Raw genomic sequence first — 112971 nt, 5'->3', positions numbered from 1 at the left:
CTGCAACATGACCTATTTTAAAGTTTCACCATATCAGTAGCAAAGGTGCGGACAAGATTTCTTACCTGTCAACTGGTGTTCAGAGCTGTGCACTCTTATACACTGATGGCTTGATAAACACATAACTGAAAAATAACTATTGGCACACTGAAGATTGTGTTTGGAAAAGTAAAAAATCATTTTTTAGAGGTATGGCCTTATCATTTTTGGGATAGCATTAGACAAAAACTCAACCATGACCCGTAAAACCCCCCTCCCCCCCATACACACACTCTCCAAACTGCATCAAATAGTGGGAGTGGTAAACTTCCCCTAACAGTAGGAGGGTCCTAATGGGGCATTAAATACCAGGAGTGCATTATGTACTGAGTGCAGAGTTCAGGGTGTGCAATGTGCAGAGTTCGGGGGTGCGTTGCATACGGAGTGCATAGGTCAGGGATGCGCTGCATACAGACCTTTGCATCCCCCATCTACAGTCAGGTCCATAAATATTGGGACATCGACACAATTCTGACATTTTTGGCTCTATACACCACCACAATGGATTTGAAATGAAACGAACAAGATGTGCTTTAACTACAGACTGTCAGCTTTAATTTGAGGGTATCTACATCCAAATCAGGTGAACGGTGTAGGAATTACAACAGTTTGCATATGTGCCTCCCACTTGTTAAGGGACCAAAAGTAATGGGACAATTGGCTTCTCAGCTGTTCCATGGCCAGGTGTGTGTTATTCCCTCATTATCCCAATTACAATGAGCAGATAAAAGGTCCAGAATTCATTTCAAGTGTGCTATTTGCATTTGGAATCTGTTGCTGTCAACTCTCAAGATGAGATCCAAAGAGCTGTCACTATCAGTGAAGCAAGCCATCATTAGGCTGAAAAAACAAAACAAAAACATTAGGCATGGCCAAAACAACTGTTTGGAACATTCTTAAAAAGAAGGAACGCACCGGTGAGCTCAGCAACACCAAAAGACCCGGAAGACCACGGAAAACAACTGTGGTGGATGACCGAAGAATTCTTTCCCTGGTGAAGAAAACACCCTTCACAACAGTTGGCCAGATCAAGAACACTCTCCAGGAGGTAGGTGTATGTGTGTCAAAGTCAACAATCAAGAGAAGACTTCACCAGAGTGAATACAGAGGGTTCACCACAAGATGTAAACCATTGGTGAGCCTCAAAAACAGGAAGGCCAGATTAGAGTTTGCCAAACGACATCTAAAAAAGCCTTCACAGTTCTGGAACAACATCCTATGGACAGATGAGACCAAGATCAACTTGTACCAGAGTGATGGGAAGAGAAGAGTATGGAGAAGGAAAGGAACTGCTCATGATCCTAAGCATACCACCTCATCAGTGAAGCATGGTGGTGGTAGTGTCATGGCATGGGCATGTATGGCTGCCAATGGAACTGGTTCTCTTGTATTTATTGATGATGTGACTGCTGACAAAAGCAGCAAGATGAATTCTGAAGTGTTTCGGGCAATATTATCTGCTCATATTCAGCCAAATGCTTCAGAACTCATTGGATACCGCTTCACAGTGCAGATGGACAATGACCCAAAGCATACTGCAAAAGCAACCAAAGAGTTTTTTAAGGGAAAGAAGTGGAATGTTATGCAATGGCCAAGTCAATCACCTGACCTGAATCCGATTGAGCATGCATTTCACTTGCTGAAGACAAAACTGAAGGAAAAATGCCCCAAGAACAAACAGGAACTGAAGACAGTTGCAGTAGAGGCCTGGCAGAGCATCACCAGGGATGAAACCCAGCATCTGGTGATGTCTATGCGTTCCAGACTTCAGGCTGTAATTGACTGCAAAGGATTTGCAACCAAGTATTAAAAAGTGAAAGTTTGATTTATGATTATTATTATTCTGTCCCATTACTTTTGGTCCCTTAACAAGTGGGAGGCACATATGCAAACTGTTGTAATTCCTACACCGTTCACCTGATTTGGATGTAAATACCCTCAAATTAAAGCTGACAGTCTGCAGTTAAAGCACATCTTGTTCGTTTTCTTTCAAATCCATTGTGGTGGTGTATAGAGCCAAAAATGTCAGAATTGTGTCGATGTCCCAATATTTATGGACCTGACTGTACATCTCACTTTCGCCCTTCTTCAGCTCTGACCTCTTTGTGCAATCCCCCCTCTACTGCTCCCATCTCCTCCCCTTCCTCCTTAAAAGCTCATCCCATCCATCCTGCACGGATCCAGCCATCCCTGCTCACACCTTCTGCCTCTTCACATCAGTATATACCTCTGGCGGATCCCTCTACCACGAGCAGGTGTACTCAGGGGCCACGACCTGGTTCCTGTCTGCTCCAAGTCCATCCCCACCATCAGGGGCCCTGGTGAATAAGCAGACTGGGACTTAGACTCCACGCCCTGGGGAATCCTGTCCTGAGGACTGCTAGAGGTACCACCAGACGGTCGTTAACAGAACCATATGGCCGGCCTGACCATTCCACCTCTCCAGCCCTGACTACGCCTGTGTTCCTGCACATACTAAGATTAGTGGAAGGTTGGTTTGTTTACTGTGCGTTGTATATTTGGGTGGCTAATAATAAATTGTATTGTTATTATATCATTCCTGAAGCCTGTTACTTCCCTGTGTCAGTCCACACATTTCTGGTCATACCCGGATCCCTGACAGTCTGCAGTTAAAGCACATCTTGTTTGTTTTCTTTCAAATCCATTGTGGTGGTGTATAGAGCCAAAAATGTCAGAATTGTGTCGATGTCCCAATATTTATGGACCTGACTGTACATCTCACTTTCGCCCTTCTTCAGCTCTGACCTCTTTGTGCAATCCCCCCTCTACTGCTCCCATCTCCTCCCCTTCCTCCTTAAAAGCTCCACCGTCTTACACACGTCTTAGTTATGTTGGTGTATTAAGCTAAAGCACCCAGCCAGCTCTAGTACCTCCCACACACTATAGGTGTCTCCGTCTTTCTCAATCTTGCAGGGAGATCATCCAGTGGGGGTGTCGGCATCCATACTGCACCCTGGGCTTAAGCATTTCCCTTGTTCCCATCTTGAACTCAGTGGCAGCTGCTCAGGAGATCAGATCTGTGGGAGCCATTGCAGACAAGCTGTCACTTGTAAATACAAAAGCCAGAAGTCTGTGTTTACAAGTGATGGTGGTGAGCAGAGAACAGAGGGCCTGAGCCAGAGGTGGTGGAACTGAGTTCCACCAAGTTCCAGCTGAAAATAAGCCCTGGATATTGATTTTTCCAGCTATTGTATCAATGTTCTAGGTGTCTTCTGAATAGCTGCATCATTCATGAGTACAGCTAATGAATTTTATACTCAAGTCTAATCAAGTCATTTAAACAAATATAGAAATATTGCAATACAAGGTAAATAGGCAGATTTTGAAGGTGACTGGAGACCTGCTGTATCAATTTATTCCTAAAGTGACCCTGTCACTATGAAGTCAAAAGTAAACTAAAGCCATCCCGTAAAAGGAAATGTTGTATACTTACTCTTCTAGTGGCCCGTGCCTTTAAACTGCTCCATATAGTAGATCCTCAGCCACTGCAGTTATCTTCTAAGGGTGGCAAGCCCTTGCTTCTTCCACCATGCTCTCTGGTTACTCCTGCCATCTCCTACGTCACATATAGGAACCAGAGGAACCACATTATGTGGTGGGTAGCAGATATTTGCCACACCCTGAAGTGTCAGATACCAGCAGTGGCCTGAGACCTACAACCTAGTAGCATTTTAACATACGGGGCACTGGAAAGGTATGTATGCAGCTCATGTTTTACAGGCTGACTTCACTTTGGACTTTTAGTTTGGACCCCATAGTGACAGGGTCATGTTAAAGAGAGCGTATGGAGTTATTGTATATATATTTTTATTTATTATATTTAGGACCATAACATGAATGTTAAAACATATTTTCAACATTTTTGTTGCCATGTGATTGCCATATTTACATTTCCATCCAGTATATAAAGATTTAGGATACCTTTCATAAGTTTACTAGGCTAACCTTAACTGTTATGCTGAAAAAAAGCATATTGTTTACAGAGCTTAACCACTTGCCGTCCGCCTACTGTTTTTAAACGGCAGGGTTTTTAAACGGCAGGACGGTGGCACTCCAGGGGCGGGTTGCCGTTCATAAACGGCACCTGCTATTTCTAGTTGTGCGCGCTCCCTGGGAACGCGCAGCAACGCAATCCGGTGCCCGCTGTGTCCTCCGGACACAGTGAAACACCAATCTTCGGACGGGACCTCTGTACGAGGTCCTGATCATGTGATCACTGATTGGCCAATCAGTGATCACATGCAAAGTAGTAAGCAAGATGTCACTTGTGACATCATTGCTTACTACATGTGAAATCTATGAATGATCACAGAGGTCACATGGTACAAGGCTATTCACAACAGCCTTGTACCATGTGACAAGCTCTGCCCAATCACAGTTCACACAGTATTTCTCAATGGCCACCAGAATGTAGACAGAGAGAAAGAGAAATGATTGCTTTTACATCCTATATGGGTGTAAAAGCAATTACTGTAAAAAAAAAAAAAAAAATTCTTCATCACCCCCCACAAGTAGTACAGTGTCACCATGGTGACACTGTACTGCTAGGGTGACAGTATGTAAAAAAAACTAAAACATAAATAATATTATAAAAAAATAAAATAAAAATGTAAAAAAAATGTTTAAAAATTATAATTTTTGGTTATAAACTAATTTGGCGTACTTTTTTTTTTTTACTTAAAAGATAGCGGAATAAATGTTGGCCAAGATTTATGATGAAATATTATTTATTTGCAAAATTTTATTAAAAAAAACACTTCATTCAAAATTTTTGGACTTTTTCATTTACATAGCAAAAAAAATAAAAATCCCAGCGGTGAATAAATACCACCAAAATAAAGCTTTATCTGTCTCAAAAAAATGGTAAAAAATTAATATGGGTACAGTGTTGCATGACCGCGCAATTGTCATTCAAAGTGTGATAGCGCTGAAAGCTGAAAATTGCCCTGAACAGGAAGGGGGTAAAAGTGTCCGGACAGGAAGTGGTTAATAAATCAAGCTCAGACCTGCAGATACAACAGAATGAGTCAGGGGAGTAACTCATTCTCCTAACCCAACTTCCTATATGCTGTGTGTAGTTTCAAGTAAAGTGAGGCAAGTTGAAAGCAAACAGCATCTATCTTTTTAGAAAACTACAGTGATCTGTGCCAGTAGTGCCATGAGTGCACTCGTGTTATAAATGCCTATTTGTAAAACAAATATTTTATATAAATAGTTGTTGTAGGCACCCAATATTTGGCTATTGACTAGAATATAGAGATATGGGTAAATGCTTGATGTTGCTGTGGGATATGTGAGTAGGATTTATTTTATTTATTTACCTAATAAATACTGATTTACACTATGGAGGATCTTTATCTGTTTCCATCATGATCCTGTGTGGGTGAACCATTGATACAAGTACCAGGGGAGTGAAGTACTCAGGAGGATAAAGGCCTGTGGATATCCAGGAGGGTCCATTTGGAGGTGACGAGATTGTTCCTGGGAAAGAGTTATTTTCCCTAAAGCAAGCTGGCCTTTGTGGTCACTATTGGGAGGTGAGGGGCCACCTTGGAAGTTTTTGGATTCACGAGTTGTGGGCACTGGATTCACAATATTTACACGCAAGTTATTGCTGTGGAGCACGGATTTACTTATATTTATATCATTGGGACATTGTGTGGATATATGTGTATGTGTATATATATATATATACATAGATTGAATTGTTTCACTGAGTGTTTAATACACATGCATGAATTATGTTATTCACTTAATATGATCCTAGTGTTGGGGTTAATATATTTTTTGATTATATGTGTGAGCACTAATTATTGATACACTTTTTTTCACCAACTATGTATATTTATGAATTAGTTTGATTTAGTATTTATTTAGCACTGCACCATTATTTATTGTTTAATATAGAGATAATGGTTATAAAATCCATAGTGGCTCCCCAATTAAAAGAAAAGTATGGTTAAAGCTTTTTTGGCCATACATCTCTTCTTGGTTAGAGGAATGCCCTTATTTTTGTTCTCCTATAATCCAGACTCAGCTAATAGCCGGTTATTGCCTGCTGTCAGCTGACATCAAAGAGGCAATCCAGGATCTGGAAGGATCCTGGCCATATTGCGGCTGAGAGCCAAATCCATCTGCACCCACTACCTCACCAGCCTGACACACCAATGAGCACTGAGAGAGCACGGGGAGTGGTGACTGCTAGTTGCCGCTCTTGACTCCAATGTGAGAACTGAGCAATCAACGCTCATGTGATTGATCAATTCTCAGGCATAAAGCCCACAGCAGACAACTGCAGCACCGGATCAATGCTGCAGCACGGAGGTGAGTATGTTTGTTTTTTTTAGATACCTATACTTCTCCAAGCTAAAGGCACTTTTAAAGGATAGTCATTGGTCATGAAATAAATGTCATACAACTTTTTTATCAAGTGTCAAGAACCTAATTATCAAGGGGTGATTGGTTAAGGATGCATAGTACATGTTACCTGTTAGGTATAGAAGGATTACGGTAGGGCATAGTAAGGTCAACAATGTCCTGCTCGGTGTGGGAGGCAAGGCTCCTCAGTTGCAAGAAGAGTCAATCACAGTCAAATGTTTTATTTTCATATGTAACACATTTAATAAATGTATGCTATTCTCCTTCTTTGTGTCTGAGCCTATTCCTCTTTTCAAAACAGGAAATACTATTTATTCCACGATGCCAGAAAACCTATTCAACCAATCCCAAGCTCACAATCTGTGCAATGCATATTACAATTGGTTGGATTGCTCCAGAATATCATATAATGTATGCGACTGCTTGAGGCAAAACAAAGGCTTGAAATGATAACAAGTAAAATAGTTCACTGCTCTGTAACTACAAATCCAAAAGCTGTCCAGTCCACTCTCATTTGGCTGCCAGGGAAACACTGGGATAGAAATGAAAACAAATATGTAATACATTATTTTACATTATTTATTAAAGTCTACAAATTATTTGAATGTTTGTTAAACTCTGTTGTACGGAAACAAAACACTCTAAATGCCTCCTACCCGTTCTACACTACAGTAATTGGCACCTACAGTCACTGTTCCATCAACTGCCCTGATTGTCCTTCATTCCCTGCTGAACCTTCTTGTACTGCCTGCTATGGGACACTCGTGCATCTTTTCTGTCCTTGAACAATGCATCACTCAGTGTCTGAGTAGCCAAACTCCAGACCTGCATGCAGGTAAATGGAGGTGCTCACATAGTAGACAGCAAGAATCAACTTTCAAAGAGGGTCCAAACTGCACAGATATTTTTGGTGGCACCAGCAACAATTGGAGTAGTGGACAAAAAAGGGGACAGGAAGCATACCCTAAGCAGTACTTCTGTGCTATGGCAGGATCACTGCAGGAGATGGTGGTATCACTTGCTTTGTAACAAGTGGAAGGCTAAAATGATTTTGGAAACAAAATATATTTTTTGACTTAAACAGTGGATGAATCACTTGTTATGTAAGAGAAGATTGGCTTCAATTTAAGGCTACGTTCACATCTATGCAAGTTGTGATTGATGCATTTTCAGGTGCGTTTTGCAGTGCATTTTGCTTTTTTGAACACTTGCTCCTTGTTCTTGATGCATTTTAGACTCGTTTTGTGGGGGGCTTTTGCTAATAGGAAAGTATGACAGTTTTGTTAATGTAGTGCGACTTTGATGTAACTCTCTGGCACTCGAGTATCATCAAAGTCACATTAAAGTACTGTAGGAACCTTTATGTGTCCAAAGCCACATGTTATGGTTGGAGTTAAGGGCTAGGGTTAAGGACTAGGGTTAGGGGCTACCCTTAACCCTAACACAAGTGTTGCATTTTTTTATGCTTTTTGCATTTTTTTTTTTTTGCTAACAGGAAAGTATTAATGTTTTGTTAATGTAGCGTGACTTTGATGTAACTTTATACTCTCTGGCACTCAAGTAGCATCAAACTTGCATCAAAGTATTGTAGGAGCCTTTACGTGTCCAAAGCCGCATGTTAGGGTTGGAGTTAAGGACTAGGGATAGGGGCTACCCTTAACTCTAACCCTATCATTTAACCCTAACCTAGACCTTAACCCCAACGCGACTTTGGACACATAAAAAGTTCCTGCACTACTTTGATGTGACTTTGATGCTACTTGAGTGCCAGAGAGTGTAAAGTCGCATCAAAGTCACACTACATTAACCATTTCACACCTAAAAGTAAAACAAATCTTAAAGCCTAAGTAAAATTTTACAACTTTGACATGTGTTAGTAAAACCATACATATCATCACAACTACTTTGTACATCCAGGTGAATTATACCTTGTTTTTTTTCAGGAAAAATTGAGCTTTCATTTGGTGGTAAATGGTAATGGATATCTCCTGATTTTTTATTATCAAAGGAAAACAGGGCCAAAATAGTAAAAAAAAACCTTTTTTTTAAATTTAGGTGTGTGTTTCTTGTTACTACCATAACCTACCACCAAAGAACAACCCAAAATACATTTTCCAGCACTTGACGATCACAGCAAAGCCATATATGTGTATGTTATGACACTAACTGATACCAAGTAAAAAAAAAAATCATGACGTTTGACCTTGATCCAAACACTAACCCTGGCACTGAACTACATCAAACCTTGATCTAGGTATTTTTTCTTTATTTTTAATTTTTTTTATATATATATATTTATTTATTTATTTTACAAACAGTTTTTTTCTCTCTTCTCCATTCAGAGAGAAATAAAACCAAGGGGGGGGCGGGCTTCACAGTGACTGATCACTGTGATAGCCAATCAGAGGCTATCACAGCGATCATGTGAGCCGAAATTGGGGGTCCTGATCATTAGAACTGAACTCGGGGCTCTTAGTGACACCCCGGTCTTTGTGCTGGGAGCGCACTGTGCGGCACACTCCCAGCACAAAGACAGGTACGCAAATATGCGGCCCCATGGAAAAGAGCCCAGTTCTGAGAGGCCGCATATTTGTGTGACGTCGGTGGGAAGGGGTTAACAAAACTGTCATACTTTCCTATTAGCAAACAAAAAAAACCGCAAAAAAACACACAACACTTTTTTGGTGTGTATTCATTGAAGTCTATTACACGCAAAACGCAATCTCCTGTGGAACAAAAGTCCCTGGCCCTTTCCAAAAAAACATACCAGCTCAAAACGCACAGATGTGAACTAGATCCATAGGAAACCATGTTAAATGGAATGTAGTGTGTCTCTGCAAACTGAAAAACGCACTGAAATCCGCATACTATTATTATTATTATTATTATTATTACAATACAAGATTTCTATAGTGCCATATAGTGCTAACAGATTTCTATATCACCAACAGTTTGCTCAGCGCTTTATTATTTATTATTATTATTATTATACAGCACTTATATAGCGCCGATAGTTTGCTCAGCGCTAATACAAGAGGGATTAGAGGGCACTGCTCCTTGGAGCTTACAATCTAGGAGGGAGGGGATAGTGGTACAAGAAGTAATTAGCTGTGGGGGATGGAGTGATTGGGGGAGTAGGGGATTCCAGTAGTTAGCCAGGGTCGGGGTAGGCTTCCCTGAAGAGATGAGTTTGCATAGTGCGCCTAAAAGTGAGCAGGGTAGGCGATAGCCTGATAGCTTGGGGTAGGGAATTCCAGAGGATGGGTGAAGCTCGTGAGAAATCCTAGTGATGAGCATGGGAGGAGGAGACAAGGGAGCTAGAGAGTAGGAGGTCTTGCGAGGAGCGGAGAGTGCAGTTTGGGTGGTATTTAGAGACAAGGTCGGTGATGTAGTTAGGGGCAGTGTTATGAACGGCTTTGTACGTTCGTGTTATTGTTTTGAATTTTATCCGCTGGGCAATTGGAAGCCAGTGGAGGGATTGGCAGAGAGGGGTGGCAGATACGGAATGGTTAGTAAGGTGAATGAGTCTAGCAGCAGCATTCATGATGGACTGGAGTGGGGATAGCCTGCGATGAGATAGGCCAGTGGGGAGGGAGTTACAGTAGTCAAGGCGTGATATAATAAGGAAGTGGATGAGTTGCTTAGTGGGTTCCGAAGGTTAGGAACAGTCGTATCTTAGAGATGTTGTGGAGGTGAAGTCTACATGAGTTTGTCAGTGATTGGACCTGGGGCTGAAAGGACAGATTGGAGTCTAGGATTACACCTAGTACCCTGGCGTGAGGGGTGGTACTGATGGTTGTGTTGTTGATCTTGATGGATAAGTCATGGGGAGGAGGGCTGGGGGGAATACTAAAAGCTCAGTTTTGGAAAGGTTGAGTTTGAGGAAGTGGAGTGACATCTAGTCCGATATGTCATCAATTGGCCAAGGGAGGAGGTGTAGATGGAGAAGAGGAGGGGCCCGAGGACAGAGCCTTGAGGGACCCCGACAGAGAGAGGGAGTGAGAGGGAGGTGGCAGCATTATAGGTAACACTGAAGGAGTGCTGTGATAGATAGGAGGAGAACCAGGAGAGAGCGGAGTCTCTAAGGCCAAGAGAATGCAGTTTTTTGAGGAGGAGGGGGTGGTCAACCGTGTCAAAAGCCGCAGAGAGGTCAAGTAGTAGGAGTATAGTATAGTGGCCATTGGTTTTGGCGGTTAGTAGGTCATTGGTGACAGTAGGGCAGTTTCGGTGAAGTGTAGGGGGTGGAAGCCGGACTGTAAAGGGTCGAGAAGGTTGTTGTCGGTGAGATGGGAGCTCAGGCGATTGTAGACTAAGCATTCTAGGAGTTTAGAGGTAAATGGCAGTAGGGAGATGGGTCTTAGGTTGTTCAGGTCGGAGGAGCTTTACAATATAAAGGGAGACAATACAGCAACGATACAGTTCAATACAAGAGGGATAGGAGGGCCCTGCTCCTTGGAGCTTACAATCTAAGAATATGTGTGAACCTAGGGTAAATTAGTTAAATGCTTATTATATTTCTATCTGTAATATTTTAGCTGCATTACTTATGTTAATAATAATAATGTCATTTTGGATGTTAAAATCCAGTGTCTTGGGGCTAAGGTGTCGTAAGTAAATATCACAAATCCGCCATCAAGAACCTGCATACTCCAAAATGTTTAAGCGGGTAGTCATAGTAAGCCAACAACAATACCTGTTTTACCTTTCAGAATAAAGTAAGCCTTTACAGGTGTCCTCCAGAAATGTTTGGTGAACAGGAAGTTTCCATAAAATACAGCTATGCAGAACAATGACAGTGTTAGCTGTTGTTCAAATGCCTCAGTGCATTATAATTATATGAAAGAAAACTCTAGGCTACCTATTCACAGGCAACAAGTATTTATGGGTGACCTAGTCAGTAAATCTAGAACCATATTATATTATGTCTGCCGGCACCTCCCCTCCTCGTGCACGGCCATCTTTGAATGTCTCATGCACACAGAGATGTGTCGAAGACCTGTGTCATGTCTTTGGGACCTTGCAGAGACCTGCAGCAAATCACCTTGATACCTGCACCAGCATATATGTGCATGCGTATGCAGCTCCCACACACATGCTGAGATGTGCCACAGGTCTCTGCAGGGTCATGAAGCTCTGTGATAAATCTGCAAACATACACAGCATACAATCGGCCATCAGTAAATCTGTCTCCTGGGATGTGTGATGTGGACATCAAATCGAGCAACGGGGGAGGGGGGGGGGGGGGAATGGAGGTGATTGCTATGTCGTTCTAACCTGGCTGAGAAAGTAGGACATACAGTGCCTTGAAAAAGTATACATGCCTCTTGAAATTTTCCACATTTTGTCATGTTACAACCAAAAACATACAGGTGGACTCTATTTATTAATTAGGTGACTTCTGAAGGCAATTGGTTCCACTATATTTTAGTTAGGGGTATTGGAGTAAAGGGAGCTGAATACAAATGCACAGCACACTTTTAAGATATTTATTTGTAAAAAAAATTTAAAACCATTTATCATTTTCCTTCCACTTCACAATTATGTGCCACTTTGTGTTGGTCTATCACATAAAATCCCAATAAAATATATTTACGTTTTTGGTTGTAACATGACAAAATGTGGAAAATTTCAAGGGGTATGAATACTTTTTCAAGGCACTGTAAAGGTCAGAGACCCTTAAATTGATTCTTAACACCAAGTGTTAGTAAACCCAGGACCCTGGATTAACTATACCTGGTCTAGGACACAGAACATGGAAGTGCAATTATTTTAACAAATATAAACTGCTAAATACCTTTTCTCATCAGCAGTTTATAGCAGTCTTGTGACTTCTATCAGTGTTCATCTGAGCACTGGTTAAAGCTTGTAGGAGGACTTTTCATTCTGCTCTACTCCTATGAGGCTGACCCTCTGTTTGAACAGTGCTGATTGGCCCTGTGCTGATCACATGCACCCTTCCCAAATAAGAAAAACTCTCTAGCAATACACACTAAACTGAGCATGTGCAGAGTGACTCCTACTCTGTACTACGAGCATCTGTACTGGGGACAGTAGAAGAAGAGGAAGATCAGAGAAGACAGGATCAAACAGCCTTATTACACAATGTAGAGGATTAACCCCTTAGGTTGCACAGTGAGTATAACAAGCATGCTTCACTGCATATACAGACTGATTTTACTGTTGTGGGTTTGGTAATACTTTAATGCATCAACTGCAATAAAGTAAAAAATACAAAACACTGTCTGCCACCCATCACTTACCTGACTCCTGTATTGATATCCAGCACTGTGCCAGACTGCAGGTCTTCTTTCCTTCTCTTCCTGGTCTTACAGGCTTTGCTGATAGCAGTAGGAGCCATTGGCAAAATAAATGTTGGCCTAATTTATGGCCTAAATTTATGGCAAAATTTTAGTTTATAGGATACTTTTATAACAGAAATTTTTGGACTTTTTTTGTTCACAGCGCAAAAAAATGAAAAACTCAGAGGTGATCAAATACCACCAAAAGAAAGCTCTATTTGTGTAAAAAATAGGATAAATTTTGTTTGAGTACTGCATTGCATGACTGGCTGAAATAGCGCAGCGCCGTAATGAAAAAAAATGGCCTGGTCAGGAAGGGGGGTAAATCCTCTGGAGGGCAAGTGGTTAATCTAGTGGTTATACTGCATTATACATTCTATGTGGAGGTATTTGAAAAGTGGCAACAAGTGTACCTACTGTAGCTCTGGCTGCCCTAGACACCCCTGAATTATGACAGCCCTTTGTAGAAGCTCTGTCCCTTATATTATGTGAATATTGTAGTAAAAACTAATGCTAGACTGTGTTATTAGAGGAGGCATGCTTTATATTCATTTGTATGGTAAATTCTACAGACCATCAAAGGAGAAAACGAGAGACAGCTTCAGATTTCTTGAACTATAGGGAGTCTTCTGACTCCTTTCAGTATGCCTTTCGCACACTTCCTCCTATTCATCTGCTAAATTTAGTTAGATATGTGCACAAAAAGGAAACAACATCAGAAAGAAATGATCAGTGCTCAATAGTTTATAAGAGTAATGTTATCTTTTAAAAACCTATAGTGATGCCGTCACACTGCGTCATGATGAAACCCTCTTGGGGTTGACTTACTAAAGGCAAACAGACTATTCACTTTGCAAGAGATTTTCCCTTAGTTTAGTGAATGAGGTGAAGCTATGCTGGCTGCCATCATCCAATCATGTTCAAACAAAATTTAGTTTTTTTTCTTTGCAAGTAAGTGAGTATTTGTCAAACACCGCCTGGCGGTACCTCAAGCGATCCACAGGACAGGACTCCCCAGGGCGCAGGGTCTAAGTCCCAGTCTGCTTGTTCACCAGGGCCCCTGATGGTGGGGATGGACTTGGAGCAGACAGTGACCAGGTCGCGGCCCCTGAGTACACCCACCTGTGGTAGAGGGATCCACCAGAGGTATATACTGGTAGAGAGCCTGACATGAAGAGGCAGATAGGTCTGAGCATCAGTGACCGGATCCATACAGGATGGATGTATGGATGGCAGGGTAGTGTAGCGTAGTCAGACAGGCCGGGTCGGTAACAGTGGGGACAGCACAGTACAAAGCGCAGACAACGAGTAGTCAGGTCACACGCCGGGTTCAGTAACAGGAGATCAGATAAATAAGGATATCCAGGAGAGTAGTCAAACGAGCCAGGGGTCAGAGCAGGAGATAGTCAGCAAAAGTCAGGATCAAGCAGGGTCGGCAACAAATCAATCAGCAGGAACACACAAGCAGGAACAGGGTAATAAGACCATATGGCAACTAGTGTCTGTGCAGGGCTGGTTTAAATAGTGCGCCCTGCACTGTCATTGGTGCCAGGCCAGGCACGTCCGCGATCGCGAGTGCGCATGCACAGCCGCCGCAGCTGCCTAAGTCCTAGCGCCTGCCGATTAGAGCGCATTGTCGTTCTGCGCATGCACAGACCCGTGCACCGCTGCGACTGCTGACAGTATTCTTTGCACAGTGAACTTTCACCACAATCACTAAGCTCTGTGGAAAATTCCCTTGCAAAGGATTTTGGGGAGAGACCAAGGGAGCCCCCCTTCTATAGCCAGAGGTCACTGAAGCATCCCCGGAGACAGGTGAGAGGGTTATTCTGCCATTGCTGAAACAGCTAGCATAGACTGAGCCACTGAGAGCATGACACAAATTGTACCCAATTCATAAAACACCCATACTGCACTCTATACCTAACTCATGCCAAACCTAGACTACTTCTATGCCATCCCTATACTGCATTATACTGAACCTTTACAGCATCTGAACCATATCTAAGTTGCAGCTGTGCTGAGACAATACCATACCTATACTGTACCTATACTGCATGTAGTTTAATTGAGTCTATCATTAAGTGCACCCATGCTCTTAAAGGGTCCCAACAGTAGCCAACAGAAGAAGATCTGAAAAGACTGCCCCTCCCTTAATATTTATTCTGCAAGCCCCCTTTGTTCCTTGCCCCCTGTGCTACCATTCACCTTTTCCTTTGGACAGCACATACCCAGTCAGTTTAGGACTTGCATTGCAGCCATAAATGCGGTCTGGCAGTATAGTTCCAGCACTTCCAGTAGATTCAACTTTACTACTGCTCACTGCTGCACTTGAGGTCGCCTTGCTATTGTTTATGCTCATCTGGAAACCATGTGTCATCTTATGCCTAGTCCCTACTGTTAACCAGTTGCCTCCCGGCCTATAGCCAGATGGCGGCCGGGCGAACAGTTCGTCCCTCTGGGTGGACACCATATGGCGTCCTTTCAGGTATGCGTAGTGTGCCTACCCGCAGGGCCGCTCTGCGGTGCGATCTGTCACCGACCGCATACCTTGGACACGGCCAATGACAGATCTGTGTATTGGCCCCGTTGCCAGTACCATGTGACCTGCTGTGACCAATCACAGCAGGTCACATGACAGTTGTATACAATGGATGGCTTCCTTTCATGCCATCCATTGTATACAAGTCTGCTAGCTGTGAATGGTCACAGCGATCACATGCACAAGCTGGGCCAATCACAGCCCATCTGTGTCATGTGATTAGCCATGGCCAAATCACAGCTAAGCACAAAAAGAAGCCCTGAATGAATCAATGTCATTCAGGTAAATGCTTGCTTATTGCAAAGTAATTCTTTGTGTAAAAAAAAAAAAATTCTGATCACTTACCCAAAGTAGTACAATGTTACTATGGTAACATTATACTACTTTAGTCATAGTGAAATATGACAAAAAATCTTAAAAAAAGAGAAAAAAGTAATACAAGATTAAAGCTAATAAAAAATTTAAAAAAAATTATCAATTTTTTTTTCGCACTGTCACCAGTCAGTGTCCCTGATCACGGCCATGCCAGTTATATGATGATGCTGTACTGCACTGGTGACAGTATGTAAAAAAAAAATTGTGAAAATAATTTTTTTAATTTTTTAATTTTCCAAAAAAATTACAACTTCAAAAAACTCACCGTGCCTCTAATGAAATACGTCGGACTGTCTACTTTGCAAAAAGTGGTCATTTGGGGGATATCTGTACTGTTCTGACATTCTTGGACCTCAAGAAATTAGATTGGCCGTTAGTACTTCAGGATTGATCAATTTTCAGATACAGTGGGGCAAAAAAGTATTTAGTCAGCCACCAATTGTGCAAGTTCTTACTTTTAAAAAGATGAGAGAAGCCTGTAATTGACACCATAGGCAGACCTCAACTATGAGAGACAAAATGAGAAAAAAAATCCAGACAATCACATTGGCTGATTTGGAAAGAATTTATTTGCAAATTATGGTGGAAAATAAGTATTTGGCCAATATCAAAAGTTCATCTCAATACTTTGTTATATATCCTTTGTTGGCAATGACAGAGGTCAAACGTTTCCTGTAAGTCTTCACAAGGTTGGCACACACTGTTGCTGGTATGTTGGCCCATTCCTCCATGCAGATCTCCTCTAGAGCAGTGATGTTTTGGGGCTGTCGCTGGGCAATACAGACTTTCGACTCCCTCCAAAGGTTTTCTATGGGGTTGAGATCTGGAGACTGGCTAGGCCACTCCAGTACCTTGAAATGCTTCTTACGAAGCCACTCCTTTGTTGCCCGGGCAGTATGTTTGGGATCATTGTCATGTTGGAAGACCCAGCCACATTTCATCTTCAATGCCCTTGCTGATGGAAGGAGGTTTGCACTCAAAATCTCACGATACATGGCCCCATTCATTCTGTCCTGTACATGGATCAGTCATCCTGGTCCCTTTGCGGAGAAACAGCCCCAAAGCATGATGTTGCCACCCCCATGCTTCACAGTAGGTATGGTGTTTATTTGGATGCAACTCAGCATTCTCTCTCCTCCAAACACGACGAGTTGTGTTTCTACCAAACAGTTCTATTTTGGTTTCATCTGAAAATATGACATTCTCCCAGTCCTCTTCTGGATCATCCAAATGCTCTCTAGCAAACTTCAGACAGGCCCGGACATGTAGTGGCTTAAGCAGGGGGAAACGTCTGGCACTGCAGGATCTGAGTCCCTGGCGGCGTAGTGTGTTACTGATGGTAGCCTTTGTTACGTTGGTCCCAGCTCTCTGCAGGTCATTCACTAGGTCCCCCCGTGTGGTCCTGGGATTTTTTCTCACCGTTCTTGTGATCATTTTGACCCCACGGGATGAGATCTTGCTTGGAGCCCCAAACCGAGAGAGATTATCAGTGGTCTTGTATGTCTTCCATTTTCTAATTATTGCTCCCAAAGTTGATTTTTTCACACCAAGCTGCTTGCCTATTGCAGATTCAGTCTTCCCAGCCTGGTGCAGGTCTACAATTTGGTTTCTGGTGTCCTTCGACAGCTCTTTGGTCTTCACCATAGTGGAGTTTGGAGTGTGACTGTTTGAGGTTGTGGACAGGTGTCTTTTATACTGATAACAAGTTCAAACAGGTGCCATTTATACAGGTAATGAGTGCAGGACAGAGGAGCCTCTTAAAGAAGAAGGTCTAGGTCTGTGAGAGCCAGAAATCTTGCTTGTTTGTAGGTGACCAAATACTTATTTTCCACCATAATTTGCAAATAAATTCTTTCCAAATCAGCCAATGTGATTGTCTGGATTTTTTTTCTCATTTTGTCTCTCATAGTTGAGGTCTACCTATGATACCAATTACAGGCCTCTTTCATCTTTTTAAGTGGGAGAACTTGCCCAATTGGTGGCTGACTAAATACTTTTTTGCCCCACTGTATATCCCAGAGTTTGTGAACTCTATAACCTACAAACTAAGTAATACATCCTAATTTGGCTTATTTTTCACCAAAGACATGTAGCAGAATACATCTTGGCCTAAATGTATGAAGAACAATTATTTATTTGCAAACTTTTATAACAGAAACAAAGAAAAACGTGTTTTTTTCAACATTTTCAGTCTTTTTTTATTAATTTAGCAAAAAATTAAAACCCCAGTGTTGATTAAATACCACCAAAAGAAAGCTCTAGTTGTGTGAAGAAAATGATAACATTTTAATTTGGGTACAATGTTGTACGACCGCGCAATTGTCATTCAAAGTGTGAGAGCGCTGAGACCTGAAAAATGGCCTGGGCCTGGGGAAAAGTGCCCTGTATGGGAGTGGTAAATCATTTATATGCTAAATTGTGTTCTTACCATTGTTAATCCATTTTAAGCTTGCCTAGTTACCAACCATATTGGGTGACAATATATATTTGCCTTTACTACCTGGTTTGGTGCCTGTTTGCTTTGATCTAGCATTACTATTGGGGACTAACTATTACTTTCAGTGAATTCCTGTAATATTGTATGTTTGTACAGTCAACATGGTGTGTCAGATTATTCAAAATGATTGAGGCAAAGAACAGGGGACCCATCCCATCCAGCAAGTCCTATAGGGGTAGTGCTACACAGGTAAACTACAACTTATTACATTTTTGTTCTCAGGGTAACATATTCTTCAACACCGCAAGTATAGTGGGTGGTGTTTTTGTTTGTTGATCAACCATAACAGGTGCAGTAGAATAATAGAGCAGCTGCATGATTGTGCCATGATCAATGCCTTTTATCCTTTAAAAGGATAGACAGAAATCCTGACGGCAAACTACTGCAGTAGGCCCCAAAGGATGGAGAGCACTCTCCTTCCATAACTATACAAGATGGCAAACCTGATGCACCTAATTCATTTCTTCCTGAGAACCTTCCATGCATCAGATGTAATGGCAAAAAGCTTGTTGAAGTGGTTATAATACAAGCAGTGGCAGTATCAAGTGGGGTGGTATAGGGCCTAGTGTGCTGCTGTGGCAAAGAATTGTTTCTTGTTTTTGCAAGTGATGTCCTGCTTCTTTGACTTTTTTCTTTTTTAAAGATGAATTTTTATTTTGAATATTTTATTATGCAGCTGAATGATAGTAAGCAATAATATACAATAATGATATGGGTAGATAAACACAGCAATAGTGGTCCCACTTGCTTTCTATCCAAGAAAAAAAATGTGTATATTATGTTAAATTGCTTCATTGCAAATAAATAAACAACTTTTATCTCCTACATCTGTTTAATTGTTTATATGCTTGTTTGCTTTATCAAACTATATGTGGAACATCAGTCTACAGAGATAGTAAATGTCTAGTCAGGGATGACCAAATCTTATCAAACTTGCTTGAACAGTCTCTTGCCTCATAAGTTAAAGCAGAACTACAGTGCAGAACTACACTGCATCTGAGCACCACAAATCAGAAAATTCTATTGAATTAATTTTTAATGTTCAAAGCAAACGCACCCATCCGTCTATTTCTCCATGCTTTATTTTACTGAGAAATCACTTTGAAAAACTTGGAAACACACAAACCTTCTGTGTTCACCAGTGACAGTGGTGGGCGGGAGTGGAAGGCGAGAGCCTGGTTTTGGTTGAAAAAAAGCCTTTGGTGTGAGGGCCACATGAAATGGCCTGATGAGCGAGATGCAGCCTGTGGGCTTTGTGTGTTGACACATGGGGGTTTATTTACTAAATCTGGAGAGTCCAAAATCAGACTCCCTTCTGCATAGAAACCAATCAGCTTCCATGTTTCATTGCCAAAGCTTCATTGAACAAGCTGAGGTTAGAAGCTGATTGGTTTCTATGCATAAGGGAGTCTGATTTTGGACTTTATTTACTAAAGCTGGAGAGTCCAAAATCAGACTCCCTTCTGCATAGAAACCAATCAGCTTGTAACCTCAGCTTGTTCAATGAAGCTTTGGCAATGAAACCTGGAAGCTGATTGGTTTCTATGCAGAAGGGAGTCTGATTTTGGACTCTCCAGCTTTAGTAAATAAACCCCATGTGGTCTAACAGATTTGAGAGGAGTTTGAAGGTTTAATGTGGAAGAGCAGGGGCAATAATGTGAGTGTTCAGTATACTCTACTAACCTTGCTCTTCCACTTATCCATTTGAGCTTTCTCTGATTCTGTTCCATTCAATCATTCATTTATTTCAGTCATTCATTATTATATCTGCCCAAACAAAGTGGAATCCCAAAAACATGAGCTGTTGGAGGGTATCCAGTCAATGAATATGGGAAACACTGGACATTTCACACAAACTTTAGCTGAGACAAATGCATACTGTAGGTTGCCATTGCTGATCTCCTACTAAATTGTTAGTTGCCCACCAGTCATGCTGAGTCCTTGTGGTTGATTTAATAGAAATAGAAAACAAGAAAGTTGCACTTTGGAAGGATTTTGCCACAGAGCTTAGTGAAGGAGGTGAAGCGATGTTGAATTACATCATCCAACTATGCGCAAGCAAAATACTGTTCATTTAATTAACTTGCACGTCATTGGGGATGTTTTGCAAAGTGAAGCTTCACCACAATTACCAAATTCCCTTGCAATGAGAATAGCCTATTTGCCTTTAGTATGTTGTAAATTAACCCCATTGATTTAAAACAAGTATCAGGAATTCTCTTCTGAGGATTGGCTGGATATGTTGTCCAACATGCATATATGTACAAAGTCTATGGCGATTAAGGAGGCTGTGGTTAAAATCCATACCAAATGGCACGCCTGCCAATCTTCCCAAATTCTACCCTTATTGCCGGAGGTCTGTTTTACAGGTTGCCAGGACAGGGGTACACACCTCCACATTTGTTGGAGCTGCAAAGCTAATAAATCATTATGGCAAAGAGCATCCACTAAAGCGACTCAAATTGTTGGAGTACAGCTGACCTTGACGCTTCCTATGTGTCTATTTTTTTGCAGACCTACCAAAGGTGACCCCTCCCTGCCAAAAGTTGGTACACACTTTGTTTAGTGTCATTCACTTGGCTATTGCATAGCATTGGCTCTCTCCCACTGTCCCTTGGTCCCAGGTACTAAAATGAATGGAGGCGATTAGACTTATGGAACATATCCACCACACTATCATGGTTACCATGCAGGTATTCAATAGAAAATGGGATTCCTAGTCCTCGAACTAATGTGTATTTTACTGAATTGGATTACTGCTGCCTACCCATTGTGCTATTGTACTATATAGTCTATTTTTCCTATACCGTTGATACATATACTGACCAATTTGTATTATTCAGATGGGCCCAACACTTGGGCCTCTTTTCCTCTAGCTATAGATGATTGATATTTAAGGAGTTGTGGCTTATATGTAAAAATGTATCCCATGATTTTATGTTTCTTTTTTCTCTTATTTCTCCTTGATTGCTATTATTCTTTTTTTTATGTGGAATATGACAAATGTGTACTTCAACTATACGGATTTAATATTTGTACTAAGAAATGTATTACTTATGTACAATCTGTGAATATTGTACTTCTACTTTTTTCTACCACAATAAAAATGCATAATTAAAAAAAAAACAAGCATATGGTAAGTGAAATAAGAACTGGAACAAGAAATGGAAGAATATCACAGCAACATACAATAACTAGTATTTTCTGAACACGAGGAGAGTAACAGCAGCTTGAGAAGTTCATTCAGTGCAGTTTTCTTAAAAAAAATGGAGCTTACAAAAAAAAGGACAGAAAATATTAAGCCAACATATAAGCTGGTTTTCTGAAAGACCAATACAATTATAACTATCCAGTACTTACAAAACGCCTTCATTTCACGTAGGATTGTACAAATTCAAGAAGTTTACCAAATGAAAACAGAAAACAGACACTAGAACAAAACACTAAACTGGACTTGTGATCAAAATAAATATAAATAGTCGCTGCATATATTCCAACCCCCCAGTGGCTTTAATTAATCAGGTGATTTATAAAATATGCAGCTTATAAGGCCGAGGCATGCTATATGACGATGATGAAAATTCCACCTTTTGTTTAATGTTTATGAGGACAATACATATCTTTAATATGAATTTCATAAATGTTAAGTATTGCAGATGGGTAGAAGATTGTCCGAAATGTCATAATATAAAATGTTCCGGACAAATACAGCCAAACATTTTATTTTTAAAGGGTTTTTCCTGTTTAACTTTATTCAGGAAGATGTATTTGTGTAAGAACTAAAGAAACTCTGTGTGAAATTATTTTGCCAGGTAACTGAACAGCTGGAACCTATTGTTACTGCTTGCGTCCTCACTGTGAGAAACCTTCAACGCAGACAAGATGTCTACAAGATGGTGGCAAAGACCTTACATCAAAGCTGAGCTTGGTCTTGAAAGGAGAGAGAGTTCCTGGACACAGTACATGACAGCCACAGACCTTTCACTAGGACACAATGATTTATTATTAGGAAAACACATGGGTGAACACTGAAAGTCAAAGCATCTTTTCCTTCCAACTAAGATAACATGTTTTTGCATCATAGGAGGTGAAAAGGAGGCAATTCCCAATATTAAACACCTCTTTCTGAGTTTTCCAGTATGTTGAAGGATCCATGTGACCCACACTGCTGACGTCAATTTCCAAATTCTTTGTTACTGCCATGCAACGTCAAGACTCAGATGTGTCACATCACTGGCAAATGTTAGGAATTGTACCACAGAGTAGCCAGGGGCAAGAGAAGCAGCAACAACTTGGGGCCCACACATTAATTCCAAAAAGCTTTTATCTTCTATATTTCACCAGTGCTGTATAATTTGGGCTACAGGAGTCTTTTGAACTCTTATATTTATTATAATATGTACATAATTTGTGGGCGTTATAATTATTACTGCCAAGGACATGTACAGGGATCCTAATTAGCATTTTGAAACAGGTCCACAGCTACTGTATGTTGGTACGAAGGTAGGATTTGACTTCTTAGAAATTTTAATTATTTCACAAAGTTGGTGTCCTAGAAATCTGTCTTGTGCTTGACTATATCATGATTTTTTTAACATAAACAAGGATAATTTGAGAATCAGTTATATTAATCTTTACATTTATGGAATGTTAGAGATACTCTCTTATCATTGCCACAGACATTTGTCAAAGTGTGATGTCTTTGAAGAAAATCAAGGTATTAGAGGCCCACAGGTATTAAAGACTCAAATTTTGGTCCAACTCCTGCCAAATTGGAAAAAATTCAAGCCATTGGAGGCACCATCCAGCTTTACAAAGGTTGATTAAAAAGATGACAAGATGGAAATGTGTCAGCTGAACAGCAACTGCATTGTATAAGTTGCAACCACTGTCAGAAAAAGCCCTACATTTATATTACTTATTGCAGCAGCTGCCATGAGCACTTACCTTGTCTGATGCTTCATCTTCTTTAACATTTAGCAAATTTTCTTAATTGAACTTCATTGGTTTCCTGTTTTAGAATTGCTCCATTGCCATTGCAGGGTCCTATGGAGCCACCCTTGCATGCATGCTCCTGGCTATCTGCCCCTACGCTGTGTGCATCAACACAAACATACAGACCTGAAGCCTAGGACAAGTCACTCCCCTTCTCCCCACTCCTGCCTTCAAGCTAGTATGATTGACAGCAGTTTGGGATTTCATTGTCCTTTGTGACAGGCCCCATGTGAGCGTTTATGTTCCCCAATAGGAAGTTCAAGGAAGTTTTGCTGGTAGAGAGCGGAACTCAGCGGTTTTGTAACATATAAACTTTGAGTGCTTTGGCCATATACTCATATAAATACATAATTTATTGGGGAATGTTGATTGGGTCTATAAGAATGTATTACTGTAAAAATCTGTGATAGTTCAATACTTATCACACTGCTCCATTGTAAAAACGAGGTAAAACGCAAATGCATTTTACTGCATTTTACTGTATTTCTGGTCCGTTTTGCACCGTCGAAAAAAGGACAAACCAAAATGCAACCGGGGGTACATTTAATGCCTTTTTGTTGCAATTTTGTATGTGTTTTCCAATCATTTCAATGGGGAGGTGTATTTTTTTACAGCACCAAACATGCACCAATGACCAGTGTGAAGCGTTCCATAGGATTTAATGGTCATGAGTTGAAACTGTACATATAGAAAGAATAATAAGAAATGCTTTAAGGTTTTTTGTATTCGATGTCTCTGCTTTACAGTAATGCTAAATATAAAGATAATTTAATCTCCTTGGGTACCTTAAACTGAGCCTTTAAATAAAATGTGTATTTCCAATTACTAAGTGAGCAACATGTCAACATTTCCAAGTCACATAATTATTTTGAGTTAAAAATTACCCTGCCATAGAAAAATCACCATTGTATATCTCACACCGTAGAGTTCAGATCTTTTTTTACCTGCTTCAGGGGTCCATTCACAGTAGCCAAGCAGTAATGAATATTACTTATGATGGTTGTGCTATGAGGTGCCCTTCAATCTGAATGGCGCCGTAACGCGCGTGCCAATAGACTTGTATTGCGGAGCAGCGCTACATGTGGCAACACACTAATGTGTATTTTGGTGCCCTTCCAAATATGGGAAATACCCCTTTTTAAGAGCATTCTGGTACAGTAGGCAGCCCATTCAAACTAATGAGCTACCTTAATGCAATACATGTTGATGCTCAACATATTCCACATTAATGCACCACAAAGGTGTGAAAGAGCCCTTCATAAATTATATAAATGATGAACTTCTTTTACCTTTTTTACAAAGGCAATGTTTACCAAACCTCCCTGATTATGTGGATTAACTTATAAATGTTATCATACCAAGCCTATGTGCTCTACAGCTAAATTACTTGCTTATACCTGATTTATAAAGCATTTACCATTTCTTAAAAGCAAGTATTATGACTTTTCTTCAATGGGCAAAGTACCTTCATACACATCAACTTCTGTTGTCTGTGACTGACTATCGATCATTAGAGAAGTTGGAGTCTATTGTTTTCAATCAAACAGCCCCTGGTTTTATACTTTTTGCCATAGGTGATTATGACATCTCACACATACACAGATCATTATAAATTAAACACAGAATAAAAGTTTTTTTGTTTTTTATTTTTACACACACTGTTATCAGTATTTATATTCAAAGATAACTATACAATTAAAATATCAAACTGCCCTTGTTGCTCTTCTTAATCAACACTGTGGAGTATTTGTCTGCTAAAAACATGCGTTATGCAGGCCATAGACAGGTCGTTTATCAGCCTAATTTTTGTCCGCATGAAAAATTGGCCGATATTCACGCCGTTAGTGGGGCCAGCCCGTTGGCCGTTTTTCGTAGATCTCCTCATTTATTTTATCGGTCATGCTGGAAAATCCACGAAAAACAGCCGTTTTTTGTGGACATTGGTGGCAGCATCGGCAACAGGGCCGACCAATTTTTCGTTTATCGGCCGACAATTCGGCCGATAAACGGCCCGTCTGTGGCCTGCCTTATTCTGGAGCACTGTAAGAGAAATAACTTTAATGAGATTTCTGAGCTTCTTCCATTCATCTTTCTCTATATGATGAAAGATATCATTATTTAACCACCTCAGTGCAGCTGTATGTAAATATACGGCCTCGTATTAAGGTGGTTATACCAGGATCATGGTTAGAGCTACTGCTCCCCTCTACTATGTGTACCTTCCCTGGACTTCTCTGTCAAGATTGATGGCACAACTATCAACCCGTCCCCGCATGGCAGGGTGCTATGCGTAACCCTGGACTCCCTGAACTCTCCTTTAAGTCCCATATCCAATCACTTTCCGAAGCTTGCAGCCTCAAACTCCACAATATCTCCAGAAAATACCCCTTTCTAACCAATGACACCACAAAGCTCCTAATTTACTCCCTGGTTATCTCTTGCCTCTTCTACTGCAACCCCCTCCTCATTGGTTTGCCTTTAGAAAGGCTATCCCTCCATCAGTCCATCATGAGTGCTGCTGCCAGACTTATCCATCTTACCAACCATTCAGTGTCTGCTACCCCTCTCTGCCAATCCCTCTATTGGCTGCAACTCACCCAATTAATTAAATTCAAAATACTAACAATAACTTAAAAAGCCATCCACAACTCTGCCCCCAACTGCATCACTAACAAAGATACCAACCAAATCATTCTCTTCATTCCTCCCAAGACCTCCTACTCTCTAAGTTCCTTGTCACCTCCTCCTATGCTTGCCTCCAGGACTTCTCCCCAGCATCTCCCATCCTATGGAACTCCCTACCGCAATCTGTCCAACTATCTCCTATGTCCACTTTTAGCTGATCTCTGAAAACCCTTCTTTTCCTATCCCACCTCCACCTAACAACTGTATTTCCACAATTATTACCTTTTGTATCACTTGACCCTCCCTTTTAAATTGTAAGCTGTAATGAGCAGGGCCCTATGATTCCTCCTGTATTGAATTGTATTATAACTGTACTGTCTGCATTCCTGTTGTAAAGTGTTGTGCAGACTGTTGGCACTATACTGTATAAACCCTGTATAATAATAATAATAATAACCATGATCCTGGTATAGTTTTTCCCGGGAGGCAATTATCTTTAAGGTAAAAGTGATCCAAACAGCTTGATCAATTTTATAGGCAGAGTAAAAGGTCTCCCCCTCTCTCTTTGCCCCCTTTCCCAAGCTGTCTCATCCCACCAGACCAATGAAACCAGTCCGACTGCATACACTGTGAAGAGTGGAAGCTTCTTCCCCATCTGTGATATCAGAAACCAGAAGCAACAAGGTTTTGAAGTGGTTAATTAAGGTCAACAAATTGTACCCAGTTATCATATCCTTGTGGGCAATCACATTATTCTCTTACAGTTTTCGTGAACTACATAATAGCTTCAAAGTATGTATACAGTACATACTAGAGATTCTTTGGAAATAGTCCTGTTAGCAAAACAGGTAATATAATTAAAATCCCAATCAAAAAACATTACTGGAAGGTTGATAGACTTCCTTATTATGTGACCCTACTGTATGGCAGTCCTTGATTGGCCTCATGTCTAGTACATCACTTGCATCAGGATGTTTATGAAAATATCCCAGACATAATAAAGAACACTTCCAAAGTCAAAAGCAATCATTTTTACTGACAGATATGGGCCCTCCAGCTGATGAAGAGGGAAGGAAGTAGTTTGCTGTAAGTACACTGCTTCAGTTAGTCAGGTGTTTTATTCAAGTACAGGGATGGGTGCAATTAAGGACAGGCAAATGTCCTCCGCCCAACAAAAAGGAATTTACCTAAAATATCAGCACTGCATATTTACACCTGTTGTGGATTGATCTGGATTGTTTGCCTGAGCGGTATACCTCTGTTCTTTGGATAATGGTGAACAGGACAAATAGAGAGGGTGAATACCCTTGACGGGGACACAGACAGCAGTTAAAACGTACAGATGTTGTAATCCCTCTACACTCTATCCAAAACTAAAAAAAAAGTTTTAACTTTAGTTATACTTTAAATTATTAGGGCAATGGCTGCATCTGAATGTACAGTATGTGCTCATTGCATGCATTGCTCTGGTAGTGCCCTGTTCTTGGTCTGTTCACTAACGCACAGAATTAGGAAATAGATTCAGATTCAGCCACACACCAAGTATTCGTATATAAATAATTTAAACCAGTACTGAGAGAAACACATAAATTGCCTTTTCTGATACATATTAATCTACACCTTTGATACTTTCCAAATCACTAACCCAGAATAAAGCCTGTAATAGATGGATCGAATCTCAGCTGAATCAGTAGGGATTGGCTGAGACTTGATCCAACTATGAACAGGCTAATTGCACCTAAGTCGATCCATTGATCGACTTGAGTACAATCAGTGTGTCAGATTTTTAGCATGCAATTACTGCTTGCGGTTATAACCACTAGCAGTACTCATTGTTTTCTTCCAGCTGGGAAGGCTCCCTATACCCCCCACCAGGCAGAACACAATAGCACTGCGGGAGGCATCCCCCAGTAGCACTAACTGGGGTAGATTTACTAAAACTGGTACACTCAGAATCTGGTGTAGCTGTACATGGTAGCCAATCAGTTTCTAGCCTCAGCTTGTTCAATTAAGCTTTGGCAATGAAACCTGGAAGCTGATTGGTTTCTAAGTGAGCCTGATTTTGCACTCTCCAGCTTTAGTAAACAAACCCCACTGTGTTGATGATGGAATTGAGAATTTTCTTTCCTTCCACCCATGGTTAAAGGAAATTTAATTGATCTATGGAATCTATGGCTTGCCTAAGTTTATGGGCTCCTCTTATATAAACGGTCTATATCCAACAGTGCCTCATCACAATAACTTATTCTTTATTAGATTTCTCAGTCCATGGTTACAGTCAGACATAGGGAGCCTTAAAGAAGGCAGGATTGAATATATTGTCTCTTTAGCTATTTAGCTAACCTGTGGCACTCTGGGAATCCTTTGTCATTTATTTTTTTTTTTTTTTTATTACAAATACTGTACATATATTTATATAGATATACACATGCCAGTTTAAAAATCACCCCAAATCATAGTAGTTCTTTGTCAATGTGGCTCCTGAATGGAACACCTGCAAACTGCCTTATCTTTTTGCAGTTCTCCATACGAAACAAGTACACACAAATCCATTAGGATAGAAGAATAATGTTTACAAAAGTGTTTTTAACCTCTAACATAAAAAGCTCACTGTCTTTTGTCACACAAAAAAAACTTTTTTTGTGACATACAGTATGTTGTTGTTTTGTTCCCCTCTGAATGGTCACTATACATTCTTTTACCTAAGAACTGGTTCAACAACTTCCTGGAGAGGTATAGGAAAATACATAATGACTGAGAAAAACAATGTCATGGCACTTTAACTTTATATCTGCACCTCTGTACTGTGAAATTTAATCTGGATCATTTTAGACAGATATTTCAGTGTGTCAGGACAATCGATATATAACGTAAAAATGTAAAAAAAAACTAACCTTTTTTGCTACTGATAGGATGGTGCATATGTATTGTAAATTAAGAAAAGTGATACAGTGGGTTTGAATTACAAAAACTGAAGAGTGCAAAATTTGGTGCAGCTCTGCATAGAAACCAATCAGTTTCCAGGTTTTATTACAAAAAGCTTAATTGAACAAGCTGAAGTTAGAAGATGATTGGCTACCATACACAGCTGCACCAGAATTTGCACTCTCCAGTTTTAGTATAGCAACCCCAATGTGTTAACCGCTTCTGTGCCACCCTATAGCAGAAATACTGCAACAGGGCAGCACGGGTGTGCAAAATCACGTATATAATATAGAAATCACCCCATACGTGGCCTTGGCTGTCAATCACCGGGTCCCAGCCAGTGATTCGCCGCTGGCACCCGGCGATCTCTGAGGATTTCTCCGGGGGAAAGAGCTGTTTGTAAACAATACAGATCTCTCCCCTGTCAGCTCCTGCACACTGCTTTGCATGGCTCTGCATAGCAGAGCCATACAAAGCAGTGTGCTTACAGTGAAACAGATACACAGTAAAATAGCACACAGTTAACCCTTTGATCGCCCAAGATGTTAACCCCTTCCTGCCCAGTGCCATTAGTATAGTGTCAGTGCTTTTTATTAGCACTGATCACTGTATTGGACAGTTCTACCCAGTGTCAGAATGCCCACCGCAGTCCCGCTATAAGTCGCTGATCACCACCATTACTAGTAAAAAAAAATTTTTAATTCTAGTATATATACCGCCATTTGTAAATGCTATACATTCAAGTAAACCAATTAATTTACATGTACTGGGATTTTTTTTTTTAGCAAAATCATATAGCAGAATACATTTTGGCATAAATTTATGACAAAATTAGATTTTTAAAATTTTTTTACTGGACATGTTTAACAGCAAAAAGTAAAAAATATTGTTTTTTTTCTCTCAGAATTGTCAATCTTTTTTTTTTTATAGCGCAAACAATTAAAAACACACAGGCGATCAAATACTACCGAAAGAAAGCTCTATTTGTGGGAAAAAAGTACATAAATTTCATTTGGGTGCAGCATTGCACGACTGTGCAATTGTCAGTTAAAGTAATGGAGTGCTGTATCGCAAAAAATGGTCTGGTCAGGAAGGGGGGTAAATCCTCTGGATGGCAAGTGGTTAAATTATATGTAAACACAGTTACACAACTTTTTCAATGTTAATATCAATTAATTAAGTAGCATTATAAGTGTTTATACCAAAAGTAGAGTGTTTTTATATTAAATATGTGAAGTTTTTTTCAGTGGTGTACTTATATTTATAAATTGTATTTGTAAAATCATGTATTCGACAACCCGAGTGGATTTTAATCATGACCTGCAGTATATGTCAAAATTATTTTCAGTAATAACCATAAAGTTAAAAGGATATTATTAAGAACCAGAAGAGACACAGGAAGACAGGAATATTCTCCCCATGAGCAAAATATTGGGTGGTTTTGCGGGAAATTAGCATAGCAGTAGTGTGTGTGGTGAACAACACAGACCTAAGATACCTTCTTCATGCTCTTGGAGCACCCTTCAGTTGACTATACCTAGGCAGAGGGCAGTAAGCCACTGGTTGTAATAGGCAACATTTATCTAGTGTTTTGTTTTGCTCTTTGCTGATTAATGTATTATGCACTACACAAAAATGGAATTATTTTTTTATTCTTTTTTCAGCGTTATTAAATGTTGAATGGTCCCCCAATATTTCAGTGGCATTCTATATTTAACCACTTGCCTACTGAGCCCCCTACCCCCTTCCTGACCAGGCCAATTTTCAGCTTTCAGCGCTGTTGAACTTTGAATGACAGTTGCGCGGTCAAGCAACACTGTACCCATATGAACTTTTTATCATATTTTTCACATAGAGCTTTCTTTTGGTGATATTTAATCACCACTGGGGGTTTTATTTTTTGCACTATGAATGAAAATAGAGCAAAACATTTGAAAAAAAAAAAGGTTCTTTGTTTCTATTATAAAATTTTTAAGTATTTTTTTTCCTCCACTGATGTGCATTGATAAGGCTGCACTGATAGGCACTGATGAGGCAGTGCTGATGAGGTGGCACTGGTTGGCATTGATGAGGAGGCACTGATGATGCACTGATATGCAGCAATAATGGACACTGATAGGCAGAACTGATGGGCACTGATATGCAGCAATGATGGTCACTGATAGGCAGCAATGATGGGCGGCACTGACTGGCAGCACTGACTGATAGCACCGACTGAAGGCACTGACAGAAGGCAATGTCCAGAGACACTGCTGGGCCACAGATGGGCGGCACTGCTGGGCAGCACTGATGGGCGACTCTGCTGGGCAGCACTGATGGACAACACTGCTGGATACTGATGGGCAGCACTGCTGGGCGACCTTGCTGGGCACTGATGGGCGACACTGCTGGGCACTGATGGGCGGCATTGATATCAGGGCACTGATTTTCTGTGCACATCTCCCCTGTCACAGTTGCCGATTATCGGCAGTACTTTCTTCACCCTGTGACAGCATGAAGAAAGTGCAGCCAATAACCGGCATTGTATATACATTGTGATCTGCTGTGTCATTGGACACAGCTGATCACATGGTAAAAGACGCTGTGATTGGCCTGTTACCTAATCACCGATGGCACTGGGGGCCACACAGGGAGCGGGTTCTGGGAGGATGTCCATGGATGCCCTCCCAGAACTAGACAACCATGCTGTAGCCATCTTTCGGCTATAGCGTGGATGGGAATCGATTAAAGGAGAAGGATGACCAAAGCACTTACAGCCTTATTTCTCCTATTGATCACAGGAGTGCAGTTTGTTCTGACAGTCACTGGCTCTCTGCTCAATAAAGACTGAGAACTGAGCAATCAGTGGTCTTGTGGCATGAGTTCATCAACAGTATTTAACCACTCCTAATTAAATTTACACCCATATTCATGGCTCTACAGCATGAGTAACAAGATTAGTTGACCTCGTTCAGAATGAAAGAAGGGGCCTAGGTCTTTTAGGACCATAACCATGTATCTTTGGTTATTTTTACTGTAGATCTCCATGTGCCTTTCAACTGAGTGTTATGATAGCCAAACATGATAATTCTATTGGTCAGTTACAAATGAGTTTGATTTCAGGCTCTGCCAGGTAGGCTGCACACAGCAGTTCACCTAATTCTTGTCTAAACACTGGTTTCAATTATATTCATCCTTCTTTGGTCCCAGCTAAGAATCTGATTTTACAATATGGAGGATAGAACAGGAGCTAATGTCAGACTGATCAAACACCAGTTTATGAAGTGAAAAAGTATACCTAGGGTGCCGCTCCAAGCTATGGATGGAAGGAAAAGGGTCACCCCACCAGCAAGTGAGAAGAGGGGAGCATGAATCCAAGCAATTCCAGTGTCAGCCAATACAAGTGAAGGGATGGACACTGCTCAACCAGCCCCAGGAGTCCAATGTTGAGGAATGGCCTCAGCCTACATTCTGGCCACGTTCTGATGTATTTTGCCCAACCCAACAAGGCTTAATCACAGAGGTCTCTGTGACCAAGCCCCAGTGGGTGAAGCAAAACACATCAAAGGGCATGGCCAGAATGGTGGCTGAGGCCATTCCTTAAATATTAGACTGGGGTCAGTTGAGCAGCATCCATCGCTTCACCAGTTTATTAAGGAATTAGGATAGCGAAAGTCCCAACAAGGATGGCTGGTCTCAGCCCAAAGATGTATCTGGCAGTATAAAAAGGTTCATACAAAGGTCTCAATCCAGAAAAAAATTAATATTGTTAACCTGATATACACACAGCATTGATAAAGAACAGCGTTCACAGTGAAAATTACAACGGACGTTGAACAAACTCACAGAAACTTTCTGCAATAGCTGATCAAGAAGAGTGTCCCAGAGTCTGTATACAGTGGGGATCGAAAGTGTGGGCACCCCAGCTAAAAATTTGTATTAATGTGCATAATGAAGCCAAGGAAAGATGGAAAAATCTCCAAAAGGCATCAAATTACAGATTAGACATTCTTATAATATGTCAACAAAAGTTAGATTTTATTTCCATCATTTACACTTTCAAAATAACAGAAAACAAAAAAATGGCGTCTGCAAAAGTTTGGGCACCCTGCAGAGTTAATATCTTGTACTACCCCTTTGGCAAGTATCACAGTGTAACGGGGTTAGCTCGGCAGCGGGTGTGTGTGACCCCCTGGATGGGTGCACAACACAAAAAGACAGGCACAGCACAACAACAGTGGAGGTGAAAACAAACAGGTGCAATTTATTTACAATATTTACAGAAAAATGGTAAACCAAAAAGAAACATCAAAATAAATCCTGGCCAACTTGGCTACTTACTGCAACAACAGCTTTCCCTAGCTACCCACTAGGTACAGCCTGCTGCTATACCTAGTTGCTAGTACTTGGAGGCTAGCCACACAGGCTTTGGTCTCTCTGCACACAGATAAGAGGTCCGCTCCCCAGCCAGTTCAGGCACAGATCTGGTTCCAGGTTGGAGCAACTCCCTAAGCACTTTGGGAAGCTTTATACAGGTCTTAATGAGCCCACTATCTTCAGCTGGGCTCATTACCTCAGTGCTGAAGGACTCAGCACTTCCCTCTAGTGGAACAAATCCCCATAAAGCCTGAACCTCGGACAAATGTATCGTCCATCCAGGACGCAACCAGGTGATTTCACCTGCCTACTGTCACACACAGCTTGTAAAAGCTTTTTGTAGCCAGCCAAGAGTCTTTCAATTCTTGTTTGAGGTATCTTTGCCCATTCTTCCTTACAAAAGTCTTCCAGTTTTTTGAGATTTCTGGGCTGTCTGTCACGCATTGCTCTTTTAAGGTCTATCCATAGATTTTCAATTATGTTGAGGTCAGGAGATTGTGAAGGCCATGGCAAAACCTTCAGTTTACGCCTCTTGATGTAATCCCCCGTGGATTTCGAGGTGTGTTTAGGATCATTATCCATTTGTAGAAGCCATCCTCTGTTTAACTTCAGCTTTTTCACAGATGGCACCAAGTTACCATCCAAAATTTGCTGAAATTTTATTGAATCCATTTTTCCTTCTACTCGTGAGATGTTCCCTGTGCCACTGGCTGCAACACAACCCCAAAGCATGATTGATCCAACCCCATGCTTAACAGTTGGACAGAGGTTCTTTTCATTAAATTCTGTGCCCCTTCTTCTCCAAATGTACCTTTGCTCATTCCGGCCAAAAAGTTCCATTTTAACCTCATCGGTCCACAGAACTTGTTTCCAAAATGCATCAGGCTTGTCTATATGTTCATTTGCAAAGTTCAAACGATGATTTTTGTGGTGAGGACGTAGAAGAGGTTTTCTTCTGATGACTCTTCCATGAAGACCATATTTGTACAAGTATCTCTTTATAGTGGAATAGTGTACCACAACTCCAGTGTCTGCCAGATCTTTCTGGAGGGATCGTGCAGTCAAACGTGGGTTTTGAATTGTTTTTCTCACAATCCTGCGAGCTGTTCTGTCTGATATTTTTCTTGGTCTTCTAGATCTTGCTTTAACTTCCACTGTTCCTGATGACTGCCATTTCTTAATTACATTCCGAACAGAGGATATTGACATCTGAAAACGCTTTGCTATCTTCTTATAGCCTTCTCCAGCTTTGTGAGTGTCAACTATTTTCAGTTTCAGTTTTCTAGACAACTGCTTAGAAGAACCCATGGTGCTGATTGTTGGGGCAAGGTCAGATGAGTCTGGGCATTTAAAACCTTTGAGATTGACATCACCTGGTCTTCCCAGACGATGATTGAGAACAATCCATGACACTGGCAGGTCTCAGCTTGGCAAAGGGGGCAGTGCATGCTATAAATTCTGCAAGGTGCCCAAACTTTTGCAGACGCCATTTTTTTGTTTTCTGTTATTTTGAAAGTGTAAATGATGGAAATAAAATCTAACTTTTGTTGACATATTATAAGAATGTCTTATCTGTAATTTGATGCCTTTTGGAGATTTTTCCATCTTTCCTTGGCTTCTTTATGCACAGTAATACAAATTTTTAGCTGGGGTGCCCAAATTTTCGATCCCCACTGTATATACTCCTGGATACAGGTGTATGTAGGCTTTCCTGAGTGGAGTACCACTGATTGTTTATATAGTACTTGTCACCTAATCTGCAAACTTAAGACAGCTAATGATGGGGCCCATCTGTACGGTGGTGCACTTATTACTGTCTCTTTAAGACTACATGTAATGATTTGTATTTTAGGTTGTTAGGTGAATAGGCATTCTTCTGGTGTACCTAACTTGCTTAACAATGGTGAAAGAAGCACAAATGCATCCTGTCACTAGTCCTCGGGCATAGTGAACCTTGTCCTGGACACTTGTCAGGCTACAGTCATCAGGGTCCTGATCCTTGGCAACTTGTTGTAGTGTGGGGTTTTATAGTTATTGATTTACAAGAAACTTAGTTCTAGTTTTATTTTATCAATTATGTTAGTGTATAAGTAATCACTTCTATTTATATACAACATGTCTAATAAAAGAAAACACAAAAGGGCACACTCTCCTCATGCATTACCATGGTAACAGATAAATTTATTAAAAAAGTAACAAGTGGATATTCACAAAAAGATAATGAAAACAGACATAGAGCCAAATGTTTCAATCTCACACAACGGGGTTCCAGTGGTACAACTGCCCGGTTGGAATTACTGATGCGTTTCGGGAGTCGAACTCCCGTCCTCACAGCTAAGGCAACCAGACCTGCCAATGCCCCATATATATGGGGAAAAACCATGTTGAGATCATCACCACACCCTCTCCATGTGAAAATAGACTAGGTCGGAGCTAACCAGGGACCGCCCAACTGCTAGGTTCTACAGCTGAAAGCTGTGTCTGTCACTCCATAAACAATGAGAAGTGTGAAATATAATATATACTGCCTTGTACATCAATACAAACAAGCTGTATAACAAAAAAATATATGTGTGTATAATTATGGAGGACTTACTGTGTTGCTAAAGACCCCCACCAGGTGAAAGTACAGGAGACACAAAAAGACAGCCTCATGGCACCTTACATGTATCATGGATGCATGGAGCGCAAGCTATGTATCCACTGGCCATCGCTCCAGAAAACCAGAAGTGTGGCTATGTATACTGCGCATGCGTGCCTCTCTGTATAATTAGAAGAGCATGCGCCAAGTTCCTCGCATCCAGAGGGGAGCACACAGGAAATGCATCATGTAGAGGGCAGAAGAGAGCCATTAGAAGGGGCGGAAGTGGCACTATATACAACTCTCAAAAGGGGATGGCTGGATGATAAAAGGGCCAGAAACAGAGATATGGTGTAACCAGAAAAAATTAACGTATTGTGTGTTGGTGATGATGGAGGGGTGAAGAGGGGTTGCCCAAACAAGTACGGCATGGGCTAACCCAATAACAGCGGGCACCGGATCGCTGTGCTGTACACTCCCAGGGAGCGCGCACAGGCTGAAAATACGAGCGCCGTTTATGAACGGCAACCCGCTCCTGCACTGCTCCCGTCCGGCCATTTATGTACAGTGGTTAATAATGTAACACCCTCTTAATTTAGCTAGAGGGAGCTAGAGTCTTGATTGTCATTCAGGAAGGCTGAGTAGCAGCCTGGGTGTAATAGCCAGAAGGTCAGACTGCAGTCAGGAGCTGAGAGGCTCTGCAGGCCATCCCCTCTGGAATTTCCCCCTGCTCTATGGTTTGGAAGGAAGGCTCTAGAGGCTGTGGGTGGATCTAAAGGGAGTAGCTGGCTTACACTCTTGAGGGGTCCTAGCCAATCCCCAACAGAAGGCTTGGCAAGGGGCTTTGCACCCTTAAAAGTGTTGGAGCCTGCTCAGCTGGGGAGAGTTCGGGTGGAAGATAGTGACGAAGATGTGAGACTGGAAGCAGGAGGCTGTGAGGAGGCCCAATGGGATGGGGTCTACCCGCAGGCCTGGAGCTGGAAAGAGAGAACCTCAGAGACTCATTGGCCCCCAGAGTGAGGACCACCTGTATGTCAGGGAAGGAGTGGCCTGCTAAAAGGCCTGGAAGCAGTCAACAACCAACCAGCATTACAGGAGAGGATCCTGGGCAGAGAGGGGAAGGAGGTGTGGGGGGAAACCAGATTTGCCACCTATTAGTGACTGTTCCTCTCTTAGAGTGACAGGCAGTGAGCCTAGCTAGCTCTCCATCAGAGACTGTGCTGCAGAGAAGGCTTGTACATAGTTCTAGGAAGTTGTCCTCAGTTTATCGGTTTCCTTGGGCATCCTGTACATCCCTAACCCTATCCCAGTTCACATGCCCTAAATAAAACAACAAAACCAAAGCTCAAGGACTGATTTCTGACTCTGGATACAAGCCTGTGTGAAGATGCATGTTGCCTGGTTTAACAAAAGACTATGCCTCAAATGTTCCTGCTGTAATCAGTAGAGTACCTGTCATTGCTGTAATTTTGTTTGCCATTGTTCGGAGCAACCGGATTGGCTCATCAGTGCTCCCAGGTCCCTTTGCTGCTCAACAGGTGGCTCCAATAAGAGACTGTGTTCACTGTGTGATTGCAGATGCCAGTGAACTGTTTATCATTTCCCTGCATGCTGTAGTCTGGAGCAACTGGAACGGCCTACCAGTGTTCTCAAGTCTTTTTGCTGCTGCAAAGGCAGCTACCACAAAAGACTAGGCTCTGTCAAATTCAGTATTGTCTGCTACAGTCAGTAAATGCCACATGTTCATGTTGGTCATTTCCAAGAGCAATCGGGATGGCCTGCAATTCAATGGATTGCAAATGCCCAGCTGCGTTACATTACTTGGGCCCAGAAGCTTTATTCATGTAAACATGTCCAGCAGGGTGTTGTACTTTGTGCCTCGCTGCTGCCTGAGGCAGCTGCTATGGATCATCATTGCTACAGTTTCTGCAAGTTCAGTCAGTTTGCTCCTGTTTGGAACACAAGGGGTTACTGCCAATGCAGGAAAATTCCTTCCCGGCAGACTGGTTGGCACCAAAGAGTCATGAGAAGGGCCACGCCCATCAGCATGCCCAAGTTCACCCCATACACTAGCCCTATAAACCGCCCTCTACACCTACCACATGGAGAGAGAGCATGATAGAAACAAGATGGAGGGTGTATTACCAGTGTACCAGAATGTCTTCATGCCAGAAATCACCCCGGTGGACATGGGCATCTGCCAGGGATAACGTGGATGCTTTGACTTAGGGCTGGTCGGAGAGCAAGAGAGACTTTGCCTAATCTGCCCTGAATGCAGGAGACCAAGTGATCTGGTGCCCCGCACATACAATGTGGACCTGTGGGCTGTGTACAGAGAGGTCAGAGGGCTGAATTTGGAAAGCCAGAGGAAGTTTGATGGCTGAACTGTAGAGCAGGTGCGAGTCCTGGGTCTGGGATTCCCTTGCTCCAACAGCAGACTCTTGCGGCAGAGAAGGGTTTCCAGCCACCATCCACCATATGCCCACAGATGTCACTGGAGCTTTGGTGTCCACAAGTACTGCCCTGTTGGAACCAGCAGATGCTCTGGAACAGCCGGCCTCACCTACCAGTTGTGACTATTCTGCTTGGAAGGAACCTAGCTGTGAGGATGCACAATCCTTGGGTGAGCCAGTGGAGAGAGTCAGTGGTGGGGGAATAAATTGGGAGTCACCCAGGATGTTGGCTGAATTCAGGCCTTTAGATATAGAGCAAGAGGGATGGTCTTCAGAGGAAACATTGGAAGAACTGGGACGGGGAGGTGGGGCAACACAGAGAAGATGGACTAGCTGATGGGACCATCAGAAATCCCTTACACTCCAGACTCTTCTGGACATTCCTGCAGGTCAGAGCCTGTCAGGATTCCTACCCGAGCCCCACCACCAAAATTCTCCTCAGCATGACCTAGGACCAAGGCCAAGCACACTGATCTGCAGGAGTAGGTCATCCATTTTCCCTTAGTCCTGTGTGCAGCCAAGATTATGGAACAAAAAGTGCCTTCCCTGCTTCTCCCGTCTGCAGAGGGAGATACAGAGGGTGGCCCTAGAGTGGGGACTGGATTACCCATACGTCCCTCAGGAAGTCATTGACACAGTTGAGGAGTCCAGGGCTCAATGGGAGGAGGATCTGATCTGGCATCACATGCATGTCCCCAGACATTTGAGAGGGCAACATCTGGAGAATGCCTGGGCTAGCTTTCAAGATATCAAGCAAGAGTTGTGCACAGGCAGGGCTATATACAGGGACTAAGTGGTAGCCTTTAAGGCTGGCCAGCCTAACAGAAGTTATTCTGTGGCCGCCCGGAAACCTGATGGCACCATGGTGAGACTGCTAAGCCCTTGGAAGTACTACTAACACTGATGCAGGATCCCAGTCTTGTAGGCCTTTGTATCCTTTATATTATGGACTTTGCTGGACTCTATGCTAACACCCAGATGTGCTGGCCTGGGATTATTTACAAGAGACTGCTCAGTCCCACTACTTTCTTAGGAGGGGCTCCTCTTTAAATCAATTAAGGACTCAAAAGAACAAATACTCAAAACACAATGTTGAAGTGCCTTATTATTTAGCTAGCCAGCGTTTAAGCTATGTTTTGCTGTTGTCTTCTCTCCTTACTTTTTGCAGGTTAACCAAGACTGCTGGGAGCACAGAGGACCTCTATCACGTCTCTGGAGGGTTTCCCTTGAGGGGAGGCACTCCATGGTTTGCTAAAATTGTGTATATGTCATCGTATATATGTTTCAAATGTTTGTTCTTTTCCCCCCAGCCAATGAGGACATGGCTGTTGTTCAGTGGGGGGTGAATGTAGCAGCCTCCAAGTTTAGCTAGGGGGAGCTAGAGTCTTGATTGTCAGTAAGGAAGGCCGAATAGCAGCCTGGGTGTAATATCCAGAAGGTCAGGAGCTGAGAGGCTCTTCAGGCCGGCCCTTCTGGAATTTCCCCCTGCTCTAGAGGTTTGGAGGAAGGCTCTAGAAGCTGTGGGTGGATCTGAGGAGTGGTTGGCGTGCACTCTTGAGATGTCCTAACCAATCCCCAACAGAAGGCTTGGCAAGGGGCGGGACACCCTTAAAAAGTTTGGAGCCTGCTCAGCTGGGGAGAGTTGGGGTGGAAGATAGTGAGGAAGATGTGAGGCTGGAGGCAGGAGGTTGTGAGGAGGAGCAGGCCTGGAGCTAGAAAGGGAGAAGCTCAGGGACTCACTGGCCCCCATAACGAGGACCACCTGTGTGGCATGGAAGGAGCAGCCCAGATAAAAGGCCTGGAAGCAGGCCTTGGGCATCCTTTACACCTCTAACCCTATCCCAGTTCAAATCCCCTAAATAAAACAACAAAAACAAATCTCAAGGACTGATTTCTGACTCTGAATGCAAGCCTGTGTGAAAGTGTGTGTTGTCTGGCTGTGCAGGACTATAGGGGGACCCAAATCGTCTAGCATCTCCTAAGGGGGTAGTGCTACAATGAAAAAAAGTCTTGATGAACAAAATATAGTAGGTTTGATATGTTTAGAAAGCTGAAGGGACACCAATTGACTGCTAAACAAAGTTAGATAAAGCTGATAAGAATTCAAATCCAACCCAACTGAAATTATTTTTTTATGGTCTTTAAAGTTAATTTGCTCCACAATGCTTGCAGCTATAGATGTTAGTGACGCTTTAAACAGGTTCACTTTAAGGACCATGAGCCTGATGACTGGTGTTATGTCTTTTACTCCCTATATAAACTAAATGTGAAAACATTGTTACGTAATAATGGAGGGAATAATCATTTCCAACATGCCCTATAAATATTTCACAAAACTGTCATCCCCAGCCATAGTCTGTTCTTAGTGAACCCCACTGGCATAGCGTCAGCCTCCCTGTGATATTCATTTTACACTTGGATAGGAGGGGCGGTGGAGGGAGGCATATACAGAACCTGATCTACTCCATTTTCCTCCTGGAAATGCTGAATGCCTGCTTCTCCTACTCTCCCTCCTGCTGACATACAGCAACTGCAGAATGAAAATGAAGTGGATCAGGTTTTGTATATGCCTCCCCACTTCCCCTCTGGTCCAGGTTACTCTTAATTATACTGCCAAAACCACCCTTCCTCCCATGTGCTCCCCAGTCCCCCTGCAGGACTGCCGGCTTCCCCCCTCTCTTGCTGTGGGGAATGTTTCAGGATGAAGAGTAGGGAAGGGGCTGGTAAATATGTAATTTACTGGTTTCTTTCTTTTCTGAATGAACACAGGGTGTGATCGGTACCAAATGTTCCTGTGTCCATTCATAACTGAAGCATAGTAAACTACGTATGTTTACTATCTTTTAGTTTGTGAATATACAGAGCTATTCCTTTTCATTCATTCTGTGCAGCTGAGGCTGCAGAGATGGAGATTGAGGACTGTGTCTGTAATGGCTGTGCGCATTAGGCACATGGAAGCTGTAGGAGACAGTCATCTTATTCAGGTCTCAGCCATTTTTGTCATACGTCCAGTGATCTTACCCCCTCCCTCCTCCTGCAATTTATGGACTTCATAGCCTTAACTTTTAACACACTTCAAAAGAGCCTGTTATCTCAACTTAGGGACAGCAGACACCAGCACACAGTCCTTTGCAGAGCTGTAAACAGCTAACTGAGTCCTGGCAGGATGTCTGATGACCATACATAAATAAAAACTCTTGGCCTGTCCCATGGTTGGTAGGGCAATTAAAGCACTAGAAACACATAGCGTGCCATAAAATGTCTACCCAGGAAGCAGTCAGGTGTGGGGCAATGTCTCCGAGACCTCTGCCCAATTCATGAAATCCACACACTTGATAAAATCAAACAGGACCAAGGCAAATTAATATTAAGTATATATTTGAATGGGGAATATCATACCAAACAAATCAAGGTCATACATGACTAATCTAGCACATACAAAAGGGGAGATAGCAGTCTCCTACTTCCTGGGTGACAGGCCCATCTGAAATACTCTGTGTTTGCTATCCTTAGACATGACATATAATGATGAACAATAATCTACCAGTTTGAATGAAACTTGTACATAGTGGAAGGTATTAATATTAGTATAAAACTGTGTGTAAGGGAGGGCCATGATACAGTCATAAACCTGGTGACCCCCAAGCCACCACCCCTTAAACCGGATAATTGGTCAGATGGTCTCTGTCAACATTCCTTTGAACAACTAAAAAAGGGAATGTGAGGACCTTTTGATAGCTCTTGTATACAATCAATGAAGGAACATCTGTCAAGTTATGAGAGTCGATAACACCTTGCTTATTGATCAATTGACTCTGCTAAAACCAAAGGATTGCAAGTATTCTTCATTTTCAACTTATTTCTCTGTTGCTTTATTGTCTCAATTTGTTTGATTGTAATACCCCTTTTTCTGTATATATTTTATTTGCACCACTTAGATTTTTTTCATTATTAAACCCCATTTTTAAAAGTCTTGAAATTGTCTTTACTGTGCTAATGCAAACTAAAAGAATCCCTGTCTCTTGAAGAGTGCTACTGTATATTATAAATTTCTGATTATACCTGTCTGTGGTAACAGAGTGTGTACAGATGTTTATTTTTCATACTTGTTCTTGCTAATATTGTGAAGTGTTGATAGGCCCAAAGCTATCTGGTGGCAGTTTGGAGTTTAACCATGTATATAAACGGCTGGACGGGAGCATTGCAGGAGTGGGTGGCCGTTTATAAATATCCTCCCCGCTCCCCGCCTGTGTGCACTCCCTTGGAGTATGGGGCACCGTGATCCGGTGCCCGCTGTGTCCGAACACCGATCGCTGTACGGGACCTCTGTGTGAGGTCCCGATTCATGTGATCCCTGATTGGCCAATCAGTGATCACATCAATAGTAGTAAGCAAGATGCCACTTCTGACATCATTGCTTACTACTAGTGAAATCTGTGAATGATAACAGAGGTCACATGGTACAAGGCTATTCACAACAGCCTTGTACCATGTGACAAGCTGTGACCAATCACAGCTTGCACAGTATTTCTCAATGGCTGCAAGAATGCAGCCATAGAGAAAGATAAATTATTTTACAGCCTTTATGGGTGTAAAAGCAATCAGTGTAAAAAAATAAAAATCCCAGTGGTGAATAGATACCACCAAAATAAAGTTTTATCTGTCTCAAAAAAATGACAAAAAAATTAATATGGGTACAGTGTTGCATGACCGCTCAATTGTCGCTCAAAATGTGATAGCGCTGAAAGCTGAAAATTGGCCTGGACTGGAAGGGGGTGAAAGTGTCCGGACTGGAAGTGGTTAAAGAGTTAGTTGCTTAGCTAACCTAACCCAGTGACAATTGCTCTCAGGCTGCTGGAATCTAGATTGTAGTCCCGCACGCTGGAAAACCTTTATGCAGGGTGCAGCTGAGAGTGACATTGTTACGTAAGTGACAGCGTGGTGTGAGACTGGCAAGTCCTTTATCACGAGTTGGTGGGAAGGGCAGGGGTCTAAAAAAATTAACCATCAGAGGTCTGTTTAGACCCCAGATATTTCACCAAAGCTCCCCCAACAAGGCTGCTAAAAAATGGTACAAAATAATTGTAGAAAAGTTGTAAAAAAATAAAACAAAATTACAAAAAACAAATACGGACACCATGCTCTGCCCTACTGACATAGTCTACTGCCCTGCTGAAACTGCCCACTGCTCTACTGACTGACACCTTCCACTGCCCTTCTGACAATACACTGCTTTACTGACACCATCCACTGACCTACTGTGAAGTCCACTGCCTTACAGACACTGTCTACACACCACCCACTGTCCTACTGGAACAAATCCACTGCCCTACTGGCACTGTCTACACACCATCCACTGCCCCGCTGACACTGTCCACACACAGTCCACTGCCCTACTGACACCATCCACTGCCCTAATGACTGTTCATACACTGTCCACTGCCTCACTGACACCATCTACTGCCTGACACTGTCCATTTTTAACGTTGGCTAAGTTAAACCTTTTACAATGACATTTGTTTTAATTATATTTTCAAAATTTCCCCTAATATTTAGTTAAACCTTGCTAGTTAATCTCTTCTAAAAAAAAAGAGCGCTGCAGCCTGGTGATCTTTGATCTCTTTCGTGTTGTTCAGGTAGATCTGCACCTTTCCAGGTATTCAAAAGAATTGGAGAGGTATAGTATGTCAAAATTTGGACAATTTCTCCAAAATCTTTTGAATTACCCTCTTATTATAAAAATAAAGATCAAAAATAACTCTTTAGCCACTTGGAGTATTTAATGGCTCATTCATTAGTTGGAGCGAGCATGTCTGAGTGGGGGTCAAGTCCAGGTTAGACTGAATGACTCAACAGGTTGGGCCTCTATTGCCTTTACCTGGTTCTGGAGGCTTCCAGAATCTAGTGGGCGGAGGGGTGGACACTGGATCTGCATATACCTGGGAGGCTGACCAATCCCAGACAGGAGGTCTTGGTAGTGTGGGAAGACCGGCCGATAAATATGAGAGAGCCATGCCAGCAGGGGAGTTAGGTGGAAGATGGATTATTGAAGGTGCTGCTGGGAGGGGACCCCGAAGAAGGGGGGTTCTGTCTCCAGGCTGGAGAAAAGGAAAGAAGCTGACAGAGGTAGCACCACTTCCTTACAGCCCATTTAGGAAGAACAGCCTGCAATTGGGGACAGAAACTGGCTCAGTGAGAAGCCTGAATGCAGTTTACCCAGAGCTAGAGGATACAGGGACAGTCTGAGTACCTCTATACCCCTGGGACCTACAAGAGCGAGTGCAGCTAGGTGCAATACTTAACCATTCTCCCTGGGACAGTACTGCATGCCTGTATTGAAATCTCTTGCTCCAGGATATTTTTCAAAAGACAGTCAGGTGGATGGGGAGATTTCACTTAGAGAGCAACAGGTGCTCCTCACAAAGACTTTGCTATTGATTTATCAAGAGACTGTGCTACTTGAGCTGGAGTAGACAGTTTAGGATCGACCTTTTTGTACAGAATTAGGACATTTGTCCTTAGAGTTATTACTGCAAGTTAGGTTGGGCATTCCATATAGCCCTAAACTCCAACCAAGCTGTTTATCCCCAAAGAAAACAACAAACACAAGCTCATGCACTGCTTACTGACTCTGTGGAAGTTGGAAAAATACATTTTGCCTGGCTGTGCAGGGCATAGGGGACCCGATACTCAGTGTCTCCTTTGGGGGTGAGCGCTACAAAAATATCTTTTGAACCTGACAAATATGAAAGCACGGGTGCCTGCCAATTAATGTCTTATATTTTGAAATTCAAATGAAGTTTATATTATCATATGTTTTTATTTTTTCTCCAAATAATGAAGCTGACAATATCATTAGAGACTGAAAAAGAAAAATGTGTTAATTGTCCTGTGAATTTTAAAGATTGTAAAATGTAAATTATTTTCAAATGTTTTTATGATTATATTTTGTATACAAGTTATATAAGTTCATACAAACTGTATATTATACGAGTTACATTATAATAGGTTAAGGTAGCGCCCTGACATATGGCTCTGCCAGCATAAAACAGTTATTAATTCTTGTATACAGTATAGGGTAAATGTGTACCGACTGTCCCCAAGAAATTCTAAATGACACCAGAAATAATGTCCTTTTGCCCCTAAAGCAGTTTCACAATTGCTGAGCTTCCCTCCCCTAGGACTGCCTCTCTTCTATACCTGTATTTAACCATAGATCATTCACAAGTCAGACTTCAATCTCCTGCAGTTCGCTGGACAAGATCACAATGGACAGGAAAGAGAAGGTACTGTAGTTTTCTTTATCTTCTCTATTTTAAGTATTTTTTAGATCTTTATATTTTTAAGGTGTTAAAATAATCCATTAAAGTTGTATTTGTACATAAGCATATGTACTTTATACCTTGGCTTAGAAACTTACTACCTTCTGAAAGCTTATAATTTTTTATTTTATTTTTTTTGGGGGGGGCGGGGGGGGTTGGAATTTGCTCTGAAGTGACTTTCTTGCAAGAACGGTTACTCTGCAGCTAGTTATATCAAATGCTGCATGTAGAAACATATGCCTTGAGAGTGTAAAACGAAGATGGTAAATTATCTGCCACTGTGTGTTTGGCTGCAAACAATTTAAAGGGACAATGTGTTGTGATGGGATAGAAATGTTCAGTCCAGTTCTTGATAAGATTTGCTGGATTTTAAAATACCATGCATTTCAATGACTTTTGATATAGTTATCAAACGTTAATATGCTTATGAAGGGGGGGGTGCATTTTTGGTGCATTATCCTCAGGGGTAGGATTGGTGGATAGGTGGTTTTAATACATAAGAAAAGGGAGTAGTAAATGTCATTTCATGCTTATTTTACTGTTAGGCTACGTTTACACTAGCCTTGTGTGCAGGCGGCAGAGAGGCGTTTGGTAAGCGTTTTTACCGCTTCCCAAATGCCTCTGCCAATTCTGCACATTACAGCACATGGTGCTGTTCTAACGGGAGCGTTTGCGTCGCGTCGCGTTGCGTCGCGGCAAAACGGACGCCTCTGGACGAGTCAGGAGGCTTTGAAGCCTCCTATTCTTGTCTATGGTGCCGCTCCGCAAACGCCCGGCCGGCGTTTGCGGTGCGGTTGCGACGCGGTTGCGGGGTGTTTGCGGAGCGGTAACACCACTCAAACTGCATTATAGGCGTTTGTGGGGCGTTATTAACGCTCGGCAAACGCCTAGCAACCGCCGCTAAACCGCGCATGCGGCGTTTGCGGAGCGTTTATAACGCTCTGCAAACGCCGGACCAACGCTTGCCAAACGCTATAGGGGTGTTTGGCAAGCGTTGGCAAAACAGCCTAGTGTGAACGAGCCCTTATTCAGACTCATCTTGGAAGTTGAAGGTGAGAGGAGAATATTGCTTATGTATTAAGGTAGTGCAATGAAAAATGTTGATGTAACAATCTATCTATTTAGTCGTATCCGACCCTTGGCGATTGCATGGACCGTCACTCATAAGCAACTTTTTCCATGAATTATCTTAGCAATTATTTTACAGGGTAGGTTGTCAGGTCTTTCCTCAACCCCTACCATGCATAGCCATGGATGAAACTAGGACAATTTAGAAAGGAGCCAATTAACCTACCATCATGTCTTTGGAGTGTGGGAGGAAACCAGACTACCTGGAGGAAACCCACACAAGCACAGGGAGAACATGCAAATTCCATGCAGTAGGTGTTATAGTTGGGAATTGAACCCATGACACATTTACTGCATGGTAGATGTGCTAACCACTAAGCCACTGTGCAGCCAATGTAACAATGCAAAGGGCAAAGGGCAAAAGGTAGCAATGTAACAATGCAAGGAGCTAAAGCACAAAGTGCAGACAACATCCAGCTTATATTGGTCTAGTCTCAGCAAACAGAACTCTGAATGGTTGTTCCTTTGATGTCCTATACATTTATTGGCTATGTTGCTAAAACTTATCCAATCACTTTTATTTCCCTTGAGATAAGCCAGCACTGTGACTGCTTGCCCCCTGTGAACACATACCAACCTCTTTATATCATTGTCTAAACAGGAATGTTTATGCAACCAGAGTTTGCATTTTGGGGAAAAGTAAAATCTGTAAACTTTGAGGTGTAGTTAGATAGTGCATTCATTTCCTAGGTTTCTGATGTTTATTTGGCAGCTTTAGTTTTATCATATGTTTATCCTTGAGAAATAAACAACTGGTGAAAACAGCCCTACTGATACTGTTAATTGATGTGATTGTCAAGGTAATCTGTAAAACAATAGCAAGACTGAAAAAACAATTACTATCCCATCTATACACCTCTTGGGCAGCATGGGGGGTTTACTTACATTGTGTGGGATAATTGTATGAAGCTCATACAATTTAATGAAAGGATTAAGACCATACAAACGACTTCTCAATCACATTCGTTTTTATTAATTTATATTGTCACTCTACAACACCCTGCCCTGTAAATGACTGTAACCAATGTACAGCAACAACAGATAATCATTGGTTTGTGCAGTGCTAGTAACTGTGTAAAAGGTTCTCCTTGCTTTGTAGGTTATACAGCCTGTTCATCCCTCCAGGTCATATCTAATTCTTTTGGTCAGGTTACCTTACTGGATCATAGGTGACCCTAGCATACAAAACAAGCACAGTGACAACCCACATGTTAGTATAGAAACTTAGTTTTAGAAACTTCACAACATTCCTTTTGATTCAAAAGAAAGAAAAAGTTAGTAGTTGTACAATGAGGTTTCTGAAAAACACAAAGTGGATAGAACTGTTTTTATTTAAAATCAATAAAATCAACTAATGCAGTCATTGGTCACTGCCGGAGACTGTCTAGTCAGAAGCCTGTACAGAGTATGATTACCTATCTTGTTCTGTATGGGTTGTAAAAAGCTGCTTAAGCATATCTATAGGCAAAAAAAAACTGCAGCACATCTCTACAATGCATTTGTTTGTTTATTTATTTCAGGTGCTTATATGGCGCCATCAATTTACGCAGTGCTTTACATATATATTGTACATTCACATCAGCCCCTAACCCTCAAGGGGCGTACAATCTAAGGTTCCTAACTTACATTCATACATACACATACTAGGGACAATTTAGACAGGAGCCAATTCACCTACCAGCATGTCTGTGGAGTGTGGGAGGAAACCAGAGTACCCAAAGGAGACTCACGCAGGCACAGGGAGAACATGCAAACTCCATAATGTAAAGCGCTGAGCAAACTGTTGGCGCTATATAAGTCCTGTATAATAATAACTCCAGGCATGCATTTTCCCCAAAGTTTATCCCTTTAATGACCCTGCAAGTACAGAAGAACACTGGTTAATGTGTCAGAAATGCACTCACCTCTTAAGCTCTTTTGTAAGCTGACAATACACAATAATTTTGTAACCGGAGTGGTGTCAGCCCTACCCATTGCATTTTGTTGAAGTAATCAAGCACTCCCACTGTCAGATTACTACAACATAAAGGCCAGTCATTTTGTAGTCCAAGATAACAACTAGACTCTAAAATCTAGCAGGAAGTGTTCAGAGGACACAGGGAAGCTCTGCATTCAAACAGATATAAAAATGCTTCCAATGGTGTATTTAACATACCAAAAGGGAGCAAATATGAATATTCGTTGTTTTTATATACATTAAGGAAATGGCTCAGTGTCACAGTAAAAGTATTGTATAGTGTATTTTTCATCTGTAAAATGTCCGTTTTTTTATGGGTTGATTTACTAAAGGAGTAGAGAATTTTTAATTTGAAATGTGAAATATTTCCTTAGTTTAGTAAAGAAGGTGAAGCTGTCTTCTTCAAACATCCAATCATAAGCAAGCTCTTGTCCTGCAGGCTTTAGAAAAGGTTCCTGTACTTCTTCAAGGCGACTTCTATCCGACTTGTGCCCATATACTTTAATAGAAGTCGCCTCCAAGACGGATCCCCATCTATTTTGATGTCATTTGGATCCGAGATTACAGGAAGAATACCCAGGCATTCCCTGAAAGTTTCTTCAGAGTTGCTTCAAACTAGTACTCAAGTTGCCTAGGAAAGTTATACAGCAAGTCGAATGACTTTCGGGTAGCAGTAGTGTGAACCGAGACTTAGTGCTACAAGCCTTTAATCAGGGCACACATTATAAGTTTTTTTTTTTTGTTCAGCCCAGCAGGCTGAAGGAATAAAAAAAACCTGATAGACCACCGTAATAACACAACAATATTAGTGCAGCAATCTCACCCGCTGTGCCTTTGTGTTCTGACAGGGGGACTTCCCCTCCCCCTTCCCTGCCAGAACACACACAATGGCTGCCAGCACTGACCGGGTGCTGTTTGGATGCTGGCTTTCCAGTATGCCCTTTCAACAGAAAGCAGTCATAAGATCGTCTTCTGTAGAACAGACAGCTGTACCAACCAACCTTTCTCAGCTGATTTTCGGCCCATGTGTATCCAGCTTTATAGAAGCACAATGCGATTGCTATGGGTCAGCTGATAGCCTGGTTACATGAATATTGTGCTGGTGCTTGTGAACAAATATCCAGTGGTACATTCAACAAACCAATTGTGAACAAATAGCAGAAGTTCATTGTAAGGGATTGACTATCCACAGAGCCAATTTCACCTGGTTTCCAGTGAACTGGCCAAATTTGGTTCGTGGGTGGCCCTGTCAGTTCCCCCTCACCTGCCATTCTTCAACAAAAAAAAATAAAGGAGCCAGGAGAAAAATTGGCAGGCATAGAGTGGATTTATCCAATTAGCCGTCACCGGCTGTCAGAATACAATAGCCAGCCCTGCAGATTCATCCATCCATGCTGTGTAACGTGGATGGAAGAATATGCTTGTTTTTTTTTTTTTTTTCATTCAGCCTGCAGGCTGAACTAAAAACATCTAACAGTGTATGGCCAGCTTTATTCATTTGATGGCATGTGGCAAGTGCAGAAGCCTCCATAATAAACCACAGAATATTTGCATATCTGCAGTATTCAGTCTTTCTATAGTTTCCCCACAACAGCAATTTTTTTTTTAAATAAAAACAACTTAAAAACCTATAGAGCCTGCATATTGCCCATACTGTGTCTAACTAAAACACTGCAAGTACAAAAAACACCTTTTGATCCTGCCAAAAATTTCAGTGACCTTCTTACTTCCTCTAGTAAACTGACAACCTTGCCTCTGCTGGACTGAAGTCCTGAACAGTGTTACATAGAAGAGTGACTTCTATAAAAAAACTTACCCAATGAGTCTGCCCTTTTATTATTATTTTACAAGATTTATATAGCGCCAACAGTTTGCTCAGCGCTTTACAATATAAAAAGAAACAATACAGCAATGATACAGTTCAATACAAGAGGGATAGGAGGGCCCTGCTCCTTGGAGCTTACAAAATAAGAGGGAGGGACTGGTGGTACAAAAGGTAATAACTGTGGGGGATGAACTGATAGGAGGAATAGAAGATTACATTATTAGCTGAAGGCAGGATAGGCTTCCCTGAAGAGATAGGTTTTCAGAGATCGCCTAAAAGTGGGCAGAGTAGGCGATAGTCTGACAGATTGGAGTAGAGAGTTCCAGAGGATGGGGGAAGCTCTGGAGAAGTCCTGGAGATGAGCATGGGAAGAGGACATAGAGGACGTAAGGGAGGAGCAGGAGGTCGTGGGAGCGGAGAGGACGGTTTGGGTGATATTTGGAGACAAGATTTGTGATGTAATTTGGGGCAGAGTTATAAATGGCTTTATATGTTATTGTTAATGTTTTGAATTCATGATAGACTGAAGAGGGGATAGCCTGCGATTAGGTAGGCCAATGAGGAGGGAGTTACAATAGTTGTTTATTTAACATTTTTGTCTGAATATGCACTCACCGGCCACTTTATTAGGTACACCTGTTCAATTGCTTGTAACATAAATTGCTAATCAGCCAATCACATGGAAGTAACTCAATGCATTTAGGCATGTAGACGTGGTCAAGACGACTTGCTGAAGTTCAAATCAAGTATCAGAATGGGGAAGAAAAGGGAACTTAAGTGCCTTTGAATGTGGCATGGTTGTTGATGCAGACGGGCTGGTCTGAGTATTTAAAAAAAACGCTGATCTACTGGGATTTTCATGCACAACCATCTCTAGGGCTTTCTGAAGGCAAAAGGGGGTCCAACTAGCAAGGTGTACCTAATCTAATAAAGTGGTCAGTGTGTATGTCCAAGGTTGTTACAAGCATGTTCAAATTTGCTTAAAGTGTTACTAAACCCACAACCAGGGCTGCTGTTAGAAACCACGAGGCCCATACAGCCAACCTGACAGGGACCCCCCCCCCCCCCTTAAAAAAATATGGAGTTTACTATGCTTCAGTTATGAATGAACACAGTGAGTGATTGATCACTCATTGTGTTCATCCAAGAAAGAAAGGGGATGGTAAAATGTGACATACAGTATTTACCGGAACCTTTCACCACTCTCCACCATGAAGAATCCTTTGTGTGCTCGCAGCTGCTGGTAGGAAGGAGGGGAGAATAGCTGGCAGCACTGCAGGGGTGGGGGCACACAGGGGGCCTGAGCAGCATGGGGAAATGTATGGTGCACAGAGAGGGTGATAAGGTGTGACAGGGGGGTAATTACTGAAACCAATCCCCTGTATTTTATATCCTAGTGACACCCCCACTACCTATATGTGTATGGGTGTCACAGAAACAGCAAGATAACTCCTTGCCTGGAGTTTGGCTTTACATACAGAGCAATGGTCACTGTTCCTATGAATAGGGGCACAAGTGGAGATCTGTAGACAACCCTTGCTAGTTTATCTTAGGGTTAATAGCAAACAGAGAACAGATGCTATTTTCCCCAAGAGTAGCTAGCACCAGGATGTTTTTTGCGCTCCCTCTCTATCCTGTATGGCCATAAACATGAAAATTCAGGTGATCAATATGCCTGTTTACAGAAAGATCTCAGCTGTCATATCCAGCCACTACTCTGATGTCTATGGCTTGCTTAAAGCTAACCTATCATGAAAGACTGCCACTGTGGACAGTCTAATAAAAAATGCCAGACACCTGCCTGTTGTTATTATTATTATTATACAGGATTTATATAGCGCTAACAGTTTGCTCAGCGCTTTACAATATAAAGGGAGACAATACAGCAACAATACAGTTCAATACAAGAGGGTTAGGAGGGCCCTGCTCCTTGGAGCTTACAATCTAGGAGGGAGGGGCTAGTGGTACAAAAGGTAATAACTGTGGGGGATAGACTGGTAGTAGGAACAGAAGATTCCATTATTAGCTGAGGGCAGGATAGGCTTCCCTGAAGAGAGAGGTTTTCAGAAATTGCCTAAAAGTGAGTAGAGTCGGCGATAGTTTCATAAATTGGGGTAGAGAGTTCCAGAGGATGGAGAAGGCTCTGGAGAAGTCATGGAGATGAGCATGGGAGGAGGGGACAAGGGAGCTAGATAGTAGGAGGTCATGCGAGGAGCAGAGAATACGGTTTGGGTGATATTTGGAGATAAGATTAGTGATGTAATTTGGGGCAGAGTTATAAATGGCTATATATGTTATTGTTAATGTTTGAATTTTATCCGTTGAGCAATGGGAAGCCAGTGGAGGGATTGGCAGAGAGGGGTGGGTGATACAGAATGGTTAGTAAGGTGGATGAGTCTGGCAGCAGCATTCATGATAGACTGAAGAGGGGATAGCCTGCGATGAGATAGGCCAATGAGGAGGGAGTTACAATAGTCAAGGTGAGAGATAGCAAGGGAGTGAATAAGTTGCTTAGTGGTTTCCGAGGTTAAGAACGGGTGCATCTTGGAGATGTTATGGAGGTGAAGTCTACAAGATTTGGACAGCGATTGGCATGAGGGGTGGGACTGATGGTTGTAATATTGATCTTGATGGAGAAGTCAGGGGAGGGGGCACAGGCTGGAGGGAATATTATGAGCACCGTTTTGGAAAGATTGAGTTTGAGGAAGTGGAGTGACATCCATCCTGATATGTCACTTAGTAGGTTAGTAATGCGAGAGGAGACTGAAGGGGTGAGGTAAGGGGTAGAAAGATACATTTGTGTGTCATCAGCATAGAGATGGTACTTAAAGCCATGGGAGTTATGCTGGTCACCTTAAAGGATAAGTTCACTTTTGGAAAAAGTAATAAAAAGCACTTTTTTTGCAAGTACAAAAATGTGCATTGATTATTTTTGTCCAAAGGAGCCTGTAAAGCATTTCACCAGGGATCAGTAGATTGCTGATGCCATGCAGGTCTCCTGCAGACCTGTCAGAATACCTGCTTGCTGTACGAGATCTATGAGCAAGCAGATATTCTGATAGGAAGCTTCAATAAACTACCATGGCACTGCACAGCACCCTGGTAGTTAATTAAAAACTACAAGTCGACAGCTGCTAAGGCTGCTGGGACTTGTAGGCACTCATTCACAGAACTCTGTGAATGAGTGATGCAGCTGTGTGGGTGGAACCCCGCACGGCCACACTCTTTTCAAATCTGACAGATATTACAGAGAAAATTCTCCCCGTACTATCTGTCAGAAGGATGGGGGAGGTGGGCGCAGTGGGAGCACCTGCGGCTATGGGAACATGTTCCAAAGTTGAACTTTACATTTGTCCTGGCTCAGGCATTAATCAACCTGGTTATTGATATTGCACAATCTGTCTTGCTGATCAAACCTGATCACAATATATTTAATTAAAAGCAATGTTCAGGGTTGTTGTTTTGAGTATTTGTAGTAAACTCGCTGTACAAACAATTACTAGATGGCACGTTATCACAGTAACCTCTGCTCTGTACATCTGCCAGAGCCTCTGAAACACATTCACATTTACAATGGGTAAGCACTATTTCTGAACGGCAGACTTGCAAGTTGGCTGCTTTGTTACTTTATAACCTGGCACAGCAGTAGGTATTAACATTGCTTTCATAACTATGGCAAAGGTACCAGAGCTACAGCATAAAATCACCAGTTCGTTCTTAAAGCAGACCTTCACCCTAAGCTAAAGCTGCCCATAGATGGATCCAAATTCAGCAGGTTCAGCAGATACTGGCTGAATTTTGATTCATGTATGGCTGCTCCTGCTCAATAGAAGTGAATCTAATGATCAACTTTGATCAAATTTTTTTTCCTCATCAAGGGCTGCAACCATTAATCGGTGTCTTTTGACAGCAGAGAGTCCCGCTGTCACAATACAATGTCTCAGCGGGGAGGATTCCTCTACCCACCTCGCCTATGTGGATGGAGGAATCTGTTTTTTTTGTTTCTCCCTAAATAGGTGCACTGTCACTTTAAGGTGCTATTCATATGAATGTAGATACAACAACAATGTTGTATATACATTTGTTGTATCTACATTCAGATGAATAGCACATTAAACGCCTCCCATCCACCCTATAGCAGAAATACTGCTACAGTGCGGCACGGATCCACAAAATCACATGTATATACAGGATTTTGCATTTCAAGGTAGGGGGTAAGCACAAGCCGCAGGAGCTCCCTACCCGCTCCACCGTTTGCGGCCATGGCTGTCAATCACCGGGTCCCGGCCGGTAATTACTCGCCGGCGCCCGGAGATTTCTGGCGATCTCCAACGGGGAGAACTGTTTTGTTTATTAACAGTTTTCCTCCCTGTCAGCTCAGGCACACTGTTTTGGATGGCTGTGCTGTGCACAGCCATCCAAAGCAGTGTGCTTACAGTGAAGCACACTGACACAGCCCCTATGTAAAATACTCCCAGCACACAGTTAACCCTTTGATCAACCCTCATGTTAACCCCTTCCTGCCCAGTGCCATTAGTACAGTGTCAGTGCTTTTCTTTTAGCAATGATCACTGTATTGGTGTCACTGGGGACTTCAGTGACACCAAGTCAGTTCCCCCCAGTGTCAGAATGTCCGCCGCAGTCCCGTTATAAGTTACTGATTGCCGCCATTACTAGTAAAAAAAAAATTCCAGTATCTATACCACCATTTGTAAACGCCAACACTTTCATGTAAACCAATTGATTTGCACTTATTGGTATTTTTTTTAGCAAAGACATAGCAGAATATATTTTTGCCTAAATTTATGACAAAATTTTTACATTTTTTACTGGACATGTTTCACCGCTTGCCACCCTGCCACTGTATATATATGTGTGCAGAGTGGCACTGGGGCGCAAAACCACGTTTTAAAACGGGTTCCACGCTCCCGATGTTTTCGCCGGCAGAGGGCGCGCGCGTGCGCGCTCCCCCCAACCTGCGGGTGACACCATTCGATCTCGGAGGGATCAATCATTAGATTTCAGCCAGTGATGTCTGGCTGAAATCAGATGATCAGACCCTGTCCTATCCTGTCCTGTGTTGACATTTACACAGGACAGGATATGATGTCATTCTTCTCTGCCTGGACACATTCCGTTCCAGACAGAGAAGAAGACATACAAAAAGTGAGTACAAAGCACTACACTAACAGTTAGAACACACCTAGGTCACATTTAACCCCCTGATCGCCCCCCCCCCAGTTAACCCCTTCACTGCGCTGTCACCAGTGTCACTGATCAGTGAATCGATTTTTACTGATCACTGTATCAGTGTCACTGACGACTTCCGATAGTGTTAGCGCCCCTCCCAGATAGCGCCAGATTGCCTGCCAGTACACCAGTAATCCCGTTTAACCCCTTAATCCCCCCCCCAGTTCACCCCTTCACTGCCCTGTCACCAGTGTCACTGATCAGTGAATCGATTTTTACTGATCACTGTATCAGTGTCGCTGGCGACTTCCGATAGTGTTAGCGCCCCTCCCAGATAGCACCAGATTTCCCACTAATATACAAGTAATCCTGTCTAACCCCTTGATCACCCCCCCCCCCCAGTTAACCCCTTCACTGCCCTGTCACCAGTGTCATTGATTACAGTGAACAGATTTTTACTGATCACTGTATCAGTGTCACTGACGACTTCCGATAGGGTTAGCGCCCCTCCCAGATAGCGCCAGATTGCCTGCCAGTACACCAGTAATCCCGTTTAACCCCTTAATCCCCCCCCCAGTTCACCCCTTCACTGCCCTGTCACCAGTGTCACTGATCAGTGAATCGATTTTTACTGATCACTGTATCAGTGTCGCTGGCGACTTCCGATAGTGTTAGCGCCCCTCCAAGATAGCGCAAGTTTGCCCGCCAGTACACCAGTAATCCCATTTAACCCCTTGATCACCCCCCCCCCAGTTAACCCCTTCACTGCCCTGTCACCAGTGTCATTGATTACAGTGAACAGATTTTTACTGATCACTGTATTAGTGTCACTGGTGACTTCCGATAGGGTTTGCGTCCCTCCCATATAGCGCCAGTTTGCCCGCTAATGCACGGGATTTTTTTTACCAAAAACATGTAGCAGAATACATTTTGGCTTAAATTTATGACTAACTTTGAGTTTACGATATATTTTTTATAGCTGAAAGTAGAAAATATTGGTTTTTTTTCAAAATTTTTGTGGTTTTTTTGTGTATAGCGCAAAAAAAAAAGCGCACAGGTGATCAAATACCACCAAAAGAAAGCTCTATTTGTGTGAAAAAAGGATGTAAATTTCGTTTGGGTGCAGCATTGCATGACCGCGCAATTATCATTTGAATTAGTGCAGCGCTGTATAGCAAAAAAAGGCATAAATTACAGTATCTATACCATAGTTTGTAGACGCTATAACTTTCACACAAAGCAATCAATATACACTTATTGGGATTTTTTTTACCAAAAACATGTAGCAGAATACATTTTGGCTTAAATTTATGACTAACTTTGAGTTTACGATATATTTTTTATAGCTGAAAGTAGAAAATATTGTTTTTTTCAAAATTTTTGTTTATAGCGCAAAAAATAAAAAGCGCACAGATGATAAAATACCATCAAAAGAAAGCTCTATTTGTGTGAAAAAAAGGACGTAAATTTCATTTGGGTACAGCATTGCATGACCGCGCAATTATCATTTGAATTAGTGCAGCACCAAACAGCAAAAAAAGGCCTGGTCATTAAGGGGGTAAATCCTCAGGAGCTCAAGTGGTTAATAGCAATAAGTCAAAAATATTGTTTATTTCTCGAAATTGTCGGTCTTTTTTTTTTTTTATAGCGCAAAAAATAAAAAACGGACAGACGATCAAATACCACCGAAAGAAAAAAAGGACGTAAATTTAATTTAGGTGCAGCATTGCATGACCGCGCAATTGTCAGTTAAAGTAACGCAGTGCCGTAACGCAAAAAATGGCCTGGTCAGGAAGGGGGGTAAATCCTCAGGAGGGCAATCTGTTAAAGTGACAGCACACCTACTGTATTTAGTGAGAAGTATGTTTTGATATCTAGTATTCTGATTATTCAGTGTTGCTGCGGATGCAAGAATCCCAGCAATTCCCGTACCTGCAACCATGCATAGTAAAAATATGCTGCTGTGAGAATGCGCGGGGCTTCCATTTATTCTGAATGGCAACCCCACGCATGTAAAAAAGCAGTGCATTTGCAAGTGCAGGAACCACAGGGAAATCACATGGTCCATGACCATGCAATTTCCCTGCGGGCCACATTTTGAAGAAGGTATTGTACATACACCTTTTTCTGCTGGGAATGCAGATATGGCAGCCCACTGAAAATGAATGGGCTGCCATGCCTGAGCAAACATGGCCTGCAAACACGCATAGGTGTGAACCGAGCTCAAGCACAAGGATTCTCTTTTTTGTTTTACACAACTGTTTGTCTTGTTAGGTGGAAAAAAATCAACTTACAGCCAGCATGCCCTGCCTTTTACCCTCATCCAAATCTCACAGCTGGCAAAAATAAATAAATATATATATATATATATATATATATATATATATATATATAGTGAAGGAAATAAGTATTTGATTATTTGATCCCCTGCTGATTTTGAATGTTTTCTCTGCATGTTCATGAGGGAAATAAGTATATGATCCCCTTCACAAAACATGACTTAGTACTTGATGGCAAATCCCTTGTTGGCAATCACAGAGGTCAGATGTTTCCTGTAGTTGGCCACCAGGGTTGCACACCTCTCAGGAGGGATTTTGGGCCACTCCTCTTGGCAGATCATCTCCAAGTCATTAAAGTTTGGTGGCTGATGTTTAGCAATTTGAACTTTCAGCTCCCTCCACAGATTTTCCATCGGATTAAGGTCTGGGGACTGGCTAGGCGACTCCAGGACCTTAATGTGCTTCTTCTTGAGCCACTCCTTTGTTGCCTTGGCTGTGTGTTTTGGGTCATTGTCATGCTGGAACACCCATCCACAACCCATTTTCAATGCCCTGGCTGAGGGAAGAAGGTTCTCACCCAAGATTTGACGGTACATTGCTCCGTCCATCATCCCTTTGATGCGGTGCAGTTGTCCTGTCCCCTTAGCAGAAAAATGCCCCCAAAGCAGAATGTTTCCACCACCATGTTTGACAGTTGGGATGGTGTTCTTGGGGTCATAGGCAGCATTCCTCCTCCTCCAAACACGGCGAGTTGAGTTGATGCCAAAGAGCTTGATTTTGGTCTCATCTGACCACAACACTTTCAACCAGTCCTCCTCTGCATCATTCAGATGTTCAGTGGCAAACTTCAGATGGGCCTGGACATGTGTTTTCTTGAGCAGAAGGACCTTGCGGGCACTGCAGGATTTCAATCCTTGTCGGTGTAGTGTGTTAACAATTGTTTTCTTGGTGACTGTGGTCCCAGCTGCCTGGAGATCATTGACAAGAACCTCCTGTGTAGTTCTGGGATGATTCCACACTGTTCTCATGATCATTGACACTCCACGAGGTGAGATCTTGCATGGTGCACCAGACCTAGGGAGACTGACAGTTCTTTTGTGTTTCTTCCATTTGCGAATTATTGCACCAACTGTTGTCACCTTCTCACCAAGCTGCTTGGCGATAGTTTTGTAGCCAGTCTTGTGTAGGTCTACAATGTTGACATCCTTGGACAGCTCTTTGGTCTTTGCCATGGTGGAGAGTTTGGAATCTGATTGTATGATTGCTCTTGTGGACAGGTGTCTTTTATACAGCTAACAAAATTAGATAAACAGCACTCCCTTTAAGAGACTGCTTCTAATCTCAGCTTGTTACCTGTATGAAAGACACCTGGTAACCAGAAATCCTGCTGAATGATGGGGGATCAAATACTTCTTTCCCTCATGAACATGCAAATCAGTGCATCATTTGTTAGACATGCATTTCTTTTGAATTTTTTGTTGCTATTCTGTCTCTCAGTGTTACAATACACCTACCATTTGATGTTTAGACTGATCATTTCTTTGTGAGTGGGCAAACATTCAAAATCAGCAGGGGATCAAATACTTATTTCCTTCACTGTAGCTTTGGTGACCTCTCCTTTTGAAAATGTTAGTTGCTTGGCTATCAGATTAGGAGTTCTGACTTCTTTGTGACTCAGAAAGGAGGTCAGCAATGACAGCTTACATATTTTCCTTAGTATAAATTTTATATGACCAAAAAGGAGATTTTAAAGTTTATGTAACCTTTTTGAATGATCTTCTCCTATTTTTGAATTTATGGTCTGTTAAATATACCATTGAAATTGTTTTGTTAAATCTTTTCTATTACTGCAAAAAAAAAAAAGACTGTTGATCCTGCCAAAAAAACTTGTGAGCTGATAACTTCCTGTGCTCTTTGCCTTTCCTGACTGTCACCAGCTATCATGGTTAATAGCACTTTTTGTGGACTACAGAATATCTCCCTATGTTATGGAGACAAGGAGAAGAGGAGATGTTTTGTAGCTTTAAAATTCTTCCTGTCCAGGGGCGACAACACTGCTCCTTTAAAGATATAATACAGTGAGATAGATTTGGTTCATCAGTGCAAGACATGTGTTGTTTGCAGGATTACTTGGTGAAGATAAGGGGAAAAGTCTAAGAAAGAAAATTAAGGCAGCTAACACAAGGAATAGCAAGCTGCAATGTTTTACAGTTAATGTTTTTAACTTTATAGTGTTACTAAACCCCAGACCCTGCATTCACTATATCTGGTCTCCCACAGTACACAGAACACGGAAATGCAATTATTTTAGTAAATATAAACTGCTAAATACCTTTGATCATCAGCAGTTAGAGCATTCTTGTGACTTCAGCAGAGCACTGGTTAAAGCTTGAAGGAGGAGTTTTCTTTCTGGTCTAAGAGGATGCAGAACCCCTGACCTCTGTCTGGACAGTGCTGATTGGCCCTATGCTGATCACATGCCCTCTCCCAAGAAAAAAAAATGTCTAGCAATACACACTAAACTGAGCATGTGCAGAAGGGCTATGAATTCAGTCTGTCTAATCAGGTGGCCATTTGAACAAGAGGAGGGACAGAGAAGTCAGGATCAAACAGCCTTTTTACACAATTAACCCCTTAGGTTCCACAGTGAGTAGAGCAAGCATACTTTACTGCATATACAGACTGATTTTACTGTTGTGGCTTTAAACTATAGGTAAAACTTTTTTTCATTTTTGGATAGAGGAAGGGAGAGTATAACCCCTGTCAGATTTTTTTTTTTTTGCCATCTGTATCCCATTGGGGAGATTTCCCTTCACTTCCTGTCCCATAACCAACAGGAAGAGGGAGGAAATCCCTGCAAGTTAAGGGAATTCCCCCAGGTCTCCATTACCAGTGTCCCCATTGGAAGATTTCCCCTCTTTCTTTTCTGGGGACAACTCAAAATACAAGATTTTCTTAACTTTCAATAATAATGGTAAACAGGACAAACCGGGAGGGTGAACCTCCCTAACAGGGACACATGCCCTCTATCAAAAACTAAAAAAAAAAAAGTTTTACCTTTAGTTGTACTTTAAGTTGTTGTTCTCAGGCAACATAACATAATTACATTTTATTTTATTTATATTTTTTGCATAAAAAAGCACCTCATTCTTGCCTGGAATGAAAAAAAAAAGCTTCATTGGGTCACTTTCTCTGATGTATTGTTAATGTTTAATATCATTAGGGGCTGCACAGAGTACTGTTTTAATAAGACAATAGTTATCCATGAGACACAATGGATGGAAATTCAGCCAGTTCAGCAGAGAGTGGACAAATTTTGATCCATGTATGGGCAGGTACATCTATCGGTCAATTTGTGTACAACCAGCCTGTGGAAAAATTCTCCCTCGGTATCAGTGCTGATACGTGTATTCTGAATATCTCCCCACTGTCAAAATGGCTCAGCAAGAGGGATTGCCCCAGACTTAGCAGGAGGGATTGCCCCATCAACATAATCAATGTGTTCAACCCATTGGTTGAACAACAACAAAAAATAACTGGTATATGGCTACCTTTAGTGAAGCCTGCTTCATATGAGACAATATGGCCCAATGTACATATTCAGTATAATTACAAACTATATACAAAAAAGGGGTTTTTAAAGTATTTAAATAGATTATTAAGACTGTTTACATTTAGCTCATGTCTTTCATATGGAAATCTATAACAACATTCTTTCAGACAGAGACTCCTGCTAATTCAGGTATTGTAACACTAAATGCAGTTCAATTAGTATTGATGTTGCCTCCAGAAAAACATCAGGTGACTCTCCTTAAGGCTAAGTTTACATGTTGTTAAATAGCCGCACCTTCATCCATATTCCAATTGCTCTTCAAAATCCTTTGACAGGCAGTGAGGAGACAATATGGTGCCTCACCAACTTGCTGCAACACTTGAATTGGTCAGGATTGGAAATGCTACTACCCTTCACAAAAGGCTGGATGCATTTTGCTATGGGTGCAAAGCATCACAACTGCAGTACATGAACCCCTTTCGCTGCCTTTGCCATTTAAGGTGGGTTGATTAGGCAGGAGTAAAAAATACATCTTATCTGTGCATTTTTATGGCCCCTACCCCCAACCGCAAGTCTAAATGAGCCCTAAAGCTGGTTTCATTTCCCTTTTATTTAATTTTTATTCAAGACCAATCAAAATTGGGCAAGTACCAGGCCAATAAAAAATGCTACTGACTATGACATTTTCTATTTTTTTCTAGATTTTCTAATGGGTTAAACAACATCTCTATAATGGAGTCATTTAGGTTACTTGAAGAAGGGAAATACTTTTTCATTAAATGTGGGGAGACATTTACCATGTACCAGCCTATCACTCTTTTATCTTTCATTTCATTGTTCCACAATGAAGAAAAATATCTTCATTATATATCAAGTTGCTTATTGCAAGTGCTTGTTATCCTCCTGTAAGAAAATCCTACATGGCCTGATTGTCACCTGATCATCTCAAGCAAAGCTTTCATTTTGTGTATTGCTTGTAACCATGGACCAGGCTTTAGTGACGAATTTCATGTGCCATTGTTTGCTGGAATGTGCGTGCTCAAAAAGTGAGGAAAGTTATCATTAATTGATAAATTAACAATGATTTAAAATAAATTTCCATCATACATGTTTTTACATAGAAGGTTTATATTTTTAGGAATCCAAATGATATAATTTCTTTTGCTGTATTGGGGAGATGATGTATTCTGGCAAATGTGGTTAGTAATTGTAATTGCCTTGACGTGGAAACTTATGTTTCAGTCAGAAATAATAGAACAAAAGAAATCATACAACAGACTGTTAAAGCTCAATGTAATAACTGACATGCAAACAACATGGTCTATTACACAACTAGCAAAACATTAAGAACAACATTTATGTTATTTTACAATAGTAGATATTTTTATCTTAATAGAATTGCATCCCTGGTAGTAATGATAAAATATGTACATTTACTGGATGTACAGGGTATTCATCTAATTTGATTCTAGACAAAGGATGATAATTACCCAATGCATCATTTTGACATGCCAACAGTGACTGGACTGTTTTAGGAAAACACTATACTAGGGAAAAGGTTCTTACCTGAATTGGAAGTTGTGCAAATGCCCGAGATATGACTTCTGCTGGTGGTCTGCTCTTGTCTGATGTGCATGACTAGTCAATGTACATTCCTTTGCAGCCTATAAATATTATGATTACACTTGAGCTTCAGAACAGTTAAAACCCATCTGAAGCCTTGTTTTTTAATTATTGTTATGCAGTTAAGCTGAAAAAGTAAAGAATATGTCATTTTAGTTCTTAGTACTTTAGAACTGCCCTGTGTCAAAAGAACGCTGGAGATCTGGACCACTGCTCTTACACGGAGTACAACAGTCAGATGTCCTACCCTGCACAATGATCCAATCAATAGGTATGAGCATTGTTGATTGAGGCAGAAGACTTAAAATCTGAATTTCCAGTAGATCAAATGCCAGATTTTTTGAGTCTTAAATTATGAGAGGTGTTTCCAAATGTGCTATCCAAGCTTTTCTGCAGAAGCACAAATAGACTGGCAAGTTTGAGTATAGGAAACTCAGGGGTCTGCCATGGAATGCAGCAGGCAGTTGTTGGCACCCGCACTCTTGAAATACTGTATATAGGAAAATTCTAAACCAACATGCACTACCATTTCAGAGGCATCTGATTGACGCTACCTTTATTTTCCAGCATAACCATGACCCCATGAATAATATCAAAATCATAAACTATCTGATTTAATTACATTTATGTTTCTGTTAACTCTTTACTTTAGAAACAGAAAAAGCAGAATACTGCATGTCTAACAAATTTTACAACCCCTATAATTCCAAATAACATCTTTTGTCTCCTGTTGTGTTCCTGTAGACTTTGACCGGAACCCTCATCTTTGCAGTTTTCACGGCCGTTCTGGGTTCTCTACAATTTGGATATGGCATTGGAGTCATTAATGCACCACAGAAGGTATAATGCAATATTTATTCCATATATTCTGTTCTAATATTATGAAGAGTTGCAGTTGGTTATAATAGTATGCATGGAAGCTGATTCCTTGGCCCATGGGCTACATACTGCTTTGAAGAACCTCACTATTCTACAGAACATGTTCATAACATTTGGAAGCAGGCTGTTTATTGTGTACAAAAAGCCAATTCATTTTTAAATGAAAATGACAAACCTAATGAAGAATATTTTTGACAACAAGGATTAAGGAATGAAGAGATTCTTCTAATTAAATTGGAAAACCTGTAAACTCTGAATTATGTTTAAGATGATTGCTGTTTTCCTTCAACATTCAGGCTCGGTTCACACTAGCTGATTCCAAAGGCCAGCGATTTTCAGTGCGACTTTGGAGTCTGACTTTGATATGACTTTGCTGTGACTTTGATATGTCTTTTACAATCTGTGGCACTGAAGAAGTATCAAAGTCACATCAAAGTAGTGCAGGAACCTTTTCTGAAGTTGCAGCAACTTCAGTGGTGTCAAGTGGAATGGCTCTCATTGAGATACATGGCATTTCACATGTCCTGCAACTTTGATCTCAAAAGTCAGCTCCTAAGTTGCAAGAGTGTGAACAGTGCCTCAAAGTCATTTTAGCTTCTAGAATTTTAGAAACACTGAAGTGTGAAGACAGAAAAAGACCAAGTGGTCCATCGAGTTTTTTTTTTTTCTTCATTGTTGTCCCATTATAGACCTATATTTATCCCAAGCATTTTTGAATTCACTTAATATTGATTTACCCACTACCTCTGGTGAAGGTCTATTCTAAATATACACTACTCTTTTGCCAAAATATTACTTTAGCACAGTGGGTAGAGTTATGCAAATCATTTCCTTGCTATTTTGCCAACCACAGCCTATCGTTTATTTCAAATTGTATACAGCTGTTTCAGGCTTTTTGGCAATCATTAGTGGTCTGCAGGCAAACCATGATTTTCTGCCAAATGACAGGATTACAAATTATTATCACTCTCAACTTTATTTTTTTGCCCATTCTTGCCAAATCTGAAACCTTTTATTTGATTGAAGGAGCCCATTGAAGTGATTTTGCTGGTACAATAAAGTCCTGTTCAGAAAAACAGTGAGCTACATCTCGTAGGTGACCATGTGGGCCTTTCTTATGCCTCTTACATACAATGGTGCACCTAGGAGATTTTCCATTCAATTCTGTAGATGAATGGAGCTGTCACTGAGACATAGTGAAGTAAAGCACAGGCAGAGACATCAGCAGTCAGAAAAGTTACAAGAATGTGCTCCCCCCCCCCCCCCCCGTATGCTTATGTCTGTCCTGTAGTTATCTCCACCATGTATGCATGGCTGTTTGGTTCATAGACAAATGGAGCTTTGCACAGGTGCAACAAATACAGCTGCTGAGCATGGCAGGGTGGTGAGCTGGAAGATGGGACTCAGTGCTCATATGAGTTATAGCTGGTCCAGTCCCAAAAGGGAGACTAGGGTATGGATTGTGAGTCCCTAGTCTGTCCCTACTCATCAGGAACCTTTTCCTGCCGCTATCACTTTCCCTGACAGTCAGGTGCTTTTTCTTTATTCCTACAACTTCACAAAATGCGTGTCAAAACCTGGAAGCAGGGACTTTTAAAGACTCTGCTGACCCAAAGATGTCCACCACAGTTCACCTGGATGCAGCGTAGCCAACCAGAACGCTACCTCCAGGGACCAGGAAACCACAGAGAAGCCTAGATTCCCTTGACTTCCACTCCAGGCTGTGATACCGTTCCGGTTGGGTGCCACCTACAGCGGAGAAAGCAGACAACACTGTATATGAGCGTTTTTGCTTTTTAAGCCCACTGTGCATGAATCCTAAACAGGATATGGCCAACTGTATTTTATTGCACTTAACAGGTAAAACTAAATGCTCTTCACCTTCAAAAGTTTTTATTATTCTTTTTAAGATGAACATATAACAGCAGAAATGCCAGAGCAGGGGCTGTATATAGTGAGTAAAATACCAAATGAGTTGGAAAAATATCAATTATAAGGAACTAATATGCAAGGAAATGAGGTGTAAGTGTCTCAGGTAGAGTGGTAAAGGTTGGTTAAGACAGCTACTAAGATGTACAACGAGGTTATTTGAAGGGATAGGAACATGTAAGACATATAGTTAAATAGGGGGGATAGTAGTGACATTAAAGATTGGACGTATGAGAAGTAGGTATGGGGCACTAAGATTTGTATGTGGTATATTTTTTTAGTATAGGGGGGATATTATAAAGAGGTAAAGAGTAGGACAGGAATTCTACTGCAAAGATTGGGGTGTGGGGGGGGTGGTATGGAGTAGTGGGGAAGAAGGTAAGTATGGGGGAGAAGGGGTGGGGGTGAGGAGGATAAAACAAAATGCTTTTAAATGGGTATATTTAACAGACTAAGATGTCCATTTAGGAAACTAAGATAAGTTGAATATCACAGCTCATCTCACATGTGTGGTGATTTACAAAGCTGAGATTTGGAGCAGAGAAGATGTTCTCCTTTTCTCTTCACAACACACCGAGAAGCTGTCATTGATTTTTATACACACATACAGTTTATGAAGGTGAGATTTGAGCACCTCACTGGCCATCTGTGTAAAATATCTGTTTGTGCCATAATGCGTGTTAAAAGCCACGCCAAAATGCACAAAAAAAAACATGCCAAAATGTCTGTTAAAAAAGCACCAAAATGTGCATTAAAAAGTACCAAGATGTGTGTTAACAAAGCACCAAAATGGGCATAAAAAAGTGCCAAAATGCATGTTATAAAAAAGCACCAAAATACATGATTAAAACGATGCCAAAATGTACAGTTAAAAAGGGCCAAAAAAGCGTTTTAAAAAACCTAAAATATAAAACAAACAATACTATATTAAAATTAACATGCAAGCCACTCAATATTGTATGGCCCAGATATACAAAAGACCATATGCACAAATATATATATCATCGGTGTGGGGTGAAGCAGACAGATATGAGGATATCATGCATTAAAGTGACATAGATATAACTTAGTGAATAGTGTCCTTGTGTATCAAACAAATTCCATGCAGATGTGAACTGCAATGTGCCAATCCTCTATAGCTGGGGTACCCCCTCACCTTCCTGCCCAGGCCCCTAAGGACCAATGAGCCTTGGGTAATAAGTTGAGTGTCCCTCCGGATAACAGGTGGATCCCTCCGGCAGTAATGGTGGAACTCCCTCCTCTTGGCTATATCATTAATGGTAGATGATACCGGTATTGTCTCTCCAGTGTATGGCTCTCCAACACGGTCACCAGTAAGGCAAGAGAGACTCATATAGTATAAAACCTTTTATTAAATTCCAAAAAGAACTAAAAACCTACTTACACAAAACTGCAAGCAGACAGGCCTTCACACCACTCAAGGGGTATGTCGGAAAACGGAGCACCAAGATGGCGCCCGCGCCGGATATGACGTCAAGCCGCCGATCGTCAAAAGCTCCTCCCACTAGCGTATCTACGCGTTACATCTCTGCCACAATGCACATTAAAAAAAGTGCAAAAATGTATGGCACAAAAAGCTCTAGAATGCAATGAAGGTGCTAAATTCAGGTTAAAAAGGGCCAGCACTCAGTGTTTATTTTCGTGTAATTGTGTCTGCTTTTTAACTTTGATTTCACTTTTTGAACTAGACTGCGCTGTAATCTCACAAAATCCCATGAGATCACAGGCAGCCTTCTCCCTTCTCAGGTTACAACCATTCTCAGAGGAAAAACATTTCTTCTTCTGAAAACATCCATTGGCTTGCACTGGTGTCAGTCAGTGAGCCAATGAGGAGAGAGGTGGCAGGGCTGAGACGCAGAGAAGTGGATTCCTGCTTGCTCTGGGGGCACCAGACAAGAGGGAGGGGCTAGGAGCTCCGAGAAGAGGAGGATGTGAGCTGCTCTGTGCAAAACCATTTCACAGAGTGGGTAAGTATAATATGTTTGTTATTTTTTAAACATGCCTTTAATATCACTTTAAGTAATCATGTTTTTAGGGACAAAAAATTCCAGGCCAAATTTCCAAATCCTGGGATTGGAGCTGAGTGAGAGTAGCAATTAATATACAGTTTGTGGTTATCATATGCAATAACTTGTGGATGCAGTTTGATGTAGTTTTTGGGATAATACTGTAATGGGTGGGTCTGCTGGAGACTTGCACGCACCAGCATAGTATTCAGATAACCATCCTATCTGCTGACTCAAGCCATCACATTGTTCTGTTATCTTTCTAAAAGCACAATGTGATGGCTTGGGTCAGCAGATAATCTGGTTATCTAAAGCCTATGCTGGTGAGTGTAAGTCTCTAGCAGACCCACCCATTACTTAGGACCTGCATGCAACAGCATAACTTTGGAAATTTCCAGGCTGGTTTACTAAAGGATTAGAGAGGATTTGTTAAGCAACATGAATTTCTATTTTGCTTATGAATATGGTGAAGCTACAATGACTTTGAACACCCAATCATGTGCAGGATGTTTGAAGTAGCCATAACTTACTCACTAAGATAAGAAAACATGTACATATTTCTAACACTTTGTCTAAGCATACTCTACAGAAGAATTTCATTAAAATAATCAAGGAATTTTTAAAAACCAGCAACTTTGGTATGCTTTGGTTAGCGGTATGTAATGTACAGTAGAGTGTATATAGTTCAGGACTGTGTAACACACAAAGTGCAGGGGTCAGAAAGTACATAATGCACAGAGTGCAGGGGTCAGGAATGTGTAGCACACACAGTGCATGAGTCAAGATCAAATAAAGCACAATATGCAGGGTTCAAAAAATCCAACACCAGGCTGCACACTTTCATGCACAGATTCCCTGTGTAAGTTAAAATTATCCCAAACCAAAATGCAGAATTTCCCCTCCTCCCAGAACTAATCACTCCCCCCCCCCCGCCACACACTCATACACACGGCACACATTTTGCTCCCTTCCCACCACAAATCATTGTCCCCCTCCCAAATCCCACCACCTCCAATCACAAATCTTCTCCCCCCATCAAAAATCTCTTTTCCCAGCACAAATCCTACCCCCCTTCTCGAGTTTTCACTCTCACACACTACCCAAATTGGTGTCCCAGCACAAATCATTGTCTTCCTCTGAAATCCCTACTCTCAGCACAAATCTTCTCCCCCAACCAAAATGGCTCCTACCACAAATCCCCCTCCCTGAGTTTCCCCCCTTCCAAGCCAGAGCTGAAGAGGAGCCTAGGAAAAACCTCCCTAGGCTCTAAATTCTATCACTCTGACATGCAGTCGACAGGGTGAGATGCTGCAGTGGCAGGGAACAGTGGCGCCACAGACGTGGGGCAAGTGCCTTGGATGCTGGGCACTACTGACACCAATGGACCTAACACACTTTTTGTCCTAAGCTGATAATGCTACTCTTCAATAGTTGCAGTACATTGAGAGAGTGTTAACACCCTAAGAAGTGACAGGATAACCAAGATACCCAGTTGACAAAAAGTCTAAAAAAAATGAATACTATTGCAACCACCACGTCTGGTAAGCTGCAATATATTTCACTTTTTGTTCTTGGATTTAGATTTACACTTTATACTACAATATCTATGGGAATAAGGTATCCAAGGGATATGTGTTAAAGTGCTGCAATTTATCAGTTTATCTAAATCTCCCCCACTTATAAAATTTGGTTTCTTTTTGGTCATTTGTTTTTATGTCTCAAAGCAACATTCTTTATATTGTCAGAATAAGTTTTCTGTTGTAATTATTCGTTGCAATTTTTAGATTTTGATTTTGGAACTGTTTGCCAATGTCCCCTTTTTTCTTGTACAGGTTATTGAGCAACATTATGCAAGAGTACTGGACCTGGAGATTATGGAAAGGAGTGGGAATCAAACAGAAGCCCCTGTGCCTTCTGCTGTTACTATGTATTGGTCCCTCTCTGTATCCGTATTCTCTCTTGGGGGTTTAGCGTCTTCATTCTTTGTTGGATGGATTGCAGATAAACTGGGAAGGTGAGCCTTGTATACAATCGTTTTTTACAATTGCAACATAATTCCAGATTTGACCACCAGGTTATACATAGGTTAGTGAATCTGTAATTGCAGATTTTCCTCCCAATAAATTTAATTGGAGAAAGTTTTTCCTGGAGACCATTTTTTTTGCATAGTTTAATTTCCTCTGCTGTTTTCCATTGAGTATTTTTTGATTACTATCAATTTTCTTAACACTAGACATATAATTTGTACTAGACATATCATTTGTCAAATATTTAAAATTTAAAATTGACACTTAACCTTTATTAAATACAAATGATTCTGCTCATTCCCATTTCTGATTACCAGAGGCGCACGCCAAGGCTGCCCTCTCTCACTGATGTGTTGGCAATTGAGCCCGTAACTCCACTAATGAAAAAATAATTATTACATGGAGGTGAGGAGATACTAACACAAGGTGACAATACTCACACATTATGTCCAAAATGTACTATCTAATCCTACAGTCTCCCTCCAGCATCTTTTCTAAACCTTACAGAAAATCAGTAATATTTCAGGATTCCACAAATTTCAAGTGTTCAAAATGTTCCTCTCTGATGAAACACACAGAAGCTATTACAAGTAACTTTACATTTTGTTAGGTCCACTTCCATTGACCCTATTTATTGTAGGTGTTACTCCTAAGCTGGACATACTGTACATGGACTGAAATTTGTCCAGTTCAGCATTTCTAACCATGTATGGGAACCCTGGTTGTACAGGAGTTGGTCTATCAATTGACTTCTATAAAACCTGCCTGTCGGATAAATCCTGCTCGATCAGCGATGATCAGTGTATTCTGATGGCAGGGAAGTACATCAGCCCAATGGGATGTGTGGATGGGGGAATCGGGTCAGCTTGTTCAACCTACGGGTTGATGAAAAAAAAGACTCATCTATGGCCAATTTTACCATACACTTTATCAAGATAATTATCCAGCCTTATAGGCCATCTTAAATCTACCATGTGATGAAAAATATTTCGGCAGTAAAGATAGCACAACTGGTGCTGGTAATGCAGTCAACGAAACCCCAGTCTGAGTGTCCCTAAAAAATTCCCTCTACTTCCCAATAGAGGTTAATATCCTATTATGGTTACCTAAAGCAAGCAGGAGCCCAATATCCAGTTCAATATCCTCTCATTCCTTAAAAGTATGAGATCAGTCTAAATACTAAATAGTCTTTCCCTCTACCAATTTGCTATGTTTCTTGGGTACAATTGTTTACTCCACTATAAGAAATCAATTGGATAGGAATTGCTGTGGTAAACATAATTTAACTAAGCTTAAAAGGTTTGTTAAAAGATGTAAGATAATGCCTTTTAATGCATTCAGAGAAAAGTACCATATCCCATCCAGGGAAATATTTCTGTAATTACAAATTAAACACTTTGTTGGCACCTTTCCCAACAATTTAGAATGCCCTGGCAATCTCATTATATTCGAATGAAAACATGCAACTGATTCATTTGCTCATTATTTTTTATATCTATTCCCAATTACTGAAGCAGAAGTAAGTGTCAGGCCAAGAGTACAGGTAAGAATGCAACAGTTCAGATGTGCTAAATATGCAGGTAGTTCAATAATACACATACCATAAACAGATCTGTAGGAAAAGCAGGCTTGCTGTTACTTGTGATGCAGATGTAAGCCAAGCAGCAATGAGATTGCTCAGAGCAGATCAGAACAGGCTGAGTAGTAACAGTAAGGGCCTTTTCACACGGGCAGACTGATTGAGTCCACTTGTCCATTTTTCAAGAGGACCTGATTGGACCATCCACTGTTCTCTATGGAAATGCGGATGTAAACAGACATGTGTCCATTTACACATGCCTGCATCCGATCCCCTAAAAACTGACGGATGGGGATCCATTCTCTATCCATCTAGTGGATCGGATTGGATTACAGTTGGATGTAAATGGATAGCTAGTCCATTTATATCCAATCACCCCATAGAGAACAGTGGGCTGTGTCCATGTCCACTCTGCACAAGTGAAGCAGATACGGAGCTGTCATCTGCCATCCCCCTGCTCAGTAAAATTCAGCAGACAGAACCCCGCTGAGCAAATGGAGTCCGCCCACATAAAATAGCCCTAAGTCTGATAACACAGGAGGGTCAGGCAGAAGCATAGTGTAAAAAAAGCAGAATAGTACACAATCAGCAGTGAGAAGAAAGCAGAGTCATGCATGAGCAGGTAAAAGCTGGCCCAAGCAGAAGAACACCAGGTAGCATCCACAATCATGAAAACTGTTGGTGTGTTAAGACAGGTGTTTTAAACGTGAGCAAACAAACTGGCCAACAACCATTGTTTCCCAGATAACGGCATTCTCAGTTGAGTTTTGCTCAGTCTTAAAGTGATATTGGTATTAAATGCCCCTCCTGCAGGTTAATGGCATAATGTGTTAGTATACAGAGCAGACAAACTTATCTTTCAAATGGAGCTCTGAGCTGTCACCGCTCTAAGGACTTCCATTTTCGCTCGGCCTTTCCTCCAGGTTCATGCTGTCTGGCCACTTGAATGGAAAGGCCACCATGACATCACTGCAGCACACATGTTCATCATTGCACACATGTGGCTGCCTTAAATGTGGTCTGATCTGCACATGGATATCTAGGATTACCTTACTGCTGAGAGGCCGGGAGAGGCATTTATGACAGAAAAGACAATTTCTGTTATAAAAACCTTGCCTGTCAACATTTTTTTTAATATGAGAGTTTAATATCAATTTAAAGGGACAACCCGAATCCTGGTACTGACACTAAGTAATCCCTTTTTATTCCCAGAACTGCTTCAGGTGATGCTCTTCCCCAGAGACCTTCAGTCATATAAGGTCATATAACATGGGATTGCCCCAAAGTGAAACTCTTCTGGATCCGAGTTTACCAGGTCATCTGCACAGTTCTAAGATGGACTCTACCAAAGAACCCCTACAAAGCTTCACTGATCAAGAAATATAATTGCAAAGTAATAATTGCAAATTTGGCTGCTAACACAGATTTCAACCAAATCCTTCCAGCAATTCAAACAAAAAATGTTAATGTTTTTTGAGAAAAACTCACCATTATACAAGACAGCAAATTCAATTAGTTTAAAAAGATCTGGACCTCATTTGTGGAAAACTACCTTCCTGATAACTTTGAACTTGTCCTTGTACCTTAGCTCAGTTGTGCAGTTGGAGCCCCCATCATCCATCTTTCGCCCTTTTTATTCTTTCTTTTGTCTTTATCCTTATCCTTTCCTTATTTTCTCTTCCCCTCATCTCCCTTCTCTGCCCTCCACTTGCTGTATTTATACAACTCTCCCCTCTTCACTCATAAATTGAGAAACTGAAAACCACTAAGACTCCCCCCAGATTGCTCCGATGAAAGCACAAACTGCAATCCAAACATTCATATAGCTGGTGTGATACTGGGGGATTAGTAGTTCAGTGGTAGATGCGTTTCAGTAAGTCCATCTGATTCAGGAGTCTGTTTTAGGGCTTGGTGGCCCACCTTTAATAAAAAGGAAAAATAAAAGTCTTTACCTCAGGTTCTCCATTCAGGGGTTTCAACCTTCAAAAAAGTAATACAAAATTGTTCAGCTTCCTAGCTACATCTTTCTCTCAGGCCCCAGTGTCTCCTTTAGGCTAGTACAGACAATGTCAAAATTATACTAAGCTACCTGGCTCTCTCTTCAGCAGCACCGCTGTTTGGGCCTCAAACTTTGGCCTTTGATTGGTCCATCAGACCATTTCACCCAGCTCTCCTGGCTCCCTGGGTTCCCCTGGCACTCAGTATTTAGTTGCAGTACCTTGCTATCTGGGCCTACCCCATGGCCTCTCAATAGGGGATCTCCTGGCACCCATCTGAAGTCCCCCATCTCCTAGCCTGAGACCTCCTGGTTTTTAGGTAGAGTGCACCTGTTCCCTCAACAGAGCACACCTGTCTCATAACGGGAGCCCTGAATTATGACCAATTGTATCATTATAACAGTTGTGCATACTTGCACACTCAGCCTGCTGGTCTTCGGCAAGACCTGGACACTGGTTTGGAGATTTCTTCCCTCCCAAAGCATCTCATAAATATCAAAACTACCGAGTCCAATCTAGGAATACCAAATCCATTGGAAGCTGTAAAAACAGTTTTCTCCACTCATAATTGATACTTCCGAGTCCCATACTCTACATACATGCGAACCCTATGTCCTTTCAACAACCAATTTCATAGTGACAGGACCTTGTACTGTCCAACAGTCACTTAAAAATGTCACAAAATGTAGATCAGCCTGTGAATATACTGTTTCGCATTCATAGTGTTGTATTTATGATGCGCACTCAAAAGGTTTGCTCAAACAGTTTGTATATACTTTATGTGTGTGTTTTCTGCTTGTTGTACTCCATTTTTAAATTACATTGCATGAATAAAAATCAATAAATGAGATACTGAATTTTGTAGTTTGCCACGTGTATTAGTTAATACTGTTATGCAAGGCTTTACAATGCACTGTGAACTATGATCTTTAAAACTCTTTTATGTTTTATAGCTATATTATGAGTAAAGGGACAAAGTATAGCTCTTGATAGGTAAAGATATAAAAGCTCAATAATCTGACTACTGACCATGAATCAAAGCCATTTGTGATTCGCTGAACTAAATGGCTAGATTTGATCAATTTGCCTGCCCGTCCACCCCAACCTTTGACTGGTGCATCCGGAAGGCATTAGTTCAATGACAATAGTAATGGACTTTATCAAAAAGAAGAAAAGGTGCTGCTCGCCAACCCAGTGCATTAGTATGTCAATGATTGTGGCCTCTGTGACCAAGCCCCAATAGGTTGGGTAAAATGTGTCAGGGGGCGTGGCTGGAGAAGAGCTGACCAAGGCCACGTTCATCTTCATACTAATGCACTTGGCCGGTGAGCGGCGCCTTTTCTTCTCTTTGACAATGCTCTTACACCTCTGAATGGTGCACTGACCCCAGCTCCTTTCACTGCAAGCAGCGGGGCGATCTCTCTGTTGGTCTCAGCTTAGAGCGGCACTGCAAGTTTTGTTTGGATCAATAGTAATGGACTGCTATGTTTTAGAAGCATGACCCCCCTCCTTCTTTGCTACGCCTATACCTGGATAAGGGTCTGGTATGGATTGAGGGGACCCCATACAAAAGACAATAAAAGGCATGCAACCCTCCCCCAAACTCCATACCAGACCCTTATCCTAGATAGACTTCAGGTTCAAGCAATATGTTCAGGGTTTGCAAATTGCAAGTGTTTTGTGACCATCCTGTGAACCAAACTTTGCTCAGTTCGCTGATCGCTATTTAAGACTGAGAAATATTTGGAAGACATGTCTGTAGCACACCATGATTTATTAGCCATGCTACCTGTGAAACAGGTTTATTACATTGTTAATACTTTAATATTCTGACCCCAATAAAAGAAACCTGATTTCAACTTTGCTTCTAACTTTTAGGATCAAAGCTATGATGGCCGTGAATTCTCTGGCAGTTATTGGAGCACTTCTGATGGGGTTGGCTCCACTAGGTCAAGCTCATGCTTTAGTTATTGCTGGCAGACTTATAACTGGGCTTTACTGCGGTAAGTGAGACCATATGTAGACATTTTATTGGCATTTTCAGCATATGTTAGCAGTCTCTCAGAGGCTGGTTTTGTTCTCTGTATTATTTTATATGTATTTGTGCCAAAATTAATTATTGGAGTGTAAATGTTTATAGTTTGAGGAGAAATCATTTGAATCCAAATGCTTACCCACAACAATTTGCAAAGCCTTTTACCATTTTTGTGCTGTAATTAATGCACTGCATTAGAATGCCTATGCTTCCTCTGCTCTGCCCTTCTAAGGCAGAATGGTGGAAATTCTCCATATATTTCTATGGTCCAACACTTAAAACAAAGGACAGCAGATGGGTGCTATAACTGCTCTCCCAAAACATTATATGAGTAAAGAGCAAGGACATTGTGTTGTTTATTGAATCACTTCACTTTCAGATTCACCACATGATGCCTCTTACCTCTTGTTTGAACAATGCCCCCGACACTAGCATTTAACATTAAATTATTCAGTACTGCCCTTGTTTATAAGACTTTCCAAAGAAGTTCAGGACAAAAGAGAATACTGAAAGTTGATTTCCATAATACGGAAATAATAGTCCTCGATATAAATTTTTGAATACCATTTATTTTTATTTTTCTTACAGTGAATAAACTGTTTTATAGTAAAAATATGGATTGTTTGTTGTGCCGAATATCAACCAAAAGTGTTGTGGCAGTAGGAGCGGTGTACCCAGTTGCAGGCAAATCAAGGATGATCTCAGGTCTCCTGCTTGGTGATTCTGCTGTAGTAGCATCCAACTACTGTGCAGAAGGACCTGGGTGAAATGATCTCCTGCTGGACAGTTCCAGCATCAATGTTACTCAGTGTAGCCACAGCCAGCACTGCAGGATCAGCATAGCTTCTTCTCTTTCAGGAAAGTACACTGATGATCTATTAGCCAAGATTTCACTGACAACCAATGTAAGGGTACACATCTCTGATGCTAACCATCAATGTAGGAGGGCACAATACTGACCAACAAAGTAAAACGGCATTTCAATATTCATCATTTATATTACTGAAGTAAGTGGGGCCACATGGACCACTAGTGTACATGGAGGCACATCACTAACCACCAGTGTAACAGGAGTACTTCACTGACAACCTGTCAGGGGGTATTTCTCCATTAAACACCAAGTATTTATTCAGTAAGCTGGGACATACATGCATGCATATTTCTGAGAGCTCCATTGTCAACATTTTTTGTCATATAGAGGAGATAAGTGTTAACCTATGATTTTCTTTTCAGATATGTTTATTCATGAAGCCCTTTATTTACTGATTTGCTGATTTTCTCATTTAAAAACCAAAAACAAAAAAAAACTATTAATTTAAAAAGTGGCTTTGTGCTCTCTCGTATTTTTCTAGGACTAACAGCAGGACTTGTGCCTATCTATATTGGGGAGGTTTCTCCAACAGCACTAAGAGGAGCTCTGGGTACCCTGCATCAGCTTGGTATTGTCACGGGAATTCTTATCAGTCAGGTATGCGTCACCAACTGAACTAGCTATATGATAAATATATATTGTGAGGCAATGACTGGCTGGATTGTGGATGATATATACGTGTCACCTGGGTTTCTCACTTACACGTGGTGAGGGGATCCAAGGTTTACCCACATGGAAGAAAAATGTATTTGAAATATATTTTAAAAATATTCTTCCCAAATATATTTATATATATTTGAAATACTACAATATATTTATTTAAATTACAGAATATATGAAAAATATTTTTAAATATATTTTTCAGATTTTTTTTTTTAAACATATAAAAGTCATTTTAACATATATTTTTACATATATTTGTAAATGCATTCCAAAAATGTAGATTAAATGTATTTTTAAAGGCATGCAGTATATTTGAATATGTATTTTTAAAAATATTTCATATATTTTTTAATAAAAACATTTCAACATAGAATATATATAATATATATTTATTTAAATATATTTTGAAATATATTGAATATGGCCAAAATTGTAGTATTTCAAATACATGTCAATATATTTGGGAACAATATTTTTAAAATATATTTAAAATATATTTTTCTTCCATGTGGGTATGTATGCAATAAAGAAAAAATATGTTTCTCAGATCCTAATAACTTGTGTTCCATGGCCTGGAGCCTTTGTAGAATTCTGGGTAGGATAAAGCCTCCAGTTCCTAGTCTATGTCTTACCTGTTAGCCAGAACTAGATATGAGTCTTAGCTGTCCACACGCCTTTTCATATCTGAGCTGACCTATGCTAGAGGCTCTCTCTCTTACTCTTTCTGCTGTGGGTGCCTGCTGCTTGGTGAAACAGCATGCAGGGCTGGGACAAGGGAAGTGGGCAAAAGGAGCAGCTGCCCTGGGTGCAGGGTTTTCATATGGGGAAGGGGGGCGGGGGGCACCACATGCAGGTGAAACTCTCGGCTATCAAAAAATTAACTTTTTGATGATATTCTAATTTATTGAGATGCCCCAGTAAGTGTATACATGTATGTGTCAGTGTATCTATGAGGTGGTTTTACTAAAACTGGAGAGTGCAAAATCTGGTGCAGCTGTGTATTTCAGCCAATCATCTTCTAACTTCAGCTTGTTCAATGAAGCTTTGATAACAAAACCTGAAAGCTGATTGATTTCTATGTGCAGTTGCACCAGATTTTGAACTCTCCAGTTTTAGTAAATCAACCTATGTGTGTTAAGGTAACTGTATCTATATGTGAGTGTATGTATTTGTGTACGTGTGTTTGTGTGTGCATATGTATAAGAGTATGTAGGTGGATGTTTGTATGTAGGTGTGTGTGTTGTCAAAATGCCTTATTGGGGGTACAGCTGTGCTATGAACAAAGGCTGTGAACTGAATCATAAGGGGTACTGCACACTAGAATGTATATACTCCTGACCCCTGCATTATCTTGACCCCAACACTTTTCTGTGGGTTGTACATTACTTTTACTTCTGCGCTCTGTATGTTGATTTTCCATATGACCTGTTCACTCTGTATGTTACTTTTGCTCACTCTTGACCTCTGCATTCTGAATGTTACACATCCTGACCCTGCATTCTATATATTACTTACACCAACCCCTGCACACTGTACATTACACACTTCTGAGGCCAGCACAATGTACATTATATACTCCTGATGCCTACACTCTGTTCATTGGGCTGTATTATACGTTTACTGCTGACCCCTGTGCTCTCTATGGTACATTTACAGCTAAACTGTTCACTCTGTATGTTACTTTTATTCTTGACTCCTGCACTCTATACAGTACATACACAAGATCCCTGCATGCTGTACGTTTTGCACTCCTGACCCCTGCAATCTGTACATTGCACATTCCTGATCCCAGCACTATGTATGTTGCATACTCCTGACCCCTGAACTCTGTACACTTCATAGTCTTGACCTCTGATCTCTGAACAATATACATTTCTAACCCCTGTATTACACTCTCCCTGCGTCACACACCCCTGCAGTCTGTATCTTATATATATGCAATCCTTCCACTCTGTATGTGGGTAGACATTCAAATACATACGTCAGGTACAGGGGCGGACTGACAACTCATGGGGCCCCCGGGCAATAGGGATCATGGGGCCCCTGTGTCCTTGCCCAAACTCAAAAAAGCCTATGCAAAAGGTACCAGGGTCATCTCATGGGGCCCGCTACTGACCCCAGGCCCTCAGGCAGTGCCCGAATTTCCAAATGGTCAGTCCACCCCTGGTCAGGTACAGGTAGGACAGTTGTGCATGTACATCATAGAGGAGAGAAGACATTTTTGCATTCTTTCTCTGGGCACTGGATGACTTTGTCCCAACACTGGGTACATGTGTTAGGGAACCCATGTGGGGGCAGATATGAGTTTGTTGCTTGAATAAGCAGATGTCTTATTTGTTTTATGGTATGGACTTGCTGTACAAGCCTTCCTGTGCGGAACTGTGTTTATTTATTGCATTGCTGCATAAAAATGAAGGTCAAACCTGTGTGGACTGTTTTTGGGTGTCCCTGTCTCATGCATGGTTCACTGCTGCCACTGTATGTGTCTATTGTACTGATGTTTATACTGTCCACCATACAATGTGGAATCTCATCTTATCCAGATATATCACAATTGGCAATATATGGCCTTAAGTTTCCAATTTGTTGTGCATGTCCACACCTGATCCTGTAGATTTGTTTAGTTCTTTCCTGGAGATAATATACTATCATAACATATCACCCCAAGTAAATCATGTTCTGTAAGCAGCTGACTGAATATATATTTGTACAACATATAAATGATTATAAACTTGCATTAGCTAAGCAGATTGACTGCACTGTACAAGTTCATTACATGTAGTCTGTGTTTGTCCTGATTAATGAGACATAAGCAAATGCATGGCTGCACTAGATGAAGGCTTGAAGATAGATGAGTTTTTATCTACCTACACTATAGCAAGTGTTTTTAAAGGTTTGTAAGCTGTAACCTATACTTTTCAATGCTGCTGAACCCTAATAAAAATAATAGAATGGGTAAGCTATTCTACTGTAAACTAAAAATGAGTTAGAGCAGACCTGTTCAAATTACCCATACAATTCTTACCTACCCTCACAGTTCTCATTATCATTTCACATAGTTAAAAACAAGTCCACTAATAACTGTTCAGTTCAGTTAATCACCAACTCTGTCCCCTCCCATAAGAGCACAATGAATGACCCAGTCTCCCTCAGCTAGACTCACAAGGTTCTCTTAATTTTAAATGTATGTACAATTCATCAACACAGTGTGGTAGATTATTGGTATGCAGTCGCTGGGTTAGTGGTTGGTTCCAAACTAAAATATAGGAATTCAGCATGGTTTTTAATCAAACCTAAAATTTGAAGATTTCATTGAGTTGTCTCATTGATCTAATGTAATGTATCTAGAGCACAATGTTTGTAATACATACTATAGCATTTCAGCCTAGACATACATAATATGGATAAAAAGTCTGTTAGCCACATGGACGTTAGGAAAAGTAAGGTGGGTAATTATTAGCAACAATCATGCAAGACTTCCCTGGAGCTTTCATTTCTAGCCACTCTGGTAGTTTAAGGGCTCATTCACACCATGGTGCAGAGACGTCAGTTTTTCTGCATGTGTTCTGCAAGGGCACAGCAAAATTGTTCCCTATGTGCCCTGTTCACACCACAACACTAGTATCATGTGCAGATTTTTTCTGCGCAGGAACCTGCAATGTGTGTAAAACTCATTGAAACACGCATGAAAACTGATGTAAACTGATGTCTCTGCAAGTGAAATCTATGCATCAGTTTCCATCAGTTTTCCTGCACGTATGGTGTGAACGAGGCCTAAAAACTGATAGGTGCAATATACCATTTTTCTGATCCCCTGGACCTTTTATTTTATCCATAATTCACAGAATATGTATTTATTGAGAACAATGCATGACATAACAGTTAAAGAATATGTATAGCAAAAACCTGGTCCCAGCTGCAATCCCCTTGGCTAATACCCATTATGTGTTACTGCAGATTTCTCAATAATCCAGATAAGGGTGTTGCTGTGATCTCGGGACACAGTGTCACTGGGACAGAAGACAAAGATGGGGGAACTTCCTGGCAATTCTGGGAAGTTTGGGTCTATGGGAGATTTCTCTTCATTTCCTGTACATTAGGTGCAACAGGAGATGAAGGGAAATCTCTCCAAAGTGAGTGAAATACCACATAGATACAGGGGCATAGATAAGGGGGGTCAGGGGGGTCTGAACCCCCCCAGAGGAGAGTTGCCAACCATTGCTGCAGCCTTTGATCCACTCGCCCGCAAGTGGAAATAAGGTGGGGGTGGTGAGCAGCGCCGGGTCTAGAGGTGTGTGGGAGGGATGGCGGTGGGGGCAGTGACAAGCAGCAATTTCCTGTATGGCTTTCAATGAAGCAGCTGAGAGCCGCAGGAGGGAGAGATGCGGCCTCCAGCTACTTCATTGAAAGCCAGGAGATCGCTGCTTGTCACCTCCCCCACCGCTGCACAGAACATACCTGACGGTTCAGTTTTCTTTCTGGCCTTCCCATCGCCGCTATGTTCTTCTCACTGCCCAGCCCCTCCCTCCATCCTGCGCACCAATAGGAGAGGAGGGGAGAGAGAGATCTGCTCTGCTCCAGTCCGAGCAGCTTCAGAGAAGGTGTGGGCGGGAAACTGAAGACACAGCAGCCGACAGCTCTGATGCATCTGACTGAGTGATGTAAGTCCCACCTCAGTTCCTTCCACCCCTTCCTTCCTTCCACCCCCCCCTCCCTTCCTTTCACCCACCCCCCCTCCCTTCCTTTCACCCACCCCTTTCTTCCTTCCACCCACCCCTCCCTTCTTTCCTCCCTTCCTTTGAACCACACCTCCCTGCCTTCCTTCCACCCACCCCTCCCTCCCTCCCTTCCTTATTAATTGCTACAAAAGTATGTATTTGTATATAGGGAACACGTAACATACAAACATAAGTCAAACATTCAACTGCATACATTGAAATTATATCTGGCTGCAGCTTTAGGCTAGGTTAACACTTATGCTGGTTGCGGTTGATGCATCTTTCTGGTGCATTTGGTATCTTTTTCCACGTGTTTTGACACGTTTGTAATGTATTTTTTATGCGTTTTTTGGGATGTGTTTATGTTGCTAGGGGGAGGTGTTTTTGATGTGGTTCCATGGAAGTCTATTACAGGGAAAACGCAATCTGCTGAGGGAATAAAATCCATGACCCTTTCAAAAAATCTGCAGTGGCTCAAAATGCACAGGTGTGAACTACTAGATCCATAGGAAATCATGTTAAATGGACTGTAGTGCAAATGGACTGTTTCTCTAAACTGGAAAATGCACTGAAGTTAACATAAGTGTGAATTTAGGATCAATACTGAATAAGCAAAAGTGACTGTCATGTTGATGTAGACATAATAATTGTATTGTTTTTTTCTTAGGTTGTTGGACTAGAATTTATCCTGGGCAGTGAAAAACTATGGCCTGTTCTCTTGGGACTTTCTGGTGTACCAGCAGTTATTCAAACTATATTACTCTTCTTTTGCCCAGAAAGTCCAAGATATGCTTTTATTAAACTTGGAAGGGAGGAAGCTGCTAAAACAAGTAAGTAAAGCAATGATGATAATAATGTTAAAATCATGCTCTTATGATTACATTTAAATGTCGGTAGTAAGTTAGGTCAGTAGGGGGCTAAATGGAGATGTACTAATCTGGAGGTCAGTTTGAAAAGTCTGTAAGGTGAACCTAAAAACTATGTGGGCTTGAATTACTAAAGGCAAATAGACTTTTCACTTTACCAGAGAATTTCAGTTTGCTGGGGGGTGTTCCTTTAGCTTAGTGAATCTGCTGAAAATCCATTTTACAAAAAATTCCAATCGTGCAAGGAAAATGAAAAAATAAATTATTGTTCCTTGCATATGACTCAATGATGGAAGCAGGGCCGTCTTATCGCACAGGCCCCAGGTGCAAGGGGAGCCCCTGCAGTCCCCCTCCCCAGCACATGGAATCGCATATGGACAGGTACGGGTGATCTGAGCGCAGGTGGGCAAAATAACTGGAATTGATCTTCTTTGGCTCTCACTGCATTGGCTGAAAGCCAACATATTCTCCCTCCCACCAGCTTTCGGCTGCTACTGGGTAAGCCACAAAAGATTAGTTCCAGTAAATTCCCCCACCCACCACACTGATCACCCTCTCCTGTCCACTATTGGATTGCCAATGCTGCCTAGGCCCTCCTGTGTGTTCCCCCAGCACTGCCAGATTCCCTCCTCTCTCACCAGCAGCTGCAGGCACACAGGGGTTCTTCAGGATGGAGAGCGGGGGAAGAAGCTGGTAAATATGTAATTTTCCGCCATCTTCCTTTGAAAATGAAGATAAATTAACACAAAAAATGATCGGTAGTACTGATCACTCATTGTGTTCATTTATAACTGAAGCATAGTAAACTGTGTTTGCTATGCTTCCGTTTGTGAATGAACAGGAGGCTCATACACAATTAATGATCGGTATTGATAACTCATTGTGTTACTTTTTAACTGAAGCATAGTAAACTGTTTTTTGCTATGCTTCCATTTGTGAATGAACAGGAGGCTTCGTTTGCTGTTCATTCATCTGCAGTGCAACTGAGACTGCAGAAGGGAACTGGGGAATGTGTTTCGTCAGTCCCTTTCTCTGTCTCAAAAGTGAGACTTCAGAGGTCAGTTTCACACCATCATTGTGAAAAAAAATGTAAAAAATTATTTAAAATTAAAAAACAAATCTGACTAAAATTTCTAACTCGACTAAAAAGCCAAGCCCAATATGTAGCATAATTTAGCCACATCGACTGTTCTACCCATGCCACAGGTCACCATCTCCATGATAAGGATTTCAGTACATTACTTTGCCCAGGGGCAAATGCTACTATTAAGGTGGTGTGGGATGGAGATCATCTGAGCTTCACCTCATTAATTAAGGGAAATTCCCTTGCAAAGTTAACAGTCAATTTTATTTTATTAAACCAACCTCTATATTCCTACGTTTTTATTTGTTTGAACAAAAGTTCCCACAAAAGTTTAAAAAAAATGAAAATAAAAAATATTGTTATAACACCTTTTTTTTTTACATTCAATAGTTTTTTATTAGGAGAAATAAACCATGAGAAATGAAGGCATAAAGTTTAGCGATAAAATAAATGCCGTTTCCAAATCTGGAATCATTACATATAAAATTAATTCCTAGATTGTAAGCTCTAATGAGCAGGGCCCTCTGTTTCCTCTTGTACCAAATTGTATTGTAATTGTAATGTCTACCTTCATTTTGTAAAGCGCAGCGCAAGCTGTTGGCGCTATATAAATCCTGTATAATAATAATAATGACAGAGATGGGACTTTTCTTACTTTTACACAATTTCATGTATCTTCTTCTTTCAATGACCCCTTTGTGCCTTTTTTTTGAGCCATAAGTTAAGTTAGGCTGCATGCACACTGTTGCTCCTAAACATGAGTGTAGGAGCTTTTGGCGTTTTTTTTTCCAAAGCCCCTGAACTCAACTCAGTAAAAGCCTATGTGTCCATATACACATAGTCTTTTATCGGCATTTAGCAGCAAAGTTTAGGGGCAGGTAAACATCTCTCTCCTGAACACAGAAGAATCACTTTCAGGAGAGGAACTTTTGACCAAAAAATGCTAAATGCGGCTAAAACGCACCTAAGCACTAACCATGTTTAAAAACAGGTTTAAACACATTACTGCATTTACACACGTTTTTACCACGTTTTAGTTTTTTTCTGCTGCCAGTAGAATAAATGTTCCAGTGTACATGGAGCCTTAGACTTTAACACATTTTCCCAGCTAGTATACCAACAAAACTTTGTTCAACATTTGTACAGTAAAAGAAGATGGAGATAGTACAATAAGTTAGGGTTGCATCAATACCGAAATCGTATCGGTGCCAATACCGAGCACTTGTACAAGTAATTGTACTTGTGCAAATGCTCCTGATACCTAAAACCAATACCTTTGCTGTGCAATTTGAGCCCATAGAAAAAGCGTGGGCTCAAATCGCACTGCAAAGAATCACATGCAATTTGAATGGGAATGTACTGCAATTCCTGTCCCAATCGCATGTGATTTAACCCAATGCTCCTGTTTGATCCATTCCACTATAGAAAGACAGAGAAGCAACATGAAGTGCAGCAATGGGCAAACAAACAGGTAAAATGTTATCACAACTCACAAAGTGAAAAGTGCTTAATATCTTGCATGTCAAATCCAAAACCAGCTGCTGGTGGTGCTTACAGGGCTGGAAGAGACATGTAGGCAGTCACTTCCTCCCAGGGGCGTCCCTAGAGTTGGTGTCACCCAGTGCGGTAACACTTAGTGACACCCCCTCCGACGATCCCCACAGGATGAATCGGATCTGCGGATTGAGCATAATGGATTGGAGTCTGATCCATTATCCTCCCCAATCTGCATATCCAATCCATCCTTCGGGGATCGTCGGCTTGCAACCTATATGGGGTTAACTGATCTCTCCACGAAAAGGTAAGTTTTAAAGCAAGCCGACGATCCCGCAGGATGGATCGGATCTGCGGATTGGGGAGGATAATGGATTGGACTCCGATCCATTATGCTCAATCCGCAGATCCGATCCATCCTGCGGGGTTTGTCGGCTTTATTTACAACTTACCTTTTCGTGGAGCGGGTCCGGTGTCAACCTGGGCAATAGGTGTCACCCGGTGCGGCGCGCACCCTCCACACCTGCCTAGGGACACCCCTGCTTCTGCCCTATACCCACAGGGGTCCCAGAACTTCCTACCTGCTGCACTTCATGTTTATTCCCTGTCTTTCTATAGTGGGATACTCACCGATAAAGAAACAGTGCAACTTTACAATAAATATTTTAAAAACTGTATAGGTAAATGTAATGGACATTTAACCCCCAAGGAAACTATAAGACAATTCTTTGAACTGCTAGGTGGCTTGTAACCATGTTGTTTTCCAAGTTAGAATCTAGTGGCTCCAGGTATTCATTTACATCTATCACTGTCTACATACATGATCCATGAACTCTGGTTAAAAGTTAACAAAGATAAGAAACGTAGTTAAAAAAAACAAACCTATTGCTTGGATAAACAGAACAAATATATTGATTAATCATGGCAATATTCTCATTCATAATTCTCTAGAGATATGTGCAAAAAAAGAATGACCATAGTAGCTGACAGTTTATCAAAGGTTCCCCTGGTGTTTGAAATTAGGCTGTGACTACACCTTTGCCTCCAAAACCCCTTTATACCTGTTACAGTGAGAACTATAAAATGTTCGATTTCCTGTATTTTTTTTTTTTTTTTTGTCCCAACGACAATGATAACCAAGACAGACCAAGATATCAGGTCATAAAAAAGACAAATATTGCTGAAATACCAAATATTACAACCTATCATATCACATATAATATGTGTGTGTATTTCAAATCTGCTAAAGATCTGGATTGATCAGTCAGTTTTAGAACAGACACATAAATCTGAACAGTAGACCTTTTCAACAGCACAGTTTGATAATAAGCGTTTTCCCCAAAAGTAGGGGGTAGAGGATGTCTATAACAGTCTAATCTATACTCAGGAACACCAAATGACAGCTTCTCAATCTGCCTTTCTAAGACAGATCAATCAATCATCTTATGTCTATGGATCTCTGACAATTGGGTTGATTTACTAAAGAAAAGTATGCTGTGCACTTTGCAAAATGCAATCTCACTTTGCGAGGGCAGTTGCTCCAGAGGTTAGTAAATAAGCAGAAGTCCTGCTGACTTCCATCATCCAATCACCAGCAAGCAAAAATGCTGTTTTTTTTATTTTTTATTTTCCTTGCATGTGATTGGGTATTCTTTGCAAAGTGAGAGTTTACCTCATTTACTAAGCTCTGGAGCAACTGCACTTTGCAAAGTTCACAGCCTATTTGTCTTTAGTAGATCAACCTCAGTGCCTACAGCTGCTGTCAGAGTAAAAGAGGTGATTAGAAAAACTGTCCTGATCATTACTGCCTCTCCCAGTACTAGCAACCTCTTCTCCGTCCCTTTTATATTCATATAACTTTGTATGTTTTACAGTACTGAGGTTACAAATTCTGAAGTGCCTGCAGCACTCTACATACCCCTTACCCTCAAGCTCCATGCACACTAGCAGTTTTTTAAAGTGTTACTGCATTCACTATATTTGGTCTCCCACAGTACACACAACATGGAAATGCAATTATTTTAGTAAATATAAACTGCTAAATATCTTTTCTCAGCAGCAGTTAGAGCAGTCTTGTGACTTCTATCTGTGTTCAGCCCAGCACTAGCTAAAGCTTGTAGGAGGAGTTTTATTTCTGCTCTAGGAAGATACAAATCCACCTTACCTTTGTCTGGACAGTGCTGATTGGCCCTGTGCTGATCACATACACTCTCCCAAGAAAAAAAAAAAAAAACCTCTCTAGCAATACACACCAAACTGAGCATGTGCATGCCTACGGTTCAGTCTGGAGATAAGTGGTGGTCACTTGAAAAAGAGAAGGAACAGAGAAGAAAGGATCAAATAGCCTTTTTACACAATGCAGAGGATTAACCCCTTAGGTTCCACAGGGAGTATAACAAGCATGCTTTACTGCATATACAGACTGATTTTACTGTTGTGGGTTTTTTACTTTAAGCTCCTAGAAGCTGTTATCACCATTTTTTTCCTGCTCCTGGAAGCTTAATAATGTTATCCTATGTGTCTATGCACACTATTTTAGGCTAGCAGCGTTTTTCAAGCTTCAGCGTTTAGAAGTAGAAAAAAAAATTGTTTTCGGGAGAGTTTCTCTGGCAGAAAAAAAACACTGAACTCGCTACTAAAACACTCCTGACAGCCTTTTACTAGCTTTTTTCCGCCACTGTTAGGCTCCATGCACACTAGCGTTTTATTTAAGCTAAAAAAAACACTTGAAAAAAAGCTGGACAATAACTGCTGGTAATAGCGTTTTTTAGTAGCATTTTAGTAGTGTTCAGAAGCTTTTAATAGTTTGTACACAACATGTAGAAGAAAAGAAAGCAAGAAAAAAAGCTGTTAGGGTCATTTTAGTAGTGTTTAGAACTATTTAGCATTTTTTTCTGCTGTAAAAACACTCTACAAAAACATTTTTTTTTCTGCTTCTAGACTCTGAAGTTCAAAAAATGCTAATAATGTAGTATGCATTACTACACGACACGACACATAGGATAACACTTTTTAGCTTGTAGGAACAGAAAAAATGGTAATTACAGCTTCTAGAAGCTTGAAAAAATGCTAGTGTGCATGGAGCCTAAAAATTCTAATAAAACGCTAACAATCCTAAATGCTTCTAAACGCTACTGCAAGCCAGCACAAAAATGCTATTTTCACCGTTTTTCATCCAGCCTTTTTTTTGAGCTTATAAAAAACGCTAGTGTGCATAGAACCTCAAAATGGTTGGATTGGAACTGCACATCTAATAGCCATCTGTACAATCTACGATTGGCCATAGATGGGCAGATATCTTCCCAGAAATGAGAGTCAGTTATACAGCTTCTTATCCTCACATGAATCTCATCAGCATTAAGACCCACTACATTCCTTTCATGACACTGACAGCGGTGTAAGTTTTAAAAAAACATCTGTTCCTTCACTCTGATTCACAGAGGAGTGAAGTCTGCGATCCTGCCAGTTGGAAAATCTCTCTAGGTGCTTAAAGCCCCTTGTTTTTGATTGCCCTCTTGCATGTGAGCAACAGCTCAACAATTCCAATGAATAATCCAAAGTACTGCATGCTGTACTTTTTCCAGCACACACCAAACCAGTGCTTTTTTGCCTTGTCTTGTATTGGGACCAGGGGCGGACTGACCATTTGGAAACTCAGGCACTGCCCGAGGGCTCGGGGTCAGTAGGGGGCCCCATGAGATGCCCCTGGTACCTTTTTCATAGGCTTTTTTGAGTTTGGGCAAAGACACAGGGGCCCCATGATCCCCTATTGCCCGGGGGCCCCATGAGTTGTCAGTCCACCCCTGATTGGGACTTGGGACTCTGGAAGCCCACAACAGTCCTAATGCACCTCCCTCTTATCTCCTAAACAAGCTTGCTTGGCTGATGCCAATGTTTTTAATTGTGGAATTATCTTTAGTAGGAAATATCTCTTGGCAGTCACAAAATTAGCATGAATTTCTGACCACCATTTATTGCCTGCATTTCCTTAACAACAGCTAAACCTCTGAACATTAGGTACTTTTATTCACTGAAGTTGAGTGCAGGTGTCTATGCACTGTCTGCTGTCCAGAGGACCATACTAAGAATCTCTTTGAATAATGGAGCAGTGAAAGTCCTAAAGCCCTCATTTACTTCTGCAACTGCAATCGGCACCACTAGCAGTTAATATTACCCTTCTCCATGCTCTCCCGCCAGCTCACTTTGCCGCTCTGGCTACTCCAGTACCTGAGTACCTTACCTATGGCGGTAACAGGTGATGCTCCCTCCCTACTTCCTACAGTGCAGAGCTCATTTCCTATGCTGCCAATTGTAAATCCCACACATCAACATGTGAGATTGAGGACATTATTACTGGTGAGAACAACATAAAAATGCAGTACTGGATGCTTTACATTATTATAATTATTATTATTATTATTATTATTAATAACCACTTGCCCTCTTGAGGATTTACCCCCCTTTCAGACCAGGCCATTTTTTGCGATACGGCACTGTGTTACTTAAACTGATAATGCACGGTCATGCAACGCTGCACCCAAATTAAGTTTACGTTCTTTTTTTCCCATGAATTGAGCTTTCGTTTTGGTGGCATTTGATCGCCTGTGCGTGTTTTGCTCTATAAACAAAAAAAGACTGACAATTTTGAGGAAAAAAGCAATATTTTTGACTTTTTGCTATTAAACATGTCCAGTAAAAAAATTTAAAAATCAAATTTCATCATAAATTTAGGCCAAAATGTATTCTGCTACATGTCTTTGCTAAAAAAAATACCAATATGTGTAAATAACTGGTTTATGTGAAAGTTACAGCGTTTACAAATGGCGGTATATATATACTAGGATTTTTTGTTTGTTTTAATTTTTACTAGTAATGGTGCCAATCAGTGACTTATAGCGGGATTGCGGCGGGCATTCTGACACTGGTGGGAACTGACTTGGTGTCACGACACTGGGGGGAACTGACTTGGTGTCACCGACATCCCCAGTGACAACATTACAGTGATTAGTGCTAATAAAAACCATTGACACGGTACTAATGGCACTGTGCAAGAAGGGGTTAACATGTGGGGCGATCAAAGGGTTAACTGTGTGCTGTTTTACTAGGGGCTGTGTCTGTGTGCTTCACTGTAAGCACACTGCTTTGCATGGCTGTGCTGTGCACAGCCATGCAAAGCAGTGTGCAGGAGCTGGCAGGGGAGAGAACTGTTTTGTTTACAAACAGTTCTCCCCCCCCAACGGAGATGCTCGGCAATCACCGGGCGCCGGCAAGTATGTAGCAGTACTTATGCTATAGGGCAGATGGGAAGCAGTTTATATACAAAGCTACCATATACTGTAACTGTGCAGTCTGTGTGCTAATCCTTAATGTGCTACTTTACAGAGGTAGTGGAGCACACCAATGTACAGCCTCCTACATTCATTCATGTCAATAGTTGGCTGTATGTAGGTGAGATGGTGCTGTTCACATAAATACAACTGAGCATGGCATGGTTTTTAGCTCCATAGAAAATGTAAACCACATCCAAGTTGCATTACATAATCGCACTGAAAGTCAGATCAAAATCTGATCGCAGCAGTGTGAACCTAGCCTAAGAGGGAGTGCACCCATGTACCTGAGCTCTAAATGAATTGTTTGTTTTTATCACCTTTTTTTATCCAGATATTTTCTGTTTGTTTTACAAGAAAGAAAAACAAACTGGACATACAGTATGTAGTGCTACCCTCTTGAAGGCTGCTGTGTTTCAGGATCCCTCTAAGTTTCACACAGCCAGGCAACACGTACTTTCCACACATGCATCCACAGTCGGTGAATAGTCCATGGGCTTGGTTTTTTGTTATATATTGGGGGATGTAACTTGGATAGGGTAATAGGGATCATGAGATGTCCACATTGACTGAATCAATGCAAAGGGACAACTTCCTTCCCATTTACAAAAACAGATCCCGGACTGTTCTTTTCATTACGGATCAGTAGCAACTGCCACATTATGGGTTAGGTACTTGCAGCCCCTCTGAAAGTTAGACAAAGATGTCTCCTCTCCTCTGTAGAACTACTCCCAGCTCCACAGCCTGCAGACACTACCAGCCCCCCTGGCGGCTCTGAAGATATACCAGGAAAAGGATAAAAGATTAAGCATTGTGCTGTCCTTTGAAAGCTTGTTACATGTGGCAGTCTGTCCCCTTGTAGATCCCTGGATGTGCTGATGTACTCACTCTGTCCTCTTTGCTCCCACTGCTCCCAGGTAAGGATTTTGTTCATACCGTGTTGCTGAATGGACCCTCCTGAACCAGCCCCAGCCCAGCCTGGATGCCAGCCCCTCCCAGACCTAGGGGGCCCCTACCAGGCCACCGACAGTCTCCTCAGCACTTCATCTTCCACCTGACTCCCCTGCCAGCCTTACTCTCCCATATTTATGGGTTGGTCTCACCACTTCACCAGGGCATCTAAACCTGGGATTGATTAGACTCCAATAAACATGCACATTAGGTCTCCACCCCTTCTGCCCACTGGCTTCTGGAAGGTTCCATGGTCCTACAGAACCAGGTGGAGGTGATGGAGTCCAACCTGTAAAGCCATCCAGCCTGACCTGCAGTAACCTGACCTAAGTACAGACTCACACAGTTACTGTAAGTCATACACAATAAATTTACCTACACTACTCTAGTAGCAAACTAGAGGATGCTACACATATATTGCATATATATCAGATTTGTTTGTTGCATTAACCTCTTAGATTGTTGTCCTATGTACTGGCCTACAAGTTTATGATGGTAACAAGGCCTAATGTATCTTCTTTCTAAATAGGAAATCCACAAATCAATATGCAGATTAAGGGCAGATATCAAAATAACACTACAGAGAACCCTTTATGATAGCAGGAGAGCCCAGTCGCGTGACTTTGACAAGTTATGTAACCAGGCACTCCTATGCCCACCGATTTTTGCTTTCTTACCGACTATGAAATATGCTAAAAACATTTGTGAAAAACAATGCTGTGTTTTACAAATGTGCCTTTTTAAATCAGCAATATAACCTCTTCAAAAATGAAATCTTGTACATGGTACATGGTATTAGCATAATAATGTTTTACAAATTTAAGAAAGATTTAATAAAGGTGCATTTTATAGGATCTGTTCCAAAATGTGTTATAGAAGATAAAACTGGCCATATGTATAAGACAGTGATTGAGTTTAAGGAGCCAAAAGACTCCCCCCACCCCTTGACTATGTCAAGCAAATGCACAGCAATGTCCAACACTAATACATGAGCTTCTATGTTTCAAAGCTGGGAATAGCATTTAATACATTAGCAAACTAACATTGCAGATGATTGAGTCTTGGTTTTGACTTTGTGGTAAGCACACCTTACTCTACTGGAGCTTTGCAAATATTCATTCACTATTGAAACTAGGACTCATTTTCACATGCATTGCCCTATTTCAAAGAGTGTTTGGAAAATGGTGGAGGTATGTTGCATCCTCACTGCCACACAACAATGGCGCAACTGTGTGCACGGCCTTATTTATTTTAAGAGATCACGTTTGATGGGAGGTTCTGAATGCCAAACGTGACGGGAAATTTTTTTGCTATGTGCATACCCCCATTCAGCTACAAATGAAGTCCAACTGCAAGTGTAAACTAAGTCCAAAAGTAGAGTAATTAATTACACGCTCTGGTAAAATAGTATATCATTAGGCTGAAAATGCAGGATGTAAGACTACAGAATGAAATACAACATTAAAAAAGAAGTCAAAAATATACAGCATATTGTGCCTAGAGTTTACATTAGTAATAGAGTAAAGAAATTTAAAAAACAGCTTTATGAGAAATAACATGTTATAATGTCCCAGGCCATTACTCTTGCTATCCCATCTAACAGTACCAATGCAAACATGGTGTTATAAGCGATTGCTTGCTCCCTTGTCTTATGTGACAGCTCTATAGCAATCTATGGATAGCAGCTGTAAAAACTCAGACTACAAGTCAGACTTCTATAAAAAGGATTTATAGAATTACAATCTTGTGTAATGAAAAAACAATATAATACCTACAATATTTATACCTATAATATTTATTAAGAAAGATGATTGTAAAAGTTGTAAATTTACTTAAAACCAAGAAAAAGACATTCAGATTAACAATTGCAATCCCATGGCCTTACCCTGTTTTTCTCTTGATTTTTGTGTCCCATGTGCAGTTTTGAAAAAGTTTAGAGGAGATTATGACCCATCCAAAGACATCGAGGAGATGAGGAGGGAAAAGGAAGAAGTAGCCAGTGAAAAGAAAGTGTCCATTTTACAGCTATTTAAGTCTTCAAATTACAGACAGCCAATTATAGTTTCACTGGTATTGCACATATCTCAGCAGTTCTCAGGAATCAATGGGGTAAGTGCTACAATTTTTGTTAATTTTGAGAAATAATTACATTATGTCTTATAAACGCACAGCATGCTTGCCAACAAATGCAGCAAATCCACCAGTAAAATTAATTACAACCATATCCATCCAATCCTTCCTCCCAACATTTCCAAAAATGTAAGTAAGATTTTAATCAATCAATCTCAATGAACACAAGAACATTTTTCAAAATTTTTACAAAACTGAGTTTTATAGAACATTTGTTTCGCTCATTACATGAAAGTAAGGTTAATAATATAACTTAGATTACAAAATCTTCAGTTTTACCCAAAATAGTTGATGCAAAAATGAATACACCCCACAACAAAAACTACTACATCTAGTATTTTGTATGATCTCCATGATTTGTAAGGACAGCACCGAGTCTTCTAGGCATTGAATGAACAAATTGGTGACATATTGCAACATCTCTCTTTATCCATTCTTCAAGAACAACCTCTTTAGAGCCTGGATGCTGGATGGAGAGTGGTGCTCAACTTGTCTCTTCAAAATTCCCCATAGGTGTTCAGTTGGGTTCAGATCAGGAGACATACTTGGCCACTGAATCACTTTCATCCTGTTCTTCTACAGAAATGCAACAGTGGCCTTAGATGTGTGTTTTGGATCATTATCATGTTGGAAAAGTGCACGATGACCAAGAGCACAGAGTGATGGTAGCATCTTTTATTTCAATATAGAGCAGTACATCTGTGAATTCATAATACCATCAATAAAATGGAGCTCCCTGGCACCAGCAGCACTCATGCGGCCTCACGGAAGGACACTGCCACCACCATGTTTCACTGTAGGCACCATGCATTTTTCTTTGTACTCCTCACCTTTTGCGACACAATACAGTTTTGAAGCCATCCATTCAAAAAATTTTCTTGGTTTCATCACTCCAGAGTACAGAGTGTCAGTAGCCTTCTTTGTTTTCAGCATGGGCCCTGGCAAATTCTAGGTGGGCTTTTTTGTGCATGGGCTTTAGGAGAGGCTTTCTTCATGGACGACACCCATGCATGCTATTCCTCTGAGGTGTATGCCATATTGGTGTTTATTTACTAAACCTGGTTGACTCAGAATCTTGTCCACTTCTGCATAAAAACCAATCAGCTTCCAGGTTTTATTGCTGAAGCTTAACTGAACATGCTGAGGTTAGAAGCTGATTGGCTACCATGCACAGGTGCCCAAGATTCTGAGTCAACCAGTTTTAGTAAATCTCCTATATTGTGTCACGGAAAACAATCACCCCTGTTTGGCTTTCTACTACTTTAGCTAACTTCTCATCAGAAGACGCTCCTGTTGAGGTGTTAACTTCCGTGGATGGCCTGGATGTCTCTCTGAGATGGTTGCAGTTCCATCTTTGTACCACTTTTGCGACATTATTCTGACTAATAAGTAAAGCTTTGCTGATCTTCTTGTAGCCTTCACCTTTCTTGTGTAAAGAAATTGTGTTCTTTTTCAGGCCTTTGGACATTTCTTTTCCATGTGGTGCTATTGCTGACAGCATGAAATAGGAAGGGGTTTTCTTTGTTAAGTAATGCCCTTTTATAATCAGCTGGTCTGTACTCTTAGAGGATCCTGGTTAATCCCCAACAGGAGGCTTGGCAAGGGGCCAAGACAACCTTTAAGAGTAACTGAGCATGCTCAGCAAGAGAGAGAGTGGGAGCAGGGGAGTAGGAAGAGAGTTCGGGTGGAAGAGGAGGTTGTAAGGCTGAAGAGCAGGAGCCTGGGAGGGGTCCCAGATGGGAGAGGGTCTTAACTCCAGGCAGGAGGACCTGGAAAGGCTGAAAGCTTGGAACTTCACCGCCCTCCTGAGAGAGAACCACCTGTTTGGCAGAGAAGGAGTGGCCCAGCTAGAAGGCCTGGTAGCAGTCACTTACCCACCAGCAATACAGGAGAAGGACTAAGTGAGTAGACCTGCACCCCCTGAGCCAAATAGGGGAAGGAGGCACTCTAGTGGGAAACTGGATTAGCCTGCCACTCAGGACTCTTTCACCATTTTATGTAGCAGACACTGGATCCCCTGTCCAAAGATTCCTCCAGGCAGCCAGAAAAAAGGAGCGTCTGGGGTGGCACTACAGGAGACACTGGCTAGCTCTCCAAAAGAGACTGTTTGCTGTAACCACTCTTTCATAGTTCAGAAAGTTGTCCTCAGTTTTTTCAGTTCCATTGGGCATCCTGTACACCCCTTACCCCATCCAAGTTCTAAATCCCCTAATAAAATTTCAAAACAAGCTCAAGGACTGATCACTGACTCCTGAATGCAAGTCTATGTGGAAATGCTTGTTGTCTGTCGGTGCAGGACTATAGGGGGAACCCAAAACTTCAGCAACTCCTAAGGGGGTAGTGATATAAATATATACTGGGATGCGTGCCTTTACATGCACATGTACTTTAATGGAATCCCAATCTTAGTCCGTAGAGTTCAATATTGAGTTGGCCCACCCTTTGCAGCTATAGCAACTTCAACTCTTCTGGGAAGGCTGTCCACAAGGTTTAGAAGTGTGTCTATGGGAATGTTTGGCCATTGTTCCAGAAGCGCATTTGTGAGGTCAGGCACTGATGGCCGACGAGAAGGCCTGGCTCGCATTGTCTGTTCTAATTCATCCTAAAGGTGTTCTAAAGGGTTGAGGTCAGCGAAGCAGTCTGCATACCTAGGTGCTTGATTTTATACTCCTGTGGACATGGAGGTGATTGGAACACCTGAATCCAATAATTTGGAGGGTTGTCCCAATACTTTTGGCAATATAATGTGTGTGTGTGTGTATATATATATATATATATATATATATATATATATATATATATATATATTGTGACGGAGGGTAGGCAGGACAGAACACACAAAGCGGATGGCAAACACACAAAGCTTTATTAAGGCAAATGACAGTCACTCAAGTAGGAGAAATAACAAGGAGAGGGCCCAAAATACTTGTAGTCCCGCCCCAGAGCAGGGTTAAAGTCTCTAGAGCAGTTTGTAATCCAAACAGGGAGGTGGGGATTGAGTACAAGAACAGTTCAGGGAAAAACAGGGGAGCATATACTCACAGATCCGGCAGGGGTGCCTGGGTCCACGAGGAGCAAGACAGTACAACAGTGAGTACTTGCCCTGAATCCAGAGTATGATGTGTGACGTAGTCCGTGGTAATAATCCCCACAAGTACTGGGCACCTGCAGAGGGCAGCTGGCGTAGTTCCCCCCCATCCTTGGGGCTTAAAGTAGGCAGCTGAGGTGCTCTCCCCCTTCCTTGGGGATTGCAGAGTGGCAGCTTGCGGTGGTCTCCCCCTTCTCTGGGGCTTGCAGAGCGGCAGCTGCAGAGATCTCCCCTTCTCTTGGGGTTTGCAGCGCAGCTGTGGAGGGCTCCCCTTCCCTGGGGTTTCTGCAGGAGCGGCAGCAGCTTGCGGAGGCTCCCCCTTATCCTTGGGGTCTATGCAGAGTGGCCACGAGGGTCCCGCCTCAGCTGGGATCCCTCTGTGGCTTGGCAGCGGAATGGATGACCGGGAAGAGCCTGGCATCGGTCTTCTTAAACCAATGGTGGGCGGGTCATGGGTGGCGTGCCTCATCACTCGGTAACGAGGCACGCCCCCCTGGACCTGGGTCGCACTCTCATGAGCGTGGCCTTTGTCCAACGGCATCCGCAAGTGCGGGAACTCTCCATGCCCGCGCTGCAGATGCTGGGATCATGCAGCGTCAGTCTGACGCCGCGGTCCAGAACATCTCCGAAGGAGGTTCCCACCTCTCGTGGGGAGGAGATAGTGGCAGAGGTGACAGAAGCCGCACCTCTTGTCCTGCGTGGCTCAGCTTCAAAGAGCCGCAGCAGGACGAGAGGTGGAGGGGGGCCATTTGACAGGATGACAGCTGGTCACAAGTGGAGGAAATATATTAATGGAATTTGGGAACTGAAAAAGGCACTAATTGAATTGGGGACTGGAATGTACTTTAGTTGGGACGGAATTAATAAGACAAAAAGGTACTTTGATTGGGACGGAATTAATAAGGAATTAATAATTGGGACTGGCAGAGCACCTACATTGTGACATATGACATGTATATATACATACACACACACAAGGTGGTATCAAAGTGTTTCAAGACTAGTTTTGTAACACCACATAGTAATAGGGAGCACCGACCTTCATAAGTCAGTGTGCCAAAAAGACATTGTCCTGTGTACATCGGTAGCTGTGAACTGGTGCTATTCAGACCATGTGCGTTACCACATCTGCTATTTCATCACGGACAGCAAGTTAGAACAAAGAGCAAATGTGAAAATCCACGTGAAACTGAGCAAATCTGCCACAGAGACGTTTGACATGATTCAGCAAGTTTATGGCGATGCCGCTGTGAGTCGTTTGAGGTGTGTTGAATGGCATGCGTGCTTCAAGAGCGGAAGAACATTACTGGAAGACAACAAGAGATCAGGAAGACCTTCAATGAGCTCAAGCCCCAAAAATGTTGAAATGTCAAAACCATTCAGCAACTTGTGCATGATGATTCTCGGAGAACAATCCACAACATTGCTACCATTGTCGGTGTGTCATATGGAACAGTCCAGGCAATCCTCATGTGTAATTTAAACACGTGCCGTGTTGCTCCCATGTTTGTCCCCAAGCTGCAATGATCTCACTTCTTCACCCACCCTACTTGCGAGATTTGGCTCATGTGGATTTGCCCTCTTCCGGAAGAAGATCCGTTTTGACAATATTGAGGAGATTCAGCGCAAATAGCAGAAGGTTCTTGACATGCTTCGAAAAGTAGAGCTAAAAGACACATTCCAGAGTGGCGGGAGTGCTGTATTGCTATACAAGGGGATTATTTTCAAGGTGATAGTGTGTAAGCATAGAAAAATAATGTATTTTCTTTTAAACAGAGCTAGTATTGAAACTTTTTGATACCACCTCGTATATTTTCTTCAATGGGGGGCTAGCACTCTTGCCTTGTAATGCTGGAGAGTGATTCATTCATTCCTATTTGCATGGAGAATTGTATACCCTCCATGTGTGTGGGTCTTCAGACAGTTTTTTCATACTAATATCTTTTCTGGCTTCAGACCAAATTTTTCCTTCACTATACTTGTGTATGACTGTGACAGGGACATTATCATGTACGATCCTCTGGGGTAGGGACTAAACTGAGACCTCCTTCACATGGTCATGTAGGGCATTACACCTCCAAAAATTAGCGTATTTGTGCAGCAGGTAGCACAAGTGGATGACATCAACAATGGAAAGTAAGTTTCCATGTAATTGCCCATCAAGTGGTAAATGTGGTTGATTAGATGAGCTGCCTTGGACACAGAGAGCTTGAGTCTAGGAACACTCATCTGTCTCGAACTGCATGTAACCACTTGAAGCAGGATCACATGCAAACAGCCCCAACTGTCTGTTTGCCTGTCAATGATCTGCTGATCATAAATACTTTTTGCTACCTGCTGCACAAATACACTCATTCTTTGGTCTTTGTGATTTTCACCAAACATTTAGTGGGTGTTAATAAATCACTGTGATTTAAACACATGCACCAGAAGGATTCACCTACAGTGAATGCTTTGTGAATGTCAGATTGCTTTATTAATCTGCCCATAAATATGTTATTTACATTGGACTGTGAGCCTATTAGTTTCAGCCCAGTAGTCTGATATCCTATGCGTTATATGTCTGGTAAAACCTTTGGTCAGAACTGTTCAGTTTTTCCATATTTGCATCTTGGAGTCTTCTACCTAGCATTAGGCTGAGAATGCAATACACACAATGTCACAATCTGCCTGTGCATATTTTGTTTAGTTCATAGCTGACAGTATGTTATCTGGTTGTAACTAGTCAGCAATAACATCAAAAGAAGCTTCCTTTTGTACAAAGGGAACAAGGTCAAAGTGATATAGTAAGAGTTTTTTTTTTCATCCAAACCTTCTATACAGCAATTTTTAATTTGTATTTTGTTTAACAGATTTTCTACTATTCTACAAGCATCTTTACTAAAGCAGGAATTAGCCAGCCAGTATATGCCACCATTGGAGTAGGTGCAGTCAACACAGTTGCCACTATTGCTTCAGTAAGTTATCAGGCTTGGTAACTATACCACTCTGAAAAATTAAACATATGTATGCACATAAAGTACTCATAAATGTTGTCATTACAGTTGAAGGAAGGCTACACTGAGAGGGGTAGAGGACATTTTTTCTATGAAATATCTTTATTTCTGTAGGCTGGCTACATGCCTTTGCATTTTGAGAAGGCCCACATTACTGCACTGCGTAGTATCACAGCTTGCACACAATAGTATGTTGCTGTACCATTTGTTCTGAATGGCACCCCAATGCACTAAGGCAATGTACCTGGACTGCAGCACACCACAATACATGGTAATGCAGTACTGTGCATTATGATGTGCTATACCGAAAAAAAAAAGGGCAGGTTTAGTTTTTGGTGTGCCGGATGACAAAATTCAACATGTGTGGAATAATGTGAGTGTGGTAGGGGCCCTTAAGCATAAAGAACTGAACCATGCCAATTATTCTCATACTGTATATCCTTGCCATCTATGCATTTATGGTTTATTTTGCCTCTCACCGCTGCATACTTGTCCAGCACATTACCAAATAAGGGACAGATATTTGAGAGAACCTAGCACCCACTAACTACATCATAGATGGGGCATATATAGTGACGATCAAGATTCCCTGGAATAATCCCAGCATATATGATCACCACTGCATCAAAGGTGTGGAAGGCATATAAATAGAATGATGACATGCCCTGCATAATGACAGCATAATTACATGTCCACCACTAGATTATTGGTGGGGCAGATAGAGTGATCAAGTACCCAGAATAATGACAGCATGCATGGCCACAGCTACATTAGATATCGAGTGATAAAATATCCTGCATAATAATGACATACATGGCTATAACTACAACAGATAAATTGTTAAAATACCCTGCATAATAATGGCATACATGGCCACCACTGCATCATAAGTGGGGCAGATAAAGGTGGGATCCCCCTGCATAATTCCAGTGTAGATGGCTACCCCTACATCATAAGTGCAGCACATTCAGTGAAGATCCCCCGGCATAATCTCAGCATTTATGGTCATCAATGTATCACTGGTATGAAGAGGATACTTTGTGCATTAACCCAGAATATATGATCACTAATGTATGATAGGTAGGGCAGATGAAGCAACAAAATACCCTACATCTCAGTATACATGATCACCATCATAAAAAGGGCAGATACAGGAAGAGTCCTTTGTGCATAATCCCAGAATATAAATAGACACCACTGCATCACAAGTGGAATAGATGAGGATCATTCCTGCAATAGCCATTCATATGGGGACTAGGTAGAGTGAGGGTCCCCCCTGCAGTGCTGTAGGCTTCTGAACAGATCCGTAAATTCTTGATGACATAACTATGCTGAATACATAGTAAACCATCAAATTATTCACTAAGCTGTAAATAGCCCTTATTTAGAATGCTTTGTACAGCAATCACTTGACAAGCAGTGTACATAAAGAGCATGTCCAGACAACAGCTGAGAACAGGTTAAAGTATTACTGAATATTTCACAACAGAGATCTTTTGCAATATTACCCAAGGTAATGGTTGCAAATTCAGACATATTGTGGCACTGAGGCGGACACAGCTGTCCAGCATGTTGATTAATCTGGGTTAGAGAGTTGAGCGGAGTCTCAGGTACATTGCTGACTAGAAGTTTACCTGGCAGAGCAGTGCATTCTGTTTCTTTCTATCTTGTAAGCATTTTATTTTATCTGAGCTTACAAGGTCAAGCGCAAATCAAATGCTGACATCCACGAAATTGGCAAAGCAAGCTGAGCAGTCTGTTATTTATTACCACAAAGGCTAGATAATGGTTAATCCTAGAAACAGAAAAAGAAGATACAATGTAAAATGTAAATCTCCTTTCATTCTAAAAATAGAGTACGGTAATTCATTTCATTAGATACTCTCACTGATCCTAATAATAAAATACAATAAAACCCACAGCAGGAATTCAAATATATATCAATACCATTCAACCAATAAAAATGCATGAAAAATATATCATTTTTTTTAGCTATAAAGACAATTCAAACTTAAGACACTTAATGGGTTATGTAAAAAAAAAATTGGGCTCTGCCATAGGGGATGTAAACTAATGCAAGCATAAAAGAAATACCATACAGCTGGGAGAAGGTCTTTTTATGCAGCTTCAAGGGAAACAATGAAAATAGTCCTTTAAAACACTCTTCTGGTTGATTACCTTAAAATCATGTGGTGTTGAGAGACAGTACAATTTTACAGACAGTCTCAGCAACAACATACACTAGCAAAAATATTTGGCTGTGGAATTGATTTTTTTTCTTTTACAAGTGACTGCAAAGCAGAGTCACTCCACTCAGATCTGACTCATTTTAATTTGAGAAAATACTTTTTCAGGTAGTTTTAACAGGAATAAAACAGACCCACTTTGACCAGCAAAGCTGGTGTAAAATTGTCCTGCCCCTAATCAGCAGTGTAAAATTGGCCAGCAACAGGACTTTTTAATGTACTAGAGAAAAAGAGTACAAGCAGGGTTATACTACAAGAGTTAGGAAACCACAGATGACACAGCAGACCATTTTAAAATGCAAGGCTAGGCCCAAATGTACTAGAGACTAACAGTGTGGGGCTTTTACTACTTTAACCGCTTGCCAACCGCACTATATCCGAAAGACTGCTACAGCATAGTTGTCCAGTTCTGGGAGGGCGTCCATGGATGTCCTCCCAGAACGCGCCCCCAGCTGTGGTCACCTGGCACTGTCTGTGATTGCTGTATCCTGCGGACACAACTGATCACATGACAAGGTAATCAGGTATCAGTGCAGCCTCATCAACGCCTCATCAACGCATATCAGTGAAGAAGAAAAATTACTTGTTTGCAAAAGTTTATAATAGGAACAAAGAAAGCCTTTTTTTTTTTTTGCTCTTTTTTGTTTATAGCGCAACTATGAGTTGCACGATTTCAAAGTCGGGCTTGATGTGAACGGGGTGTAAGTCACATGTCCTTTAAAAACGCTCAGAAAGCATGGCAAAAACGCCTATGCATTTTTGTGGCGGATCAGTGTGAAAATAGTCGCTCTGGCGTTAACAGGGTATATAGAAAACATTTGTACACTAGTGGTGAAAGTGTAGACCATGGTGTGAATTGCAAATGGGCTGTTTACTTTGCATGTGAATGAAGTGACCCTCTGCTGACATTTATCATGCAATATAAAATACCGTTTTTTTTCCTTTCATATGATTGGTACTGCAAATTGACTTTTTCCCACATTCACTAAACTAAGGAAAAGTTCCCTTGCAAAGTAAACAGCATATTTCCTTTCAATAAATCAACCCTTATGTGCCCCCCTTTTAAAGTGGAGAGACTGGCTTATCAAAAAGCCCCCTAATTGGCCCTTCTAAGTCTGCTGATCATCATCAAAGACAATACAGTGCATAATGTTTAAAAAAAATTTGTCCAGATGCATTTGCACAAAAATTTGCAGGGCCCACAAATCCCAACACCACAGTATTTGCCTTGAAGCTATGGTAGCCACAAACCCATACCTCATTGCTAATCATAAACCATAAAATGTTTTTAGCTGGGCCCACAAATCCCAACACCACAGGATTTGCCTTGAAGCTATGGTAGCCACAAACCCATACCTCATTGCTAATCATAAAACATAAAATGTTTTTTAAAATAATAATTTCAAGGCAAAAATGTTTTTTCTAGTTTTGGACACCATTGGGAAGAATTAGAACTCCTGCCTGGTTTTATTTTCTATATGGGCCTCTGTAGAAGAGAAATTGAGGGAGAATATGCAACAAGGACACTACAATACTAAAAAAAAACCTATATTTTTTTCTATGTTGCTGATGGAGAGTTCCTTTCAACAGGACAGAAAGTAAAATTAAATCTTTCTACTAGAGCCTTAAAGAGCAGCAAAAACCAACAGGGGTTCCCACCAGGGGTGGACTGACAACTCATGGGGCCCCTGAGCAATAGGGGATCATGGGGCCCCTGTGTCCTCATCCACACTCAAACAATACCCAAAAAAAGCCTATGAAAGGTACTGGGGCATGTCGTGGGGCCCCCTAATGAACCTGGGCCCTCGGGCAGTGCCCGAGTACCCGAATGATTAGTCCGCTCCGGATTCCCACCCTTTATCACTCAAAAACTAAGACATATACTTTAACATTTGATGACAGGTTTAGCATTGAGATGCTGTCAAATAGACTGTCATTGTAATAGGCTTTAGTTCAACTTTAAATGGACATTGTAAGCCACCAACTGTAAGTCATCCCTGTTTTAATAGTATTTATTTCTTATATACAAAATATATAGTTTTAGTTTCCTATCATATAAAACTGTCAAAGGGTGGGAGCAGCATGTCAAAGACTAATGATACCGGATCTAATAATTAATAGCTAGGTGGGATCAGAAGTACGTAATCAGAGCTGGGTTTTCATTTAGGTAGGTTTTGGCTCATGCCTATAGGCATTACTACAAGAAGGGCATTTCAGTTCTGTTTGCTCCAGAATTTGACGTAAGACCCCTAACTTGTCCCCTGGAGTTCTGAATTTCATACAACATCATTCAGTGGTGTTTTTTTGTTTAATTTTTATTCTGCTTAAACCTATAAAGTTGCTTAAATAAACTACTATTTGCTACTCACAACCAATTTTCTTATGCTACAGCTGTTTCTTGTTGAGAAAGCTGGAAGAAGATCTCTTTATATTATTGGCTTAGCAGGCATGTGCATTTGTGCGATCATTATGACTATTGCTCTAGCCCTACTGGTAAGTCTGGTATAAATTACATACATATTTCATACAATGGTACTGTGTAAATTAATGGCTATGCTTTTTACAAATATTACATTTAATATTAATATAATATCAAATATTACATTTAATATTATTATATAATCCCTTGACTGCTTTTGATTTAATACCAAATTCCAAGAGGTGCAGAAAAGTAAAAACACAGTAAGGATATCTTCAAACGGCCGTAAAAAATGTATTGATGTTTTTCTGTATCTGTTCCTGCTGAAATTATACTTTAGATCTTTAGCTACTTAGCTTTAGCTTTTACACACATGTCCTAAGACGCACATTTTTGGATTTTGCGTTATGCGTTTGAACGTAGTGCATGTTTACACAACTTTGAATGTCTGCATTGAAAACAATGCCGCTTATTTAAATTAATAAACAATTCTTGTGAATGCTTTTTTCTTTTTGGCTGAATGAATGTAGCCTCTCCACATAGGGACCAGAAGCAGAAAATTTCCAGTAAAAGTAGAAATTTCCTTTAATGTCAACCATTAATGCTAACAGTATTACTTTACAAGTCAATAGGAAACTTTAAAAAGTTGGGATTTTTTTAGGTTCTGATACCTTCTTTCAGAGCAATAACAACCATTATTTATAAAACGAACAGCTTTTATTGTACAAATAGTTTAAAAATGAGTGTAATATTAAATATTCCCAAAAGGTAAGATCAAAAAGTACTGAGACAACAGAATCACATTTTTGTCCTCAATATCACAAACCCCATAATGCATTTCCTCTCCCACATGATATCATATATTGCTTGTCACAATGTGCCAGTTTATGAAAGTTAGGATGTGTAAGGTCTCGATGTGTTTCGCATTTTAGCTTCTTCAGGGGTTCAGGGGGTACAGTTGTGATTTGCTGCTAAAAGTGCAAAAAGCCAAAATAACATGATGTATTTAGATTGTAAGCTCCACAAGCAGGGCCCTTCAATTCCTTCAATCGACCTGTAAATACTGTACAATAATAATATAATAACGTACACTTTCAGAAATACAAGCACTTTAGTGTGTATATACTGTGTGTATATATATATATATATATATATATATATATATATATATATATATATATATATATATCAGTACACTTACATGTTCAGAAAAAGAAAACAAAAATGATGAAATGATGTATCATATTGAGGGTATACTCTCACGGATGTATCAGCAGGTGCAAACATGGGCAAAAAGATGGTACCATAATGGAGAGGGCAATCAGGAACCAGCCCACAGCCCCAAAGGTCGCACACAGGGGAAGGAGGGTGGCCTGAAGAAGACTGTATTAATCTATAAAAGATATCAAAGCATCATCAAAAACTCTAGACACTACATATATGTCCCATGCACCATAACATTCGTACTTGTACTAATACCTTTAAAGCTGTAAGGCGGTCTAAGGATCTTTCAAAAATTGGCAACGAAAAATCTAAATAGAAAGATATACTGTATGTGTACATATGTGTACATAAGAAGAGGGCTGCCAACGAATGTAGCACAGTGGCTATCTCAAAAGATCGTGAACATACTTGCCCCCAATACAACCATTTGAGCCCCTCAGACTCAAACAAAATATGTACCTCTCCATCCATGATAAATGCCAGCACTTTCAGGAGTGTCTATTCTGAACATAGAATTAAGGGCTATATATAGGAGGGAGTTGTGAGAGAAACCCACCCACCCTATGTGGCCGTCCCTGGCATCCCACTGCCAAAAATGGATGGCCATGGCGACGCTGAGGCGGTCCTCCAGCCACGCATGCACAGTAACACAGTACCATAGTTACTGGCCAGCTAACTGCACACGCCCAGCAAGTGGGGGGACCACGGCGAGCCACCACCCTGTCAATCCAAAACCCAGAAATGGGCAGGTGTACATCTCTGGACCACATCTGAGAAGGGATAGTAGGGAGGAGGCAATAAACACCGCCCCGTCCTAACACGAGATCACCCCATACAAACATCAAAACACACGCCATATTGTGGCCAAAAAACAGATTGTAATTAATGAGCACAATATATCTGTTCCCATTGAATCCTGTGGCATAATTTATGACCCTATATAGCTGGACCAGAAACATAATTAACCACAGCATATTACCAGGCATATATTATAATTACCATGGAATAAAGCTGTTCAGGTGTAACACAAAACTGACACCTTAATATGACACGCATCAATATTTATGGCACATATTTTTAAACATAGTCTTAGTAAATGGGTAATAAAATATCAGGTCCAAAAAGGTTCATAGTCATTAATTTGTATGAGGTGAGAACTCCCCCCATAAGAGAAAAATTAGTACAATATCTAAGTAGACATTTACAAGTAGCTCAAACTGGGAACAGGCTTAATTCCTGAATAGCCATTATATTTACAAGAAGGGTTTCAAACGTATATTTTCATTGATACCAGGTGGTTTCGTGGCTTCCAACTGAAAAATCCATTTGGTCTCCAGTTGGAAGAGTCCTTTGTCAACACCCCCCCCTCTTGGGGAGCAACTTACATGTTCTAAAGCAAAAAATCGAATTACATCAGAATTAAAGCTATGATACAGGCCAAAAAGCAGGCATATGGAGAACGCCGTTTTTCCATTTTGTATTAAGTATATGTGATCCCCAATGTGTTTCCAAAGGGATCTTTTTGTTTTACCTACATAGAATGCTTTTTAAGAGCACTCCATGTAGTATACTACCCCTACTGTTTGACAGTCAATAGCATATTTGGGGGTCCAAAAACTCCTACTGGGTAAAGAAACAGTGCCCCCACATGTATCCAGTTACAAAAATTACCCTTCCACATGTATAGGTGCCCCTCCGTTGATGCCTGGGGGGGACAGAGTACTGGGCAATCTGAAAGTGGCTATGTGATCTCGTAGCGACTTGGCCTATCTATATGTGATTTGGAGATATGTTCCACATATTTAGCAACCACTGGATCATCTCTCAGAAGATGTAAGTGTTTGTGTAGGACCTTTGTCATCCGTCCCCATTGGGACTGTCACATCTTCCATAATCCTCAAAAGACCTCTAGGAATCTTGTATGTAAGAGGGTAGTGATACTACAAAAAGTCTCAAATAATTATCTGCCAAATGACTGGCATTCAACGAGATGCAACCTATACCAGACACTATTGGTCGTCCTGGGGGTCTATCTAGTTTTTTATGCACCTTCGACAAGGAATAGAATGTTGGGGTAATAGGATGTTGAACACATAAAAAATCATATGTGTTCTTATGATACAGTAAATGCGTGCTTTGACCAGGATATGTTTGAACTCATCTTGGAAGGCCATAGCTCTACTCTCCGGAATGCGTTTGTACCATGCTGGATTTTGCAATATATCCATACACATTTCGACATATTTAGGTCGATCCATCAGTACTACATTCCACCCCTTAACCGAAAGTTTAATAACAATATTGGGCTACTTTTTAAACTAATCAAAGCCTGTTGTTGAGAAGGAGTGAGACTGACTTTAGAAAGTGACTCATCTAGAAGATATTGATATATTCAGTATTACTTTACAAATTAAATGTATTTCTGTTTTTTCTTTATAGTCTAGTCATGCTGGAATGAGCTATCTGTGTATGGTTGCCATCTTCCTGTTTGTGGTCTTCTTTGAAGTTGGACCTGGTCCCATCCCTTGGTTCATTGTTGCCGAACTATTCAGCCAGGGTCCCCGGCCTGCAGCCATGGCTGTGTCTGGGTTCTGCAACTGGAGCTGTAATTTCATAATTGGAATGTGCTTCCAGTACATTGCTGTGAGTATGAATTTCAGACAAAGAGAAGTATCATATATTTATTTAGCTCTGTGTAGCTCTGCATTCTAATTTTAATTGGACCTTGAAAGTGATATTTTCCTTCAAATAGTCTACTTCATGAAAAGTCTATTCATGAAGCAGTAAAGTTCAGTATAGTACATTGTTTTTTGATGGGCATGGTGTGGGTGGATTTAGTCCTTCATGCTCTCCTTAAAAGATTTCCATGGCCCCAGAATACACGTTCATTTTATAAAATAAACATTGCAATATCAATAAAAACAGTACTTACTTTTGACAATTCATTATAAGCTTAATTAAAAGAGTATCTAATTTTTATGAGTGCTGCCTGTCTGCTGGCATTTCTTTCCACAACTTCCTGGATTCCCTGCATACTTTGCAACTTCTTCTCTGGTTGCTTTCTACATCTAAGGTGTAGGCCATTCTGAAGCCTGTCTGAACCTTACCACTGAAATTATAAAAGACTGTGGCATGCATGGGTCAATACAGTTTGGAGCAAATGTAAAAATTTCAGCCAGAAGCTGTGCAATGGAAAACCTCTTTTAGAAAAGGATCTGCTGTGCTCATGATGAAAGGGGAGTGGTATAAAAGTACTTCTTTTTTTCTTTAAAGGAATAGTTCACCTTTACCAAAAAGTGCCTATGCATGTAAGCTGTGTAGCTTTGGCCAAAGTTGGATAATATTCTTGGTATACAGTAGGTGTAGGCCATTGGCCATTTACAAAATCTTGACTATTGCTACAAACTGTATTGACCCATGCATGCCACCGTCTCTTCTTACTTCAGTGGTAAGGCCATCCAAATTTACAGGTTCCCCATTGATTTAAAAAGAGGCTACAGCATGCATATGCCAGTATAAATAAGGGTGTATCTGAGGATTTCAGCCACAGGCTGTGTAGAGCAAGGCTGGCCACATGATCTGCAGACATCAGTGTTGAAGCTGTGCTTGTGATAATGAGGGGGATGTGTAATAGTCATTGTCTGCCCCCTTTCCCCTATTTTCTCCTATTATAAGCCTAGATAATATTTTTAAATTTCTCCTTCACTGAGGACAGCTTGTGGTGGGTAGCTAATTTTTAAACATCTTTCCCACTCAGATATTCAGGAAATATTTCCCAACTGGTGTGACTGCATAATGTTGCCATCTGAATCCGAAGCAAGCATTGGACACACAAAATTTCTATACAAATTTGAATATATCCACAACATTCAGGAGTGAGAGATATGCAGATAAACAAAGAGCTACCATTTTTACATCAGAAGTTGCTTTGGCTGCCTTTTTTTTAAAATCATGGTCATCAGTGATGGAGGGCAAGGCAGGGCAATGCTCATAACACTTTATATGGAAAGCAGCTACTCCAGTGCTAGCACTGAAAATCTAGTGTCACTACTAGCAACTGTTTATAAAGCAATATATTTAAAAAATGTTCATGCTGTAAACTATTAAATAATTAAAAATTGGACTTTCGTACTCTTTAAAAGATCAGTGTTTTTTTAGCTTTAATTTGTATATCTATATGCAACAGCTGACAAAATTTATTTTTTTAACAAGTTGTTTTGCTTTCCTTTTTAGGACGCCTGTGGGCCCTATGTGTTTATTATATTTGCAGTACTCCTATTGGGTTTCACCATTTTTACATACTTCAAAGTTCCAGAAACAAAAGGGAAGTCCTTTGAAGAAATATCTGCTGAGTTCCGCAAGAAAAAACACGGAGGAAAGAAATCCACAGAGATGGAGTACCTGGGAACAAGTTCAGATGCTTGAACTAATAAGATGTATAAATGGGACGTGGACATCAATTACATTTCACAGACTGCTATATGTCAAACAGGGTAAACAATGGGCAAATTGTTTTTTATTTTTAAGATACTTATTTTTGTAACACTGAACCTCTTTTAGTAAAACATAGACATTTGTGTTTTATGTATATGATGTTATAAAGTTTTAACAGAAATGTGTTCATAAAATGGGTGAAGCTCCATTCACAAAATTATGATATAAATTCAAGGGTCAACACATTTTCCATTGTGATCCTTGTACAGAACCATATATGCTTCCTAGACATCATAACCCATTACAGGCAAAGTGGTAAGCATGATATACACTATATTGCTAAAAGTGTTGGGACACCCAACCAAATCATGGGTTTTAGGTGTTCCAATCACCTCCATGAACACAGGTGTATAAAATCAAGTACCTAGGCATGCAGACTGCTTCTACAAACATTTGTGAAAGAATGGGTTGCTCTCAGGAGCTCAGTGAATTCAAGATTGGTACTATGATTGTTTGCCACCTGTGCAATAAGTCCATCCGTGAAATTTCCTTGCTACAGTCAACTGTTAGTGGTATTATAACAAAGTGGAAGCAACTGGAAACAACAGCAACTCAGCCACGAAGTGGTAGGCCACATAAAATTAAAGAGCGGGGTCAGTGCATGCTGAAGTGCACAGTGTGCAGAAATCAATAGCTCCAAAAGACCTCCAAACTTCAAGTGGCCTTCAGATTAGCACAACAATGGTGCCTAGCGAGCTTCATGGAATGGGTTTCCATGGCCGAGCAGCTGCATCCAAGCCTTACATCACCAAGTGCAATGCAAAGTGTCAGAGCCAGTGGTGTAAATCACGCAAGGGAGATGTGTTCCCTGGAGTGACGAATTCTGTTTCTCTGTCTGGCAATCTGATGAACTTGTCTGGGTTTGGTGGTTTCCAGGAGAACAGTACTTGCCTGACTGCATTGTACCAAGTGTAAAGCTTGGTGGAGGGGGAATTATGGTATGGGATTGTTTTTCAGGGGTTGGGCTTTGCCCCTTAGTTCCAGTGAAGGGAACGCTTAAGGCGTCAGCATAACTAGACATGGATAGTTTTATGCTCCCAACTTTGTGGGAATAGTTTGGGGATGGCCCCTTCCTGTTCCAACATTACTGCGCACCAGTGCACAAAGTAAGGTCCATAAAGACATGGATGATTGAGTTTGGGGTGTAGGAACTTGACTGGCCTGCACAGAGACCTGACCTCAACCCAATAGAAAACCCTTGGGATGAATTAGAGTGGAGACTGCGAGCCAGGCCTTCTCATCTGACATCAGTGCCTGACCTCACAAATGCGCCTCTGGAAAAATAGTCAAACATTCCCATAGACACACTGCTAAACCTTGTGGACATCCTTCTCAGAAGAGTTGAAGCTGTTATAGCTGCATAGGGTGGGCCAACTCCATATTGAACCATACAGACTAAGACTGGGATGTCATTAAAGTTTATGTGCATGTAAAGACTGTGTCCCAATACTTTTGGCAAAATAGTGTATGTACATAAGTAAGTACACTACAGAAAGTGCACACTGGTGTGAACATCACCACTGACTGTATTATGTTATATTTCCTGTGTACTTTGCTGTGTTTTAAAAGGCACAGCACAGTGCACTGGTGTAACGAAAGCCTTCAGGGTGCAGGCTGATGGTGAGTCACAAATATATCACATTGTATGGTTATGTTTTGTTATTATTATGTTTAAAATAATTTATATTTAATGTACACAAAAAGTAAAACTATGAATTTAAAGGGCATACATTTACCATATGAAGCTATGTGGGTGCACATAGAGGATTGGCGTTTTGTGAAACACATCAACCTAGCAGGTGTGACCACCGAACAGCTTAATTTAGTGAAACAATGGCAAACTGGTTTCTGTATGGTTATTTTGTGTGACTACACATTATTGGTGTTTGCACTATTCTATCAAAAATGGTCTTTGTGATTGCAGTGGATTTTCTATTCTTATAACAGGAAAAAAAACTCAGAGCTCCAATCATCAATGAGTTTCACATTGAGATTAAAGTAAGGAAAAACATGGAGGCTGCCATTTCTGATTTCTCATTATGACAATGCCAATTGCCTGGCTTTCGTACTGACTCTACTGTGTCAGGACATTTAGTAATTTACTGTACCTGGAATAAGTGTGCAGATAAGGATGCTTCACTTTTCTCTGACTTTCCTAATCTGTATACTTTTTGAGTAAATTTGATGCTACTTTATATTTAATAGAAAGCATTTTTTATCCAATTTTTTTCTTTTATCCCTTGTTTTACAAATAAACTTTAAATATGACAAAGTATTGCCAGAGCACTATGGTTTGCTAAAGAGAGCACCGCAGACGTACCTCCCTTTTAGGCTATTCCATTGTAATTGAAAGTTCATCCTGAACCATCTGACAAGGGATGAGTCATCGCGTTATCAATAATTGTTTGTAAATTTCAACTTGAGCTAAGCTTTGTATACACACTTTTTACAACATTGTTTTAAACAGGAACTTAAAGCGGAGCTCCACCCAAAAAGTGAAGTTCCACTTTAATGCCTTGTCCCCCACTCCCCATTAAGGATTGGCACCTTTGGGGAGCGGGTACCCGAATATGACAGGTACCCCCTCCCACTTCCGCTGCGATCGCCTAGGCGCTTTAACCTTTATCTTATAAATACCACAAAGCACTTTTTGAAATGTTTACTGATGGCAATCCACAAACAGATACTTATAGATTATTGCAGAGTATTCCTTTGCATACCTGATTTTTCTTTTTCTCCCAATCCTTCTTGTCACCATTTTCACGAAGAACAAGAGATCCCTGTGCTCAAATCCATACAGCTAGTGCATGCATTTATCCATCAGGTGCTAAAGGGGTGTAACCACATTAACTCTAGAAATTCTGAAGGACCCTCTGCACACTAATATATACCCTTTCTAAAGGGTTGAAAGGGTATATACCAGTGTGCAGAGGGTCCTTCAGAATTTCTACATTTTCACGAAGG

General features: G+C 41.2%; 1 protein-coding gene across 1 annotated transcript; it reads left to right on the top strand.

Moving 5' to 3' along the window:
* Positions 1-45292: 45292 nt before the first annotated feature.
* SLC2A2 (solute carrier family 2 member 2) lies at positions 45293-112282 on the top strand. The gene is made up of 11 exons (XM_089675494.1): positions 45293-45372; positions 63708-63803; positions 69631-69812; positions 75280-75404; positions 76789-76904; positions 82356-82518; positions 93332-93519; positions 99481-99585; positions 104262-104363; positions 107953-108156; positions 109747-112282. Exons 1-11 carry the CDS (start codon positions 45355-45357, stop codon positions 109936-109938), a joined length of 1491 nt encoding a protein of 496 aa, XP_089531620.1. The 5' UTR covers positions 45293-45354; the 3' UTR covers positions 109939-112282.
* The last annotated feature ends 689 nt before the right edge of the window (positions 112283-112971 follow it).

Source organism: Staurois parvus, unplaced genomic scaffold (genome assembly GCF_062004578.1).
Source record: "Staurois parvus isolate SC_StPar_1 unplaced genomic scaffold, SC_StPar_1.0 ptg000155l, whole genome shotgun sequence".
In the NCBI taxonomy this organism is placed as follows: domain Eukaryota; kingdom Metazoa; phylum Chordata; class Amphibia; order Anura; family Ranidae; genus Staurois; species Staurois parvus.
This window is presented reverse-complemented; position numbering and strand designations above follow the sequence as displayed.

Coding starts and splice junctions, on each gene's coding strand:
- SLC2A2 (XM_089675494.1), top strand. Junction 69,813..75,279: donor ATTGCAGATAAACTGGGAAG/GTGAGCCTTGTA, acceptor TCTAACTTTTAG/GATCAAAGCTATGATGGCCG. Junction 75,405..76,788: donor TATAACTGGGCTTTACTGCG/GTAAGTGAGACC, acceptor GTATTTTTCTAG/GACTAACAGCAGGACTTGTG.